General features: G+C 44.7%; 1 protein-coding gene across 1 annotated transcript; it reads right to left on the bottom strand.

Annotated features, from left to right (window-relative positions):
* Window positions 1-26,714: 26,714 nt before the first annotated feature.
* Window positions 26,715-88,790, bottom strand: LOC124777284 (farnesol dehydrogenase-like). Its single transcript, XM_047252629.1, has 6 exons — window positions 88,625-88,790; window positions 77,848-78,010; window positions 64,681-64,810; window positions 47,717-47,846; window positions 43,170-43,316; window positions 26,715-27,136 (listed from the first exon to the last, which is right to left on the bottom strand). Exons 1-6 carry the CDS (start codon window positions 88,754-88,756, stop codon window positions 27,098-27,100), a joined length of 741 nt encoding a protein of 246 aa, XP_047108585.1. The 5' UTR covers window positions 88,757-88,790; the 3' UTR covers window positions 26,715-27,097.
* Between the last annotated feature and the right edge of the window lie 15,068 nt (window positions 88,791-103,858).

Genomic DNA, 103,858 nt, shown 5'->3' with positions numbered 1-103,858 from the left:
AATAATGAATAACAAAGTGTCAGACAGGCAGTTTGGATCTTTTTTCTATTCTTGAGGCCGTATTTGCTTAGTAATACGACTGATGTGGACTCGTTAATGTAACACGTTTTTTTGTTAGTATATTTCGAATAACCAAGAAGAGAAGAAAGCGGTGTGAAAAGCACGATTTCGTAATCCATTTAATTCCATTCCACTTTTGCTGTATCTGTATCGATAGCAAATGAAGCTGGAACTCCGAAAACAAGGCTTGTTCGCTTATTGGTAGTTGTTCTTGTTTGTCACATTTTCAGTTTTCAACTTGTATGCTTATCAGTCTTAATGTTCACGTTTGTACAAAACGTCCCTGCGTGTCTTCTGCTAGCTCATAAACATGCGCAATGAGGAAAGAAGCAACGCATGATGTCGTACCTTGTCCATGTCACCAAAGAGAACGATTTTTGAAATATGGAACAGAACTGCATAAGTTATACTGTCATGCACAACAGACTTCTTGTTTTATTAGATTGCCAGTGCATTAGTTTCACTGTAGTTTGCGTATCTTCTCAGTTTAAATCTTACCTACGATGCCGCACTCAGTGTTTGACAAATAGAAATTTACAGGGTAAAAAAACCGATATAATTTTTTAAAGCACTGAACAATACTATAAATGTGATAAAGGATATTTTGCTTTAACATGTATGTAAGTCATATTTTTGGTAATGATAACGTAACCGGCGTAACAAATAGGCTTACCTTTCGTACAGTGGCATATTTTCTTCTTTTCTCGGAATATTTCTCTTCAGTAACTGTCAGCTTTTTCAGCAATAACCAAACATGTCACAATTGGAATGTACGTCTGCTTTGATCATCTGCTTCATTTTACATTTGTATTTCATTTTGAGCTTTCCAAAATATGTACCATTAAGTCTATACCATGCTTTGTCATATGCCTATAGTTAGTTAATTAGTTAGTTCCATGTTCCATGTATCATTTGTACAATAAATCGTAACGATGTGGAACGAGTCATTTTATATAACATAATTTTTTTAAATATGCCACCATGCTGATCATTTATTAGTTTTTATTTTGTATCTCAAAGTCAGAGGTGATGTTAGTAATCCCTACCTATAACCTTTTACACATTACATTAATAGATAGTCATCGGTGGAATAGGAGGAGGTGTCGAAGAGAAACATTTTCAGTTTAGTTTCAAATTTAACTTTGCTGCCTGACAGGCATTTTATATCACTGGGCAAGTGATCAAAACTTTTGGTTGCAGCACTGTGAACCCCTGTTTGTGCTACAATAACCTTAATGTGGCGTAATGAACGTCATTTCTTTCTTCTGGTACTGTAATTCTCTACATCATTGTTCCTGTTGAAGTGAAATGGATTATTTACAACAAACTTCATAACGGAATAACTATACTACGCAGCACGCAGAAACGACGAAAGTGTTAATGTATGTCTTTGGTTGCAAATCAAGTGTGGTCTTAGAAATATCAGCCAATAAAATATTTGTGGACATTAATCACTGGTTCCTCGCCAATTCTTTGTCACTAAACTTTGAAAAAAACACACTACATGCAGTTCAGAACTTGTAAGGGGTGTCCCACGAGTATATGTCTAACATACGATGACAAGAAGATAGAAGAAGTGGACAGTGTTAAATTCTTGGGATTACAGCTTGATAATAAATTCAACGGGGAGGAGCACACCACAGAACTGCTGAAGCGTCTTAACAAATCTCTGTTTGCAATGCGAATTTTGTCAGGCATAGGGGATATAAAAATGAAAAAGCTGGCATACTATGCTTACTTTCATTCCATAATGTCATATGGGATTATTTTTTGGGGTATTCATCAAGCCAAGCTAAAGTTTTCCAGGCACAAAAACGTGCAGTAAGAGTTATATGTGGTGTGAACTCAAGAACATCCTGCAGAAGCCTGTTTAGGGAACTAGGGATACTAACTACAGCTTCCCAATATATATATTCCTTAATGAAATTTGTCATTAAAAGTATATCACTTTTTCAAACCAACAGCTCAATTAATGGAATCAATACTAGAAATAAGAATAATCTTCACAAGGATTTAAAGTCACTTAGTCTTGTACAAAAAGGTGTGCATTATTCAGGAACACACATTTTCAGTAACTTGCCAACAGCCATAAAAAGCTTAACAACCAATGAAATACAGTTTAAGAAAAGCCTAAAGGATTTATTGGTGGCCAACTCCTCCTACTCCATTGATGAATTTCTCAGTAAAACCAACTGATTTGTATATGAGTACAATAGAACTTCTGCACAATTTCAGTGCAGTAATGTGTTCATTGTAAATAAGTATTATAGTAGTTGTATTACATGTTTATTACCTTATAAATAAATAAAAAACTTGTGACTTCTGAATAAAAAACTATTTTAAATTCAGTGCATTAGTATTTGTAAAATGACTTTCATATAGTGTTCATTAAAAAATGATCACTCCACTTGGGACCTGTGGAATGGTACATTAGCTTATTTGTTTTAGTTGTAAATATCTGTCATGTATTGTTGTTTTTCTGACATGTTCCACATCCTGGAGGACCTCCTCACTACGGATCAATTGGAATGAAAGTAAATCGAATCTAATCTAATCTTCACATAGGAAGCAAAGTATACATACACACTGATACATTCATACACACAAAACTCACGTGCATAAGACAGCTGTCTCCAGCTGTTCTAGCCAGAATCTTTTTTATTAAAGGAGGGAGGAAATGTGTGCAATGAATAATTATCGGCGGTAATTTAAAGCATAACATGGTGCACCAACAATCAGTGTGGTTACGTAACCATGCGTTTTAGGGGATGAGACAGTTGATGCAGTGTGGCTTGGAAGTCGGAGCGTCTGCGGCTTGGATGGCAGTGGAAAACACAAGAAAGAATAAAGGTAAACAACACAACCATAATTCATGTATACGAAAGAAAATATTGCTTGAACGGCTCCACTTATGAATTATATGTGATACTTTTAAACTTTAGAATACGCTCAAGTTGGCATTTTTGAAAAAATAACCACATCTCCACACAATAGATGCACCAGATGCTATTTAAGATACGACCACAAAAGCCGTTAGATTTCCCAACAGTCGAAACTGGGCACGTCATATGTTATATCACGGGGAGGTATCACTGTGGATGAACCATAGTAGATTGAAATAGTTGGTTAACCCTCAGGCCTGCCCCAGGCAGGGGCTACCAGCTAATGTGTGGGACATTTTTAAATTTGACGAAAATATTTTTAATAACCCAAGAGAGAAAAATATTTTAATAAACCACAAGAGAAGAAATTCAAACGTTATAGTTGCAAAAAGAATTATACCATCTTTAATCAAAGAACATTTGAGAAGCAAGAAACACAAAAAGGATACTAATTATATCCTCTATAATAACGACGACAATTGGTATGAAGATTGGGAATTTATTTTTAATTTTAAAGAACGTATTATAGATATTTGGGAAGAAATAGAAAAGTCAAATTTCCTCTTTTTTTATAACTACAAATATTTGTGAATTATCATAAAGATCTTGATGATTTATCGTTACATATTTTCAGCCAAAACATATTGCAAATATTGTGATTTGCCAAATATAATAAAAATATATAATTTTATATAGTATTATTAGAGATTTACCAGTCAACAACCAAACTAATAGAAGATATGTTCCAAATTTCATCACAATTTTTATTTTTTAAAAAATCACTTCAATCACCATATAGAGAAAATTTTTAAATAAGATAAACAATAAATTCATTAGCAAAAAGTGCAAAATATTGGCACCAAGAGAAAGCCGGTGTTTTATTTTTGTTAGTACTCTCCTTATTTCACCTTTCCCCACTGGTTTTATTTTTGGTCCGCCACTTTTCATCCACCAATCTCCTTGTTGGTTGCATCTCAGGATCTATATCTTGGCATGGATGGAAGAGCTGCTGATTGCTGGTGTTCTGAATAGGCTGCAGTGGTCGATGGATAGCAATCCAATTGCTACAGCATTCAGTTTTGCCTCCAGGGTAAGAAAATAGCCTTACAAATCGTATATGTAGTTAGTGATCCAGTGACAAAGTTACTTCGAGAATAAAATTTCTACCTATGGTGTCATCTGTCATCGGTTTCTTGAATGAGCTCCAGCTGTTACAGGCAACCAGGAAACTGGTTTGGAAGCACTGCGTGGTCTGAACGTCGCACAGCACGACTTTTTGGTCGCGCCTGATAGTGATAAAAACTTGCGTTAGCTGCAAAACATGTAGGAGGTAGTAGCTACACAACATCTTGTGTCAGCAGGCCTGTTGAGTGGATAGATTTTCGTTAATTTCCCACCGCATTTAAAAATCCAGAATGTTAACATCAGGCGGGCTATCCAGAAAAATAATAATAAATGAATCTGAACAACATTAGACACATTTAAAATATCTCAGTTTGTATTCCGTGTTATACATGATAAGTTAAATATTTTTCACCATACATAATTATGTAAACAAGTGTGTGATTAGGAATGTTAGCATTAAAAGTAGTACAAAATTTCATAGTAGTGTGTTGCATAGCCAACACCAATGGCGACTTGTGACCAAAGATGATGGTGGTGCACTTTGCTCACGAAGTAAAACATCAACAAAAGAGAGAAAATCAGTACACTGCTCAGGTTTTTGTAATGCCTGATATAAACAGACCGCTTGCTCGTGTCACTCCTGCATCTACTAATAATAAAACCAAAAGGTGTACATACAAAAAAGTAGTACTTTTGAAGAATAAAAGGAATTAAAATCAACTGCAGCTCTATGTATTCAAAAAGTGGTAGACATGCCTTACTAACCTTTTACAGCAGGACTGATGTTAACACCGTTCGATTTTATCTCTGAATTTGGATGTGGTGGTAATCACTTGTACAGGAGCTCTATTCTTCTTTCCTTCATATTTGCAAATCTTTCAGTCACCCTTTAATTGAAGTCTGCAATTCCTAAAACAAGGTCTCGTCCAATAGAGAGCATCGCGAGTGCTGATAGTCCTCCTTGGTCCATAGTATTCTGCAAGAAGGTTTTGATGCGTTCCATCGAAGAAAAACAACGTTCCGCCTCTGATGTGCTCACTGGAATTGTAATTATGCTTTCAGGAGCTTCACAGATTCGCTCAGTGTATCACAAAGATTATTGTCTGTTATGTAATCCAGAAAGCTCAAAGCTCCACACATCCTTTTGAACTTCTCTCTTCCATAAATAACAGAGTTCTGTTCGAAGTTTCTCTGCTTCCAAAAGAGAGTAGCATTCGATAGCAGCTCTGAAAGAAGTTTCTGAAAAACTGGAAGAGTAAGTAGCGAATTTCTCTGGTAGAAAGAGAGATGTTGCAACTAGGTGTCCAGTCAAATTGAATCTTTCTTTTGTCTCGTAACTTATAACATCTCATATTTCTTTTGCCCCTCGCTGCGCATCTTCAGTTCTCCCTCTTTAATGGTACTTATGTAAACCTGTTGAATTTTCACTTACTCCTTCCCCAATGTTCGCAATTTCACGCTCATAAGCTGTCAGCTGATTTTGTGCATAAGTTGGGTCAATATCCCTTTTTTGTAGCTGGTTATACAAAATATCCACATGGATCATGATTTTACGAAAAAATGAAAGCCAAAAACTGGACTTATCGTCATTCAAAATTGTTACTAAGCCACAGGCTTGCAGGATCGTGGTTTCATTATACAGATTTCCTCCCTGGCTCATATTATTCATGCACATGATAATATCTTCCCTATATTCGAAAACGGTATTGACGCTCCTTGACTGAAAATTTCGAGTAGGCACTGAACGTGGCAGTCGTTTCCATCCTATTTCGGCTATTTCGTCGAGAACTGCTGTTCTTCGAGGAGATGCTGAAAAGGAGCTGCAAAGTCTCTGAAGTTTTGTGATGAATATTCGCACTTTTTTATTAATGGAAGCAGCTTTAAGCATAATGAGATTCAACTGGTGGGCATAACAATGAATGTATGAAGCATTGGGAAACCTTTCCTTAACAAGAGCCTGCACCCCACGTGACGAACCACTCATGACTGCTGCACCATCACACATTTGCGCTATTAGCTTATGTGGACAGTTCCCCAAACGATTATTTATCTGTTTGATGATGGACGTTGCCGAAGACTGGGCATCATGCTTTTCTGGTGCTATAAAGTCCCAAAATCTTTCAAATGGTTTTCCATTATGATGTACCTGTATACTACAACCATCTGGAAAACACAGGCTATGTCACTGCTTTAGTCAGCTATTACGGCCAAAAACTCAGGACCCTTAATTTCCTTTCTAATTTCCTTTCTAATTTCCTCTTGGCAGACTTGAAGCATGCACTGGAGGAGTTCATTCTGGATGGTTTTTGAGGTTACTTTGAAAACTGTAGCTTTCTCTAAATACGATTTTAATACAGAGTCTAATTCCGCACTAAAATTAATCAAGGAACGTAAAACACCAGGATTGGAAGATGATTCAGTCTCATCTCGTCCTCTAAGTGCAGCTTCCAACGCACCACAGAAACTAATACAGTTAGTATTTAGATTCAATATGTACCAATTATTGGTAACATTTTGGTTGTGTAAAGCTATGGACCTTCTGTACCCACTGTCTAATTGGGTAACTTTGTTTACATTGCCTAGACTTGCCATATTCAAAACGTTATTTACATGGACTGAAGAAAGTTCGTGTTTTCTAATTTTGTCATGGAGGTGTTGAATGTCACAAACTCCGTGTTTAGAGCGTGAAAGATCTCCTCCAAATAATAAACAAGGAAAACAAAATAAGGCATTTTTCATGTCACAACCATACAGCCATTCATGCTTGTTGTACAATTCAGAGTTAAATTTCCTATTGAACTGGCGACTTTTCGTTTTAACGGTCTGCGAAACTGTTAAAGCAGGAGTCGGCCTACCTAGCCTCTCGATTTCTAATATTTCTTCAAACTTCCATGAACTGAAGGGTTCAGAGAGCAATGAAATTACCTGATTCATTATTTCACGTATTCACTTGTTAGTTGAGCCTCATAATTCACTGTAACGCACTCTAAAATAACTAACACATCGTACAGGAAATAGTTCACTCGCAGCTACACGTGAACTGGTAAGGGTACGCGCGAATCCCACTTTATTCGAAGATCCGATAGTTCCGTTTCCCTTCGGAAGAGTTCGGGCCCTCTTCCTGCAACTGGCAGGGTGGCCTGGGTGAGTGTTTATACACACAAGGCCTGCATACGAGTACAGTGTTGCCAAGCGTTGCCACCGCACCTCGCACCCCCTCTGAGACACCGAAGTCCTCATTTGCAGTCACAGTGCAACCTGCTGTCACCGTCGGCACATTCTGTCCAACTCCGCTGCCTTCGGCGTTTGGAGCCCGGGCATTCAAAAGAGATAAACGGCGCGCTACTTCTTCACTAGTATAGAACGCTCAGTAGGTAAACACAGTTGAACAAAATTATTCCTTGGGGGTATCGCAAACCTATACAGGAGCCGCCCCTGGCCAACACATTCGTTCTGCTAGACATATTTGTAACTATGGTAGGAAAATTTTCAATAAAATTGAATAGATGTACAGGGCTATTACAAATGATTGAAGCGATTTCATAAATTCACTGTAGCTCCATTCATTGACATATGGTCACGACACACTACAGATACGTAGAAAAACTCATAAAGTTTTGTTTGGCTGAAGCCGCACTTCAGGTTTCTCCCGCCAGAGCGCTCGAGAGCGGAGTGAGACAAAATGACGACAGGAGCCGAGAAAGCGTATGTCATGCTTGAAATGCACTTACATCAGTCAGTCATAACAGTGCAACGACACTTCAGGACGAAGTTCAACAAAGATCCACCAACTGCTAACTCCATTCGGCGATGGTATGCGCAGTTTAAAGCTTCTGGATGCCTCTGTAAGGGGAAATCAACGGGTCGGCCTGCAGTGAGCGAAGAAATGGTTGAACGCGTGCGGGTAAGTTTCACGTGTAGCCCGCGGAAGTCGACGAATAAAGCAAGCAGGGAGCTAAACGTACCACAGCCGACGGTTTGGAAAATCTTACGGAAAAGGCTAAAGCAGAAGCCTTACCGTTTACAATTGCTACAAGCCCTGACACCTGATGACAAAGTCAAACGCTTTGAACTTTCGGCGCGGTTGCAACAGCTCATGGAGAAGATGCGTTCAGTGCGAAACTTGTTTTCAGTGATGAACCAACATTTTTTCTTAATGGTGAAGTGAACAGACACAATGTGCGAATCTGGACAGTAGAGAATCTTCACGCATTCATGCAGCAAATTCGCAATTCACCAAAAGTTAACGTGTTTTGTGCAGTCTCACGGTTTAAAGTTTACGGCCCCTTTTTCTTCTGCGAAAAAAACGGTACAGGACACGTGTATCTGGACATGCTGGAAAACTGGCTCATGCCACAACTGGAGACCGACAGCGCCGACTTCATCTTTCAACAGGATGGTGCTCCACCGCACTTCCATCATGGTGTTCGGCATTTCTTAAACGGGAGATTGGAAAACCGATGGATCAGTCGTGGTGGAGATCATGATCAGCAATTCATGTCATGGCCTCCACGCTCTCCCTACTTAACCCAATGCGATTTCTTTCTGTGTGAAAGATTCAGTGTTTAAACCTCCTCTACCAAGAAACGTGCCAGAACTGCGAGCTCGCATCAACGATGCTTTCGAACTCATTGATGAGGACATGCAGCGCCGAGTGTGAGAGGAACTTGATTATCGGCTTGATTTCTGCCAAATCACTAAAGGGGCACATATCGAACATTTGTGAATGCCTAAAAAAACTGAGTTTTTGTAGAGCTGTGAAACCGCTTCAATCATTTGTAATAACCCTGTACATTGACATTATGCTCTATTGTGTGACCCGCTTATAATCTTGGAAAGCATTATAAGCCCCAAAAAGTTATTTGGAGGATCTAGAGGAGAGAGAGAGAGAGAGAGAGAGAGAGAGAGAGGAGGGGGGCAGAGAGAGAGAGAGAGAGAGAGAGGAGGGGGGCAGAGAGAGAGAGAGAGAGAGAGAGGAGGGGGGCAGAGAGAGAGAGAGAGAGAGAGAGGAGGGGGGCAGAGAGAGAGAGAGAGAGAGAGAGGAGGGGGGCAGAGAGAGAGAGAGAGAGGAGGGGGGCAGAGAGAGAGAGAGAGAGAGAGGAGGGGGGCAGAGAGAGAGAGAGAGAGAGAGGAGGGGGGCAGAGAGAGAGAGAGAGAGGAGGGGGGCAGAGAGAGAGAGAGAGAGAGAGAGAGAGAGAGGAGGGGGGCAGAGAGAGAGAGAGAGAGAGAGAGGAGGGGGGCAGAGAGAGAGAGAGAGAGAGAGAGGAGGGGGGCAGAGAGAGAGAGAGAGAGAGAGAGAGAGAGAGAGAGAGAGAGAGGAGGGGGGCAGAGAGAGAGAGAGAGAGAGAGAGAGAGGAGGGGGGCAGAGAGAGAGAGAGAGAGAGAGAGAGAGGAGGGGGGCAGAGAGAGAGAGAGAGAGAGAGAGAGAGGAGGGGGGCAGAGAGAGAGAGAGAGAGAGAGAGAGAGGAGGGGGGCAGAGAGAGAGAGAGAGAGAGAGAGAGAGGAGGGGGGCAGAGAGAGAGAGAGAGAGAGAGAGAGAGGAGGGGGGCAGAGAGAGAGAGAGAGAGAGGAGGGGGGCAGAGAGAGAGAGAGAGAGAGAGAGAGAGAGAGGAGGGGGCAGAGAGAGAGAGAGAGAGAGGAGGGGGGCAGAGAGAGAGAGAGAGAGAGAGGAGGGGGGCAGAGAGAGAGAGAGAGAGAGGAGGGGGGCAGAGAGAGAGAGAGAGAGAGGAGGGGGGCAGAGAGAGAGAGAGAGGAGGGGGCAGAGAGAGAGAGAGAGGAGGGGGGCAGAGAGAGAGAGAGAGGAGGGGGGCAGAGAGAGAGAGAGAGGAGGGGGGCAGAGAGAGAGAGAGAGGAGGGGGGCAGAGAGAGAGAGAGAGGAGGGGGGCAGAGAGAGAGAGAGAGGAGGGGGGCAGAGAGAGAGAGAGAGGAGGGGGGCAGAGAGAGAGAGAGAGGAGGGGGGCAGAGAGAGAGAGAGAGGAGGGGGGCAGAGAGAGAGAGAGAGGAGGGGGGCAGAGAGAGAGAGAGAGGAGGGGGGCAGAGAGAGAGAGAGGAGGGGGGCAGAGAGAGAGAGGAGGGGGGCAGAGAGAGAGAGGAGGGGGGCAGAGAGAGAGAGGAGGGGGGCAGAGAGAGAGAGGAGGGGGGCAGAGAGAGAGAGGAGGGGGGCAGAGAGAGAGAGGAGGGGGGCAGAGAGAGAGAGGAGGGGGGCAGAGAGAGAGAGGAGGGGGGCAGAGAGAGAGAGGAGGGGGGCAGAGAGAGAGAGGAGGGGGGCAGAGAGAGAGAGGAGGGGGGCAGAGAGAGAGAGGAGGGGGGCAGAGAGAGAGAGGAGGGGGGCAGAGAGAGAGAGGAGGGGGGCAGAGAGAGAGAGGAGGGGGGCAGAGAGAGAGAGGAGGGGGGCAGAGAGAGAGAGGAGGGGGGCAGAGAGAGAGAGGAGGGGGGCAGAGAGAGAGAGGAGGGGGGCAGAGAGAGAGAGGAGGGGGGCAGAGAGAGAGAGGGGGGGGCAGAGAGAGAGAGGGGGGGGGCAGAGAGAGAGAGGGGGGGGCAGAGAGAGAGAGGGGGGGGCAGAGAGAGAGAGGGGGGGGCAGAGAGAGAGAGGGGGGGGCAGAGAGAGAGAGGGGGGGGCAGAGAGAGAGGGGGGGGCAGAGAGAGAGAGGGGGGGGCAGAGAGAGAGAGGGGGGGCAGAGAGAGAGAGGGGGGGCAGAGAGAGAGAGGGGGGGCAGAGAGAGAGAGGGGGGGCAGAGAGAGAGAGGGGGGGCAGAGAGAGAGAGGGGGGGGGCAGAGAGAGAGAGGGGGGGCAGAGAGAGAGAGGGGGGGCAGAGAGAGAGAGGGGGGGCAGAGAGAGAGAGGGGGGGCAGAGAGAGAGAGGGGGGGCAGAGAGAGAGAGGGGGGGGCAGAGAGAGGAGAGGGGGGGGGGCAGAGAGAGAGAGGGGGGGGCAGATTGGTTGGTTGGTTGTTTGAAGTTAAAGGGACCAAACAGCAAAGTCATCAGTCCCTTGTTTCAAATAGACTCCATTCTGCTAACGGGACATCTCAGTATAGTCAGAAAAAATAAAACGGATAAAGGGGAAACGTAAAAGGGCAGTCACGTTGTCATTAGTAAAAACAAATGAGGGAAGTTGGCAAGAGAACGAACCCAACACTATGCTGAAACAGCATAGGCAAGACCACCTGTGACTTAAAAGGTACAACTGCTATAATGCAGAAAGAGGAGGGGCGAATAGAAAAACTAACCAAGCCTTAAAAAGAAGGGGTAAAAAACAGAGTAAAAGGGAAAGAAAAGAGGATTCCGGTCAGGGAGGTGAATCGGGAATCTCTGAAAACTGCCTACAGTGGGAGACACCCAAACACTCACCGCCCTGCCCCAACACCAGAGGGAGATTAAAAACTTTAAAACTGAGCATAAAAACCACTCTCCCGGAGGAAACCTAGAACCAGAGAGACCATCCGGGAATCGTCAGCCAACATCAAAGGTAAAGTGTGGGGGAGTCTGTACTTAGCACGCAGAGCCAAAAGAAGGGGGCATTCAACCAAAATGTGGGCCACTGACTGGAAGGCTCCACAACCACATAGCGGGGGTGGCTCATCACGCAAAAGGAAACCATGGGTCAGCCTGGTATGGCCAATGCGGAGACGACACAGTGTGGTCGAGTCCTTGCGGGAGAGGCTAAAGGAAGAACGCCATGGGCCTGAATTCACCTTAATGGCACGAAGTTTATTAGACAGCGGAGTAGCCTCCCAAGAATTGGCCCATGACTGTGCAAAGTGGGATTTGATGTGAAGCCGTAAATCCGCTGCAGGAGGGGTTACAGAAAACGGGGGGTAAGTAACTGCTCCCCCAGCCAAACGATCAGCGAGCTCATTACCCGGGATACCCACATGGCCCGGGACCCATAGGAAGTCAATGGAACAAGCAGCACGGTGAAGATCAGCGAGATGGTCATGGATGGCAGAGACCAAGGGATGGCGAGAAAAACACCGGTCAATAGCAAGAAGGCCACTCATCGAGTCCGTACATAACAAAACGCGGTTGTGTTGGGATTGTTTAATAAAGGTAAGGGCCCGGGAAATTGCCATCAATTCCGCAGTAAACACCCCACATGAGGGTGGCAGTAGATGATTTTCCGTTCCAACAAAGGACGTGAAGGCATACCCAACATGATCAGCAGATTTAGAGCCATCAGTGTAAAATACAACAGCATCCCGAAACTCCCATAAAATTTGGCGGAAAAAGGAACGGAACACCACCGGGGGGATGGAATCTTTCGGACCGCGGCGGAGATCCATCCGAATTCGAGGCCGAGGGACTAACCAAGGAGGGGTGGAGGGGAGGGAGCGAGGAAGACAGGACAAAGGAGGAAGCCGAAAATCACGGGTAAGAGACGCAAGGCGCAGCCGAACCGGTAAACCCGCCCGAGGGCGGGAGTCAGGCGGGCGACGTCCATGGTCTGGGAATAGGATAGAATAGGAAGGATGAGCGGGAGAAGAACGGATAGTAAGGGCATAAGACACCAGAAGCTGGGACCGCCGAACAGAAAGGGGGGGGATCCCAGCTTCAACCAGGAGACTATCAACAGGGCTAGTAGGGAAGGCACCGGTGGCCAAACGGATACCACGATGGTGGACTGGATCCAGCACGTGCAGCGTGGAAGGAGCAGCTGAACCATAAACTTGACAACCATAGTCCAAACGTGACAGAACTAGAGCACGATAAAGATGGAGGAGGAGGGAACGGTCCGCACCCCAGGAGGAGTGGGCAAGGAAGCGAAGGACATTGAGTTTACGGAAACATCCTACCTTCAGGAGTCTGATATGGGGCAGCCAAGTGAGCTTGTTGTCGAAAAGAAGACCTAGGAAACGAAACTGTGGAACCACAGGCAATCTTTGTGCAGCGAGATAGAGCTCTGGATCAGGGTGGACCGTAGTACGGCGACAGAAGTGGACCACCCGCGATTTTAAAGGAGAGAATTGAAACCCGTGGGAGAGGGTCCATGCAGAGGCACGCCGTATAGCCACCTGGAGCTGCCGTTCTGCAGATGGCATCGAGGAGGAACTAACCCAAATGCAGAAATCATCCACATACAGGGCAGGGGTGACCAAGGGACCGACAGAGGCCACAAGTCCATCGATAGCAATGAGGAAAAGAAGGACACTCAAGACAGAACCCTGTGGGATGCCCGTCTCCTGGGTCCGTGGAGAACTAAAAGCAGTACCAACTCGAACTCTGAATGACCGATGGATCAGGAACTGGCGGATAAAAATCGGGAGTGGGCCCCGAAGACCCCACTGATGAAGGGTTAGTAAGATGTGATGGCGCCAGGCCGTGTCATAGGCCTTGCGAAGGTCAAAAAACACTGCAACCAAATGGCGGCGCTGGGAAAAAGCCTGCCGAACTGCGGATTCCAAGCGAAGCAAATGATCGATTGGAGATCGTCCCTCTCGAAAGCCACACTGGTAAAGGGACAATAGATCCCGAGATTCGAGGACCCGAGTGAGCCGACGGGCTACCAGCCGTTCAAGTAACTTACAAACAACATTGGTCAAACTAATTGGCCGATAGCTGTCAACAGATAGGGGGTTCTGACCAGGCTTAAGCACAGGAACCACAATGCTATCCCTCCACTGAGAAGGGAAGTCACCCTGGAGCCAGATACGGTTAAACACCCGAAGAAGATGGTGCCGTTGTGGAGCACTGAGATGTTGAAGCAGCTGGTTATGAATGGAATCTGGGCCAGTTATGAATGGAATCTGGGCCAGGAGCTGTATCATGAGAAGCAGATAGAGCAGAAAGAAATTCCCATTCAGTGAAAGGTTCGTTGTAAGATTCTGACTCACAAGTGGTGAAACATAAGGTGACAGCTTCAGCCTGCTGTTTTTGATGAAGGAAAGCAGCTGGATAGGAGGCCGACGCTGATGCCACTGCAAAATGGGTCGCAAGATGTTCTGCGAGAACTAATGGGTCCGTACAAATGCCATCTGGGAGGTGAAGGCCTGGGAGGTGGACTGCCGATGGCAACCTTGGAGAGAGCGAAGTGTAGCCCATACCCGTGACAGAGGGACAGTGGAACCAAGGGAAAGAAACGAATCGTTCCCAACATATCCGCTTGCTCTGTTTGATTAAATAACGGGCTTTAGCGCGAAGGCGCTTAAAGGTAGAAAGGCTGGCTACAGATGGGTGCCTCTTAAACTGTTGCAAAGCTCGACGGCGATCACGGATGGCAATGGCAATGGCCGTACTCCACCACGGGACTTGCCGACGACGAAATTGTCCAGATGAGCGCGGGACAGCAAGGTTAGCAGCGCGAACAATCGCGTCAGACACGTCACGTAGGACGTCATCAATACAACCCGACAAAGAGGGAGAAAACTCTACCTGTGCAGTATATAGAGGCCAATCGGCGCGGTGGAAAGACCAACGAGGTAACCTCTCCATCGGGGAGCGGGAAGGGGAGCGTGATAATCAACGGGAAATGGTCACTATCACAAAGGTCGTCGTGTGGCGACCAGTGTAATGAAGGGAGGAGAGAGGGACGAAGAAAGAGAAAGATCAATGGCAGAAAAAGTACCATGACCAGCACTGAAATGAGTAGGGGAGCCATCATTAAGAAGGCACAGGTCGTGGTCTGCAATAAATTGGTCGATAAGAAGACCTCGTCTAGATGGAAAGGCACTGCCCCACAAAGGATGATGAGCACTAAAATCCCCAAGGAGGAGGAAGGGAGGAGGAAGTTGCTGAAGAAGGGTGGTTAAGGCAGCAGGTGTAAGAGTCCTGTCAGGAGGGAGATAAAGATTGCATACTGTGACTGCAGAGTCTAAGTGGACCCTAACAGCAACTGCTTCCAATGTAGTTTGGAGAGGAATCCACGTGCTAGCAATGTCTGTACGGACCAACGTACAAACGCCACCAGAAGTCCGCAAGGGGTCCGACCCGATTTCGACAGAAAACACGGAACCCACGGAGGGTCGGTGAGTGAGCATCAGTAAAATGAGATTCCTGGAGAACCACACAAGCTGCAGAGTAGGGACGAAAGAAGGGATTTCAATTCCGGAAGGTGACGATAGTAGCCATTACAATTCCATTGGAGAACCACAGAACGATGGTTTAAATGAGGGCTGAACACGCTAAATCCAGTCATACCGCCGGGTCCCCACCCGTCACCGACAAGGAGGGGGCGACATCCATAAACGACAGGTCAGAATCCGGTTGTGAAGCCGGGGAAGGGACCTCCGGTGACACCAGAGGCTCTTTGTCCCGGGACTTATGTTTCTTCTTCTTTTCAGGCTGAGATCGAGGAGGGCTGTGTGGCATAATGGAGCCAGCTGCAGCAAGATCAGGAACAGAAAGAGACCGGGCGACCTGGGGGCCGATAGACCGCGGCTCTCGCGGTCGCCGCGCTGCAGCAGACCTTTGACCTGGAAGGTGCTGGGAAGGGGCATCCGGGAGAGGCGCCCTTGACCGGCAGACGCCGAAGGAGTGGGACACTTCTCCGGCTGGGGAGGGGGGGAGCGGCGCCCAGAGGAGAAGGTGTGGGAGCCGCAGGGGAGGGGGGGAAGGAGAGGGGGTCCGGGAGGGGGAGGAAGGGTTGAAGATGTAACCAAGGCGTAACTAGATGTCATGGACACAGGGTGCAATCGTGCATATTTCTTACGGGCCTCTGTGTAGCTTAAACGATCAAGAGACTTATACTCCTGTATCTTTTTTATCTTTCTTATAGACTGGGCAATCTGCTGAACGTGGAGAATGACTACCATGACAATTTACACATACAGGAGGGGGAACACAGGGACTCCCCTCATGGAGTGGACGTCCACAGTCACCACAGAGAGGGTCCTGGGTACAGCGAGAAGACATGTGGCCCAAACGCAAGCACTTAAAACACCGCATAGGAGGTGGGATGTACGGCTTCACATCACAGCGATAGACCATAATCTTAACTTTCTCAGGAAGGGTATCCCCTTCAAAGGCCAGGATAAAGGCACCAGTATCAATACGATTATCTTTAGGACCCTTCTGAACCACGCCGAACAAAGTGAACACCCCCGCCGTCCGAGATTGTCCCGAAGTTCCTCATCAGTTTGAAGGATGAGGTCTCTGTGAAAAATCACACCTTGTACCATATTTAGAGACTGGTGAGGGGTAATGGACATGGGAATTGTGCCAAGATGGGTACAGGCACGAAGGGCCGCAGATTGGGCAGCCGAAGCAGTTTTTATCAGTAATGAACCCGACCGCATCTGCTCAGGGAGTCCACTTCGCCGAACTTGTCTTCAATGTGTTCCACAAAGAATAAAGGTTTGACACTGGTGAAAGTATCTCCATCAGTCCTGGTGCAAACTAGATAACGGGGGAAAGGTTTTGCCCCTAGACAACGGCCTGACCCTCCTCCCAACGGGGTAGCCACGGAAGGGAAGGCCGAAGGGGCAAGAGAAGCAGCACTTGAGGAATCAGTACCACGCAGAGAGACGGCCGCAGAAGAGCGGCCAGAGGTTTGGACCCTTATGCGTTTCATCTGCATAGCGTCCGCCCTGATACCACCCACTCCGATCAGGGGCTCTCCTCACGGGCGCCACCCAGCCACAGCAAGGGGCCGTCTGGCACGGCGGCCATTGCCGGGAGTTCCGATGCTCCAGGAGGACGAGCGACCACTCCAAGGCATGCATGAGGAGGTCACAGCTCAGGTATCAGAAGTGTGATCCCTGTGTGTTCAGGGGGCTCAACCAAAAGGGTACATAGCGACCCCACCACACGGGCTGGCTACCGTGCTGGCTATGCACCCTAGCATCAGACAACGACGTAGAAGAAAAGGTGGAATATACTAGGAGGGCACACGTCGGAGACACTAGGTAAGGTGCTCTTCCCCAAATGGCTCACACTACGAAGAGAAATTTTGGAATGGAGGGTCAAACCCCAGAGGGGGGACCAAGGAATGCCAAAAGGAGGAGATGATTACGCAACAAAGCCAGAGTGTAAAACCAACAGAACCAGGAGGATAGCGGGGGCCAACATAAGCAAGGACACCAATAGAGGGAGAGGAGAGGGCGAGGGGAAAGGGGTATGGGAGGGGAAAGGAGGGGAAGGGAAAGGAAATGCAGCCCTGGAGAGAAAGAAGGCTGCAATGGCTCGGGGCCCCCGTGCCCGCCACGCCACGTATCCACGAAAGAGTTGTGGACCCCCTGGGGGGGCAGAGAGAGAGAGAGAGAGGGGGGGCAGAGAGAGAGAGAGGGGGGCAGAGAGAGAGAGAGAGGGGGGCAGAGAGAGAGAGAGAGAGAGAGGGGGGCAGAGAGAGAGAGAGAGAGAGAGGGGGGGCAGAGAGAGAGAGAGAGAGAGGGGGGGCAGAGAGAGAGAGAGGGGGGGGCAGAGAGAGAGAGAGAGAGGGGGGGGCAGAGAGAGAGAGAGAGAGAGGGGGGGGCAGAGAGAGAGAGAGAGAGGGGGGGGGCAGAGAGAGAGAGAGAGAGGGGGGCAGAGAGAGAGAGAGAGAGAGAGAGGGGGGGGCAGAGAGAGAGAGAGAGAGGGGGGGGCAGAGAGAGAGAGAGAGAGGGGGGGGCAGAGAGAGAGAGAGAGAGGGGGGCAGAGAGAGAGAGAGAGAGAGGGGGGGCAGAGAGAGAGAGAGAGAGAGAGGGCAGAGAGAGAGAGAGAGAGGGGGGGGGGGCAGAGAGAGAGAGAGAGAGGGGGGGGCAGAGAGAGAGAGAGAGAGGGGGGGGCAAGAGAGAGAGAGAGGAGAGAGGGGGGCAGAGAGAGAGAGAGAGAGGGGGGCAGAGAGAGAGAGAGAGAGGGGGGGGGGCAGGAGAGAGAGAGAGGGAGGGGGGCAGAGAAGAGAGGAGAGAGGGGGGCAGAGAGAGAGAGGGCGGGAGAGGGGGGCAGAGAGAGAGAGGGCGGAGAGGAGGGGGAGGGGGGAGAGAGTTGGAGGGGGGAGAGGAGGGGAGGGGGGAGAGGAGGGGGAGGGGGAGAGGAGGGGGAGGGGGGAGAGGGAGAGAGGAGGGGGAGAGGGGGAGAGAGGAGGGGGAGAGGGGGAGAGGAGGGGAGCGAGGGGAGAGAGAGAGAGGGGGGAGAGAGGGGGGAGAGAGGGGGGAGAGAGGGGGGAGAGATGGGGGAGAGAGGGAGAGAGGGGGGAGAGAGGGAGAGAGGGGGGAGAGAGGGAGAGAGAGGGAGAGAGGGGGGAGAGAGGGGGGAGAGGGGGAGGAGAGGGGGGAGAGAGGGGGGAGAGAGAGGGGGGAGAGAGGGGGGGAGAGAGGGGGGGGGAGAGAGGGGGGAGAGAGGGGGGAGAGAGGGGGGAGAGAGGGGGGAGAGAGGGGGGAGAGGAGGGGGGAGAGAATGGGGAGAGAGGGGGGAGAGAAGGGGGAAGAGGGGAGAGAGGGGGAGAGAGGGAGAGAGGGGGGGAGAGGGAGAGAGGGGGGAGAGAGAGGGAGAGAGGGGGGGAGAGGGAGGAGAGGGAGAGAGGGGGGGAGAGGGAGAGAGGGGGGGAGAGTGAGAGAGGGGGGGAGAGGGAGAGAGGGGGGGGGAGGGAGAGAGGGGGGAGAGGGAGAGAGGGGGGGAGAGGGGAGAGGGGGGGAGAGGGGAAGAGGGGGAGAGAGGGGGGAGAGAGGGAGAGAGGGGGGAGAGAGAGGGGGGAGAGAGGGAGAGAGGGGGGAGAGAGGAGAGAGTGGGGGAGGGGGGAGAGAGTGGGGAGGGGGGGAGAGAGGGGGGAGAGAGGGGGGAGAGAGGGGGGAGAGAGGGGGGAGAGAGGGGGGAGAGAGGGGGGAGAGAGGGGAGAGGGGGGGGAGAGAGGTGGGAGAGAGGGGGGAGAAGAGGTGGGAGAGAGGTGGGAGAGAGGGGGGAGAGAGGTGGGAGAGAGGGGGGGAGAGAGGGGGGAGGGGGGGGGAGAGAGGGGGAGAGAGGGGGAGAGAGGGGGGAGAGAGGGGGGAGAGAGGGGGGAGAGAGGGGGGAGAGGGGGGAGAGAGGGGGGAGGAGGTGGGAGAGGGTGGGAGAGAGGGGGGAGAGAGGGGGGAGAGAGGGGGGAGAGAGGGGGAGAGAGGGGGGAGAGAGGGGGGAGAGAGGGGGGAGTGAGGGGAGAGCGAGAGGAGGGGGGAGAGAGAGAGGAGGGGGAGAGAGAGAGGAGGGGGAGAGAGAGAGGGAGGGGGGGAGAGAGAGGTGGGGAGTGGGGAGAGAGGAGCGGGAGGGGGGAGGAGAGGAGCGGGAGGGGGGAGAGGCGGGGAGGGGGGAGAGGCGGGGAGGGGGGGAGAGGCGGGGAGGGGGGGAAGAGAGGGAGAGGAGGGGGGAGGAGGGGGGAGAGAGAGAGGGAGAGAGGATATTTATGTTGGATTTGTACAGTACAGTCCAGTGCAGCAAGCCGGGGTGAGCCGAAGTGAGACATCAGCGTTGACCGGTCATGCTCAGATATCCGCGTGCCGGGAATCAGGACAACAGACATTGGGTGGTGAGGGGGGCGAGGGGAGGGGAGGGGAGAGGGAGGGGAAGGGCGAGGCCATAACGTGACCGAGCCAAGTCTTGTGGGGCGGGGGGGGGGCTGGAATCTAGCGGCTCGGTCCCCCCGTCAACAGGCGAGCCATGACCAGTCAGATTGAGCATTGCAGCACTACTTCACCACCACACTGCAGAGTGGTCACTGAAGCATGCCTAGAGCTTACCGTGACAGGGGACTGATGGCACTTACCAGTCCTCAGATCAGGAACTCTGGGGGTGGCCAAGCCCATACCCCCAAACAACCAATGCTGAGCCCCTGAGGGCTTCATTGGTGATTTACTTGATAGATGTGTTGTAATGACATTTTCTTTATTGTAATCATGCCTTAAAATCAATTTTCTGCATGTCTTCTAGGTAAGATCTTTTCCACTTATTGGGGTTTGCTGTGAAAACCTTTTTAGCTAATTTGTGAGTAAGAAAGTCATGGTCAGTTGTTTCAAGTGCTTTTGAGAGATGTGGGGAAAATACCTGCAGCATGTTTTGTCATCCAGTGGTTTGAAAAGAGCTAAATATTCATACATAGCTGTTAATGTAGGCTGATTTCCTGATTCCATGTTGGTTTGTTGGAAGTAATGAACTCTTGTAATGTAGCTTTGAAGTTGTAGAAAACTCAAATATTTTCTCCAAAATACTGAGTTGGGAGATTGGACAATTGGTATTTATATTTTCCGTGTCCCCTTTTTTTGAATGGAGGTGTTACTTTAGGTGTTTGTAGGCTAATGGGGAATGTTGAAGTTGATAAGTATATATTTACTACATATGTTAGTCATTATTTCATAAACAGCAGACTAAATACATAATCTGGGCAGGCTGTTGTGGCCGAGTGGTTCTAGGCACTTCGGTTTAGAACCACACTGCTGCTACAGTCGCAGATTCGAATCTTGCCTCGGGCATGGATGTGTGTGATGTCCTTAGGTTAGTTAGGTTTAAGTAGTTCTAAGTCTAGGGGACTGACGACCTCCGATTTAAGTCCCATAGTGCTCAGAGCCATTTGAACATAACTCTGGCAGACATCCAGCCCACATGAATATTTCTTTCAGAGTACATTATTTGCTTTATCTGTCTGCTTGAAGGACCAAAGACTTAAGACTATAATTTGGTATACACAAGTGTTTTCATACTACTTTTGGATTAATTTATTTGTTATATTAGAAAAACATTAAACCTAGGGAGGGCTACCTCTTTTGGATCACAGTCTTTTCAATCCACAGGAAAGCGTTTTGATTATGGCTGTTATGTGGCAGTTTCTGCTGTAATAACCTTCCAGGCAGCTTTCATTTTATTTTTTGCACTTTAGATGTTATTTCGTCGTTTGGCTTCTTTTTCAACCTTGTTGAACATTTGCTTATATTTTTTACATAATTTCTAAGTTGACTTTACACACTCATTGCAGCTCAAGTGCCAAGAACACTTATTACGTGACAGCTGACAGTGTTCCCTTGAACATTCAAGCTGCACCTGGATCTCAGCAAAAATGTATGAAAAATGTATCAAGCAAAGCTCTCACAAAAAACCCAAAGAGAATTAACAACGAAGTTAAAATTGACAAGTATAGGGCCAGAAAAAATGGAGCATTTGGTACCCCATTAAAAATTTGCTTTACATTAGGGCACAAAGGGACAGTTCTGTTTTTCAGATGTTATGTTTGTGATACATATCAAAATTACAGGAAAAGAATGTTTCTGAATGTAAAGCAAGCTGTTTTCCACTGAACCTGCAGAACGAATAATGTTTTGCCAAGACCAGAAGTTAGTGGTCCTTTATATTTACTACAAATGTTTATGCAGTAAGTTCTATAAAACCAATCCTCAAACAATTGAGTGGAGGAGCCATTGTAAAGTGACCTAACTTTCCTTATTAACTTACTGCATTAACCAACCTATTTCTATCAATTCTGGCACAAAAAGTTGTTTAAAAACCACAGTATATTTGTGAATTTGACAGGTTCTCTGCACACAGGCCACATGTCCATCACTTGTTTTTATCAAGATGTGTTTTTCAGACTCCATAAATGACGAAAAATGCCTCAGTTATCTTTTGATACCATTATTTGAGTCATTTGTGCATCATGGGTGGGTAATGAGCCAGGATAACTTAGGGGGATTTCATTTTAGGTTGTACCCAAGAGACTTGCCAAATATGAACGGAGTTGGTTGGCGATATCTGAGACTTTCCCCTTGATAAAATAAAAGTGGCCACAGTGAAGGTGGGTGAAGAACATAATACTTTTTAATGTAATTCATTGATGAATGTATTACTTTTCAACTTCAGTGTTTGATGATCTTTTAGTTTCCAATGTAACAAATTTTGATGAGATTTTTGTTGTTGACTGGAACTAGATTAAGTTAAGGCTGCTGCAAACTTCCGAAAATTGCCTATAGTGCCTATTTCTGGCAACAGAGGAACATGTTTTCAAAACCTAGCGGCATACAGACATACAACAACCCTGACATCTTTGATATTCGGGAATCTAGCCGGATGTTCGCGTCGTTCTCGCACGATATTGCAACAGTGTGCCTCGCTGTCTTCTTCAGGTGCTACCCTAGACTGGTCCTTGGGTCACTCACTCTTTCCTTACGAGCAGGGTGAGCGTCTAGCGCTATTCCTGCAGAACATGACTTGTGGCATTTAGGGAACTGAATTTTGAACTGGCCTTGCGATGCGTGGCATCCTTTGACTATTACGAGATTTTAGGCTCGCAACAGGTCAGGCCAACGTGTGGTTGGCCTGAGCTGGATGCTGTGGCCCAGTGCCTGTATGAGCCTGTTCTGTGAACTATTGGTCTCCTGGTAGAACTGTCTTGCCATTTGACGAAATCTCTCCTTGAGCAGCGGGATCCCGGTCTGCTCATGTAATTGGGCTGTTGGGTAGCGCCATGACAACCGGAGAGTGAGGCGAAGTGCCCGGTTCTGAACCCTCTGGAGCTCAGCCATGTGTGTCTCGGCTGCATTGCCCCACACCACAGCTGTGTACTCCAGCACTGGACGGACCAGTGCCAGGTACAGGGTGATGCCTTGGCGGAGGGGAAGCGTCGAGGTCGGGTAAAGTAGAGGGTATAGGGTCCGTAGATGTCCTATAGCTCTACCCTTTATATCCTGAACGTGGGGACGCCACGTCAGCCTCTGATCGAGGGTAACCCCGAGAAACTTAGTGGTCTTGCTCCATGAGACGGGGCCTCCCGCGATCGTGACCGGCTCAAGATCAGGTGGAAGCAGTCGTTTTGTAAATACGACTGCTTGGCTTTTCGGTCCTTGGGTCGATCGAGTCCAGTATTTATGCCTGGTAGGAGGTGGGCGTTCCCTAATCGGTCCGCACCGCGTCGAGTGTTCCATCTGTGGTCCGCGCCCGCCAGACTGCTTCAACGGACCCCTCCAGTCGCGGATGTTCCCACTGCCGTCTGCGCCCGTTTTGCCGTCCTCAACGGTTGTGGTTGTGATTAGAGACCAGATCTGACACACCCCAGATCAAGAACTCTACTTCAGAGGACGGCCAGGCCGGGCGCGGACGGCGGAGGGAACACCGGCGACCAGAGAGGGACAATGTAGCCGCGTCTGGACTCGATCGAACCAAGGACCAGTCTCAGGTAGCACCTGAAGAAGACAGCGAGGCACGCTGTTGAAATATCGTGCGAGAACGCCGCGAACATCCGGCTCGATTCCCGAATATCCAAAATGTCAACAGATCGCCGGGAAAGCATGAAGAATTACATACAGCAACCCTGTTTAGGTACATGTTCCATTGATCAATCTCACAGTAACTTATGATGTACAACATGTCAAGTGCATAAGAAATGCACACATTAATCTAGGTGCTTTTTTTTTTAGCTCAAAAATTTTATTACCTACTCCATTCCCTCCACTAGCACAAAATGCGTGTATTATACCTATGGATTTATTTACTCATATGCCACAGATGAATTCTTCAATAGGAATAGTCAAGGAGATATGATTTCAATTTATTTTTGAAACTATTACTGTGGTCTGTCAGACATTTAATTTTGTAATGTATCTAAAACTTTTCAGCAGCATATTTTGCCCTTTCTTCGCCAAAGATAGAATTAAACTTATCTTTTCCTTCCTTTCTGATTTATTGAGAGGCTGTTTGAAGAATTCATAACCTTTCAAACTGATGCATACAAGATGTGCAACTATGAGCCCAACACATTTTAAGCACTTTCTTTTGAGCAGTGAATACTTTTTGCCTGCACGTTTAGTTACCACAAAATATTCTCTATGACATCAGAGAGAGAGGAAGTACGCAAAGATGTTAGCTTACCAATTTCTATAGCCTTAAAATTGATAATCATTCCGATTGCGAAAGTTGCTCACCCTAGTTGCTTTAGGAGACCCAAAATATGAATCCTTCAATTACATTCTCATCTGTATGTACACACAACATGGTATGCTCTACCCTGGATACTGACTTCTGTTGAAGTAGAAAATTGGATGTATTGTGTTTTTCAAAGTTATGAGCAAGGCCACAAATAACTTTTCCAAAGACATTTGTATCATTTTCTAATGGAGTTTCTTTTACTGGGTTAGTAACACTTGTATCATCAGCAAACTGTCCGTTTAGTTTCTTGTTTCAGATAAGAAAGAAGGTCATTGACATGTCAAGAACAGAAGGGGACCCATGATCGAACCTGTGTAACACCTAATGTAATTTACCCCAGTTAGGTGAAGTGGCATACTTTCTTAAATCACTTAAACCATATGAAGAAACATTTTGCTTTCTGTTCTGGAGATATGATGTAAACTACTCCAATGCTGTTCCATTCATACCATATAGTTTTAATTTATGTAACAATCCTATGTAGGTTCAGGTCATATATAGTGTATCCCCACCTACTGACAGCATTAACTGGAAGAATACTTGAGATTTTGCAGGTGTCTCGAGCATCTTGTTAAGCTCAATGTTAATATGCCTTAAGCAGTGGTTACCCATGGCCGATCATGGTGCTGAAAGACCTCCAAACTCCACATTTGTGAGATTTCTGCTCCTATTTTTTCCAGGTCAGTCCTAATACTGTATGTTGGATTCAGAGTCAGGCTGTTTCTTGTTCCCAAGCATAATTACCAGACATTCCTTCTCCAAGTCCCTGCATAGCTGACAAGCTTTCTGTCAACTGGCTGAGGCTAGCACTTTGTTTCAAAAAACTTGTGATCTGGTACCTTGCATCTAATTTCTCCTGAAGCTGGTGGCCTACAACCCTCCTGACTGCTACCTAGAAGCAGAAGAATTCTTTTCTATTCTGATTTGATACCAACCTGTGTTTTCTTTAAGCTAATATTCTGCTTCAACCTACATTCAGGTACATCTGAGGCCCTTCATTAGTTCAGATAGCAAGCCAAACTGGTTTAATAACAATTTAAAAAAGTTTGAAAGTTCACTTTTAACCTTTTGCTTGCTACCTTTTCCCAGCACAGTCTACATAATTACAAATTTACGTTTTCTAGTCCAGCCTTAAGGGCACAAATTTTGTTCAGCGATTTTCTGTCCTATCTACATAACCTGCATTGGTATGGAAGAGCTCATTATTTACCTCAGTTTCCTCACTGCTACATTCGCCCCAATGAAACCATAACCTACAGTCTTCGCAAAACACCACTCCTTCACGTTTCTACAGCAACCACCACATTTTTCACATACGGTTTAATGAAAATATTTATACGAACGCAGACAATAACGTGGCTCAAGAGCACTGAAGTTGTGTAACGTGCACTAATACGTAACTAAACGTTAATGTAAACAAACTTTTAAACCTACTTTAGAAAGGTTTAAGTAACTACATAAACACTGTATGGAAGACAAATTTAACTTTGAACCGCTAAGTCTGGCCAAAAAGATCTACTCACGAAATAACGTCTATATATAAACACAACTAACGACTACCGCCCTCTACAAAATATTTTCTTTTCAACATAAATATTCTCAGAAAAGCGAAACATTCAATAGATAGCCTAGAAAAGTAAATGCCCTAGTGTGAAACGTAACTAAATTAGCTCCTATTTCAGTATCAAGAGCTTCGTGGACGTGCATCTCAAAGACCTTAGTGCGGTTTCCTGCACCTCAGTGAAGTAACTGCAGATGGTTGCCGTGTGGTTGAGTGATATGAATTAATTTTCCTCTTCAAGGCACAATTCATGCAGTTTTTAATTTTTTTGCAGTCAAGTTCGTGTTTTATTACCTTAAACGCCTTTGTGCATTCTAATCAGACACGTAAGGACGCAGGATAGGTTTGTATGTTAGTACTGGATTTTCGAAAATCATTTGTCATGCAAATTTGACAGATTTTTGTCCAGTGTAGTAGTCACTGTTTGGGCCACACTGTACGAATTGTTTGCAGTGTTTCTTCAGCATGTACCACTTACAAATAGAGGTTGATTTGGAGCTGAAGTGAAATTTGTTGTCCAAATTTCTGTCCCTGATTTCTCTCTGGATGGAACACTATGTACATTATTACTTTTCTGTTTAGGGGTATGCTCTCTTCATTTTGTGAGGGAAGTTCGATTGAAAATGCTTCAGGTCATGGAATTCAATTGTTAACTTGAGTTTTTTAGTGGTTGCACATGTAATTGTGTGATGCACACCGGGATATTTCATCCAGGCCGAAGGGCCTGCATTTCCACACCAGTTCAAATAAAATGTTTTCGTAGGTATGTTATGAGCCTTCAACTTTCTTGTTACTATCAGACATTGATACCAGTCGCCAATTGGGATATAGGCTATATTTTTGTAACAGCATGTAGGGGGCTAGCAATGTTTGGAGTTATGAGGTACTGATATGAAGTGCATTAGTTTGTGTTTATATCTTATCGAAAAATACAGCTATACCTTTGATTATGACGTCCCCATAGATTGTGCGCATTATTTCACACACGTTTAACACAGTTTAACACCAGGTAACATTTCACAGTAAAGCACTGTCGCTATGGACAAGGACACACTGAACACAGCAAGATTATTTCTCGTATTTAAGCGTCTTCTGTTGTGGAGAGTATTGTTGCAAGCAAGAAGATTTAAGTCATAGGTGCCTGTACTCTTACTTGTGATTGTCTTTCAACTAGTTATGACAACCAATAAAATTTTAAGTATGTTATGTCTTTATAAGGGCAATACCAGTAGACTGTCACAATTCATCTCTTGTCACCCATGATTGAAATGAAGGTCTCAATGCTTGTTGACTAGTAACAATAGTTTATTAAGAGACATTAAGACAATTACAATAGTTAGCACTTCCTGACTTCACTTGCATTTGACATTGGTGCATACTACTTAAATTACATGTTGCGCTCAGGACCAATTTACTATAGTAATTTATGTAGCACAGTAGGAACGACTATGATATCGTTTTAGCTACCAGGTACCATGTACAGTCTGAGAATGATTTTTCCATAGTACACCATAACTTGTTTCACTGATGACTCCAGACAGTGATGGAGCAATAAAAAGCTTAAGCTGTTTGTCTAACATAGGCAAAATAAGCACAGGAGACTGCTAATTTCGTTGACTGAAGTTCCTTTACTAATGCTTCTTTTGTAACCAAGGAAATTTCCAGAAAGACATGCTGCCTCATCTATGGCATACCTGTAGCATTGATGATAATATCGTGAACCTGGAACAAAAAGTTTACTTAAGACAAGTGTAGTTGTCAGCAAATGCAGCAAATAAATTCCATATCTGATCACAAAATTTCTGAACAATTTACTTCAACGAAATTTCTCTATAGGGAAGAAAAATTTGTACATTTCACCCATCATAGACTAAACATCCTAAGAGTCATAAATTGAGTTTAGTAGTAAGGCAACCAACAACATTTTAGGACAGTACGTTTTTGCTACATTTGTTAAAGTGATTACAATTAACTCTTGTCATTAATATGAATTGTGGGGAATTTCAAATGACAGATGCTATTACATGTTACAGATGTTGCACTGCTAGAACATTTTCACTATTTCTCCTTTAGTATAGGAGCAACATTTGCATTATGGTGGTTCTCATATAGCACACTAAAAAATCCTAGTTTTTATTTGACAGCCAAAAAGTTTTATGGACTATGCTAAGAGCAGTCTAACATCTTTCTTAATGTTCATTTGCAGTCTAATCATTCTCCAGGTAAATCACCAGTGGCCAACATGGTTTTGTCATCATTGGGGTAAACACTCACTAGCTCTCAACACACGCATGTCTACAGTAATTAGACTGCAGAGGAGACATCAAAGTTATACTTTAAAGTTTAAGCCAAGTGAGGGAACGAGCTGCTTAAAGATTCAAGCATCAGGCTGCAAGAAAGACCATCTGACATGAAATAGGAAGTGAGTATTTCAAAGTGAGAACAGACATCAGAATTTTGGTATCAGATTGAAAGTCTGATAACTGAGTAGAAAATTGACCAACATGCCAAAAATCAGAATTTATGCAAAGAGAGTGTGTCACTTGGCATGACATGACAATCTCCTAAAATGATCTCGTGGACAACTTCATTCACGTGAGAATGATCTCTCATAGGTCTCAGAATGCTCATCCAATCATCTCCAAATGTGACTCCCAAAAAGTGAACTCTATAATCTGCTGAAACTTTTAAACAAAATCCGGTGGGGATCAATTCCTTGCCCCACAGTGGCTGATCCCAGAATCCTCATACTTTATGAGGCTCCCTCTGTTTAGTTTGTTCCATTTTTCCCCTTGCCCACTTTTTCCATCGAGTGGAATTTACCATTGTACCATTTTCGTTATTTGTGAACTATTTTTTGCAAAATCACCCAATCAGTGATAAATGCTGGATCACCTTCCATGCTAGTCGTTGTATAAGGTGCCAAGCTACCGGATTTTGCTTTGGAAAGTCCCTCACAGTGGCTATCATGGAACATGGTAACTGGCAGCTGAATTTTTTTTTCGTTTTTTAGGGCGCAAAACTGCTATGGTCATTAGCGCCCGGTCTGTGACTTAGGAAACGGTAAAAAACAAAAATGGAAAGCAGCAGCAATAGGAACGAAACTCAAAAAATTGGAGAAACTAGAAGCAGAAGGAAGCTTAAAAGTCCACTACAGAAAGGGGTTGGTTGCCCCTACAAAGAGCTTCAAATGACTGACGTCATCTCACTGGCACTAATAAACTCGAGAACGATATCGGCCGAGCGCGTGTCATCTGCTAAAATTGATGATATACTGTATCAGGTGACAGCTGTAGATGGGCGCGTAACGGAGTAAAATAGGGGCACTCAAAAGGTGCTTACCGTCCACAACTGAGAGCAGTGGGGACAGAGTGGGTGAGGATCGCCACTTAAAAGATGTCGATGGCTAGAAAGACAGTGCCCTATCCGGAGTCCAGTTAAAATTACCTCCTCCCGACGACGCGTTCGGGAGAAAGAGGTCAAAGCACAGGGAAGAGCTTTCACGTCCCACAATTTATTATGGGGAAGTGTCGACCAATGTGCGTGCCCTAAAAGAACAACGCGATGTCATAAAATGCTCCATAGATCGGCGAAGGGAATCGATCGAATAGTTGGCCGAAGAAGAGACACTGCACCGTTGGCCGCTATATCGGCCGCCTCATTGCCACAGATACCAACGTGTCCTGGGAGACAGAGGAAGGCCACAGAGACGCCGCCGCAGGCAGTCCTGAATCTGGTGGACCAGAGGGTGGACAGGGTAGATAGCTTGGAGACTGGGGGAGAGCTGAGAGAATCTGAATAGATAACATACTGTATCCGCTGATGGCGGCGGACGTATTGAACAGCCTGGAGAACAGCGCAAAGCTCAGCAGTATAAACCGAACACTGGTCGGGAAGCCGAAATCGATTTGGGGTGTCGCCAATAATATAGGCACTCCCTACACCTAACGATGTTTCGAGCCATCAGTGTAAATAAACGTGGCTTTCTTCATTTGTGCACATAGAGCAGCAAATGCCCAACGATAAACAAGTGAAGTGGTACCATCCTTGGGAAATTGACAAAGGTCACAGAGTAGGCAGGTCCAGGGGCGGAGCCAAGGTGGTGCTGTACCCCAAGTTGTCAAGGTGGTTTTAGGAAAGCGAAAGGAAAGAGAATGGAGCAGATGACTGAAGCGGACTCCCGGTGGTAGTAGGGAGGAAGGGCTGCCTGCATACCCTACATCAAAGGAGGCGTCGAAAAAATGTCATGGGCCGGATTAGCAGGCATGGAAGACAGATGGCTAGCATAACGACTCTGAAGCACAGCTCGCCGATTGGACAGCAGAGGTTCAGCAGTCTCAGCATAAAGGCTTTCCACAGGGCTGGTGTAAAAAGCTCTAGACACTAAACGTAATCCACGGTTGTGGATATAGTCGAGACGCCGAAGAATAGACGGCCGAGCAGAGGAGTAGACTATGCTTCCATGGTCCAATTTCGAGCGCACTAAGGCGCGATAGAGGAGGAGAAGGACCACTCGGTCCGCTCCCCAGGAGGTACCATTCAGGACATGGAGGGTGTTGAGGGATCGCAGACAGCGAGCCAAAAGATAGGAAACGTGGGAGGACCAGCACAGTTTTCTGTCAAACATAAGACCCAAGAATTTAGCGACGTCGGAAAACGGAAGGTTGACAGGTCCTAGATCTAAGGAGGGTGGAAGGAACTCCTTACGTCGCCAAAAATTAACACAAACGGTCTTACTGGGAGAAAAACGGAAGCCGGTTTCGATGCTCCAAGAGTGGAGGCGATCGAGACATCCTTGAAGACGTCGTTCAAGAAGGCTGGTCCGTTGAGAGCTGTAGTAGATCGCAAAATCTTCCACGAAGAGGGAGCACGAGAAACCGGGAAGGAGACAATCCAAAATCGGATTTATGGAAATGGCAAACAGTACAACACTCAGCACGGAGTCCTGGGGTACCCTGTTTTCTTGGGAGAAAGTACGGGAGAGTGGTGTTCACCCGCACTCTCAATGTGCGCTCTGCCACAAATTCGTGACGAGAAAGGGGCAGCCGACCTCGAAAGCCCCAAGAGAACAGTGTGCGGAGGATACCTGTCCTCCAACAGGTATCGTATGCACTCTCCAGATAAATATTGCTACCGTTTGGCGTTTCCGGAGAAAATTGTTCATGATATAAGTGGAGAGAGCAACAAGATGGTCAACTGCAGAACGATGCTTTCGGAATCCGCATTGGGCAGGTGTTAAAAGACTGCGAGACTCCAGCCACCACGCTAAACGGTAATTCACCATACGCTCCAAAACCTTACATACACTACTCGTGAGAGAAATGGGGTGATAGCTAGAGGGGAGATGTTTGTCCTTTCCAGGTTTCGGAACAGGAACCACGATAGCTTCCCGCCATCGTCTGGGGAAAGTACTGTCGGTCCTAATTAGATTATAAAGGTCAATGAGGTAAAGCAGACTATGGTATGATAAATGCAGCAACATTTGGATGCGGATACCATCCGGTCCTGGGGCGGAGGAGCGAGAAGAAGAGAGTGCATGTTGGAGTTCCCGCATGGAGAAAACAGTATTGTAGCTTTCGCGATTTTGAGAGGAGAAAGCAAGAGGTCGCACTTCTGCTGCGCATTTCTTCGGGAGAAACGCTGGCGGGTAATTTGAAGAGCTCGAAATCTCAGCCAAGTGTCTACCCAATGAGTTAGAAATTGCGACGGGTCCACTAATGTATCATGCGTGACAGTGAGCCCAGAGACCGGGGAGAAACTAGGCGCGCCTGAGAATCGTCGAATCCGACTCCAGACTTCCGAGGAGGGAGTGAAGGTGTTAAATGAGCTAGTAAACAACTTCCAGCTTTCCTTCTTGCTATCGCGGATGACACGACGGCATCGCGTACGGAACTGCTTATAGCGGATACAGTTGTCCAAAGTAGGATGGTGGCGGAAAACGCGAAGAGCACGTCGCTGCTCATGTATTGCTTCACTGCATACCGCGTTCCACCAAGGAACTGGGGGGCGCCGGGACAATGCGGAGGTGCGTGGTATTTAACGTTATGCATCGTCGACGCTAGGAAAGTGACGGTCATCGAATGTCGCTAGAGACGAAAAAACGTCCAATCGGCTTAGCCAAACTTCCAGCGTCGCGGGCGCATATATGGCTGTTGAGGCTGCAGTCTAAGGACACATGGAAAGTGGTCACTCCAGTGTGTATCATCAAGGGCGAACCATTCGAAGCACCGAGCTAGCGGAACAGTACCGACCGAAAGGTCGAAATGAGAGAAATTTGTCGTGGAGGCAGACAAAAATGTAGGGTCCCCAGTGTTGAGGCAAACTAGATCCACTTGGTGGAAGACGTTTAGCAATAGTGAGCCACGCTGACAAGGATGTGGAGATCCCCAAAGCAGGTGGTGTGCATTGATGTCCCCAACCAGCAAATAGGGGGGTGGAAGCTGACCAAGAAGATGAAGGAGATCAGCTCGTGCCATTGGTGTGGACAATGGAATGTATACAGTACAAAGAGAAAAGGTATATCCAGAAAGGGAAAGACGGACAGCGACAGCTTGGAAGGAAGTGTTTAAGTAGAGTGGGTGATAGAGTATCATGGAGAAGAATCATGAGTCAATGTGCTGTAGTGCCTTCAACAGAGGCGAGATCAAATTGGATGGACTGAAAATGGGGGAGAACAAAGCCATCATGGGGACGCAGCTTTGTTTCCTGAAGACAGAAGATGACCGGCGAGTAAGATCGTAAGAGGATCGACAATTCATCTCGATTGGCTCGAAGGCCGTGGATATTCCAGTGGATAATGGACATAGGGTGAACAGAAAATGGAGGAATGTGACCAAGGTCGCTGTCAACTCAGCGACTGCTTAGAGCTTGCGACTGACAGCATGGAATGGCATTCAGCCGAAGGCAGAATATCCTGATCCATAGGTTGTTCAGGAGCAGCTCCTGCCACCAGCGATCGGCCGGTTGATCGGCCACCAGCAGTGCGCCTCGGCGACACAGAAGACAGCCGAGGGCGATTACCGTCAGGTGGTGCTGTAGTTGAGACACGCCTTGGCAGAGGAGGAGATGAACTGCGTCTCTTACTAGCTCTCTTGGAAACTAGATGTTTAGATGAAGGAGGAACCGATGGTTGTGAAGATGGGGTACGTAAAAAATCTTCACAAATATGCTCTTTTTTCGAAGTCTTGGTGTCTGACTTTTGGGCTCGAGATTTAGCAGAACCCGATGAAGGGTGAGCCATAGAGTGGGCAGGCGAAAGCGGGGAGGTTGAACGGGCAATCTTTGCGCTGGCCGATCGGACGACTGTGGCACTAAAGGTAAGGTCACGAGTCTGCGTGGCCGCCTCCTTTGTTGGCCGAGGAGAGGCAAGGACAGTGCTGTATTTTCCTGTCTGAGGCACGGTGGGCTGTCGACTGGCGAATAATTTTCGAGCAGCAAAGGTCGACACCTTTTCCTTCACTCTGATTGCCTGGATGAGCTTTTCGTCTTTAAAAATGGGGCTATCTCTAGAGGAAGCAGCGTGGTCACCCATACAGTTGATGCAACGAGGGGATGGAGGTGGACAAGCACCCTCATGGGCATCCTTGCCACACGTTAACACATTTGGCTGGATTGGAACAGGACTGGCTGGTGTGATTGAACTGCTGACACCGATAGCAATGCGTAGGGTTTGGGATGTAAGGGCCAACGGAAATTCTCTTAGCCTGCATTGATTTTCGATGGGAGTTGAATATTGTCAAACATCAAGATGACAGTATGGGTTGGAATGATGTTCGTGTCAACCCTTTTCATGACTATGAACTGCCATTACGCCCTGGTCAGACGGGTAGTTTTTTTTGTGGTTTTAGGGCGCAAAACTTCTATGGTCATTAGCGCCCAGCCTGTGACTTAGGAAACAGGAAAAAACCGAAATTTAAAACCAGCAGCAATGGGAACAAAGTCATAAAATTTGAGGAACTAAAAGCAGAAAGAATGCTTAAAAATCCACTACAGAAAGGGGTTGGTTGTCCCCAAAAAAAGCTTCAAATGACTGAAGTCATTTCACTGTCACTCATCAACTGGAGAACGCTGTCGGCTGAGCGCGTGTCATCTGCTAAAATAGACGATAGATCAGGCGATAGCTGTAAACGGGCGCGTAACGGAGTAAAATAGGAGCACTCAAAAGGTGTCTTACCGTCCACAGCTGAGAGCAGTGGGGACAGAGTGGGGGAGGATCGCCGCTTAAAAGATGTCGATGGCTAAAAAGACAGTGCCCTATCCGGAGTCTAGTTAAAATTACCTCCTCCCGACGACGCGTTCGGGAGGAAGAGGTCCAAGCGCAAGGAAGGGCTTTCACTTCCCGCAATTTATTATGGGGAAGTGTTGACCAATGCGCATGCCATACATGAGCAACTTGGCGACATAAACCGCTCCGTAGATCGGTAAACGGAAGAGACTGAATAGCTGGCCGAGGAAGAGAGACTGCAGAGAGAGACTGCAGCCTTTGCTGCAATATCGGCCGCCTCATTTCCACAGATACCAGCGTGTCCCGGGAGCCAGAGGAACGCCACCGAGACGCCCCCAGGTGGAGCAAGCGCAGACAGTCCTGAATCCGGTGGACCAGAGGGTGCACAGGGTAAAGAGCTTGGAGACTGAGGAGAGAGCTGAGAGAGTCTGAGCAGATTACGTACTGTATCCGCTGATGGCGACGGATGTAGTGGACAGCCTGGAGAACAGCGTAAAGCTCCGCAGTATAAACCGAACACTGGTCGGGAAGCCGAAAGTGATTTGGGGTGTCGCCAACAATATAGGCACTCCCTACACCTAACGATGTTTTCGAGCCGTCGGTGTAAATAAATGTGGCGTCCGTCATTTGTGCACATAGAGCAGCAAATGCCCGACGGTAAACAAGTGTAGGGGTACCATCCTTGGGAAACTGACATAGGTCACGGTGCAAGTAGATCCGGGGACGGAGCCAAGGCGGTGCTGTACCCCAAGTTGTCAAGAAGGTTTTAGGAAAGCGAAAGGAAAGAGAATGGAGCAGTTGACGGAAGCGGACTCCCGGGGGTAGTAGGGAGGAGGAGCGGCCTGCATACCCTACATCAAAGGAGGCGTCGAAAAAAAGGTCATGGGCTGGATTAGCAGGCATGGAAGACAGATGGCTAGCATAAAGACTCAGAAGGACAGCTCGCAGATTGGACAGCGGAGGTTCAGCAGTCTCAGCATAAAGGCTTTCCACAGGGCTGGTGTAAAAAGCTCCGGACACTAAACGTAATCCACGGTGGTGGATAGAGTCGAGACGCCGAAGAATAGACGACCGAGCAGAGGAGTAGACTATGCTTCCATAGTCCAATTTCGAGCGCACTAAGGCGCGATAGAGGCGGAGAAGGACCACTCGGTCCGCTCCTCAGGAGGTACCATTCAGGACACGGAGGGTGTTAAGGGAACGCAGACAGCGAGCCGAAAGATAGGAAACGTGGGAGGACCAGCACAGTTTTCTGTCAAACATAAGACCCAAGAACTTAGCGACGTCGGAAAACGGAAGGTTGACAGGACCTAGATGTAAGGAGGGCGGAAGAAACTCCTTACGTCGCCAAAAATTAACACAAACGGTCTTACTGGGTGAGAAACGTAAGCCGGTTTCGATGCTCCACGAGTGGAGGCGATCGAGACATCCTTGAACACGTCGTTCAATAAGGCTTGTCCGTTGAGAGCTGTAGTAGATCGCAAAATCGTCCACAAAGAGGGAGCCCGAGACATCAGGAAGGAGACAATCCATAATTGGATTAATGGCGATGGCAAACAGTACAACACTCAGCACGGAGCCCTGCGGTACCCCGTTTTCTTGGGAGAAAGTACGGGAGAGAGTAGTGTTCACCCGCACCCTAATTGTGCGCTCTGCCGTAAATTCGCGAAGAAAAAGGGGCAGCCGACCTCGAAAGCCCCAAGAGAACAGTGTGCGGAGGATGCCTGTCCTCCAACAGGTATCGTATGCTCTCTCCAGATCAAAAAATATTGCTACCGTTTGGCGTTTCCGGAGAAAATTGTTCATGATATAAGTGGAGAGAGCAACAAGATGGTCAACTGCAGAACGATGCTTTCGGAATCCGCATTGGGCAGGTGTTAGACTGCGAGACTCCAGCCACCAAGCTAAACGGTAATTCACCATACGCTCCAAAACCTTACAGACACTACTCTTGAGAGAAATGGGGCGATAGCTAGAGGGGAGATGTTTGTCCTTTCCAGGTTTCGGAACGGGAACGACGATAGCTTCCCGCCATTGTCTGGGGAAAGTACTGTCGGTCCAAATTCGATTATAAAGGCGAAGGAGGAAACGCAGACTATGGGTGGATAAATGCAGCAACATTTGGACATAGATACCATCCGGTCCTGGGGCGGAGGAGCGAGAAGAAGAGAGTGCATGTTGGAGTTCCCGCATGGAGGAAACAGTATTGTAGCTTTCGCGATTTTGAGAGGAGAAAGCAAGATGTCGCACTTCCGCTGCACGTTTCTTCGGGAGAAATGCTGGCGGTTAATTTGAAGAGCTCGAAATCTCAGCAAAGTGCTGACCCAATGAGTTAGAAATTGCGACGGGGCCCACTAAGGTATCACGCGCGACAGTGAGCCCAGAGACCGGGCAGAAACTAGGCGCGCCTGAGAACCGTCGAAGCAGACTCCAAACTTCCGAGGAGGGAGTGAAGGTGTTAAATGAGCTAATAAAGAATTTCCAGCTTGCCTTCTTGCTATCGCGGATGACGCGACGGCTTCGCGCACGGAGCTGCTTATAGTGGATACAGTTGGCCAAAGTAGGATGGTGACGGAAAATGCGAAGAGCACGTCGCCGCTCACGTATTGCGTCACGGCATGCCGCGTTCCACCAAGGAACTGGAGGGCGCTGGGGCAATGCGGAGGTGCGTGGTATTGAACGTTCCGCAGCTGTAAAAATTACGTCTGTAATATGTGTGACCTTATCGTCGACGCTAGGAAAGTGACGGTCATCGAATGTCGCTAGAAACGAAAAAATGTCCAATCGGCTTGGGTAAACTTCCAGCGTCGCGGGCGCATATATGGCTGTTGAGGCTGCAGTCTAAGGACACATGGAAAGTGGTCACTCGCGTGTGTATCATCAAGGGCGAACCATTCGAAGCGCCGAGCTAGCGGAACAGTACCGACGGCAAGATCCAAATGAGATAAATTTGTCGTGGAGGCAGACAAAAATGTGGGGACCCCAGCGTTGAGGCAAACTAGATCCGCTTGGTGGAAGACGTCGAGCAATAGGGAGCCACGTGGACAAGCATGTGGAGATCCCCAAAGCGGGTGGTGGGCATTGAAGTCCCCAACCAGCAAATAGGGGGGTGGAAGCTGACCAAGAAGGTGAAGGAGATCAGCTCGTGCCATTGGTGTGGACGATGGAATGTGTACAGTAGAAAGAGAGAACGTGTATCCAGAAAGAGAAAGACTGACGGCGACAGCTTGGAAGGAACTGTTTAAGGGGATTGGGTGATAATGGAGAGTATCACGGAGCAGAATCACGAGTCCTCCATGTGCTGGGGTGCCTTCAACAGAGCAGAGGTCATATCGGATGGACTGAAAATGAGGGAGAACAAAGCGGTCATGGGGACACAGCTTTGTTTCCTGAAGACAAAAGATGACCGGCGAGTAGGATCGTAAGAGGATCGACAATTCATCCCGATTGTCTCGAAGGCCGCGGATATTCCAGTGGATAATGGACATAGGGTGAACAGAAAATTGAGGACTGTGACCAAGGTCGCTGTCAACTCAACGACTGCTCAGAGCTTGCGACTGACAGCATGGAATGGCATTCAGCCGAAGGCAGAAGATCCTGATCCATAGGTTGGTCAGGAGCAGCTCCTACCACCAGTGATCGGCCGGTTGACCGGCCACCAGCAGTGCGCCTCGGCGACACAGAAGATGGCCGAGGGCGATTTCCGCCAGATGGTGCTGTAGATGGGACACGCCTTGGCGGAGAAGGAGAGGAACTGGGTTTCTTTGTAGCCTTCTTGGAAGTATGATGTTTAGATGAAGGAGGAACTGATGGGTGTGAAGTTGCGGTACGTAAAAAATCTTCACGAGTATGCTCTTTTTTCGAAGACTTCGTGTCTGACTTGTGGTCTCGAGATTTAGCAGAACCCGACGAAGGGTGAGCCATAGAGTGGGCAGGCGAAAGCAGGGAGGTTGAACGGGCGATCTTTGCGCTGGCTGATCTGACGACCGTGGCACTAAAGGTAAGGTCACGAGTCTGCGTGGCCGCCTCCTTTGATGGCCGAGGAGAAGCAAGGACAGTGCTGTATTTTCCTTTCTGAGTCACGGTGGGCTGTCGACTGGCGAATAATTTGCGAGCAGCAAAGGTCGACAACTTTTCCTTTACTCTGATTTCCTGGATGAGCTTTTCGTCCTCAAAAACGGGACAATCTCGAGAGGAAGCAGCGTGGTCACCCATACAGTTGATGCAGCGAGGGGATGGAGGTGGACAAGCACCCTAATGGGCATCCTTGCCACACGTAACACATTTGGCCGGATTGGAACAGGACTGGCTGGTGTGATTGAACCGCTGACACCGATAGCAACGCGTAGGGTTTGGGACGTAAGGGCGAACGGAAATTATCTCATAGCCTGCTTTGATTTTCGATGGGAGTTGAACTTTGTCAAATGTCAAGAAGACAGTGCGGGTTGGAATGAGGTTTGTGTCCACCCTCTTCATAACCCTACGAACAGCCGTTACGCCCTGGTCAGACAGGTAGTGCTGAATTTCTTCGTCAGACAAGCCATCGAGGGAGCGTGTATAAACGACTCCACGCGAGGAATTTAAAGTACGGTGTGGTTCCACCTGGACAGGGAAGGTGTGTAGTAGTGAGGTACGCAGCAATTTTTGTGCCTGGAGGGCACTGACTGTTTCTAACAACAAGGTGCCATTTCGTAATCTGGAACAAGACTTTACAGGACCTGCAATTGCGTCGACACCTTTCTGAATAATGAAAGGGTTGACCGTGGAGAAGTTGTGACCTTCGTCAGACCGAGAAACAGCAAGGAACTGTGGCAGCGATGGAAGAACTGTCTGTGGCTGAGACTCAGTGAACATACGCTTGTGAGCAGACATAGTGGAAGGTGAGGAAACCATTGCGGAAGAATCCCCCATGATTACCGGCGTCTCCGATGGCGCGCTCCTCCCTTGTGGGGGCCCTCTCTGAGGGCACTCCCGCCTTAGGTGATTGTTCACACCTCAGGTCACACCTCCCGACAAACGGACGGAGGGACCAATCGGCACTTTCGGAAGGTATCAGCTCGGGTAATCACCCCTCCCTGGGCCTGGCCGTTACCAGGGGGTACGTACGTGTCCTACCTGTTTACCCGGGGCGGGGAATTACGCGTTACCCCATCACCGGCTACGCATGAAATGCGTGGGTCAGCCTGCAAGCAAGCAAGCATCGAAGAAGCAAGGAAGGAAGGAAGGGACGAAGCAAGGACGAAGACTTGCAAGCGGAGAAAGCAAAGAATTTGTTACAGTTTCGAGCATCCGCAGGCACAAAACATACTCCCAGAGGGGGAGAAAGGGAAGGAAAGATTCGGAGGTGAGGGGGGGGCGAAGATGGGGAATGGGGAAGGATGTGCAGAGGGAACGTATGCAGCCCGGAAAGGAAGGAAGGCCACATTAGCTCGGGGTCCCGTGCTTGCTATGCACATATCCACAAAAGAGTTGTGGACCCCCTGGGAAGGGCAGCTGATCTGTCTCCCATAGCAGCACCTGCCACTATTTCTGGGCTATCAAACTGGCAGCCTAAGGTCAAGCTTGCTTGCTCCTAAAACAAAGGCCTTTGTCAGGTGCTCTGAGCTTAGAAGCATTGTAGCTGTCAATATGTCTTCAATGGGACATATTCAGAGGAAAGCACAATACTTCACTCAAATTGTATTTGGCCATCTTGTGTGTCAAGCTGTTCAGGTGTGGCTTAAGTTGAATCCTGATGTCCGTAATGTCCACAGTGTCAGGCTGTGCAGTATTTGAGTGTGTTATTGGGATGTTTTACAAAATGATCCCTTGTCTTTACATTGCAGGTGTAAAAAATTAAATCATAGTAGTAGTTGAGAAATTTAGACTGCAGAAACATGCATTTGATTACAGTCTTAAAAACCCTACACTAAGCTTGCATAGAATTGAAATAAATTCCAGGTAAATGCAGCCCAGAAGGGTTAATATGCCTAATTCTACACATTGTTGGAGATACTTAAGCAGACAGTGCCCTAGGGAGGATATTAAAACTTGAGCTTTAACTGGGTGTCATTTCAGCACAATCTGAATGAGAATCATTCAGTGCTCTAGGGGCTATCCATGTTAAGTGGGTGGTGAAAGCTGTTTGTTGGTTGAAAATGTTTGTGTTAAGTATGAACTACGACCACAAGAAGGAATGTAGAGTACCATGTGCCTCCACTGTAGTATTTGGATTTCATATTTATAAATTTTATAAATATTGTGTTTCCACTCAATGTCTGAGGTTTTGCAAAATTGAGAACTAAAAATAATTTGTAGTACATAAATCATGCTGTGTCATCTTGCCTGTCTTCAGTCCTAAGTAGTCTCCATATCAGAAATTACATTGGTGTAAGTGTTCAGCCTTGAGGTGGAAACATCAGATTAAAACATTAAAGGAATCAAACAGGAATTTGTCAACTTCCAGAAAATACCAACATTTTGTAATAGGCCTAAAATAATAGTTTTGACCCAATTGGAATGACAAGTTCTGTAAGAGCATCTGGAGTGTGATGCAAATTATTGTCAGTTGTTAAAACCATTTAACAGCTAAGATAGCATAAAATATTTTATGCTATCTTTGCTGTTCAATGGTTTTTAACCTATCGCCCTTCACATCTCAAAAATGAGAAAATACAGATTTCATCATCAATGTTTTACATTGAATTATTGAAATGAAAATTGTAAATGAGATGGGTCACTCTCTGACTATTACATTACAAAAGCTGTATGTTCTTAATACTGTATCTGTTTACTGTTTGTAGGAACTAAAAGAACCACAAAGAATAATTTTTAAAAGGAAGTAGGATTTTCTTGTATCTGACTTTTCTTAAATAGCAGCTTTATGCATCCTACTAACGAAGTTAGTACAACAGTACTAATTACTTTTAATTACATTTACGTTATTGTTCAATTAGCTATTCAAGAAAATATTTGATTTTTCGATTTTTTCAATACCCCAAATGGATCAAGGGCTTCCCCTTGTCCTTACTGTGCTGAGCTGAAATTACAAACAACTCTTTCCCATGTGAAGTGGAATCAACTTCAGGAGGGGGGGGGGAGCAAGAAAATAATACAAATTTAAAAAAATTAGAGCCACACCGTCCATGGACTCAAGAATGCTAGTTTTGTGATTAAACTTCAGTCTTTTATTGTGTGTTATACTTCATATAAAACTAGTAACATCTATAGCTCAAATTTCATTGCAGCAAGGCCATCATTAGGGTGGGTTATTAAGTAGGTCTGAAGTATAGTGGTCCCAATTCATTGTATGAGGATGGCTGGATGAAGTTGAGAGGGTAATTTTGGTCTGAAGGTCTCCATGAGATCCTTGACATTTGGTGAGGCACTGCCTTCACTGCAATGGCAACAGCCCTGGGTGGCTAGGCTGTATGTAACTTGTGGAATGGGTGGCAGCTGTGGTGTAAATGGAGGTATTTTTAATTGATGGTAGACTATGTGGGTAGAAGTACTAATGTTGCCATCCTTTAGGTGATCAGCACTGAGGGAGTTGGCTTGTTGGGTTGAGAAGAACTAGGTGAAGCAAATGGGGAGAAGCTTTGTTGACAGTCATTCTTACACACCATTTGTGAGTAACAGTAAAGTGAGAAACATGCAGTGTACCAGATGTTTCCTCTGACACTTACTGTAGCTTGTTGAGCATAGCTACAGAAGTAAATCGGCATTTCTTTTTCAAATGTTTCACTGATGGTAACTACTACCACTAGTTACAGACTTCAGTAATGAATGCAACTAGCTGTATGAAATAATGTTAACCTACTCTACACCACTTCTTTTGATGTGTTCCACAAGAGAACCAAATCTGTACTTAGTTTGATGCCTTCCACATTTCGACAGCCTTTCACAGGTGTGATGGCATGTTTGCTGCCTGTCTCCAGTGAATATTTTACACGACAACTGTACAGTTTGACATAAACATTGCTACTGTGCATTAAGTATAGCTTCTCATCTGATCAGGTAATAATGCAAGAGTACACTCAACAGCTGCCAGCTGCCCTCTGTATCTCCCACTGCAGGAGATGCTAAATTTTATTACCTTCACATACAGAATTCTCCTGCCCCAATTCACAGACTAAATCCAGTGTCACTGGAAGAAAGCCAGAACATGTCACAAATATTGACTTGTAGAAAGTGTACCAGAGCTGTTGGTTGTGAAAAGTCAGAGGATGTTTTGCTATTTGCCACTGTTCTTGCAACTGAAAATGCTAGATGGTTGCGGATTCTACATGCTTTCAATATGGTTGTATCTTCAATTTATGATGTTTCTTATAATGTTATCAGCCAATGTCAAAGTACTGGACGTGTATATCAGTTACATGCCTGGCAGCAAAGTAATATGTATAAACCTGAAAAACATGTACTGGAGTACACTGTATGAGGTAGGAACCTAATCTGAACTGGTAGCAGTATGCCTGGTGCTTAAAACAGTGTATCCACAGTTCTGATTTTTATTTTATAAGAAATCATGTTTTCTTCCTTCCACTCCTCTTCCGTAACAGTAATACGAGTCCCCCTCCCCTCAGGTTAGATCGTGCATAAGCTCTTGCATTACATCTGCAAAAATTAACTGCTGTAATTGAAGAGCATTGACTTTACTACAGTAATTGAACATGCAGTTTACCAGTATTGGACAGTTATTAAAATGTATGATTTTGGATTCAGGGCAGTGTTCATGGATTACCATGAGTCTGCAATAAAATAAATGGAAACACTATACTGCTTTCAGTAATGGTTAGCAGAATATTTCTGTGTCATTTGTCTTACATATGTACTTTTGTTTCTTTTTTCTGGAACTTGCCATCAGTATTTATGCTCTTGGACCATCACAAGCTTCCAACAGAGGCAGCTTGCCATTGCTTTTGGCGTATACATGTGCTAACAGCGTCTGAACGTTGGTTTATGTAGAGGCTCACCCTCTCCATGCTATATGTTCTCAGTCCACGAAACACCATTTCTTTCCAACTGTAGTTGGAATTTGCAGCATTCTCATCAAAATCAGCATGGCAGTGTGCATATTTCCAGTACAGATTTTGTGACATGTCACATGTCACTTAAAGATGCAGTGCTTTTTCCATGACAGGGTGGCCATTATGCTCATTCAGACCCGTGTTTCACATCACATCAGATACACGTGATTTATGTTTTATTTAAGAAATGAAGACAGTATCAAAGTCAGTCAAGTGTCTGATGTGATCATATTGCAGTACACTGTGACAGGAAAGGATGACAAATGTCTCAAAACTTAATAGCACTGCACTGCTATTGGAGATTAACATTTCAAATGTGCATGGAATGCAAATATTTTGTCACTATATACCATTTACAATTCAGAGTTATGTTACTCATAATTAAAGTTTCTTGTGCTCATATTTAACGCCTGATATGCTAAGGCACCAAGGACGATAAGCTTCTTAAAATTTAGAGACAGTTTGTGGAAGAAATGGACATTAGCACAATAATAGAATCTATAAATACTCTATTTCTAGCATTTACCTGTACACGCGGATGTTGAGACAACATGTAAACTACGGCATTTGCGACATCCTCTGCTTCAAGACAAGGCGCTACGTTGAAGATGTCTGAAGTTATTTTCCTTGAATGAGAGAAAATCTCAGTCTTCACCAGCCCAGGAGAAATCGCCTGCAAATAAAATAAGTGAGAATTTTACCTCTCACAAAGATAAAAAATCAAAATGAAACCGATAGCATTGTTGGCAAAACTGATGGTTTCTAAATTTGCGAGATTTCATCCCAGTTTAGGTGCTTTTCCAAATTATTTCGACAACTGCCCTCTTAGTCCTCAGCTGAGGAACGTTCAATTTTTGTACTTATCGAAAACAGGACTATTAAACAGCTACAGAAACTTTCTCTGGAAATTACCTAGGAGCAGCACATGGTTTGGCAGTACGTATTTTTTACATCATGGATAGAAATGTGGGCAATGGACAGATCTGAACTTTCACAATATTCAGGTAGAGAGCAGCCAGATCAGATACTGAACCAGTTTAAGCAATAATGGGCGCCAAGCTATGCAGAGCTTGGAAAAAAAAAAAAAGTAAAAAGGAATGTTAACTACTAATCAGTTAATCAGTTTTACCAACAGAGGTTCTCATTTCTCCGACAGTGCTAGAACCATTTGATTCCTGTCGTTAACATGTAGAGTAACTACATATTTAAACGATAGCTGACCAAGCTCTAGAAAACCATGTATCACTTAAGCCAAGGGCCTCGGTCCAGTTTTTATACCAGTCAGGATCATCTCCGAGTATGCTGATGCAATAGCTCCATATGTAGCTATTATATACAATCGCTCGCTCACAGAAAGATCCGTACCTAAAGACTGGAGAACTGCTCAAGTCACACCAATACCCACAAAGGCAAATAGGAGTAATCCGCTGAATTATACGCCCATATCACGACTTGCAGTAGGGTTTTGGAACATATACTTAATTCGAACATTATGAATTACCTCTAAGAAAACAATTTATTCACTCAATTAGCGCGGATTCATAAAACATCGTTTTTCTGAAACAACTAGCTCCTTATACTCATGAAGTAATGAGTGCTATCGACAGGGGATGTCAAATTGAGTCCATATTTTTAGATTTCCAGAAGGCTTTCGACACCGTTCCTCGCAACAGTCTTCTAACCGACCTGTGCGCCTATGGAATATCGCCTCGATTGGGGGACTGGATTCGTGATTTCCTATCAGAAAGCTCACATTTCGTAGTAATAGAAAGTAATCAAGTAAAACGGAAGTAATATCCGGCGTTCCCAAAGGAAGTGTTGTAGGCCCTCTATTGTTCCTGATCTATATGACGTATGAGAATTTGATTAGCCATCTTAGATTATTTGGAGATGATGCTGTTATTTACCGTCATGTAAAGTCGGTTGACCAAAACGAATTGCAAAATTATTTCGATAAGATATCTGTATGGAGCGAAAAGTGGCTGTAAATTGAACTCAATACTTAGGGATTACAATTACAAATCTAAATTGGAACGATTACTTAGATCATATTGTGGGTAGAGCAAACCAGACTGCTATTTACTGGCAGGAAACTTAGAAAGTGCAACAGATCCACTAAAGAGACTGCTTACACCATGCTTGTCCGCCCTATTCTGGAGTATTGCCGTGCGGTGTGGGATCCGCATCTGGTGGGACTGATTGATGACATCGAGAAAGTACAGAGAAAGACAGCTCGTTTCGTATTATCAAGAAGTAGGGGAGATAGTGCCACAGACGTAATATGTCAATTGGAGTGGCCATCTTTAAAACAAAGGAGTTTTTAGTTGCGACGGGATGATCTCATGAAATTTCAACCACCAGTTTTCTCCTACGTTGCGAAAACTTTGTTTGCACCCACCTACATAGGGAGAAATAATCACGATACAGTAAGAGAAATCAGGGCTCGCGCAGAAAAATTTAAGTACTCGTTTTTCGCGCGCGCCGTTCGAAAGTGGATGGTAGAGAGACTGCTTGAAGGTGGTTTACTGAACCCTCTGCCAGGCATTTTATTGGGAATGGAGTTATCACGTAGATGTAGATAATATTGAGAAAGTTACTGCTAGTGCTACATGATTAAGCCTTCCTGAACAATGATGGCTAAGAAGTATACAACATTGTAATTTATTCTGTACTAACTGTCAATTTGTATTAAGTATTTCTGTGTATTCTGACGGAACTATAGTCAACAGTTAATAAATTGCATCAAATGTATCATGCATAAAGGCGTCAGTCTAGCATCTATTTAGTCACACTAGACGTCTGGACATCAAATAAAGGCTACAAAATAATATTTAGCATACGTATGACTAACAACGGACAGTTTTTTTAATAAATTGGCAAGGCATTCTAAAGGATTTAAACTTTTTATTTTGCTGTGAGTGCACTCAAATGGACTGAGGCCCGTAAACTATGGACCGATTCACTTAGGGTATAGAGGCACTACCCACTCACAGGGCTAATTCAGCTGAAATAATTGTCGCAAGAGTGCGCTAGTTCCTCACAGATGCGAGGTCGTTTTGCCTTCAGCTTGTGCCAGTATCTGTCATGTGGTTGTAGTGAAAGTGTTTTCCATTAAATTGACGGGACAGAACAACGAACTCCAGAGGTAAGTGACCTGTGATGGATTAGTACCATAATTAAAGCATTATGCCTAACAAAATAAGGCGCACCATGCACAAAATGTTAAATTTTAAACTCTTGTTACTTGTGTAATAATGTAGGTCTTGCAGGGTGTGTGTGTCAACTATCGCTGGCGTTTTCCACAGAACTCTGATTTGCCACATCTTTCGAAATGTGTTCCAATGGGGCTATTTCCACTCTGTCAAATTATTAGTTTAACTGATGTTTCACTGCGAAATTCTAGAGAAAGTTTTCTTGGCTTCTTTTCAGATGGACTGAGCATACAAACAGCCAAGTGGTTCATGGTCCGAGGAAGATATAAAACAAGCAATAGATAGTTTTTACAGGCAGCTCCTCTGGATGAAGTGCCAGCAGTGTGCTACATGGTTTCAAGAAGTGTGTGTGTGTGTGTGTGTGTGTGTGTGTGTGTGTGTGTGTGTGTGTGTGTGTGTGTGTGTGAAAGAACGAAAAAGGTTTAGTTGGGATAAATGCTTGTGAATGACAAATACAATGGGCGGAATAGCCTTTCTATTAGCACCACCATTTTTATATAGTGTCAATTGCCTTCAAGTGTTTAATACTTTGTCCGTGTGAAGGAATTTCGACCTGTTATATACTGGAATGTGTTCAGATGTGTACCTAACTTATCGTACTGACAGATCCTTAAAATGTTTGTCATATTATACAGGGTGTATCAAATGTACGACAGAAATTGCAAGACACCTTCCGAACAGAGGAATACATTTACATGAACAGGTGTGTGGGGTTATAACTAGTTTTCTCCAACTCAATGATGGGAAACACTGAACAGGACGTTAGAATCATGGGGAACATGCACTATTGCTGACGTCTGGTTACGTAGGGCACTGCCACTTGTGTTTCATGTCCCTGTTACCACGCGACTTACGTCATTTCTTATTTACATGTAACGTTCGTACTGATCGCTAGATAATTAATTTTTACAAGCACACTGGTTACTACGTAGAGTTAATCACATACTTGACTCGTAATTACAGTGTACAGAAATTCAGAGAAGGCAGATGCCCATTTGATGTATGTTTCAGCTGACAGCAATGGCACTCGCGCTCAACGTTTGTACCAGGAAGAAGGTGCCAACAAGATATCTTTTGAATCCATTGATCGTTGACTAAGGGAACATGGAGCATTTAAACCTGATACTCGCGACCGGAAGAGGTCTAGAAGGGCGAGGGCACCGCAACGGGAGGAGGCAGCTAACGGCGACCCTAGTGTCATTTGCAACAATCTTGACCACATGACTATCTATGGAGTGTTGCATGAGGACTAGCTGTATCCACACAGTTTACCGTGTGTACAGGCACTATTAGCAGCTGATTTCCCTGCTCAGGTACTCTGACTGGTACATGCAACGAAGTTTAAACGAGTTGAATAGCCTCGCTTTACCCTACTACTGTTTTGGAATTGCAGTTGAAGGGTTTTGCTCACGTCTTTCAAATGGCTCTGAGCACTATAGGAGTTAACTGCTGAGGTCATCAGTCCCCTAGAACTTAGAACTACTTAAACCTAATTAACCTAAAGACATCACACACATCCATGCCCGAGGCAGGATTCGAACCTGCGACCGTAGAGGTCACGCGGTTACAGACTGTAGCGCCTAGAACCACTCAGTCATCCGGAAAGACGTTGCCGGCCGGAGTGGCCACGAACAAAGTAAACTTTCTAGTGCTCTCTAGCTGATCTCGTCTAAGCCCATAACTCATTTTCAGATATAATAGTTTCAGACAACGCTTTGAAATGGCACTGGCACCTGTATCCAGGTCCGTGGGAGTGCTACACTATCACCCGAACGTGTAAACAGCAAAAATAAGCACTTTGTACAAAACTTCAAAAATTGTAAACTGCAAGGAGCAGTGGTAGCCGATGCAGCGAACTTACCCCAACGCGTATCTTGCTGCCCCTGGCGACCAAATCTTTACGTAAGCCTTCCAACAGCGTATTGACTGCGTGTTTGCTTGCGTAATACATCGCCAGGTCACTGTTGTACGGCGGAGTGTGAGCAGCCAAGCTGAAAAAGCCGGGAGATATGTAAGTAGATCGACAAAAATTAAACTACACGTATTCTCGCATTGTTATATGTAGAGAATTCTATTTTCTATCAACAGACGTAGCATTTTTCTCAGGCATCCCCTAAAAGACAGAGCTTCGGTATCCACTAAAATTGAAGATGCGATGGAAATGTAGAAACACAGCAGAAACAGACTGCCTTGTCTTACGACTTTCGTTACTTCAATTGGCTTGATAATGTGCTATTTCGCTTTCTTTTGACGCCTATCTACCTACCATAGCACTTGCACACTTGGCCTTCCTGGAATCTAAGTACAGACTTGGGTTACATAATTCTCTAATCTTTAGGAGTTCTCCTCAGCTACATTAAACTGCACACTTAACATCGCCAAAACGAAAAATATTGCAGTTTTATCAATAACCTGATACTGTTCACGCAAAAGTATGCCAAAAATTATGCCAATGCCAGCTGTGGTTACAGAACCACGCCGAAATAATGTCTTCACTCCTTTTCTGTAGCTTCCTCTCAGCTCTTGCGAGCTGCAGAAAGGAACCAGTTTCACAGCATGGACCACGAATTCCATTGTCGATTCCCAATAAACATGGCGGAAGTATGTATACCACTGAACCGTCCAATTCCCATTAGGACATCCGTCCCCTTGATGCACAATGGAATCACAGCAGTAGTTTACCACTGGTCTGTCGAGAAAAGTCTCACGACACTGATTCTGCATTAGTTTTATGTAACATACCTCTTAATTATCTCTGAAGAACAGTTATGCTATATTGTTTTTCCCTCTGTACTTAGTATGACAGTCGAAGAAAAAAAAGCAAAAGGAAATGCCATTTTCTGCGCTAGAAGAGACGAATTTCCAGGTCGAAAAGAATGTATTTTCATGGAATGGCACCTGTCTGTGGGTGCAACACTGGGCTACATGGAGTCTTACGATTTCTGCATTCCTGTCTGCATGTTGCAGAATGTGGAACTGGAGATATGAAGATTACCTTTGTAGTACATCTGACCTTTGTATCTGCACACTGAGTGTACCAATGTGTGCAAACTGTTTACCACTTAGCACGCAAATGGACAAAACATCTGAGCTGTCGTAAAGTCGAGGGTGTCAAACGAGCATTCTAAATAAACATAACCTTGGCCCTGTAAGTCAGCTAATACCAGGTGCATATCATAAAATTGTTAGATATGCTGCTGTCACATACCTAGAATTAGAATGCATGAGTTGATAAAAGTGAAAGTTTGGGATCTATTCTAGAAAGAACAGCTATTCCTTTTTCATTCTACATATAATTTATCAACTGTTTTCAAGGGTCAGGTGATAATCATGTTCAATTACTTTTGACACTCCATAAATATTTGATTCTTAGACATATCGAAATAATTATTAAAATCGTCATCTCTACACATGGAAATTTTTTATCACAAGAAAGTGATAATTAAAAATCCTCATCAGCTTATTTAAATCCACATTGTCGTAGCTGGTCAGTGCATTGAGTTGGTGGAGAATAAATTTACTTTTTTGAACTAATGAAAAATCTCATGTACTCTGTGAGGGTATGTTAGTATCCTCGCTTTTGATATTCAGTGATCAAAGCATGCACAAGTTGGAGTCAGCAAAATCCAGACAACATTTACTGTGGCCTATTGAGCAATGGTACTTTACCAAGTGGCATCTGCAACTGTGTTGTTGACATGATGGATCTGAAACGCTAATTCCCTACTCTGCCCTTGACTGAATTCAGTCGCAACTTTCCTGCATTCCATAGAAAGTTAATCTTTCCCTAGTCGAAATAATGGCTATTGCACATTCACTGTGGGTTGGAGCGATGTGCACAAATTCTTTGCCCACAGAAATTCCCACCGGAATAATTCACTACCGCTTTGCTATCTTTCACCATGATATGTGAAGAATATCGTCGTCACTTTGCAGAAAGCAAAATTCTTTAACACCCTCACTTTCACACACTTGTGTAGTCTGCCACGAGAGAGAGAGAGAGAGAGAGAGAGAGAGAGAGAGCCAGCCAGCCAGCCTTAATTTTAGGTCTCTAAATGTTTTAATGTAATGGGGGTCTCCCCTCCGTGTCGAGTCTGCCTCACCAAGTACGGCTTCACCCAATCACCATCTCGCTAAAGGTGAATACATTTAGTTTTCTTGCTGGGTCGCAGCCTAGCGAGGCTAATGACGTGCAGCCATTTACCCTCAGTCCCAGCCTTTGCGTTGAAAAAGAATATTATTGTGGCTCACCGTTCTCTTGCTAACTGGGAGTTTTATGGTTTTAGCCACCTGCTTGGTTTACCTCCAAAATGAGTTTCACTTTAACTTGTTTGTTCATGCCAGTTCATATATTGATATTGTTTTGTTAGTTTTCAGTACACGAGATTAACTGAAATTGCCTTTTGTTGATGTAATTTATTTTCCTGTAAGGTCTGTAAAATCCGGACACCTTACATGTTGATGCTGCCATACACTGCTGAACATTTATTCTGACAAATCTGAGGATGGCTTTAGGAGGTCTGTCACATTCATCTGGTCCTGTACTGGCCCAGGGCTACAGTTTACCTAACCTACACCAAAAAGAACATTTTGTTCATATATTTCACCGACACAAACGTCTTAATGTGAACAGGTGATTTTTATAAGCAAACCAAGTATTACAAATGAAAATCGAATAAGTCTCTTAAAAATTATTCCTCTTTTCTCCTCTTCAAGGGGTATTAATGTCACTATAGGCAGCAGGGTTTTCTCAGTTATTCTGGCTTTCTTACTTCAGGTTTTTAATTTCCAGTTTCAAACTAACATTCACAAGTTCGAAAAATGTGTTATGAACATTTCCTAGCTTTATTTCATAACTCATTGGATATCAGATTTAATCATAAGAGGATGTAGCTTCAGATCTTTGAATCAAGACGTGGCAGCCATATTCGTATTAATACAACATGAACATACTTTGCATGTTATCTTGAAATGTACTTACTATTTAGGTACTGAAGTAACCCACCATATAAGTAATAAACAGGTAACTATCAATCTTTGGGGATTGATTCTGTGTGCACCTTGTCAAATTACTTCTTGGGCCAGGATATGTTTTTCAGTCTCTCAAATTCAGTTACGTTAAATACAAGTTTTGTCTCTTTCCCCTTTTGGAAAAATTTCTGCGGATGTCCATGCTACCTTCCTAAACCCACTGCCAACAAGATCTATAAAGATCTAAATAGCCCCTACAATACCTTTTTCCATTTCCAGTATTCTTAATTCCACCTACTACTGAACTAACTATGCCAGAATATCTCAGCCGTTTTACAACCAACATTTCCTTCTGTGAAATATGCTACTCCTATTCAGGTTCAACAACTTTTCCATTTTTTATGAAGGTAAAGAATTTCACAGATGAAAACTGACCTGTATTCTTGTATCTTCTACACACCCAACCGCAAGAGGACATGTGGAAAATCCAGGAGCATAGAATACAGTGAAAAATAACTTCCCAAATGATACTTTAATGACGTATGTGGAAAACACACACACACACACACACACACACACACACACACACACACACACACACACACACACAGTTTGCAACTGTGTGGCTTGGAAACAGCCAACTACCAGCTCCCTTTCCGTCAAGACCGGGCCTGAAGCATCTACGAGGGTGAGTCAAATGAAAACCTTAAATTTGAGATAACAAATTTAAATTTCGCGTCGTTATCCTGTAAGTTGGTAAGCGTGCCACAAACAATGTGCAGAATGGCCTGTAGGTGGCAGCATAGTGCAGATGCACACATACTGTCTCAGTATCAGTATAAAGATGGCCACCCCACTTGCGACTTGCACCAGGGAAGAACAACGTTCTGTTATTCGGTTTTTGCGTAGTGAAGGTGTGACACCTATTGAAATTCATCAATTCATCGAGGAATGAAGGTTCAGTACAGTGATGCATGTTTGTCACAGCAGCCAGTCTACAAATGGACTAGGAAGTTCGCAAATGGTGTGACTTCAGTGGAAGATGCTCCTCGCCCAGGTCAGGCACAAAGAGTTGTGACTCCACAGAACATTGCAGCATTTGAAGCCATAGTGAAGGAAAACCGCCGAGTGACACTGAATGACATTGCAGCATGTTTACAGATTAGTCATGGGTTAGCACACCACATTGTGCATGATGTGTTCCAGTTTCACGAAGTGTCTGCAAAATGGGTGCCACGGCAGCTGACTCCTGAAATTAGAGAACGACGTGTTGATACTTGTGAAGAACTTCTTCGGCTCTTTGAACGAGGCGGTGATGGCTTCCTTGCAAGAATCGTTACTGGGGACGAAACCTGGGCTCACTTCCACCAACCGGAAACGAAGAGAGCGAGCAAGGAATGGCGCCATTCCTCATCACCAAAACCAAAGAAGTTTCGAACAGAACCATCAGCAGAGAAGGCCATCCTGACTCTTTTGGGACGAAAAAGGCGTCATTATGGAGCGTTACATGCCTAGAGGGACGACTGTCACCAGCGCATCATACACAGATTTCCTAAAAAATCATCTGTGGCCTGCAATCAAATCAATGCGATGTGGATTGCTGTCAGCAGGTGTCCTTTTGCAACATGACAATGCAAGGCCCCACACTGTCCGTACAACAGTTGCAACAATCACAGACCTGCATTTTGACTGTCTTCCTCATCCACCTACTCACCAGACCCTGTCCCAAGTGATTTCCGTATGTTTGGACCACTCGAAGACGCAATGGGAGGAAAGAAGTTCCTTTCTGATGAGGTACGCCACGCGGTGCATGAGTGGTTGCGCGGACTACCAAAAGAAATTTTTGTAAAGGAATTTATGCACTTTGTAAGCGCTGGAGGACTTGCATTGAGCGTGGGGGGAGATTATGTTGAAAAGTGATACAGCTTTGTACAACTTCTGCACAATAAACAATATTTAAAAAATATTTAAGGTTTCCATTTGACTCATCCTCGCAATTCATTTCCTACAACATGAGAGTAACTTTCCACGCAATAATGGGAGACGAACTGATTTGATAAATCAAGGATGGAAACAGGTAACAACCTTATCATAATCTACTGCAGAGAAACAGCTATCATTTGAAAAGAAAACCACAATTGATATAATGGAATTCATACACTGAAAAAGGCACTGAGGACTGTAGCAAAAGAGCCTGGGGCAAGATAGTGCTTGTAGGTCTGGGAGATAATGCTCCGTCAGTCAAGAAAAACCGCACACAAGTTTTTAAAGGACAAAAAGTGAAACACCTTGGTGAGGGCAACCAATAGAGATGTGATCAAATTATAGCATATAGCGGTAGAACGAGGCAGAATACCATAGCGGCTGCATGGACGCGTCTGGACTGATTGCAATTGCATTTGCCAGTGGCTATTGGCCATCGTAATGTCAGGTGGTCACATTGTGGCAGCTAGCGGGCAACAAGATCATTGGTTCCCAGAATGAAATTTTCACCCTGCAGCGGAGTATTTTTAATGTGTTTTACGTTGTGAAAGACCGAATGGCTCCGCTAATAGTATCTCTGATAGCCACAGCAGCAGAAGACAGACTGGCGACTTCAAACGTATAGGGAAACATTAACTTGAGTTACGTATTTGCTTACAGTTAGTAGAGCAGGGACACTTTTCCTGAAACTGACAGTTTACATATACAATTAAAGGCATGTGAGAGTTGAATTTTTATGTTTTACACTTACACTAGGGTGAAAGATTTGTTTTTAGGATACTAATTTGGGAACATGGCTACATATTTGTTGGGATACCGGTACCTCAGATGATGCGAGCTATGATGGTAACTTTACAGCTACCATGCATTCTGCATACAACAAAACGTTTTATAGTTTTCTGTTACTTTAAGGTAACACGGTAAGTATTTATAGCGCTCTTCAGTTTGAAATAGACTACAAAAATAGTGAACATTTCGTTACATGCCGATTGGATGTCTATTTTCAGCATCACAGCTAATAGTCATGTGATGTACCCGTATGAACAAATTTAACGGTGTTCCCAAATTTTAGACCTAAACCTTTCGCCATAGCTTAGTTTTACAGCTCGTAATGTCTAAACTCTGACAGTCTAACGTAAAACATTTAACATCTAGTACTACTCCTTTTGGCTAAAAGTTATCCTATACCAGAGTTTAACGTACAATAATTTTTCGGAATGAAGAAAGCCCACTGAAGCAGGTACGTAAAGTGCAGAAAATATCTTGCATAAGACGTAATGGAAGATTTTTCTATGAAAAAATTTTCCGTGTTTAAAAAATCTGTATCAAATCAGCAGCTATAAAAGTTCAGAGTTAGTTTTTACGCCAGAAAATTCTTCAGTGTCTACTATAACTTAGCGAAAGCAAACTGTATTTGCCCGTTCTGGCTGTATTTGGAGTGGGCTATCTTAGGTGGCCCACAATAAGGAGGGCGAACATTAATCAAACCGACAAACTGCAGGGAGGGGTTCATGACTGCAAATGGAGGAGGAAAGGTCCCATGAACATGTGTGCGGAAATTTGTCTTTGCCACGGTGGATGTTTCTGACTAATTACGTTCCTGCTGACCACGTACCGTGTGTTCCTTGGGTGTTTGATTGACGCAGTGTACTGTAAGCAGCATAATGCAGGGAACGAACCGAAACTGTTTATGTGAGGCCAAGCAGATGGAAACGGTCGAGACGCAGCACGGCTATACAAAAACAAGTACCCTCACAGACACCAATCTCATCACACAACATTCCAAGCCGTGTTTTACGTTTGTGCGCTTGTTTCCATTTGCTTGGCCGTACGCAAGCACTATCTCTGCTTGTTCCCGACATGAATACCGGACCATTCTGCTGCGTCAATCACATGCCGGCAACACGCAAGGAACACACGGTACGTGATCAGAGAAACTGATTTATCAACACCGTTACCATGGTAACGATGGATTTCCCGACATGTTCATAGGACATTTTTCTCTTCATTTCTAATCAGGAATGTGTGTCTGCAGTGTTGGTTTTAATAATAATCACCCTGTAGACAACTTGTAAGTATTCTATTCAAGGACAGAGATTGATTTTGTTTAAATCGCATTCAAGGATGAAAGGATTTTCAGGACTGAAATGGAGACTGACTACACAGCTCATACCCCTGACAAGGGAAACTTCACGTCCCTCCCCTCCCCCCCTCTCAGATGTAGTTGTGAAATGGCCCAGTGGCAAGCCAGTCAAAAACGGAACACACATCAAGCATGAGAACAGGAAAGTGTACTGAACGGCAAAAAAGCAAAATGGAAAATGGAAGGTCAAAGCCAAGGTGTATAACACATAGCGAATTGCAAAAACAATGGCGTCGTGTTTATGTGGTCGGTGTTTGACAGTAAAGAGGGAGATCAGTGTTCCAGCCTCCCACGTGCTCTATTTTTTTCACAAAATTAACTTTCAGTCCAGCCACCTACATGTCCACCTTCTGTAGTCCTTCGAGACTACATATACTGTACGTCATTTAAAAATATATTGCTGCAGCAATCAAATGTGATGAATAGCTAGCTGCCACAGATCTCTCTCAGAAATGAAAATAGAACAAAGAGGTACTGATGTCTGTAAGTCCCTCATATCTCATTGCTGCGAACGGACGTTGCAACACGATCGACGCAAATGAGAATGCAGCGCTGCATTCTAATTTGCGTCGGTCGTGTTGTAACGTCCGTTCGCAGCAATGAGATATGAGGGACTTACAGACATAAGTACCTCTTTGTTCTAATTAAGTACCACATATTATGACACTTGCGTTCCGTTTTGGAACTTTGTCTCAAATTCCTTTGTTACAGTTCACAACTGATTGTTTTCATTTCTGGGAGACATTTTGCCACTAAATGCGAAGGGGATGCGAAGGGGAGTTTTCTTTGTGAGAACCTTATGTTGCTGACTAACTTGTCACTACTGTGTCTGGCATCTCCGTGTGCCGACGACGCAGTGACATCTACGGATTGCCAATGCTCCGGCCACGTGGCAACTACCCCGACAAGATGACCGACCGCAACACTTTCCCGAGCGGGACTCCAGCAGACGCCATGTAAATGGTTTGCGCCCACTTCGTCACTGGCAGCGATTGTAGCGCCTCCAGCTGTGATACAGGTATGGTGCCACTTGCTTCTGCCGATCATCTGCTTGGAAATACACCGAGCAAATATCTGCCCACCAGAGCTGTAGTTCGATGGTCATCCAGCCATGGAGCAGTGAGTTCCAGCCGCAGCACCAAACATGGAGGTTCACCACAGCAGCCAGCCAGGAGCAGCCGCCATTCACAGCCAGCGCCCTCACCACCTTTGAACTTTACCTCACTGGGACCCTGTGCTAAGAAGTTTCGGTTAGCATCGTCTTACATAACGTGATTTAGTTAATGAGAAGCTTACATTTTTTCCATTTTCTCCCTCAGTAACCTGCGAGTTGGCGAATTGTGCGCGTTTTGTCTGCTACAGTCCAGGCTCTGCCATGGCCTGGAAGAGTTGTGCCCAATTGTTCAGGGATGCCCAGGGTCAGGTTAAAACAAAGCGTGGCGAGCCAGGTTGAAGAGGTGCCACAGACAACATTTGTATTACAGGGTTTTATAATAACTGACATGTGCCAACATGTGCTAATAGAAGTGAAAATGATCCAGATGGGTGCGTAAATGAGAAAGTGTAGTTACAAGCCGTCACTGACTTCAGTATCAAATAATGACTTCAGTATTATAAATTTATTTCAATCTCATGTCTTTCGATTTACAGCCCATAGAATTGAGCTCACTTTCACACTAGACCTACTTGAACAAGAAATACAACACTGCTACAACACATTACAAATCAATTTACATTCGTACCTGTTAAAGGAGGCGTTTCATGTGGCATCTTGACATTTGTAAACATTAGTGCACTTTTCTCTCCAGTGAGTCACGAATTCTTCTAGCACACCGTGATAATCTCATTAAAATAGACAAAACTGTACAGTTTACTGCTCCACTTCTACCATTTCAACTGGAATGCTAAGCACCTCACTTTAGACACGACCTAAGGCAGAAAAATTAAGAGGGTCGAGGTCAAGTGAGCGTGAAGGTCACGATACAGGCCCCACTGGACTTTTCCATCTCTGACGATGTTGGCTAAACGTTCCGGTGAAATGAGTGCAGTTAGATGGAGACTTAATCGAAAACTTTCGATTTGTACCTCAATCATGCCTGAGTGGATGTCAGATAAATCGCACCGTTTTCGAATTTACGACAGTGACCGCACTGTTTTCGTGTCCAGTTAGCCCTCCTCCCCTCAGTTGATACGCTATATATACCCTCCACTGCTAGTGCTACCACATGCCGTCTGAGTGGTTATTTCGCTTTGACTTCTAACGGGCTGTATTCACAATGTGTGCTGTATAAATGTACTTAGTCTGCTGACCTCTACCTGTGATTCTTGAGTTTCTCCCGGCGTATTTGATAGTCAAAATACCTATGGGTGTACTGCCGGTCTACAGTGTCCAACGGGCACAATATTTCGGCGATCATACATGTCGCCATCATCAGGTGGACTGACTGACAGCTCCTGTGAACGTGCCGGCGCGGAGATCCGTACGCTATGGCTGCTCAGGGGAACTGGGTTCGGTCGCGGCGGCGTCAGATTTAAATACCCTCCGCCCGCGGCGCGCTCCCTCCGCTGTCCGCGCCCCGCGCCACGGTCGCACGGTGGAACAGATTGCGACGGCGTCTGAGATGACGTCGGTGTGATGGCTCTGTCCGCCGTGGTCGTCACAACTTATACGTTTGCTCGATTTACTCTTTATTAACCCACTCGCTGGTTCCCAAGCCTTGCTAAGATTATAGCCACAGTCACGGTTTATGAGGTCGTCATTGGTGCGAATTTCGATGGCCTCTAACAACGCTGTCCCAGTACCTCTACATCTACATTGATACTCCGCAAGCCACCCAACGGTGTGTGGCGGAGGGCACTTTACGTGCCACTGTCATTACCTCCCTTTCCTGTTCCACTCGCGTATGGTTCGCGGGAAGAACGACTGTCTGAAAGCCTCCGTGCGCGCTCTAATCTCTCTAATTTTACATTCGTGATCTCCTCGGGAGGTATAAGTAGGGGGAAGCAATATATTCGATACCTCATCCAGAAACGCACCCTCTCGAAACCTGGCGAGCAAGCTACACCGCGATGCAGAGCGCCTCTCTTGCAGAGTCTGCCACTTGAGTTTATTAAACATCTCCGTAACGCTATCACGGTTACCAAATAACCCAGTGACGAAACGCGCCGCTCTTCTTTGGATCTTCTCTATCTCCTCCGTCAGACCGATCTGGTACGGATCCCACACTGATGAGCAATACTCAAGTATAGATCGAACGAGTGTTTTGTAAGCCACCTCCTTTGTTGATGGACTGCATTTTCTAAGCACTCTCCCAATGAATCTCAACCTGGTACCCGCCTTACCAACAATTAATTTTATATGATCATTCCACTTCAAATCGTTCCGCACGCATACTCCCAGATATTTTACAGAAGTAACTGCTACCAGTGTTTGTTCCGCTATCATATAATCATACAATAAAGGATCCTTCTTTCTATGTATTCGCAATACATTACATTTGTCTATGTTAAGGGTCAGTTGCCACTCCCTGCACCAAGTGCCTATCCGCTGCAGATCTTCCTGCATTTCGCTACAATTTTCTAATGCTGCAACTTTTCTGTATACTACAGCATCATCCGCGAAAAGCCGCATGGAACTTCCGACACTATCTACTAAGTCATTTATATATATTGTGAAAAGCAATGGTCCCATAACACTCCCCTGTGGCACGCCAGAGGTTACTTTAACGTCTGTAGACGTCTCTCCATTGATAACAACATGCTGTGTTCTGTTTGCTAAAAACTCTTCAATCCAGCCACACAGCTGGTCTGATATTCCGTAGGCTCTTACTTTGTTTATCAGGCGACAGTGCGGAACTGTATCGAACGCCTTCCGGAAGTCAAGAAAAATAGCATCTACCTGGGAGCCTGTATCTAATATTTTCTGGGTCTCATGAACAAATAAGGCGAGTTGGGTCTCATACGATCGCTGTTTCCGGAATCCATGTTGATTCCTACATAGTAGATTCTGGGTTTCCAAAAACATGATACTCGAGCAAAAAACATGTTCTAAAATTCTACAACAGATCGACGTCAGAGATATAGGTCTATAGTTTTGCGCATCTGCTCGACGACCCTTCTTGAAGACTGGGACTATCTGTGCTCTTTTCCAATCATTTGGAACCCTCCGTTCCTCTAGAGACTTGCGGTACACGGCTGTTAGAAGGGGGGCAAGTTCTTTCGCGTACTCTGTGTAGAATCGAATTGGTATCCCGTCAGGTCCAGTGGACTTTCCTCTATTGAGTGATTCCAGTTGCTTTTCTATTCCTTGGACACTTATTTCGATGTCAGCCATTTTTTCGTTTGTGCGAGGATTTAGAGAAGGAACTGCAGTGCGGTCTTCCTCTGTGAAACAGCTTTGGAAAAAGGTGTTTAGTATTTCAGCTTTACGCGTGTCATCCTCTGTTTCAATGCCATCATCATCCCGTAGTGTCTGGATATGCTGTTTCAAGCCACTTACTGATTTAACGTAAGACCGGAACTTCCTAGGATTTTCTGTCAAGTCGGTACATAGAATTTCACTTTCGAATTCAATGAACGCTTCACGCATAGCCCTCCTTACGCTAACTTTGACATCGTTTAGCTTCTGTCTGAGAGGTTTTGGCTGCATTTAAACTTGGAGTGGAGCTCTCTTTGCTTTCGCAGTAGTTTCCTAACTTTGTTGTTGTACCACGGTGGGTTTTTCCCGTCCCTCACAGTTTTACTCGGCACGTACCTGTCTAATACGCATTTTACGATTGCCTTGAACTTTTTCCATAAACACTCAACACTGTCAGTGTCGGAACAGAAATTTTCGTTTTGATCTGTTAGGTAGTCTGAAATCTGCCTTCTATTACTCTTGCTAAACAGATAAACCTTCCTCCCTTTTTTTATATTCCTATTAACTTCCATATTCAGGGATGCTGCAACGGCCTTATGATCACTGATTCCCTGTTCTGTACATACAGAGTCGAAAAGTTCGGGTCTGATTGTTATCAGTAGGTCCAAGATGTTATCTCCACGAGTCGGTTTTCTGTTTAATTGCTCGAGGTAATTTTCGGATAGTGCACTCAGTATAATGTCACTCGATGCTCTGTCCCTACCACCCGTCCTAAACATCTGAGTGTCCCAGTCTATATCTGGTAAATTGAAATCTCCACCGAAGACTAAAACATGCTGAGAAAATTTATGTGAAATGTATTCCAAATTTTCTCTCAGTTGTTCTGCCACTAATGCTGCTGAGTCAGGAGGTCGGTAAAAGGAGCCAATTGTTAACCTAGCTCGGTTGTTGAGTGTAACCTCCACCCATAATAATTCACAGGAACTATCCACTTCTACTTCACTACAGGATAAACTACTACTAACAGCGACGAACACTCCACCACCGGTTGCATGCAACCTATCCTTTCTAAACACCGTCTGTACCTTTGTAAAAATTTCGGCAGAATTTATCTCTGGCTTAAGCCAGCTTTCTGTACCTATAACGATTTCAGCTTCGGTGCTTTCTATCAGCGCTTGAAGTTCCGGTACTTTACCAACGCAGCTTCGACAGTTGACAATTACAATACCGATTGCTGCTTGGTCCCCGCATGTCCTGACTTTGCCCCGCACCCGTTGAGGCTGTTGCCCTTTCTGTACTTGCCCAAGGCCGTCTAACCTAAAAACCGCCCAGCCCACGCCACACAACCCCTGCTACCCGTGTAGCCGCATGTTGCGTGTAGTGGACTCCTGACCTATCCAGCGGAACCCGAAACCCCACCACCCTATGGCGCAAGTCGAGGAATCTGCAGCCCACACGGTCGCAGAACCGTCTCAGCCTCTGATTCAGACCCTCCACTCTGCTCTGTACCAAAGGTCCGCAGTCAGTCCTGTCGACGATGCTGCAGATGGTGAGCTCTGCTTTCATCCCGCTAGCGAGACTGGCGGTCTTCACCAAATCAGATAGCCGCCGGAAGCCAGAGAGGATTTCCTCCGATCCATAGCGACACACATCATTGGTGCCGACATGAGCGACCACCTGCAGATGGGTGCACCCTGTACCCTTCATGGCATCCGGAAGGACCCTTTCCACATCTGGAATGACCCCCCGGTATGCACACGGAGTGCACATTGGTTTTCTTCCCCTATCTTGCTGCCATTTCCCTAAGGGGACCCATTACGCGCCTGACGTTGGAGCTCCCAACTACTAGTAAGCCCACCCTCTGCAACTGCCCGGATCTTGCAGACTGAGGGGCAACCTCTGGAACAGGACAAGCAGCCATGTCAGGCCGAAGATCAGTATCAGCCTGAGACAGAGCCTGAAACCGGTTCGTCAGACAAACTGGAGAGGCTTTCCGTTCAGCCCTCCGGAATGTCTTTCGCCCCCTGCCACACCTTGAAACGACCTCCCACTCTACCACAGGTGAGGGATCAGCCTCAATGCGGGCAGCATCCCGGGCAACCACAGTCTTAGTCCGACCAGGGGATGCGTGGGACGAGCTGGCCGTCCCCGACAAACCCCCATCCGGAACCCCACAGTGATGCCCATTGGCAACAGCCTCAAGCTGTGTGACCGAAGCCAACACTGCCTGAAGCTGGGAGCGAAGGGATGCCAACTCAGCCTGCATCCGAACACAGCAGTTGCAGTCCCTATCCATGCTAAAAACTGTTTTGCAAAGAACGTCTGAACTAATCTACAGAGAGCGCAAACAAATCGACAAAATTTAAACGGTTATGAAAATACAAGATTGCCTAGTAAATGCAGTAATGCTGCTACTTGCGCACTGCTGACACTGCTCGGCGGCGGAAGGAGACTAAGCGAAATTACACTATTCAGGTACTAAAACGCGGATCTACACTCTCAAATACTATAATACGCCCGAAATTTATGAATTAAACAATGCAAGTACCAAAAACACGCAAAGAAATTAAGAATTAAACTATGTAACAAATGAGTGAGCTAGGAGTATACGACTTGCTGCTCAGCTGCTTATCCAACGGCGGCAGGGAGCACACTCAACGTCTGTACCAGAATCCTCGTGCGTTCATACTCCATAGTGTGATTCTCCGACGAACAATGTCCAGCGACCGCCGACTTGCTCGGCTACATCAGTCGAGTGTGCCTCTGGTGTTCACGGCATCGATCCTCGACGGTACGCATCGTCTGACCAATATACGACTTGCCACTGACACGGAATCTGGTACACGCCGGCCTTCCTCAAACCGAGGTCATCTTTGATTATCTATTTACCTGTTAATATTTCTGAGGTGTTTTAGTAGTATAGAGCAATAACGTTATTTAAGTATCTGTTTACTGTACCTCATGGTACGAAAATTTAACTTAAAATTCTCCAATTACTGTATGTTAAGAACATGTGTCTACTGTCCCTGGACTTTTAAAGTAACGGGACTATTTTCGAAGGATAAGAGTAAATATGATCCTATTATACAATAACAAGATTATGTTTGTCATATTCTACAGTTACACCAGTTGACTTTCAACATTGCCTTAGTTAAACTGGAATGTAACAAGTTGTGGTTAGGTATGGAAACGTAAAGGTGTCAAGTTAAATAGGGCGCTAATACTGTGAGAACCAATAAAAATTAACCCCTCAAAATTCACTTAACCCACATTCATAGGGACTTCTGGAAGGAAGTTACACATGCCACCCCACGCTAAGGCGCAATAATTGTGTCGCACTGTCAGAAGAGACTACATGTTCCGTGTTTCCTGCAGAAAGGTCTGCTGCGTCAGAGGTAACAGTTGTCTCACAGTGTGCGACTGAAATGGAGCGCCAACTGGAAGCATATTCCTAAGCTGAACGGAAACTTACGATTCTTGTGGGTAAAGCGCGTATAATTTACATACAGAGTCATCGTAGAAGACTGGCGGTATATCGATCCTATCCAATATCGCGTCCAACCGTAGTCAAATGGTGCAGAAAAATCAAGCTCGCGCAGACATAGGAGATGCTAATCTTAAAATTTAGCTCTTTGACGACGCCACTCAATTTTTTAGGCAAGCTGAAAAACATCTTGAGTGATGCAAGTTTTTCAGTGGGTCTTGAATGGCTGCCTGACCAAGGAGCTGATTTCTGTCTTCGAGGAACAACGATTGGTAGAATGTTCCGAGCGTTTTAAGTTTGTGGCAACGTTGAAAAAACAGTCATGTTTCTGTGTCACTAAAGTGTAGCGCAGCATTCAGTATAATTAAGCTGTCCCCGTAATAATATGAAATTTACTTTATTAAGTCCCTCGTACATCAAGCACTACAGTTTATTCGTAGTGTACATTTACTTTAATCAGTGGATGAAGTGCACCGTTTAAATTCAGTATCGGTGCTGCCTTTTGAAGCTGTACAAGGATTCAGAGCCTCAGAGAAGCCCTACATATTAGATTGCTGCTTAAGTTCTTAGCGTTTTTCGGATGTCTATTCGGGTTGCTATGGGTTTATTTATCGATCGTGATTTTTTATTTTTTTTTACTGTTGCTGTTTGAGTGTACATATTGTCATTTGGAGATACTGACTGGAGCTATGGACTCTAGAAAATGTAGTGCCAAGTGAAGAAATCTTAACATTTACAACATATTCTTCTGTTTGAGCTCAGTAGGAGGGTGACAGCAGAGGAGGCCGCCAGAAACATTTGCGCCGTGTATGGGGATAATGCCATTCGGCAGAGTACTGCAAGAAAATCGTTTTCTCGTTTTAGTGAGTATTGTTTTGACATTGGTGGCTCCACGTTCAGTAATATCTTCGGGGTTTGATGATCGTTGGAATGCATTAATCCTCGATGCCCACGTCAGTGAGCTCGATAACTGACGAATGTGATAACTGTTCGTTCTACCGTAGTACGACATTTGTATGCAGTGGGCAAGGTTCAAAAATTGGATGTATGGGTACCTTACACTCCAAGCCAAAATCACATAAATCAGCAGGTGGCAGTATGTGCATCTCGTCTTGCTCGTAATCAATAGGCTCGTGAACAATACCTACCATTTCTATCCTGCATTGTTACTGATGACAAACTGCGTCTTTTATGCTATCAGAAGAACGAGAAAGGAATGGGAGCGCAAAAGAGCAGCAACTTACCGTAAAAAGCTCTGTGCGCATCCACAAAAGAACGTTATGCATCTGGTGGAACAGCGACGGTACTTTGTACTACGAATTGCTTCCTCGAGATGTAACCATCACTGCTGATATTTACTTTCAACCATTAAGACGTCTTTCAGGCTCAGTCCGAGAACAACGACCAGGAAGCTTGCGTGAAGTGATGGTAAGCCATAACAATGCCGCCCCCATACTGCTTGGCAAAAAACACTACATAGGAGTTTGGAAGTCATTTCACACCCACTCCATATTCACAAGATCTTGCGCCCCCCCCCCCCCCCTCAAATTCTTTTCGTTGTCTAACAACCAATATACTGTCTTTCCGGATGAAAACGCTCTCCGAACATGGATCGACTAGTTGTTCCCCTCAGAACGTGTTTTCTACAGTTGCTGAATCTAAAAGTTACCACAGCATTGACAGAATTAAATAGTCGAATATATTATTGATAATTGTACCTTATGTTTATTGAAGTTACGAAAACTGTTACGAACATTCGCACCAACACTGTTCTTAATAGTTTTTCATTAGTGACTAACAAACCGAGTGTTCCGTCTGACTTATTTACTGACTTAAGAGGTGTCATCTGCTGCATGATCTAACAACAGTGCATGATGAAGCGCCTACCTGCTGATGTGGATGACGAAGCCGTCGTCGACACCTCTGGCCAACATGTCCTGCACTGCTTCTCTGGTGCAGATGCTCAGACCCAGCACATTCACGTCCAGGACGCGTCTCCACAGATCCGTAGGTGCAGCTGCAAAAAAAAAGGTTCTACTCTTAAAGAAACCGTGACAATATAACACCATGCATCAATAAATAGTTTCCAGTATAATGGAAACAGCATTAAAGAAACGAAGGCATGCACTGACAACGCTTTCATTACCATCCTCATCCCATAGAATAACTTCAGTACAGTTAAGTCTACAGTTACTTCCAGCTTCCTCAGGAGCAGGCCTGATAACTTAAGCGCTTTGAAAATATGGGCGGTTCAACACACTGGTCACTGACGAGATTAACACAGACGTTTGGTTGCAGAGAGACCTAAGAAGAGAGACATCAAGTGAACAGTTACGACAAATCGGAGTGCTTGCAAGAAAAAGGAAAATCTGCAGTTAGTGCCAAGCTAGTTGTGTTCCACAGTAGTTGGCCTAAGAAGCGGAAACTCCTAAACAAAAATATCATTAAGTCAAAAATCTTTCATAAGTGACAGTGGAACCTCCAAGCTATGACCAGTTGAGAGGTAACGGAAATTTTGGCCCGAAAAACGAGTAACTTAAGTTCCTTAACGTACAAGGCGAAAGGTGTCTGGAGCAAGCCAACTATGTTGCAGCTAGAGAAGGCCTGCAATTTTTGTATAACGAATTATCCAACTGTAGTAGCTACACACATTACAGGCGCATTCCTTGGAAGGAAAGCTACCGTACTTAAGGCATGCTCCATAAATCTAATGCCTTACGAAATGTCCTCCCTGAAGATGGTTTTTAAATCTAAGGTAATACAAGGGAAACAAAAATGCAGCTGCAAGGAAACAGACTCGATGGAATAAAACAGTAACAGCTTAAAGTCCTGTGGTTATTGGTGCGCAACCGAGTCACCGAAAATAAATTAACATCTATAGAAGTTTGTATACACGACTTATTAATGAAATGATCTTGATCCGTTCGGACGGAAGAACAACGCACTATAACGAAATCCCTGTTTTCAAAAATTTCTCGCGAATCAAAATTCATACGAAAATGAATGTCTATAAGGGCTCTTTTCAGCAGTTGCGAGATAGGGCAACGCATTTCAGAAGAGGGCGCGCATCTCGTCAACAAACCCACGCCAAGGCGGGTCCGAAATTTTAGACAGATCAAAAGACTGAAGAGCTGAATGTGGCCTTGGACGACCGGAGCTATTAAATCAATGTAATTAATAACCTGTAAGCGCAACGAGGCACAATACGGTTCATTTCGCACTGTGACAATAGGCGTTGTGTAAAATATGTCACTTATGAATTCTGATTAAAACATGTGAAAATTCGTTTCTCTGCAATGTGTGAAACTTTTTAAATAGTCTCAACTGACACTGTACACCGCTTTGTTAACGTGTCTCAGACAGGTTCACAATGTCATGCCATAAATAATATACCCGAAGCACTGGCTTCTAAAAACTTCTTGCTGCGATATTTATGACGAGGAAAGGAATTTTTATAGCCACTTATCTTAGTTCCTGATCGACGAAACGTGTGCCAACACAGATGTCATACTTATTTGTTGGAACAATGTTAAGGAAATGCAATTCACACGTGAAAGAGGTCGCTTACGAGATACTCGTTAGATAATTTTTTTATTCTGTCGGCCCTTCGGATTCTTAGTTGCATTAAAGAAAGAGGAAGGGAGACTAAGGGTTTTAGCAGGTTGCCTTGAGGCGCAAAAGTGTATTGAGTGTACAAACGTTTTGAGATTACATGTACATGCTGACGGAAAAAAAATTGCATCAGCAAGGAGAAGATTTGAGACAAAACGAAAGGTGGTAGAAATGTTTCTACCTCTAAAGAAGTCTATTCATATTTTGCGTCACTCCCAAATCAGGTTTGCTTTAAATACACTTTGTAACGGTCGTGAGCGTTAGTTACATTTGAGACGACGTGGTGAGTTCATGTTTATGAAGAACGCCTTTAAGGCGACACAGATGCCATTATAAACTCGTTAGAGTTTGAACGAGGTCGTTCAACAAGGCTACGAGGAGCTGGATGTTCCTTCTGCAACACTGCAGAAAGACTGGCAGGAGTGTAGCCACTGTACATGATTGCTGGAAGGAATGGTTAGGTGTACAGCTCTGTATTATGTTGCATATGCAAAAGTAATTTGAGTAGCACTTTGTCCACAGCAACAAACTTATGAGTCTACTTCGAGGACAGCTCCGAGCCAGACGCCCTGTAGGGAGCATTCCACTGACCCCCAAACCACTATTTGCGACTTCAATGGTGTCGAGCGAGAGTTCATTGGAGGGCAGTGTAGTGGTTGGATGAATAAACAGGCCAAAATATTAGGTCATCAGTCCCTTTTATCTCGACCACACAGGTGTGACTACATGCAAGAGATGCCCTAGCACACAAAACCCAGGGAAAGAAACCCCAACGTCTGTCAGTTCAATGAAGACTGAAGGACAAAAAGGAAGAAATGGGGATATAGGAAGAAAGGCAAGCGAGAGGTCCTGTCTAGGGAGCAGTCAGAAGGCCCCCAAAGCAAAATGCAATGAGAAGTAGACCCCCAGCCTCACCACTTACCAGAGGCACTCCATTCAAATTGTCAAGTGCAAGAAGCACGAACAGTCATAAGGTGAACAAGTCTAACAGACCATGTGAGACAGTGGGGAGAAGAGTAAAAGAGCAGGTAGGGTGAGGGCCAGGCTGGACCACCAAGCCCAGACACCACAGCCCTGTATGGACAGAGAAAGCAGTAGAGTGTTCGACAACACTTCAGTGGCCAAATAGTGTTAAGTGGCCATCAAAAAGAGTGGTGAAAGACCCCTTACCAAATAAAAAGTAAAATTAAGTCTACTGCTGAGGTATTGCCTCCTAATGTCAAGTGTAGGAAGTCAGGGAGATTAAGAGCCTGATGCAGGACAGCTAGGTTGGGCCAGTCCAGTAAAATGTGACCACTGTCAAACGGGAACAACGAGAACAGAGGCGTGGATCCTAACGAAGGAGGGGATGAACGTGAATCAGGTAAGTATGACTCATGCAGAGCTGGAAAACGACAATAGAATCGTTTCAAGCTGTCTGCATGGAGGACCACCACACACTTGTAGTCTCCATTTCCTGTAGGTAGTTAAGTGAAAAAGTAAGCCATTCCATATTACTGATTCCTGAAACTTTATGGCATAATAGCAATCCGAGTTCTGTTTCCAGGATACAGATATCAAGAATTCGCTTAATGGTAGTCACTTTAGCCAATCAGATTTCATTTCCTGGAATCCCAACGTGGCCTGGGGTCTATACAGTCAGTTTCCACATTGTTCAAGGGCATACAGGAAAACCTGGATAACCATGACCAAGGGATGGCAAGAGTAACACTGGTCGAGAGCTTCCAGACTGCTCAAGGAGTCGCTGCATATGACAAAGGACTCACCATTGTAGGAATAGATACGATGAAGAGCGTGAGAGATGGCTACCAACTCCACAGTGAAAACACTAGCCATCCAGCAAGGAGCGCAGTTCAGTATGTCCCACTTAAGCATAAGCAACCATCGAGCCATTAGTATAGACTACTACTGTTTAGACTAGTTCTAAGCTCTGGGATGCGCCGAGGATGAAGAAAAATTAGTGGAAGAAAGCCTCAGGATGACCTAAGTCTTTCAGATGGACAAAGCTGTGGTGAAGGGATGCATCACAAGGGTGTATGCGAGTGGGCCCAGAGGAGAGATGGAGGAAACAGCGGGTGTTCAGAGAGGGATCAGATGTGGATTGCGATCTTATTACCTGATCTCTGCCGCTGTTGCAGGAGACAGATTTCCACGGCTGGAAAAAGGAGACGGTATTTTGGATGTTTGGGGAAGCTGTAACTGTATGTAGCATAACTGACAAGCTGCTGTTGGCCGCAGCCTCCACAAGTAAGCAGAACAGTAGTGTTACCAGGAAGCAAAGTGTGAGGGTAAAGCCAGCACTTTCGCTTAAGCTGGCGAAGATAGGGAATCCAGGTAAAACAAGCATCTAATCCTAAAATGGAGGTAGTATCCACCACAATGAGTTGTTGGTCGTCAAGGTAAAGTTCTGGATGTGGGTGAATGGAACAAAGTCTATGGAAGTGCATGGCTTGAGTCTTAGTGGAAAATCGAAAACCATGGGCGAGTGCCCATCACTGCACCTTTGGATGACACCTTGCAGTATGTACAGCGACGCCCACACTTTAGGAGAAACAGTAAAGGCAAAAGTCGTTAGCGTACAAGGAGGGTGACACTGAGGACCCCACAGCTGCTGCTACACCTTTGATGGCTACTAGAAAGACAAGGACTGAGTATAGAGTCCTGCAGGACCACATTCTCTTAGATATGAAGGATACTGTGGGAAACCCACTTTAAACTGGAATGTACAGTGCGACAGGAGGTTCTGGATAAGTACCATTGGGGACACTAAGGACACTGGGCTGCCTACAGCAGGCTGCCAGGTAAGACATGGACCAAGATAGTTTCCTATCGAGCATGAGCCCCAGTAATTTCGTAGTGTCAGCGAACGAAAAGGTAACAGGCACAAGATGAACAGATGGTGGAAGAAACCATTTGCGCCACCAGAAATTAATAAAGACTTGTCAGTGGAAAAGCGAAAGCCATTGGCGATGCTACAAGAGTGAAGACGATGAAGACAGCGCTAAAGACGCTGCTCAATGAGACAGGTCCTTGGAGAAACAATAGATGGCAAAATCATCTACAAAAAGGGAGCCAGAGATGCCTGGCAGGGGAGAGGTCTTAATAGGGTTAATGGCGATAGCAAAGAGGATGACGCTCAGGACGAAAGCCTGAGGCGCACCATTTTCCTGAATTAAGGTGTCTGACAAGGCACAACCCACACGCACCTTGCAAACACTATAAAAATGTCTGAAGGAAACATGGCAGGCGCCCATGGAAGCCCCACGTGTAAGGAGTACAGAGGATACCCAGTTCTCCAGGTGTCTTAGGCCTTCTCCAAATCGAAAAACACGGCCAAAGTCTGGTATTTTCGCAGAAACCCATTCAAGACATGGATAGACAAAGTAACAAGACAGTCAACTGCAGAACGCTGCACTCTAAATCCACACCATGCATTTGTGAGTAAATCATGAGACTCTAGCCACCACACCAGCCAGGCATGCCAACTGGGTATGAATCATATGTTCTATCACCTTGAAAACAACTGCTTAGAGAGATGGGGTGGTGGCTAGAAGGAAGGTTCCTGTCCTTACCAGGCTTAAGTATGGGTATGACTGGCTTCACGTCAGAATCTGGGAAATTTGCCCACTGCCTAGATGTGGTTGTTCATGTTAAAGTGCTTGCCCACAAGAAAAATGGTTCAAATGGCTCTTAGCACTATGGGACTTAACATCGATGGTCATCAGTCCCCTAGAACTTAGAACTACTTAAACCTAACTAACCGAAGGACAACACACAACACCCAGCCATCACGACTTGCCCACAAGAGAGGCGCTGCACTATCAATGTAGATAGTGTCTGGCGCTGGGGCAGAGGTGAGAGCATGATCTAGCTCCCTCATAGTAAAGGTTGCATTGTAGGACTCCCAGGTCTAAGAAGAGAAGGGAGTCGCCTGAGCCGCCTCCGCTCATTTCTGATGGAGGAAGGCAGGGTGATAGTGAGAAGAGCTCGAAACTTCTGCAGAATGGCGGTCCAAGGTGTTTGAGATAGCAATAGGGTCCACACTGAGATCGTCTGCTGTTGTCAGGCCGGAAATAGGGGACAGGATCTTGGTCCCCGAAAGCTGAGGTTGGCCCTCATGACAGAGGAAGGAGTGGAACTATTTAAAGAACTAGTGAATTAAATCCAGCTAGCATTTTCGTTGTACTGAAGAATGCGACAATTTGCTCGCATCTGTTTATAATGACTGCAGTTCGCCAGCGTAGGTTGAGGGTTAAAAACGCGGAGAACATGTCTCCCTGCGCGAATTGCGTCACGACGCACCTCAGTTCACCAAGAGACTGTGACGCGACTCTGTGAAGAGGAAGTGTGAGGAATGGAATGTTCTGCAGCAGGACGTATACAGTTTGTGATATTCCACTTTGTCATCTCAGCTGGGTAAATTCTGTTCTTCGAAGGTCGCCAGGGTGGAGTAAAGCTGCCAGCCAGCCTTAGCTGCCATTTGGGTGAGCACACAGGTGGGGTAGGAGTCGTCAGCAGACAGACAGCACATGGGTAATGGTCGCTCGAGTAGGTATCAAAGAACGGACCACTCGAGATGATGGGCAAGCTGGGCAGTGCAGAAGGATAGGTCCAAATGGAAATAGGTGTGCAAGGAGTCAGAAAGGAAAGTTGGTGCTCCTGTGTTAAGGCAGAAGAGGTTGAGTTGATGAAGGGCATCAGCTAAGAGGGCACCTCTCCGACAGGTTTTGTGAGAACCCCAAAGCGGATGATGCGCATTAAAGTCACTGAGTAGCAGAAATGGGGGGAGTAGCTGCCTAAGAAGCTGAAGGAATCCGCCTTAGTGACAGCGAATGATGGGACATATATGGTACAGAGGGAAAAAGTCCAGCAGGGAAGGAAAAGGCAGATTGCAACAGTTTGAAGACTGGTAGTCAGGGAGATGGGCTGACTATGAATGTCATCCCACAAGAGCAGCATGACGCCCCCATGGGATGGAATTCCGACCTCAAGGGGAGGTCAACACGAATTGGTACAAAATGTTACAGCTCAAAGCGATAGTGAGGGCGCAATTTCCTTTTCTGAAGGCAGAGTAAAAGGGAATGCTCTGATGCTAAATGGAGCTATAAATTCTATTTGTGGGACCAAAGGCCACGAACGTCCCATTGGAGCAGAGTCATGATGAGATGTAGGGGTATCACCCCGGCAGCTGCTGAGTGACTGCCTATTTAGAGTCGCTACTACAGGACAGAAGCAGGAGTATCCTGCTCCATGGGGACCACAGAAGCATCAGCTTGCTTGTGCTGTCGGCCTGTGGAGTCCAACGCTGAAAAACAGTTGGTGTTTAACAGCGACAAGGGCCAGCCGGGCTAATGTATCATATGGTGACATCGTCTATGATGATCTTTGAGTTAGCAAAGGAGAAGACAGTTTGCCTTCGGTTGATAGGCAAGACTGACAGCTGTTTGCACAGCTGGATGGGGGTGGGGGATGGCGATGCTACCTTGACACTGGGCGATTTCACAACCTCAGAGCTGAATTGGAGGTCTCATGTCTGCATGGCCATGTCCTTCATAGAGCGAGGGGGTGACAAGAACAGAACTATAGCAGTCAGACAAAATGCAGAGTTTGCACCTAGCCAGTAACTTGCGAGTGACTGGGTAAGGCACTTTTTCCTTCACCCAAATCTAACAGCCCACCCATCAAGATACATGGGACAATACTGAGAGGCAGCGGCATGGCCGCCATTGCAGTTTATATCGCAGGGAGAAGGAGGCGGATTATCGCCCTTGTGCACATCCCTACCAAAGGTTACACATTTGGCTGGGAGTCGACAAGACGCTATAGTGTGGTTGAAACAGTGACACTGGTAGAGGCTCATCGGGTTTGGAATGTATGGCTGGACTTTGATAATTTCATAGCTTGCTTTGATCTTTGACAGAAGCACCACTTTATCAAAGGTGAGAAAAGTGTGGGTGGGGACTAAGGAAGAATCTACCTTTTTCATTACACGATGGACGGCAATGACACCTTGATCAGAGAGGGAAGGTTAGATTTTGGCCTCAGACCGTCGAGCAGCCTAGAGTAAATGACACCACGTGAAGAATTCAGAGTTATATGGGCTGCAACACGAACAGGATAGCTCTAGAGAAGCTAGACAGCAAGCAGTTGTGCTAGACAAGCAGAAGAACCTAGTATCCAAAAGCAAAATGCCATTCCATAACCGAGAGCAGGATTTCACAGGGCCAGCAATTGCATTAACACCCTACTGAATAACAAACGGATTTATTGTGGTGAAGGACTGACCAATTTCAGTACATGAGACCACGAAGAACCATGGTGCAGCAGGAAGTGTCTTGATCATTAACTTCATTACGTTTACGTTTTGTAGACGTTGACTGAAGATCATTGGCTCATTGCAGGAAAATCCCCATGATTGCCAGTGTCTCCGATGTCGCGCTCCTTCCAACCAGGAGCCCCTTAACAAGGGGCTCTCCTGCCTTATGTGATTGGGAGGTGACACCCGATGGAGGGAACAAACACCCGATGGAGGGAACAATTGGCAACTTGGGAAGGTTGCAGCTCAGGCAGTCAACCCTCCCAGGGCCTGGCCTTTACCAGGGTGTACATGTGAGCCCTACCTGTCGATGGGGGGGGGGGGGGGGGGAGGGGGCGGCGGCTGGGAATTATGTGTTACCCAGTCACCTGTTACACATCAGCCTTCAGGAGCACACAGGGAGAAATAAGAAAGATTAACCCCAAACGCCGAAATGGAGGAACAAGAGGACATGGGAGCAATAAACGAAGGTGAGACTTCGCGAATATCGAGAGGACTCGCAGGGCAGAAGGGGGAAAATGCTGCTGAGGCTGGGACCCCATGGCAGCCAAGCATGAACCTGTCTAAGAGTGGCAATCATCCTGGGGACTCTGAAGTTAGCATCATATGGCTCCAGGTTGTGTGTAGCAAAAGAATGGTTTTGGCTCCATCTGCAGTTTTAGAACACAAAATGCAGGTTGATTATTTTTAGATACTGAGGATCAAGCATAATCAAGAACAAAATGGCGTCTGGAGTAGTGTAGATGGTGGCATTAAAGGTGATACTAGATATACCTGCAGGTATCTGATACCCATAGACATGGAATCTTAGCCCAGACCTGCTAAGGCGAGGTGTGTGGTCTGATGATTGACATGTACTGTTCCCAGCATTCTCACTTCAATTTTTTTTAGTTGGTGCAACCAGGGACAGAGCTGCTTGAAGGCAATGAGGTGCTCCATCAATTGGTGCCACTCTTGGCATTGGAGAGCCTGCCTATGTAATGGCCTCAGCGATTTCTGATTATCACCAAGGTAATGTAATATTTAGACAGGCCTCAGGAATAGTGTGATCGCTGAAAGCATGGCTGAAATTTTAATCTGGACTGCCTCATCGTTATCTCCATTCAGCAGGGAACCAAGGGCGGCAGCAGAAGTGAAAGCACCCTTGTCAAGACTCGAGAGCCTATCTGGACAGCTGTTCAGGGGAATAATGCTGACTGAGGGAGGGAGGGACAGGAAAATCGGGAAGTATTCACTACCACATGGTTCATCAAGAACTGTACAGTTGGAAGACAAGGGCTGCAAATATGAATGTCTGATCGAGAAAGTTCTGTGTGTCACACTTGAGAGGGTGGGTGCCACCCAGTCTCAGCAGTGGCTATTTGGTCAATCCATTGCTCTGAGTGCCTGTGCCCAATCGCAATGGTCATCTATTCCCAGCATAGATAGGAGGTTCTCAACTCTGGCACAAACAGTGAAACCCCTGTGTGGTCAGGGACTAACGCCCTGCAGTTACTTTAAGACTCACCAAGCAATGGGATGAGTAACAGGATGCTACTTTGAGTGACCTTCCCTGCACAATTTGCAGTTTTAGAGAATTTTGAAAAGTGGTGGCAAGTCCAACCTAATAATGGAGGACCATGTGTGTATTTAATCAAAAGTTTTAGAGAATGCTGGAAGTGGAAAGTCGAGTCCCAGTAATAAACGAGGTCCAAGTAGGGTCTGGACTAAGGAAACCATGTGATGGAGAGGCATATTAGGATAGGCACAATATAAGCTTTTAGCACACACCTGAAGTAATTTTGCGAAGGCTGGGGATCTGTGGTAGCCAAGCACATATGAAAGAGTGAGCCCAGGATAGAGTTGTGTTTTCTGATGAAAGCTGGTGATGCCCATATGTTAGAAGGCCAGTCGAGGGCCTACAAACAACCTGTCTCGGTGCTAGACACACTGGACCTACACCTGAATTTATGGTGTGGGGCGCAATCTCATGACTGTAGAAGCACTCTCTTCGTTACCTCAGATACACTGACAAAATTTGTGCGTCAGTCTGGTATTGGACCTGTTGTGCAACCATTCATGAGAATCATTCTAGACAGCATTTTCAACAGAATCTCTGTCGCATATATACTGTGTTGTAGGGTGTCTATATGTTGCGTTAACGTGCTCGACCATCAGATCTCTCCAATCAAGCACTTATGGGACATCAGACAGCAACTCCAGCGGCATCCACAACCAACATCAACCGTCCCTGTACTGACCAAGTCCAACAGGCATGGAACTCCATCCCATAGATATCCGACACCTGTACAGCAATGGACACCCGTTTGAATGCTTTCATTCAACATTCCGGGGTTTACATTGGCTGTTAATGTACCAACATTTCACATTTGCAATGTATGATCTCGCGCTTACACTAATCTGGGATCGTGCAATATTTATCTCTAGTGTTGGTTGGTTGGTTTGGGGAAGGAGACCAGACAGCGTGGTCATCGGTCTCATGGGATTAGGGAAGGATGGGGACGGAAGTCGGCCGTGCCCTTTCAGAGGAACCATCCCGGCATTTGCCTGGAGCGATTTAGGGAAATCACGGAAAACCTAAATCAGGATGGCCGGACGCGGGATTGAACAGTCGTCCTTCCGAATGCGAGTATCTCTAGTGTATTACCTAGACAAATTTATTCCAGAAATTTCATCACTACATTATTTTTCTGTTTTGAGATTTTTCCGTCAGTGTAAATTTTATTCTTAAAACGACATGTCCCAAGGTGAGAAACTTTCACAGCTCTGTACCTCATGGAAATTCACTACCTTGTATTATCTGTGCGAAGATTAGCAATTCCCACCCATTTAAACAAGAAACCAGATAAGAATTTTTGTGTAACTTGCGATATTTGTCATGATTTATTGTGATGCAGAAATTTTTGCAACAAGCAAACCGTTGAAAGTAATTATCAGGTTGAATGTTTCAAGTGAGACATTGTACTGCGAGCGATGAAATTCTTGAAACTGCCAGAACAGAATCTGAACGGTACGAAACTATGCGAGTCAGTCTGTAGGATGGGTTACGTCAGATCCCACACATACGTTCCAGTTAGTCATGGTTTCATCTCTGCCGCCGTTCCATATCTTTTCTTCATCTGTCCGTTGGTTAGGCCCTGACACTGTAGCTGTACAGACTGTCTAAGACCAAGTTATTCGTGCTTGCCTTGGCAAGTGTTTCAAACTCACCTGGTTTAGTGTCTTTCGCAGCTAACACTTTCACATTCGTCCCTAGCAATATGATATTTCTTAACTTCCTCTTATCTGGCTTGGTGTGATTGAGTGTCCTGGCGTGCAGGCTATGTAGGTAACGAGTCACAAACTTCACTGGTAGGATCCTGTTTTGCCAGGTCCAGAAAAGATCTGACAGTAGCGGGTTAACACCCAAGTCGACCAATGTGGAACGAAGACTTATCACTTCCACAAAACCTGTATCGTTACAGTTATTAAAAATAAAAATGACCCTGTGCCACTACCATGCAGGCAGCCCTACATGCGTCAGACCAATGCGGCCTGTTAGAGATTCGCACAGCACTACATCGCAAACACTAACAGCTTTCAATAAGCTGATACAGGAACACTAGATACACATATCTCAGTGTTACCAACTTTACTATACCATGTTCTCATTCAGCCGACAGAAGTATTCAGGTTTTCAGGGTATTTAATGAAACTATCAAAGGACGACGGGCCTTCAGTAAGCAGCACAACTCTTTCTCGGCCAGTTTCTGTTGAAAATATGCCTAATTTGTTGTGAGACAGCGTGTAATATTGCTGCTTCAGCCCGTGTTTCATGAAGTTCATACAGGTGGCGTCACTATGCGTTGCCCTCAAAACTGCATCTGTAACGGAGGTGCGTTCCAGGCAGACAGCTGTCACGACGTATCGTGCGGCGGAAAACCAGAGCATCGCAAATATTCATACCCGCCTGCAAAATGTCAGACCAGGCAGTGAAGAAATGCACTGTCTTTGGACGAGGCGTCTCACTATCTCAAGGTCGCGCAAACCTGTCCAATCTCCTGCGTGCCGGCCGACCTCACCCAGCTTTGACTCCTGTGTTGGAAGGTGCGGACACATTCGAATTGATCGACGAACCTCTAACACCTCTCTGCACAGACGTCTGTTAGTGATGACAATCTTCCACCAGTTGGGACAATAGTGTTCCTAGCCGCCGAACAGGAGATCATGAAGAGCAATGAAGGATCATTGAACCGAGCTGCTTGCGCGTTACGCGGCTGACAGCTTCAACGAATATCGTCGCAGGCGATGAAACGTGGGTTTATCGCTTCGGACTGGAACCAGAACGGCAATTAAGTGGCGCCGAATCAAACCCTTCCCTGAAGCAAAAGATCAAAACCACACAGCCTCTGCTGGTAAAGTTATGGCGAAGATCTAGGACCGACTATTGTATTTCATGTCCCTCACGGTGAAACCATTAACTTTAACGTATTGTGCTACCCTTAAGAAATTTAAGACACTATTTCAGCGTGTTCGTAGCCCCAAAAATGCAAACTTATCCATGACAACGCTAGGGACCCGACAGCAGCTCTCAAAACTTCAGTGGACTCTTCTTGCTCATCCACCCTGAATACCGGTCCTCTCACCTTCTGAATTCCGACTTTGTCCTAATGAAAGATGCACTCCGCGGGAAGCAGCACATGGAAGATGAGATTACTGATGCAGCAAGATGTTGGCCCCGAAATCTATCAGTAGAGTGCTACCAAGCGTGTACACAGTTCTTCCCACTGAAGTAGCCTAAGGCCGTCGCACTGAACGGAGATTATATTGAAAAATAGGGTTTTGTAGTCAAAGAGTAGGGACTAGGGTGCTGTATTGGAATCCTGAAAACCAAACTGCTTTCACAAAAAGAAAGGTGAATCATTACTTACTGGACGGATCTTTTTCAGGCAATGTCCGTAGATCGTTAAAAAAGATCACATGCAGACGAAATAACGACGCCACTATTAGATATTGTCCTCTCAATTTTAGGTCATGGCTCTTTACCACTACCTCTTATCTTTGGCCAGTAAAAAATTCACTCACAAAACTCTCAGGAATGGCACCACTACTGTATCAACGCTGCCTAACGAGAATTGTTTACTCACATGTCAGCTCGCTCTCTTCAATGATACCAGCGTTATTGACCAAGACATCAACACCCGACAAGTTATCCTTTATCCACTTGAACGCTGCGAGAACGCTTTCTTCATCGCTGACGTCCCCTTGGATTGCGTGCAGCTTTCCTGGGGCATCTGGCAACTCCAACGCCTACGTACATAAAGAATACATCGAATAATCATTAATGGACAGTGAGATTTTTATAAATTTAGTGTCAGTTGACAAATTACGATATACTATGGATTAAATATGATATTCAACATAGGGGTAGATCTCGAGCTTTGTTAAACCTCGTCCTGATATTTGTTTTGTTGTAATTTGTGTGTAATTTGTGCCCTTATGTAACTGCAAATTATATCATGGTAAGACACACACTTCGAGGAGATATAACGTCAAAGACATGGCCTAACGCTACGCGACACGTACATGGACGCACAACTACAAATGAATATCTGGGCAACGCCAGGTTTCCATGTTAGTACCAGAAATTACACTAACATATTCCAATTTCTGTATTAGGTAATTCAGAGTTCCTGTGTTCATCTTGCAGTTTGTTATAAGAAAATGTTTTACGTAAGGAATGAATAATATATATGGTTTTTTCCAAAATCAGAAATGGTTGAACGAAACAAGTGTTCACGTGTCAATGAGACACTAAATATGGGGAGCAGTGAAGTTAGACCTCGGTATACGTTGCGTACTAGTATTTCGTCAAAAAATCAAATTTAGGTGTGGGTATGGAGAGGGCTGGGCAATAACATCAACGCAAATTTCCACTGCAGCTTTATTTAGTGCCATACAGTAGTGAACACTAGAACAGCAGAAGTTGTCAAAATGACAGTCACTTCTTTCCTTCATCATCATATACAATTTACTTCGTTAATGAAATCTTATGGCCGTTCCTAATTTTTCCTCCTCTCTGCAGTGACGCATTAAGATTTGCAAAATATTTTTATCGTCTTACATTTCATTCGATATACCTAGAATGGCGGAAGGTGGCAGTTTCATCTCAGTTTCTCTTTTGAATAGATTATCCAGTAACGAAGCGGCAACAATGAGCGGTCAGCAGTTCTGCTTATTGTTGCAACTTAGCGCGTGTAAGGCCCAATCTAACATTTCATGTTATATCACTCAGGTAAACATACCGTCTGCGAGGACGTTCTGCTGTGTTTCATCTCAGGTAACTGCGGAGCTGAATTGGAAATTAACTTCACTGGTCATGATTATGGACCTGAGAACTGAAGACATTGTGAACGATTGTGAGCGATTACCTGAAGGGAATTCATATGCTGATCTACGTTAATCATCACTTTCCTCACAGCAGGCAGCCTCTACGAAGATGGTTGCTAGGGATGGAAACGTTTGGGAGATTGCCAGCTTCCCATCTTCTGGAAGGAGGTCGGCTGGGTACGTTGTGAACGAGAGAGGTGGTTCCACTCCCACTGTTTACGCTTGCCAAGGAGTAGAATACTGCCACCAGTGCCTTCAGTCTGATTTTGACTAAGCCATACTACGTCATTAAGAAATACAGGGAATCAAATGCTAGAAAAACTGACTGGACTCATTAAGGAACTGGGAAAAACATGTATGCTCAGGGGTGTCATTTGTAGAGAAGTATGTCTGGATCTCTGGTCGCACTCTCGTGGGGGGGGGGGGGGGGGCTAATTTTATCCAAGGACATCACGCCAAGGGACTGATTACAGGAGCTTCAAGATTTCTTCGTTTCGATGAAAAATCAGAGCTGAACGTCTGGTAGCCAACAAATTCGCTCTTATCTGAAATTTGGGGAAGTTCATTGAAAACAGTATTCGTTCTTACCGCCCAGGAGAAGATTTAACGGTTGACGGGCAACTATTACCAAGCAAAACAGTTATTCACTCAGTTCATTCCTAACAAACATTTCCAATTCTGGTTGACTGTCGATTTAACGACAAAATATGTCTAACGCTTCCCCATACCTCGGCAAAGAGAACACCCAAAGAAGCAACCACTTTGAGAGTACATCGTTCTGCGGCTCATGGACCATTTGTACGCCAAGGAAGAATGTGATGGCAGACAACTTCTTTACCTCTCTTCAGACTGTTAAAAGAAAACATTACTTGATACGATATCCGTCGTGAAATCTCCGCTTAAGTAAGGAAGTCCAGTGTTTAAATACAGTACGGCACCATCCTGCACCATAGTGGCAACAAAGACTGCACGATGACTGTATACCACGGAAGGAAGAATAAGAACGTCTTTCGCCTGCCGGCACTGCATGCTGAAGCAGCAGTAAGCAAGGATGAAAATAAAACTTCAAATCATTAACATTTTACAACGCAACTGAGTATAGGGTTGACTGGTTTCATCAAATGACCCGTATATATACAACGAAGTTTGTTTATCCTCAACATCTTTGACATGGCGGAAGTAACTGATGGTAACAACATAGTAACAAGAAAATCGAAAGGAAGTAGTTTATACTTCTGTCTAACGAACTCTAGGAACGAAAGAGCAAGAACATAAGGCAAAGGACGAGGATACTGGACAGAAATCACCTAAGAAACGGAGGAAGTGGCAGATTATCCTCTGCGAAGGCAACAAGACCAGTGAAAACTGAAGTGCCACAAAGGTGTGAGGGGGGGAAAAATGTGCGCATAAAACAAATCACCTGTGCTAAGTCCATCTAACAGATTCCAATGATTTGAGTGGAAAGTAATATAAAGACGTGCGTAGAACACGTACGAGAGTAATATAGACTAAAATACGAAATGTGTCTAGGAGGTTGTACGGATAGTTAAAAATGAAAATTCGCATTTTAGGATACTTGTTAGCATTAGCAACAATGAATTTGTAAGATACTTTGTTGCTGAAATAATTCAGTTATTGTATTTATTATGATTACTTGAAAAGGTAAGGATTGTCAAAAACTAGAAATACTTGTTTCAGTCAAATACGAAAATATTTTATGTAGGGTCAAAATGACCCTTTTCCGCCGTTTTAGGCATGTGAAACGCCGTCGTTCTAGTGTTAAGAAGAAAATTTAAGATTGTGCGATAAATTGTGTTAAATATTTGACGTGTTACGACGCTATACTTTGAGAAAAAACAATATTTTCCCGTTGTCACCCATGGTCGTTTAGCGCAAATTTTTCATTCGGCAAGAGTTTAAAAATTCCTCAACAGTTGTCGAATACAAGGAAATACTAGTTTTCCAGCAATCTGAAGAACCAAACACGTTGCTAAACTTTTCGTTTAAACAGTTCTTGACTGTTACATATTTTCACTCAAAATTATGTTTCGTACTGATAAAACTATGTATAGGTAGATAAAGATTAATTTTTCAACGCATAATTCTCAAAATTATTTGTTGTTAAAGGTAATATGAAAAACAGTGAACTTACTGAAGAACATAACATTACTTAACGCTTGTCAATTTGTTAACTGAATTTTTCCCATTTACATAGCTATGAGAGCTATGTAAAGTTTCTGTACAAAGCCTTTAGCGTTGAAAGGGATATCCTTAAAAACCTAATTATGGAGAAAGTCAGGACGGAGTGACAAGGCGAGGGCAGACCCTGTGACCCACAAATACGACCAGTTTCGACATACTAGTAGGGGGAATGGGGCAGTAAATTCAGTCTTGTTTGTTTACGTCATCACAATTCCGTTGACGAAAAGAAATGAATTGTAAGGTCATGACTGGATCTGTTTTGGATTAGTTTGAATCCTTAGGAAATTTGTACATCTCACTTCTGTAATCATGCTTACGCAGGAATCTAATCATATGCATATATACCTCAGACAGCCGGTAATTAGGTCGACGAGCAAGTGGCGTAACGGGCTGCTTTCAAATCATCTTCTGTGCTCTTACACTGGAGTTGCACTTTTTGCAATATTTTTTACTCTTTGGCAAGACAGATGTATAGTTTATATATTGTTATCGTAAAGAAACTTCACGAATGTTTATTTTGTGGAAGGAAATACTTTCATACGAGTCCCTTTAAGCCCACTGGTCTAGCAACTTTACCCTTTAAGGAAAGTCGAAATCTTTCTCAGCAAGTGGCATTCTGGTAACGTAGCACTGGTGCAATTCGAAACTCTCACAGCGATCGCATACAGTCTGTATGTATCACGTTTCTGCAGTAAGGACACCTGTTGATAGCTAAGCCCTGCAATATCTCTGAACAAAAATAATCTGAGCCACACTACCTGTGCTCTTAAGGGCTCATACGTACATTGGTAAAGTCTTACGACATATCGCATGCACATATCTTCAATTTTATATCGTTTCTAGCAGTCATTGCTTAACATCCCTCTGCTTAGCGTTTTTGGTCACTCAGGTTCACATGCACAAGAATGAGTATGCGCAATGCAAAATTGCGGTGCGAAACCATGCGCGTGGAAGTTTATTGATTAGAACGCAGGCCTTGTAACATTCGTCCAGACGTTCCGTATTTTATGGCATCGTCCCTTATTTGGCTTGCATCCCGTTGTCCGACAAAATACATAGGGGAAGCATATTGTCCCGTTTTTCGTTAACGGTCCGATAAATTTCGAAGATACTGTTTTTAAGTAACTTGTAGCATAAGCAAATTGGGAACGAATGTGATCATGTACAAATAATGAAAAATACACAAACGACGTTATACGATTTTAAATCCTTTGTTTGGTAGTTTTAATGCTTTAACATGGCTAGCAGTTTGTCTCTTCCACTTTTTACATTTCCTATTGCTTCAGTTCGCTAGGTTTAGAAGTGTGGTTTTAGACGGTTAGAGAGATGATAAATCACTTGATACGATATATTGCAAACTTTTCAGAGAAATGGCAAAATGAATGTATTTACTAATGAAATTAAAGTTGAATTCCCATATCTGAAACAATAACAGAAAGCAAGAAGTTATTTTATACCATCAAGCAGGCTAGGTGTTTCACCCAAAACGTCACGAACTGTCTTGTTCCGAAACGTGCGTATAGTGATATGATCAAGTAAAGCGTCTTGCTGTTGAGGAAAGTTCGTTAGCTTTCCACGCAACGAGACAATCATTCTCTCAGATCAATGGACTGCACTGCTGCAACCATAAGGAAGCTGTTTGAGAAGAAATTTACCTATTTAAGAACTTTTTGGTGAAGTTAACCATGTTAAAAATGAATGTAAAGTGAAGAACCATTACTAAGGAATTGTTAAGTTTGTTGGTTAGAAATAGTCTAGCATTCCCAACTGTGTTGCGTCTCAGGATATCTGCTGCAAAAATTTGAAACTCATGACTGCGTTTGTGATAACTAGTTGCCACCAATGCTGCTGCACAAAGTATGTTGTCTATCACAAATGCGTTCTGGAGTGATGAAAAGAATAGGTGCAGTGTGGAAACGGTTAAGCAAATACTTATAAACTCATTTTCAGGATACTTGATGAATTTATTTTTATAATATTCTATTTGAAAATATTAAACTGCTGAATGCATACTTTTTCTATAAAATACGAAAAATATCAGAAACTACCAAGCGTGAAACTTCCGTGGCAGTTGAGTGAAAAATAAGTAACCGATGCAAATAATTTATGTCTACCCTAGTTAAAGACCTCGTTATATTTATACTTCAGACACGTCCGAAAGAACAGACAATTTATGACCTGCAGCCGTCTAGAACGAAATTAGAATTAATACCTTCAGCTGCTAACAGACGTTGATGTATATCAACGGGGACAGGTGAAATGTATGCCCCGACCAGGACTAACCCAGGATCTCCTGCTTACATGGCAGACGCTCTATCCATCTGAGCCATGAGGGCACAGAGGATAGGGCTACTGCAGGGACTGTCTCGCGCACGCCTCCCGCAAGACCCACATTCTCACCTTGGATGTCCACACACTACATTCGTAGTGTCCCACCCCAACACACTCGTGGGAGACATTCTTACTAAGTCCCGTAAGAGTTCGGGGAATGTGTGTGCATCCGCACAGATGCGTCATGGCCGGTATTGTCAGAACTATATATTCGGACTTGTCCGAAAGGACACCATATCCATATGAGTATATAGTTCTGGCAACACCGGCCATGACCTGTGCGGATGCACACATTCCCCAAACTCTTACGGGACTTGGTAAGAATGTCTTCCACGAGTAATGAGTGTGTTGGGGTGGGACACTACGAATGTGTCTGGACATACAAGGTGAGCATGTGGGTCTCGCAGAAGGTGTGCGCGAGATAGTCCCTGCAGTCGCGCTATCCTCTGTGCCCTCGGTGGCTCAGATGGATGCCAGCACGGTAGCGCAGCGTGTTCGGCCAGAGAGCCGGTTGGCCTCTGTAATAAGAAACAGTGGAAGGATCAACGAAATGAACTTAACGCATGTCATGACGTCCGCAACGACCAAACAACGATCAACAACGAACAAAATGAAAAAATGCAAAAAAAAATGGACAGCGTCTGCCATGTAAGGAGATCCTTGGTTCGAGTCCCGGACGGCGGGGGGCGGGGGGGCACATTTTCTCCTGTCCCCGTTGATATATATCGATCGGGGTCGACAGAAGCGTCCGATCCCACGCATCGGCTTTGACCCGTGACGTAAGGCTGTTGCGTGTGACATGACGGCGCGGAGTTTGGTTTGAGTGTGGCTGTCTCCAGTGCTGTTTTATCTTATTTTATTTACTTTTCTGATCTGTTCGTTCTATCTGAGATTTTTTTAAAATTTAAAAACACTTATTACTTATTTTAATTATGTTTCCTCGAATTTCTGTTTTAGTTTATTATATTTATCTTTCTGATCAGTTCGTTCTATCCCGTGAGATTTTTTTAAAAAAGACAAGAAACACTAATCAGCTACTGAAGCATCTTTATCTTCTATGGGTTGCAGGGGTTACGACCCCTGGGGAGGTGGGTGGGTATTCATGCATGGCTGTCTTCACTTACACGTTGTAGCTACGCAAGGCGTCTAAATTTGTTTATATTTAGTTTGCCCCCACCCAAAACACCCCATTTCCCGCGCTTGTCCTGTTAGTGTCATTAGGCTTCTTGTGGAAAGTGTGTGTGTGTGTTTCCGCCATATTTGTGACGTCATGGGTCAAAGCAGACGGGTGGGATCGGACGCTTCCGTATTTCCTATCGATCGGCATTTATACTCCGCAAGCCACCCAACGGTGTGTGGCGGAGGGCACTTTACGTGCATCGTAGCATAAACAATTTTAACACCAAACTGCTACGAATTATACTGTACAGAACTAACGAAAGTTTCTAGAAAATGTTTCTTCACTTCAACATCTAATCCGTGTCCCATATTTTGCTTTTGTAACTGGCCACCTACGTTAGCAGTAACAGGTTTCCTCCTGAAGTTTATGTTCAACACACCGACAACTCCACATCTCGTGCTTAGGGCTCAGCGTCGCTAGCCCTTCATCGCAGGATCTCTGAATCTATTCCCGCCCGCTTCGGAGTTTCCTTCTGCCGGAGATTGGGCATTTGCATTGTCCTCAGCATTTTCATCTCAGCTTCACCGACGCACTCGTCCAAGAAATGGGCGTCGAACAGGAAGACTTACCAGACATCCGCCCGGCCCCAGACGTTGTCTGCCGGCCGGTAATGCCGTACCATCACTCCATTTCAACGAACCGAAACCATAGTTAGATTTCTCACAAGCTTAGGCTTCAGAGCTGTCGTATTAATAAAATGTCCTGGTTTGATCATTCTAACTATTCCAGTCTGTGCCGCATTCGTAGGGATGGAAATCTGAACATCAAAGAGATTGGATGCTGTAGCTAGCTTTCTAATTTGTCTATTTTAACTACTCTAACTGAAGATAGGCGAAAGCCTGAAACTCGTAATAACCTATATAAAAAAATAGTGGCTGGTTGCTGTACTGTTTAAAATATACACAGCCACTAAGCTCAACAGCTAGTAAAATAGATAAATTATTGTGGTTTCACCTCTCTTTAAACAGAAATTACTTCATAACAATAACCCTTTTTCGAAAAAAAAAGGGGGAGTTAATGAAGCTATTTCCTAAGAATTCCTTTCAAGTGGTCCCTGACTACTCTGTTCATTGGAAATTTAACACGGAAATAAACACTACGCCATGTTCATTTTTCCTCTAGTTAATACCAGAGTACAGCAGCGTGCTATCATCACAGTTGTTGCGCGGCCTCGCTACTCGCACATCGCCTTACGGGATCCTGCATATAACTTTAAACTGCACAACACACCCCTCCTCGCTACGATGTCCGTACTAGGTGAGGTACAGTGCGTAGATCCAGTAGCCCATTTCTAGAAGCTACTTCTGAAACTTCTTTGACGAGGAAGCCCCCAGGAAGTTTAATTCCGCAAGCTAATGGAAGCAGTTTCTAGCATCTTGCGGCAAATATTTGCCACTTATTGGAAGTGTCAGACTTGCAGAACCTTATTCAATACCGGCACGGTTAGGTCGTCTAGAAGGAGAAAGCAAAGACAGATGGTCCGAAACAGATGTACCATTGGAATCAGACATAATTGGTTACCGACAGCCAAGAATGTGCGATTACTTTGTATGACCAGGAAAGGAAGTAAACTAACAGTAAAGAAGTCATTAAATTTTAACTTTTTAATGTTAGCATTAATATTTTTAACAAAAGCAATAAATACTGTTTGCAAAAAACTAATTCAAAGCGATCTCCATGTGAAAGCTTACCGCAATTTTTGTGACCTATATCCGAATATTTTGTAGTACAAAATTTGACGTTCGAAATTTGCACACATTCTCATTGTTTTTAATCTGAAAAAAGTGCTTTGATTTTGTGTAATTGCTTGATAAATATTTATGCCTATCCATTTCTTACACAGGTATTTGTATTTTCTTAACTTTTGTCACAACTTCTCTTCAATAATAATGCAACAATGGTGGCTGCTTTCGTTTTTAAACACGACGCTGAAGTTCCAGTTGCCTATCTCGTGTTAGAACTTAAGTAAAAACACGTCAGTACTTTTAGCAAGTTCCTAAAACTAAAGTAACCAAGCGACTTGCATAAACAAACTTGAGCAAGTTTTTAGTCTAAGCACATCATTACTTACGGATGACACTTGCTAATGGACAAGCCTTTAGGCTACAGCTGCAGCATGAACTTACCGCAACAGCCGAATGAGGTAAGGTCAAATTTCCGTGTATGTTATGCTTAAAAAGCATGTACAGAATGCAAACGCTACAATTTCAAATTCCACTGACAATTTTTAACATATATACGAAAAAACAGTGCATGCTAAGCGCATTCTATTTCTTGCTGCTTTTCATGGTTTTCCGAGTCTATATTTCCCTACATGAAACGAAGTAGCCTCACGCAGTATCACAGCACCTACGTATGACAAAACACCTCAATAGCACCAATGACGGGACACAAAGCGATTATCCAATGAATCAAACACGAACTGCAGCAATTGAACATTCAACATGGTGACCGGCAAAACTAATGTCTTTCAATAGTTTCGCGCGTCTCACTGTATCATTCATGCTGTAGTAACAAAGTAAGTAGTGCATATTTCCAGTAACAACTCTGCGCCCGACCACGCAGTTGCAGATAAGAACCAAACTGCAGAGGATACGAGACAACCAACACAGTCTATGAACGCTGCTCTGTTTTTTTTGGCGCTAATAATTTTATCTATATACAGAGATGTAGTCACGACGCGAATCTTTAATGGTCAGTATCATTTTGAACGGCAGGAGCACTGTTTTGGATGAGGCAAGCAAAATGACTTTGGGAAGGAAGAATTTATGGGTGTGTCAGTATGCACGTTAACGTGAAATACCTGGAGGTAATGCACCTCAATTGCAGTCCCAGCTTTGGCGTTAGTCCAAAAATTTCTGCATACGTCTCTTACCGCCTTTTCACTGGCTTCTCATTTGATCGGGGAGGAAATTTAAAACCATTCCCCAAGACCAATATAACCTGAAGAACGTCTAGCATTTACACATTGGGTATTAGCAGCTGGAGAAAGTAACGCTAGTGACCGTTTCGCACGTCAGTAGCTGCTACACAGTATACCATATTTTCTGATGCCTCCAGTTTCATGCGAAGCACTTTAAGGATTTTATTAAAATATGTATAAAATCAAGCAATGAAACAGGATTACTGAAATGTGAGATGTGTACGACCTATCACATAGGCTATGTTTTAGAATTAGCTATATAGTTTGATGCCTGATAAATGTCTTAAGCACGCCACGCTATCAAATTTCTAACACTAACACATGAAACCTGTAATTACAGACACCATGAACGTGTGCAACGAGCGTGAACAGGCCTTTAATTTTAAAGCAGCGCTCTAGATAGATATTCGGAATTTACTTTCAAGGAGTTTTGTTTTTCTTTTTTCTTTTTAATCCCATTACCGAACGATTGCAAGCAGTTAATTTAACGTCCGTCTCCCGTTTCCACTAGGACCTTTGAGTGCTGTGGATCTTTTTGAGCTCAGATGCACGTATATATAGCTCAATGCAACGTTCTCTTCAGACAATTCCATCAGTCATGCGACTCATGTTAACGAAGATAGACAAGATAGACGAAAGCGTTCTGTAGAGCTAAAGCTGGAATAGATTGTTCCCGAAATTCCTTTGATGGTTTGCTGAAAAGCCAACAAGCACCGGAACACCAGCTAATGCGAACCGAGCACGATCAAATGCAGTTTTCTCACTACCGCGTAGCGTCTATATCAGTGTTCTCGTCCCTTCTGCACGTTCGTTGTGTGTTCACATAAGTGTAAAGAGTGCTTAATCGAGCTGCCTCAGCGCGGCCGGCGACACACAGTGAAACGGGAGGAGCTCTGACCTTGACCCTGTCGACCCTCCGCGCCAGGCCGACGACGGTGAGTCCCTGCCTGAGCAGCTCCTGCGTGATGGCGGCTCCTATGCCGCAGCTGGCCCCCGTCACCAGCGCAACGCGATCCGCGTATCTCTGCATGCTCGGACACCACAGCAAGCACGAAAACTGAACACTCACTGCTCCTGCCCACAGACTATACTGCCGAAGTGTGCGGCGGCGGCTACGGTTAAGGCCACAGGCTGTCGCTCTGAGCGCCACCTATATGCATACTTGTCAACAGGCGGCAGCTTAAGGTCCCAACACACACACCAACCGACCGACCGACCGAAAAACTGGACGTGTGTAGGCTTTTTGGCCGACCGACCGGCGAACGTTCGTCGTCGCAATCTCAGGCTTCCAGCCCGACAGCCGACCCCCCTTCCACTCCTCGCAACAAATTGTGCCGTTTGTAGGGCAGTCGCGCAAGCCGCTCGACAGAAGTTCGTCTTTTGTCACTGTGGCAATGTAATCACTGAGTCAAGTCGGTAGGAACGTGCACACGAAATTAGTCAGTCGGTCGTTTGGTGCGTTTTTAGGGTTCTTTATTTCATTAAATTTCTCTGACAAAGTTTATTTCTCAGATATATTTGATGTAATGTAATAGGGAACTTCTCTTCCCACGTCCCACCCGGTCTCCATATTTCCACCCTCCTTACCCTCTCCCAAGGTGGCTTCCGCCAGCTCCCCCTCCCTGATGATGCCCTCCTCCCCTCCATCTACCCTTCCTACAAACTTCGATCCTCCCACCCTCTTCCTGTGTTTGCTCCTTTGGGCACCCTCCCTCCCATCTCTCCCCCTTCCCTCCCTCCTCCATTTCTCCCCACTCCTCCCCCAGGCTTCCCCTCCCCTGTCCCTCTACTTTTCCTCCCATCTCCTCAGCCATTGGCATCTTTGCTCTCCCCTCTCCCCCCCCCCCCCCTTCCCTTCTTCCCCTCTTGGCAGGTCCCCACACTCACACACGCTACGTGGACATTCGCGCGCTGGAGATCATCGCCATTAGTGTCTCATGTATGCCGTCGTGTTTAGTGTTCACCGTCACACTCCATCGTTCACCAGTGCCATCGACATCTTCAGTGTTTGTGCGTCGTGTCAACAGTTTGTAGTGTGGATTGTCATCGAGTGTGAACGGCTTCATCTTTTTTATGTTCATGTGTCTACTGTTTTTTCCCCGCCGTTTTGTTCCAACTCATGTGTCTTCTCTGTTTTACCATTGTAATATCTTGGGCTGAAGAGCAGCGTAATGTGCTGCTGCCAGCCTACCTGTTTTTATACGGGTATTAAAATCACAATAAAGAAAAAAAAGGAACTTCTCTCAAATGTTGCCTTTGATCAAACTTATTTTATGAAATGTAGCTCCTTAAGGGGCCTACAGACGTGCAAATTTATCAGCCGACCAACCGACTAATTTCGTGCCAGACTGGACACGTCCCGACTGACTGCACTCAGCGATTACGGCGCCGCACTGTTCCTATCACTGGTTGTGATTTGTTCATCTTACATCTATTGAGGGCGTGTTCTACGAGATCCTGCTTGGTGTTACACGGACACAGAAGTTTTGATTTGCTTTGGCTTTTTTACAACTAACAAGGCCAAAGAAAGTTGAGAGAAATGGTCAAAACAAAGAAACACATTCATCCACGCTCTGTTACTTAAGAAACTGGCAGCTGATTATTTTCGGAATTACTTAAGAATGACTATAAAATATTCTTTTCGGATGCGTCCAACTTCCTCAAACCAAATTTGACGAAAAACATATAGTCATGAGAGAAGCTGTTAGTTTAGAGGAGGGACGTTAGCTACATTACGATTTCCAATCACTGGATAAAGTTACGAGGACCCCAAATTTAGTGTAGTTGTATCCCCACAATTATTTTCTAAAACGGTTCCTGAGACCTGCAACATGATTTATAGTTTCATGAGGAAATACACAACAGTAAAGCAAACCAAATCAAACATATTATGTTCCTGTAAACTTCATGAACTTATTTACGTACGCAGCATAAATGTGTGTGTGTGAATTCCTAAGGAACCAAACTGCTGGGGTCATCGGTCCTTAGACTTACACACTACCTTAACTAACTTAAAGCAACTTATGCTAAGGACAACACACACCCGTCTACTGTAGTTTTTTTCTTTCGACTGATAGAATCAGAATACTTCATCAACCTTTGCTAAGTGCAGGGTACTTGGATTCTCTTTATTTTCCTAAGCTTCGTCATATATGCGCTTGTTGTTGGCGTAATTGAGATTATTTGAGTCGCTGAAACTGGGTCACGCCGGAGCAGGGTGTCTGGCTATCATTTCAGTGGTGTTCGGATTGTGTCCAGACTGTAGATGAGTGTCTGACGTGATCTCAGCCGTTAAGCTTGGTAACGTAGGGACACCCCTTCGTTGAGTGTCTTGCGAAAGCCCATCGTCACAGAACGCATCGGTTCAATAGATGTTTGATGCTGTTTGAAGCGTAGAATCGTTCGAAATCCGTTCGCATGAATTGGGGTCCGTTACCTGGCAATCCTTTTGGGAATCCAACACTGAAGAATAATCAAGACACATTTATGGAATTTGTCGGCATGTAAAAAGAGTTTGACAATGTGAAATGGTTTAAGATCTACGAAATTCTGAGAAAAATAGGGTAACTTGCAGGGAAAGACGGGTAATGTACAATATGCACAAGAACCAAGTGGGAACGATAAGAGTGGAAGACCTAGAAAGAAGTGCTCGGATTTAAAAGGGTGTGAGGCATGAATGTAGTCTTTCGCCCGTACTGTTCAATATATACATCAAAGAAGCAATGACGGAAATAAAGGAAAGGTTTAAGAGTGGTAATAAAATCATAGGTAAACGGATAACAATGAAAAGATTCGCTAATGACTTTGCTATCCTCGGCGAAAGTGAAGAAGAATTACAGGATCCGTTGAGCGAAATGAAAAGCCTGATGAGTACAGAATATGGATTGAGAAAAAAACAAAGAAATACGAAAGTAGCGAGAAGTAGGAGAAATGAGAGCAGCGAGAATATTAACATTAGCATTGGTGATCACAGAGTACTAGGGCTGTTGAATAAAGAATGATCATAGTTTTTTTAATGGTCATAATTTCTCGCCCTAAAGTTTAAGCTTATGATATTCTGTAAGCTTAATGTGCAACAAACGCGCCGCGTTTAGTGGCCGCGAGGTTAGAGGCGCCATGTCACTGACCGCGCGGCTCCTCCCGCCGGAGGTTCGAGTCCTCCCTCGGGCATGGGTGTGTGTGTGTTGTTCTTAGCATAGGTTAGTTAAAGTAGTGTTTAAGACTAGGGACCGATGACCTCAGCAGTCTGGTCCCTTAGGAAGTCACACACATTTGAACATTTTGCAACAAACACGCCGTAATAGTTTCATTGTTGGGACTCCTGGTTCCCGCCTGTGAGAGGCAGGCAAGGTCAGTGATTTTCAGTATCGCCTATCGTTGCAATGGAGGTAACAAGCGAGGAACAATATGCGGCTTTGAAATTCTGTTTTCGTCTCAACAAAGCTTCAGCTGAGACTTACAGAGGGCCTATGAAGAGTCTGTTCTTCCCTACAGTATATCTCGAAGGTGGTTAAAATGTTTAAAGAGGGGAGACAATCAATTTCAAAGGAAGGTGGACCAGTGCTCCAGTTACTGCTCTTACGGAAGAAAACGTCAACACTGCTGCTGTCATTGTAAGAGAAGATCGACGAATTACCTTAAGATCACTTTCTGAAATACTGAACATTTCATTGGGTGCCACCCACGTGTTAGTGACAGAAAAATTACACATGACACGTGTTTGTGCGCGATGGGTTCCAAGGCTGTCGATTCCAGAACAAAACCACATTCGCATGCAGGTCTGCATGCAGTTAAAGTTGAAGATAGAAGAGGATCCGGAGTTTCTTCCAAATGTAATCACTCCTGAAGAAACTTGGCTACATCATTTTGATCCCGAGAGAAAACAGCAAAGCTCGGTGTGGAAAAATCCTTCATCACCAACCCCAAAAAAAACAAAAGTGGTTGCTTCTGCTGGGAAAGTTATGGTCATCTCATTCTTTGATATTCATGGAATGGTTTATCAGCATCTTGTACCTACCTGTACACACGTCAGTAACTGGACAATACTGCAGGAAGCCCCATATGAGTCATCCAGAAGTAGTGGTGAAGGCTCCAGAGGCGATTTGTAGGACCTCTCAAAAATGGTTTCCAGCATGTATTTGAAGACTGGCAGAAACGCTGGGACAACTGCATCGCATACATGGGAGACTACATTGAGAAGGACCATCAAAATTATGAGGATGAGTAAAGGTATGTTGTAAAAAAATTATGATCGTTCATTATTGAACAGCCCTCGTAGATGAAGTTAAGGAATTCTGCTACGTAAACAGCAAAATAACAGCTGAGGGACGGAGAAAGGAGGACATAAAAAAAACTAGCACCGGAAAAAGGGCATTCCTAGCTAAGGGAAGTCTTCTAGTATCAAACATGAGTGTTAACTTGAGGAGGAAATTACTGAGAATGGATGTTTGGAGCATTGCATTGTTTGGTAGTGAGACATGGACTATGGGAAAACCGGAACGGAAGAGAATCGAAACATTTGAGATGTGGTTCTACAGACGAATGTTGAAAATTAGGTGGACTCATAAGGCACGAAATAAGGAAGTTCTCTGCCGAATCAGCGAGGAAAGGAGTATATGGAAAAGAATCATAAGAATAAGGGACAGGATATAAGACGTCTTCCAAGACATCGGACAGGAACTTCCATGGTACTAGAGCGAGCTGTAGAGGGCAAAAACTGTAGAGGAAGACAGAGATTGGAATGCATCCAGCGAATAATCGAGGAAGTATGTTACAAGTGCTACTTTGAGATGAAAAGATTGATACAGGAGAGAAATTCGTGGAGGGATGCATCAAAGGAGTCAGAGGTCTGATTACTGAAAAAAAGAAGTAGAATAACAGCAGACAATTTTCGCATTAACCAATCTCTTAAAAACCGATTAGCTGACAGCCAACCCAGTCGCGACTCATATGTCAACTCTGACATGGACTGAAAATCGATATTGGAAGCTATAAGCCGGCAATCACTCCCACGTTTCCAGAATCGATATTGAGTGTTTACGTGAGCAACGACAAGTGGTATTGGGAAGTCGGACTATGGAAAGCCGGATTCTGGAATCAATGCAGGTGTAAAGTGTGTGGATTGAAGTAAAAGGGGCACGTATTGGACTGATCATTAACTATTCGTTTCCCTTATTTGACTGGAGGTAACCACATCCCATTTTTATTAGATGCAAATAAATGCTAATATATTTCAGTAATTAACCAAATAGAATTGTTTGGTAGCGACCCTATAGCTGATTAATTTGCACAGTTTCATACCAACTCTTTCCTTTAGCGCAAAGCCCCTCATACAATATCAGTGGATGGTGACAGGACATTCTCTGACTCTGTGCTCACTAATGGGACTATCTCTTTACTTATATGATACTTTGCTAACAATTCCAAATCTCAATGTTGCAGCAAAATAATATTGCACCAGCGATCATTTTTATCTTCCATCCATAGCTTTTGTAATCGAGTTGGGTGTAATAAAACAGTATTGCTGACATTAATTTTTAATCATCTCTTCTTCAAAGACATCCATCTCCTCGTTTTGAGTTCACCGTCATCCATGAGAAAGGTACTCTTTCTTTCTTCATAAAAATCTGCGTGGCTACTGATATCCTTACCAGTGGTGTTCTAATATAGAAACCGTTGTCCCGAACGAGAATTCGATAGAGTGTGAATAATGGAATGGCAAGCGGGGAAACTAAACGCTACTTTAAATGAAAAGTCTGGAAATATTGGGATGTTTCAATGTGGTAGGGAGATGGTGTTGAGTGGAAGGATATTGGGTCACAAATTAACTATCGTACTTACTAAAAACAGAAACCAATTTATTGAAACACAGAAAATTATACAAGATAATCTGAGCAGCTACCGCCAGAATTAATCAAATTAATTTCGATAACACAACTGTTGGTATATATTGCATTACTTTCAGAATAACTAAGTAAAATTTAAAAAAAAAATATTTGTTGAGAACAACAGTTAAGTTTGAAAAGGGTCTACTCAGGTCACAGGACTATAAAATTAACTTGCGTATACGACATCACAAATTTCAAAAACACATTGAAAATAGCTAACATGTCATTAATATCAGACGTCTACTACCACGTGACTGTATGCAGATAGAAGGAAGACCGCTGGTTCCAAGCAAGCGGAGAAACCTGACAACTTTAAGTTCGAAGTACGACATAAGCGGGAGTTGAAGAGCTTAACAATACTTCATTCTTCATTTAAGTGTGGATGGCGAACGCCACTAGAGAGACAGACAGTCTCAGTAAAAGAGTCTATCGTACACAGGCCCCTTTAGCTGCACCCACAATATAAACAACAGATACATCAAGCTATCATCTAACATACGAACCATGAACCACTAATTAACAATTTGGATTCACAACACAAGCAGACACTATAAATACATTTGAAAGAGGTGAACGTTGCGCATGAAGCACCTGATTACAAAATAAACATTTTTTTAAACAAATTTTTATTATAGGTGCGACCAAACTTATTCAAACAGTCGTAGCACCACTAGTTTAGTCACACACATTCAAAGAAACGTGACTTGAGTGAGATCATTTGAAGTATTCGTAAAGAAGGTGTTTACGTGTCACGATGGATAACCAGGATGGCGAGTTAGAGCTGCCACCATACTTTCTCGCAGATCGAAGAGCAAGTTGACAAATTCCCGATCAAGGGCTGCCACCAAGTGCCATCAAGTAGGTGTTATGGTGAGTTCGCTAAGAATCATGAACCAACAGATGCTATCCGCCAGATGCCCCTGCACCCGATTCTTAAAACTGGCAGACAGGAACCAAACCCGGCACTACAGTGGACACAGGCTTCTTGCAAATTCAAATGCTGAGAACAAGTCGGGTTACGTGCATCGCGCAGCGATAGCTTTTTCAAGGAGCAATCTTCACGTCCTCGGGCGACACTCAATCCCAGCGAACCCACAGTGACCGAAAACGCCAACTTACAGCAGCAGTCCAAGCATATTGTCAGCCAAGACGTCACGGCGTTTACTCTAGTCGCTGTCAAACACACCGCTCAACCGCCCGTGACTTCCAGAGCGCCTCCCGGCCGCGACAGAGCTTAAGGGGAGTTGGGAAGCACTATCCCGACGATGTTAAATTTAATGACTTGGCTTCCCTGTATTTCAAGAACCACTGTAACCATTGACATGAAACTTTTACAGGACATTAAACTGTATGTTCTGAGTCTACTGAACTACAATAATTGCATTTCAGGCACTGCTTACAGAAATAAAATTTTTTAATCACACGGTTAAAATGTTGTGTACTTTTTTGTACGTTATCCGAAATAATTTTAATTATACATAACATTATATTCTTCTTTTAGTTCAGTAGACTCAGGATATGTACGAGGGTCACTCCAAAAGAAATGCACACTATTTTTTTAAAATCAATCTTTTATTCTACATGTTTGGAAGTTTTACAGGGTGTAGATACATCCTTTAGGAACAATATTTTCATTTCTCCACGTAATTTCCATCCCTCTCAACTGCCTTACGCCATCTTGGAACCAGCGCCTGTATACCCGCGCGGTAAAATTCTGGACCAACCTGTTGGAGCCACTGTTTGGCAGTGTGCACAAGGGAGTCATCATCTTCAAACCTTGCTCCACGTAGAGAGTCTTTCAGTTTCCCAAAGAGATGATAGTCACATGGAGCCAGGTCATGACTGTAAAGCGGGTGTTTCAGTGTTGTCCATCCGAGTTTTGTGATCCCTTGCATGGTTTTTTTGGCTGACATGTGGCCGTTCATTGTCGTGCAACAGCAAAACATCCTGCTTTTGCCGATGTGGTCGAACACGACTCAGTCGAGCTTGAAATTTCTTCAGTGTCGTCACATATGCATCAGAATTTATGACGCTTCCACTTGGCATGATGTCCACAAGCAAGAGTCCTTCGGAATCGAAAAACACCGTAGCCATAACTTTTCCAGCAGAAGGTATGGTTTTGAATTTTTTCCTTGGGTGAATTTGCATGATGCCACTCCATTGATTGCCTCTTGGTCTCTGGTGAAAAATGATGGATCCATGTTTCATCACCTGTCACAGTTCTTCCAAGAAATTCATCTACACCATTCTCGTACTGTTCCAAAAGTTCGCTGCATACCGTTTTCCTCGTTTCTTTGTGAGCCACTGTCAACATCCTGGGAACCCACCTGGCACAAACCTTTTTTCAACGCCAACACTTTCAGTATTCTGCAAACACTTCCTTCCCCTATCCTAATGTTGCGTGACAATTCGTTCACTGTGATGCGTCTGTCAGCAGTCACCAATTCGTTAACTCTCTGCGCATTGTCTGGAGTGTGTGCAGAACGAGGCCTGCCACTGCGAGGACAATCCTCAATATTGCCGAGCCCCCTTTCATCACGTAACCTTCTTGCCGACCGACTAACTGTACTGCGACCGACAGCAGCATCTTCGTACACCTTTTTCAACCTCTTGTGGATGTTTCCCACTGTCTCGTTTTCACAGCACAGGAATTCTATGACAGCACGTTGCTTCTGACGAACGTCAAGTGTAGCAGACATGCTACTCACGGGATCAGGTTGAACTAAATTTGACAACAAGTGGGAAGGATGTATCTACACACTGTAAAACTTTCACACATGCAGAATGAAAACTGTATTTTTACAAAAATAGTGTGCATTTCTTTTGGGCTGCCTCGGGCATGGATGTGTGTGATGTCCTTAGGATAGTTAGGTTTAAGTTCTAGGGGACTGATGATCTCGGCAGTTAAGTCCCATAGTGCTCCGAGCCATTTGAACCATTTCTTTTGGAGTGACCCTCGTATGTTATTACTCCCTGAAAATGTGAATACTCTACTCAAAGTGGTTTCTGAGATTTAGGGAAAAATGCAACCGAAAGTGTTAATTTTCAGGAACGGCTTCTGAAGTTTCAAGAGACTGTAACTCACTTAATATATGCTTAATTTTTTTATTTTTAGTCACTCAGAATCACCCTGCACCATACTGTATATCATCCTCTTGATCTTTTTCCAAGTTTTTTCTTCTTTTCTTCTTTCTGGACTCCTTAGTGACCAACTGTGCTGCATACTCTACTTTATCAGTGCGAACCTTGTCCATCCGTTCAAGTTCTCTAATGCAATTTGCTCCAGGATTAATTCCCATATGCTTTAGCACTTTCACCCTCTCAATGTTGCCATCATTAAAAGTAATAACAGTATCACTGACCCCCCGCCCCCCCCCCCCCGCCACTTTAGTGTCTTCATTCCATCAAAAACATTTTTGGTAAGCGAGTCCTTATAAGATTACTGAACCACTCATTGGGATTCTGAGTCTGACAATGCAAACACTTTTTCAGTAATTCAGCATTTGTCAGGTCTCTGTACATAGGTTTTATTATATCCTTGACAGCTGCTGGGATGGAATTTTTATGGCTGTATGAACTGTTTGAGTACTGCACATTGCGGTAATTGCACCATGAATAAGGTACAGGAGGGCAAAGGTGGTGTACTGGTTTTTCATCAGTTGACAGTCTGTGGAAGAAAGTAACCCATACTGCCTGCTTCATTTTCAACAAATCCTCAGTATTATTTGTAATGGCCGTCCCATAATGCTGCTGTCTGTCAGCCTGCCTCTTATGGTTTTAACTTCAGAAAGTTTCTTGTCTCTCAAACTTTGTTTCAACTTCCTCAACCTGGTGCCCATGCTCTTCTGGACATGACCAACACATTCCAGTTTTCTGATAATCTTCTCACCATAAGGCTGAGCGGCTACCACACTGCTATATGCTTTTGAGTCTCTATCATCTAAGACTTAGTGTAACACACTCCCCTTTCGTTCACAGATCGACTAAAAATTTCAATAGCTGCAGAGGCATACTGAAACGTCCCCTTTTTACAATTATACACGACTGTGCTTAACCTGACACACAATATTTTTAGCGCAACGCAGTCTGAATTTCAAGAATCCCTACAAAAGAATGGCCCTGACTAACATTAAACTATACCTTCCAGAAATCACTTACCGCACAAAAATCTTCATTACTCGAACCACTGCAATACAGCGAGCACCACTACTGCCAGCTAAATAAAAGATTCAAACTACTGAAGGCACTAACTACTGATAGGGATAGTTAGCAAATGAAAGATATTAATAGAGAACGAACAATGTATTTACCTTGATATCATCATATATAAATATAGCAGTTCATGACAAATTACAAAACTCCGCCATCTCTCTCCCCACATCCACCACTGCTGGCGGCTCACCTCCAACTGCGCAACGCTACGCGCTGTTCACATCCAGCTGCCGCTGCCCAACACTACAATGGCGAGTATTACAACAATGCAAAGCAGCCGCAGACTGCACACAGCTTAGCCAGTGATTTTCAGAGCGCTACGTGGCGTTACCAATATAAGAACCTAAACAGCCTACTTAAAATACCACCACTTGTTCCTTCATAATTTCTGTCACAGATACGCTCTTCTTCATTCCCTGATTTACACTTATAACAATGTTTGGTTAAAATCTGAAAATTTATTACCTTTCCAGTATCCACAATGGACATCATAGCAAAAAAATTCTTGGAACTGTAGCCGTGCTTCTGCCAAATGCCATCAAAAGCTACTGGTACGTCAGTCACACCATAATTTATTTCAACGGCTTCGTTTGCAGCACCCTACATAGACTCACATGCAACAGATTCCACAGCAGCTCCAATAAATCCTGCATACTTGTCGACTTTACAAGGTGGGCGTGCCATATTCATCATGGGACACATTGCTTCTGCTGCAGTGTGTCCTTCGCCAATAGCTCTCAAACCATAAAAACACCTAACATTTACTTCAAAATAATCATCTTTACACTCACCAGAATTCCAAAATGAATGAGTATATTTACAACTGGCACAATTAATGATAAGTTTCCTGGCTAGTCCATTTGATACCTCACAGTCTTCATGTAAACTAATTGGCCCTCCACATATTTTACAACACACACATTCACCTAACACCGTTTTTGGGATGTGTAAATCTATCAGAATATAACCTAACCTGCCCTTTAGATCACTTTCGGTTTGAGAAAACTGTGTATCACAAAGTTTTATTTTAATCTTCGAAGCACTAATGGGTCTTTCTCTAGATACTGACGAGTTTGCCTGTATTTCATTGTCTGTAACTTCACACGCCGCGTGTTGAAAGCAGTGTCTCCCTTTATTCGAAAATCTATTACCATGAAACCCACGTTTCTTAGAAACACTTCGTTTTGGCGTCATACTTCACTTTTTGAGAGATTTACCAATCTGTTCATCACTTTTCCTCGGAAAAACGTTACCACTTTGACCTACAACGCGTGTTTATACTACAACGCGTGTTTATACTATGAAACGATACGATACTGTTTTTGACAGTGCTACGAATACAAAGACGTCATTTAACCTTTATAAAATAGCAATCCACAGCCTTTTATATAAAAGATTGCCGATTTTATTAGGTCTTGAAGTAATGCAAGCAAAAATTTTAACATTTTCAATCGGTGTAGACTATATTAAAAAAAAAAAACTTCCCCTGTGAGTATATAAGTGATATATATTTATCATTTTATTCGGAAAATTGCAAATTTTATTATGTGATAAAAATCTGAAAATTTGAAAAAAAAAAATCCGTTCTAACTCCCCCTAAATGCTGCCCCACGGACCTGACTTCTGCAGGCGACAAACAGCTCGCGGACAGAGAGGCTAGTAACGAATGGAAACTGTCAATATCAAAACGTCCCCGCATGGCGCAGATGTCACCTTGTTTTAATAAAAGAGCAAGGAAGGAAACAGTCTTTAGAGCCAAGTTCTAAACTTCACTTATCGAGCTCCATTTCAAGTGAATAAAATTCTCACCCAACAAATTAATCATAGTTAGAAGTCACACTATCCCGAATAAAAATTCTCCGAGACAGTTTTAGGTCAAATAAACACTTTTACGCGAAAATATGTTCGGTTCAATGTATGTGCATGGTGCCTCTCCGAAAACTAGTCTGAGACTGTGTGAACGTTTCTCGAGGCTTATCAACACTTTAATTTAATTTTACCAATCTAAAATATTCACTCACAGTGAATACATGTTTTCATCCTGAGTATTAGTCTATAACTGCTTGTGTATTGCTGCGTAGGGCTTTAATCTGTAACATACACCAGTGCCTGCAATGGATGAGTTATAAAACTTGAGGTCGCAGGACTGTGTGGACGGTGACAAGGCGAATATCTACCTCAGCGTCAAGCAGGGGAACATTGGTGATGACTGACAGATGGTGGGGCAGGCGGACTGGCATTCTTTGAAATATATGTGGGCCATGATGTGTCGCAAGAAAGGTTTGCAGCATATCTCGGAGGTAATTCATGTAGACATAATCGGAAACCTGTCTGAGGCGTATTGCTATTACACATCAGTGTGGAAACATGAGATTTCCTGCTGACCAAATGGTCCTGCTGGTAAGTGAGATAGAGTGACGGCATTTTCATTTTGTGCTGTGGGCTTGTTTTTAGTGCTATAATTGCAGGAGTTGAGAAAAGTGCCTAACCCTGGAGCTGTTGAGCTGTCTGCTTTGGAACATGGAAGTATGGTCTCAATAATGCGACCAGTGGTTTGTTGTCTGTAATGACTATAAACTTAGTTCTGAGTATATAAACATGGAAATTCTTAATTGCAAAAATAATTGCTAAAGCCTCCTTTTCTATCTGTGCGCGTTTCTTTAGGGTGGTTGTAAACGTCTTTGACACATAGGCAATCACTTGCTCTGTACTGTCTGCGTTTCTGTGTGCCAGAACTGCACCAATGCCATATGGAGAGGCATCCAGCACCAAAACCAGTGGACTTGGTGGTGAAAAGGGTGTAATGCAGGACGCAAAGTGCAGCATGCACTTCGACTGCCTGAAAGTGTACTCAAGGCTAGCTGTCCACTTATAATGAATGATCTTCTTCTGCAACTGATTTAGAGGATACATAATATCGGGCACTTGTGGTAGGAACTTACAATAATAATGCAACTCCTGTAAGTTTTGGGGGTGGGTAAACAGTGAGGTCAGTGTGCTGGATCCCTTCTTTTTTCAACAAGTGTCCAAGGTATTCCTCTTACTCACGAAAAAACTGTCAGTTGTGTAAACCGCACTTTACCTCTGTATCATGAAATGTAGTAAATAGGGAGCAGAGGTTGCACAGGTGGTTCTGACGCAAGTGATCTTGACAAGTCATCGAGATAGTTAGTACAAACAGGGATGGACAGGGTTAAGTGTTCCAGGTATCCCTGGAATATAGCCAGAATAGAAGATCCCGAAAGCCAAGCTCTTTTAACTGTATAAGCTGAAGGAAATTTTAATAATTTTGATGCATTGTGACTCCTCATACAGCATGATCTACAAAAACGCGTTGGTGAGGCCTAGCTTAGCAAAATATTCTCCTTCGACAAGCTCTGTGAGGAGTTCCCCTGGGTATCCCATGGGCTAGGTTTCCACCTGGGCCTGGGCAATGACTGTCGATTTAAAACCTCCACATAGCCAGGGGAAGCTGTTGGGTTTCTTGACCACTGCCAGGGGTGTGGAACAAGCGCTGGCTTTAATAGGTTCAATCACCTTAGCCTCATGGAGGCATTCAGGTTCTTGCTTAACGGTTGTATGAAAGGAGATGGGAATGGATCGTGCCCAACAGAAACGGGGCACTATGACTGGATGCAAGGAGATATGAGCCTAGAAACCTGTGGTGCATCCTACTCCATTTTCCAATATAGCTGCAAAAGCGGCACAGAGGTCGTTAAGTTACTGGAAGGGAACAGTGGCAGAGACAACTTGAACGTTGTCAGTGATGGAGAACCCAAACAACAAGAAGGCATCCAGACTGAAAATGTTTCTGGCTAAAGGAATATTGACAACAAACAGCATTAGCAATAGTATGAACCGTTTTGTAGCTGGCGGTGATTGTAAATTGACTCTGGAGGGTAATATAACTATCATCATTTGCAACCAATGTATGGGAGGGAGGGGGCCAATTTTGGCGAACCAGATGAGCGTATGTTTTGATTTGCACCAAGAAAATGATAGCTATTGTATCCATGTAGAAATGGACATCCTGGTTCCCATTTGTGAGGTTCATAAACAACTTGGTAGTGGAAGGGACGCCCTGTGGAACAGCTGCCAGAAGTTCATGCACCATTCCTTGACACAATCGGTGAATAAAGCCCGATTGTCTCGACGGTTAATGGCAGACGGTTCAGAGATGCCTATATTTCCTACAGTGGGTTCAGTGCACCCAGCGACCTACACAGTCTGTATGAGTTGGTACTGTGAAACAGTCTGGACATGTTGGAAGAATTTGCTGGCCATGCTGATGGGGCGTGTTCAGACGAATAATCCAAGAGTTAAAAGCAAAGACGTAACAAATCTAAGATCAAAACAAGGGTGTGTATTGAGATAGGCCAGAGAGCACAGCGAATAGTTAACTAAGGACAAAAACGTTGCCCGGCTAGTTGTAGAGTGCAGCCGCGAGCACTAATTGGCCGGCAAGGTGGGTGGTGGTAGCCCTGTGGCATGACGCGGCCGGCACTTCAGAGGCGAGGCTAGCTCCCGGACATGTAGCAGGGGGCTTTGCGAATTGCCAGACCGGAATACCAGAAAAATGACGAAAGGAAGAGAGATTATTACTTACTAAATTTTCGTTGTTCACGCAGTAAAACTTCAGCGTCAGGCACGAGGTTTTAATTTATTACTTATTTACTTTGCGGAAGGTATGCACGTACACTGAGATGACAAAACTCGTGCGATAGCGAAACGCACACGTACAAATGGCGGCAGTATCGTGTACACATGTTACAAAAGGGCAATGCATTGCTTACGCCGTCATTTGTTCCCAGGGGATTCATGTGGAAAGGTTTCCGATGAAATTATGACCGGACGATCGGAATTAACAGACGTTGAACACGGAATGGTAGCTGGAATTAGGAGAATTCAATATTCAGAGATCCCCAGTGTCAAGAGTGTGCTGTGAATACTAAATTACCGGCATTACTTCTCACAACGGACATCGCAGTGACCGAGGGCCTTCAGTTAACGACCGAGAGCAGCGCCATTTGCGT

Source organism: Schistocerca piceifrons, chromosome 2, assembly GCF_021461385.2.
Source record: "Schistocerca piceifrons isolate TAMUIC-IGC-003096 chromosome 2, iqSchPice1.1, whole genome shotgun sequence".
NCBI lineage: Eukaryota > Metazoa > Arthropoda > Insecta > Orthoptera > Acrididae > Schistocerca > Schistocerca piceifrons.
This window is presented reverse-complemented; position numbering and strand designations above follow the sequence as displayed.

What these genes read in the sequence shown, in the direction of transcription:
- LOC124777284 (XM_047252629.1), bottom strand. Translation starts at nt 88,756, where the DNA reads ATGCAGAGATACGCGGATCGCGTTGCGCTGGTGACGGGGGCCAGCTGC. An exon ending in TTCGTCATCCACATCAGCAG is followed by an intron (nt 47,847 to 64,680) that starts GTAGGCGCTTCA and finishes CGGCTTTTTCAG; the next exon opens with CTTGGCTGCTCACACTCCGC. An exon ending in GCAGCAAGATACGCGTTGGG is followed by an intron (nt 43,317 to 47,716) that starts GTAAGTTCGCTG and finishes TTTTATTTGCAG; the next exon opens with GCGATTTCTCCTGGGCTGGT.